The following is a 130,000-nucleotide window of genomic DNA, read 5'->3' on the forward strand; positions in this document are numbered from 1 at the left end:
TCAGATTAAAGTGGGGAGATTTTGAGGAAGTGTTGAGTTGAATGAGTTCTGGGTGAATATCAGGAAGTCATTCGCAGATTAATCAGGTGAGATTGTGATGAAGCAAAGTGTTGTTTTGTACTTTGCGGCCTAAAAGCTTTCGACACGTTGACTTTCTAAAATTGTAAGTGGTATTTTTTTATTGTTAATTCTCAACCAACCTCACTGTTTTTCAGGGGACTTACTGGCTTTTTATTTGTGAGGGGATCTTCACAGGACTTTTAAGATGAATGGACATTTGGAAGCGTGTGCGCTCCTGCTTCTTGTGTTTTTAGTGAACTGCGCCACTGGACAGCAGTTTGAAGATCAATGTTCAGTCCAGTTTAAGAAAGGTCGGGAAGATTTTGTGCTCGATGCCGATGAGTCTGTGAAAGACGGGGCGACGTTCATTTCGTCGCCGAAACTGGATCGATTCAGGGACTGCGTGGCCGCCTGCTGCAAAGAGCCGCGGTGCAACGTCGCCTTCATGGAGAAAGGAGCCGAGGACGGCTTGGTCAGCTCCTGCTTTCTGTTTGACTGTCTTTACAAAAAGAAATACGCCTGCCGCTTTGTCAGGAAGAAAGGATACATGAGTTACATCCTGGACTCCTTGTATAAGAATCACCTCAACGTGAATGCTGTCACAGGTGAGACCAACACGGGCCACTAATCTGGAGGATCACTGTGATAAAGCACGCTTTTGTTTATGTACAACTGAAAGTGTTGTAGATGAAAACTTGACAATGTCTTCATATATACATATATATCTATATATATATATATACACACACATATATATATATATAGATATATATATATCTATCTATATATATATATATATATATATATACACACACACACACACACACACATATATATATATATATATATACACAGATATAGTCTATATTTTTCATTTGTGCCAATATCGACTTGGAGAAATTAGTCTTTCTTTAGATAATCCAGTTTTGAAAACACGGACTAAAGTTTGTTGGATCAGTTACTAACAATTAAAATCCAATTCTCCCTCAACATGGTCAGTGTACTCAAATAATGTCTTTGACTGGCTTTCAGTTGTCTTTATTAAACCACAGGTTGTAATGAGGATATGTGAAGCCACTGATTTAAGGCTTAAACCTTTTGCATGTTCACACATGCCAGGCAGTCATGGCGCCTGACAGTTAATGGGTTTCTGTTTCTACTCATCTTATTCAGGTGTCTTCCAGTGTTGCAATCGTATTTGCATGTGCATTATTTTCTGCCCATCTTTCCTCAAGTTATTTCTGAGCTTGTTTAAATCTCATGATGTCACTCCAGATCAATCTGACCGTCCTCCGGTGGCCAACGGAGGCCTGAACCGGGTGGTCCAGCCTCAGGACAGCTTGTCTCTGAACGGCTTTCAGAGCAACGATGACCACGGGATTGCGACCTTCCAATGGAAAATGCTCAGTGGGAATCCTGATGCTGTCATTGAGGTGAGGAAAGCAACTGCAGCACAAACTCAATCTTTCCACCGTCCAGTCGAGGGAAATTTAGAAAATACAAACTCCTGAATGAACCCTGATCCTGTGACTATATAATTCTAATGTTAGCTAGTTATTCTGTTTGTCATTTAAATGAAAATCTTCCGGCATTGATAAACATACATCATGTTTTCATGCCTCGTAGACAACCGAGTTTCCTGACCAGATAATCGTTTCCAATCTGACATCTGGGGTCTACAAGTTCCAGCTGACCGTCACGGACACCATCGGCCAGTCAGACTCTACCAAGGTCACCGTCCTCGTCCTCACGCCTGAGCAGTCTGAACGTGAGTATCAAGATGGAGGAAGAAACTGCCCGAAAATACAACATGATTGGAACGTATTCATTTTTGCAGAAAACCTGTTTTGTGCTTATTGATTGAAATCGAACATTTTTAAACCTGCAGATTCGAAGTCACTCAACTCAAATCAGAGACTGTAAATGAAATCTTCAGTCAGTTAGCTGATGTAGTTTTGTTAGTTGTCTCAGACTCAACGTTTGGTAGAGGACATGGTTGAGTTTCAGTTGCAGTTCGTCATGTGTCCACAATACTACATTTGTTGACATTTCCTTTGGCTTACTGACAGTCCCTCCAAATAACAATTTCTGAACAAGTTGTGGAAGGCGTGTTACTTCAAGCCTCCTGTTTAACACGAACATGGGAAGATTAGTTTCTGAGGAACTCTTCTTCCTCAACTGCTCTGGCACTGTTTGGCATTTGTCGCAAGCATGAAATGTTCCCTGTTATTTGTGATCGAACCTGTCACGACATGTTCAACTTGATTCCAGTGGCCCGAGTGATGAAATAGAAATGTAAGAAGATTATTATAAGGAGATGACACCAAATTCAGATTTTGTTAGGGGTTGGCAGGTTCTTATCCTTCAGATCACAGGAAGTGTCCAGGTCATTTCTGTGGAAACACATTCACAGTAAGCAAATGACGCTTGTCGCTGTGTGTTTTTTTTTTAATTTTTTTCCTTCTCCCTTGATACCATCTCTCCACCCCCAACTCAACCAAACCTGTCAGTCGGGTTCCAGCTTGTTACAAACGAGAACGACTTCAGTCACTTTTACCGTCTGAATTGATTGAAAGTAATTTAAAGTCTTTATCTTTTGTCCTTTTAAAAGTGTTTTTTGTTTCGCTCAGTTGTGCATTTTCTTGTTGAGAAAAGACTTTTAACCACCCAGTGGTTCAGTTACCCATTAACAGCTAGAGGCCTGAATAGTGTTGGGAATGTGCTACGGTGGAAATACGTGATCATTAGTCTTCTCCACTAAATGTGTGTCAGTGCTGCATGATAATACCGTGAGACCTTAATAATAAAAGTGGACCTTACGGTTCCTTTTTTTTTGTATTGCATAATAACAGCTGTGCTATGTATGATCGCTTTGATGATGCTCAGAATGTGTCTCATCAACCACACGCAGACATCCTGAATCTCATTTTCTAACCTCATTGTCTATTGAAACACATCACTTCATTTTTTTTTCTTCGTTACATTTCAGTGGTGAACACCTCAGACATAGTTATGTCTGTTCACAAGGCAGACGCACACAAAAAAAGGAAGTTATAGAAAACTACATCTGGTTTCAGATACGAGAAAGAACTTTTGATAGTTTGTCAAATGCGTTTTGCGTTGTTAAGTGTTTAGTCAGATCATCTGAGGCACTTTAAGTTCGTATTTTAAAGCACTGACAGTGTGTTGACAACGTTGATTTATAACTGGATTTTCTTGATAATCCTCAGCGACGTTGTTTGTGCCATTTCCAACTTCACTGAAACAGATTTTCCACCACTTATTAACCTATATATCACATCGTTGTGTGTAAAATCATTAGCTCTCAAACTTAGAAACTTTATAAGCACTGTGAGTTTATGTGAGTGAGTTGAGTGACTCTCCCCTTTTTAAACTAACAAAGTCGTTCCATTTTGATGACTCGTGATTTGTTTTTAACAAAACAGACAGGAAGTGTTAACACGTGATTAAGTCGAGGAGCTTTTTGCACGATCAGACTCTCCCTACAAACTTCAGATTTTCTGTAAAATGAATGAATTATAAACACTGATATTATTACCGATGTGAACCAATTTTGCAGAAATGTAAGCGGGATGACCATAATTGATTTTGAATAGAAAGTAATCCTTCTTTCTGTGTGCCACCAGATCACTGTATGGCTCCGATGAAGGTCGGGCCGTGCCGCGGTTCTTTCCCTCGCTGGCATTATAACGCCGCCTCGGAGAAGTGTGAGCAGTTCGTGTTTGGAGGCTGCAGGGAGAATCTCAACAACTACCTCACCAAGGACGAGTGCACTAACGCCTGCTCCGGCTCAGGTATCTGCGCTCTCTGCTTTTATAACTTCATGTTCTGTGGAGCTGTTTTATTTGTCACACGACATGTTTGTAGGTCTATGCGACATGTAGGTGATCTTTTGATTTGAAGGGTTACTTTACAAGTCATGAGCACATATACCAGACCACAAGGCCCGCCTTGTTTGGCTCTAAAGCATACTCGGTTTGAATTAAAATAACTGATGCTAGATTGATGCCAGAAAGCTTTTGTTTACCGTATAGTGACCAGGTCGCAAGGGTTCACAAGTAATTGCACACTTGGGTGCTAAATGTTTCATAAGCAGCCATGTGTGGCTTTAATTTGAGTTCATGCACCAAAGAGCTCCTGCTGTGAGGAGTGAAGATGTTTCTGTGCAAATAAAAGATACTAATGAAGCTCCAAAAAAAAAAAAATGTAGCAGAGATGATAATAAATAAGCTAAATCAAACCGTAGGCTCGTTTTAAGCAGGTTTGCGCACAGAAACTAGAAACTGTCAAGCAACCTAGTCGACTGAGGGCCATGAATCTAGTGGATGAGCGGAAAATCACTTGCACTGTGAAAAACCCTTTATGACGGCACGGCAACTCAAGAACTCTTTTTAACATATTTTAAAACAGAAAGGCCAGATTGCAGAACAAGAAGAAACCAATCCAATAAAACTCCTACAAAGACAAGTTAAAGATAAAATAAAGAAACAGCTCATGAGCCAATGCCCTACCTCATGCCTTTTCTTTTTTATTTCTTGGCTTTGCTGCCACTTTAACTGGCATTAATTGATGATGTCACCGCTGACAGGAGCAACATAGAGTGTGCAGAGCAGTCTGAGAGCTCAGACTCACCATTCAACAAGACAACCATCGTAAACATGCTGTCAAAGCAACTATACCTTCATGGTACTTTTCTTTGGTTTCATCTGGGATTTCTTTCTTGGAAAAGGAGATAATGATGGTGAAGTTTGGTTCATGCTTCGTGTTGCTTTAAGCCCATTTATCTCGGTGGGTGAGGAGGATGTTTGGTTGATGGTTTCACTGTGGGTTGCTAATGTTGTCAGCAATTATCAAACACCTTTTTATTCAGAGAATATGAAAGAGTGATTTCCTGGAGTGTTTGTTATTTGTCTGATGAACTCATGATTGAATTTGAATCTCTTTTTTTTGTTGTTGTTGTTTTTTCTCAGAAAGAGGTGGTAAAGGAGGTCGAGGTTTGCCTCTTCCCACAGATCAAGGTAGGAGAAATCCATAGGTGCTAGAAATACTCTGTATTTTACCTGATGACACAATTTTATCATCTCCTCATATTTGTCTCAATCATTATGTATTTTTTTAACTAGTCTAGGTGATTGTAGATAAAAGTAACATTCCTGTGCTTTCTGACGATAAATGCAACAGACTGTTAGTGTACAAGAAATGGAAAAAGTAGAAGCAACATATCCTTATCCAGATTTGGAAGTATGTTTTCGGCCACATGGTAAAAACGGGGTGAAAGCTTTCTGTATTTCTGACTCCATTCTCATTTGTTTTTGTGAAAGTTTTAGTTCCACACCTGCTCTAAAGTAGCTGTCATGGTGCAGTAAAAGTGACAGTTTCCTGTGTTTTTGTGCCACAGGAGAAAAATGCGGTGCACCGTGCACCATAAATCAGTTCACCTGTGACAACGGCTGCTGTCTGGATCCAGGACTGGAGTGTGACTCTGCTCCACAGTGTAGCGACAGCTCGGACGAACTCAAATGCAAAGACTGTGAGCAATGATTATGCAAACTGCGCCTCAGGCTCTTGGAAATATAAAAGCAGCAATGACATCCCGCTGATTAAATGTTTCTGTGAAAGACGTGCTAACTTGAATTTTGTCCTGTGTGTCAATCAGTGGACAACAAGTTTCGGATTCTTCTCCAGATTCCAGTGGATGAACAGAAAGGTGATTTAAAGTCTTTTTGTTGTTGTTGATTTCTGCCTTCCAAACCTCTTCCTATCCATTTATACTACCAACACCTTCACCTCACCGTGTGTTTATTGCCATCCACAGTACGCTGCACGGAGATTCCCGACACAGGAATCTGCAGGGACAGTTTCACCAAGTGGTACTACAACCCCATCCAACAGGACTGCTTGCGCTTCAACTACGGTGGCTGCCCAGGAAACGAGAACAGATTTGACTCCAAAGAGTACTGTATGAAAGTTTGCCGTGGAGTAACAGGTGGGTTGCTCTCCATGTTAAGTGGCCATTTTACACATTTGCCTCTTTTTTTAAAAAATTTTTTCCCCCCACATGACTTTTTCATGATATTTTATCTTTTGGAAATGGGATGTTTTTGTTTGGGCTGACATTCTTGTCTGCTTTCCACCTTTTCAGGTTGTTTTCTATTCAAATATCACGTGTGGTGCTTTGGCCTTTCGAGAGTCGACAACTCAAACAAAGAACTGTGAACATGTTGAAATGTGAATGATACGTTTTCCAGGCAGGCTGATGGATAATCTATGTGCACACATTTCAACGTGGATTAGATTGCGTGCGAAGGATCCTATACAATGTTTTATAAATGAGGCCCCAGAACAGAATTTATTTATTTAATATTGGGTTGTTCACGTGAACGCGAGTAATCCTCTAATCCTTCACCATGATGTGTAAATATGAAGCTCTTTGATAACAACTTTTTATTAACTGAAAATATGACGTCAACGTTGTGTTTACTGCTTCTGTTGCCCCTTAGTTGCCAAAAACAACACAAATGTATATTTAATTAGCCTTTTTTTTTTGTTTTCTTAATGTCATTCACAACATAAAAAAATTCTAAAATTAAATTTGTTTTTCTTTTATTTCAGAAAAGGATGTGTTTGAAAGACGGGATGCGCTTGACGGCAGTGTCGCTGGACTCAAGCCACGTATGTTATGCCTACGGTCTCAAATTAAACCTTCTGCTTCATCAGCGTTTACTTCCCATGGATTCGTTCTGTTCATCCCTTTAGCACTTTTCCACTTCACTGAGTTGCTCAGAGTAGCGTTGGATTTAGTGATCTGCTTTCTCACCTTTGCAGTGTTTCTTGTGCTGTCCTTGAATGACCCAACCACCAAGTTTAAAAGTTTTTTTTTTTTTTTTTTTTTAAATTGATTCACCAGATATTGCAGCGATAGCTGGCATCCTGGGCCTGGCCATCATCGGCCTGCTCGGCCTCCTGATATACTGCTTCATGAAGGGGAAGAAGTCTCCTCAGCACCACCGCGTGCCCGTCAACAACGCACCGCTGACCTCCATAGAGGACAGAGAACGTCTGGTCTACAATAGCACCACCAAGCCCATCTGACCCCCTCAGTCCTGACCTTTGACCCCCGGCGTGGTGGTGAACGACCCTGGTTGTCGGAGCCGTCATACACTGAACACACTCAGAGTGATGAGAGGAAACGATGTTCTTTGACTATGTGAATGCTGGAGGAGGCGTGTTTTTATGGTGACGTACACAGAAGGCAGCCGGCCTTCAATGATGAAGCGTGATGTCTAATTTGATTTGTTTTTCTTTTTTCTTTTTTTATGAGATGACATGTTATAATGAGTTGTTGGAGAAGAGTTTGTACTCAGGTTAAAAGGGAGGAGTTACTAGTGTGGAGGTAGATTACCACAGAATATTATCCCCGTTTAAATTTGTGGATATTTTGTCTAGGTGTTCATGCTTCAATGAACAATAAACAGCTTTTCCAAATACAACTAGTTTTAGCATCAAACCCTAAATCGCCACTAGAGGTCCACAAAGGCCTTTTACTTCACAGTACGAGTCTTCATTCTTTTGCTTTTTCTTACAACTGAACTTTTGTGGTGAATTTGTGAAGATCCCTTCAACATCCTGAGGTCGTGTCACGCCAGCTTCTTCTTCTGTCAGATTTATTTTTAATGTGTTTTGAACTCTATTGTTACATACTCCAACGGATGACACATGCATTTATAATGTTGTAAATAATCTTAGAATTTCTGAAAGTCATATTTTACTTGAAGGTTATGTTGATGGTGATTTTAGAACAAGCAACAAGCATACATTTAAAAAAAAAAAAAAAAAAACCCTGCTTATTTCACATCATAAAGCATCCTTGCTGTTGAATATTCAATATTTAAAACTTATCAAAGCTTTGTACATAAGATCTGATGTAGTTTTTGGAAAATGGCGATGTTCATACTAAATAAAAAATATTAACTCACCTTCATTTGGGATTGTTTTTTCTTACAAAACAGTCAGTTTTTAGACTGAATTAATACACAGCTGTGTAAATTGATCACTTCAATTTGACAGATAATCAGTGATTTTCTTTTTGGCACCGAAGGAAACAGGACTCGGTTTAACCCTCCTGTTGTCCTTTGATAAGCAGCTGTGTTCAACCAAATTCTATTTTGTTTTCATATTTTTTGGGATCATTGGTGACAAGGAGGCTGTGAGGGTTTCTTTAAAGAATGATGACCAATGATCCCAAAAAAATATAAAAATATAGAAATAAAATAGAACTTGGTTGAACACAGCTGCAGGTCATTTTGACCCGAGGACAACAGGAGGGTTAAACACAGTGGAGCATTGGTTTGTACCAAAGGTGGTGAAAAGCTGGTTTAATTTTATCCTCTTCATCAGTGACCTCGAGTGGTAGAGAGAGCAGCTGCTGTTAAAGAGCAGGTGCAGGTTAAACCGAAGCCTCTAAGGAGAGAGCTATAGGTTAGTTATCATATAAGTTCATTTTAAACAACTTATTTAAGCTGTCTGAAACACAGTAACTACATGCAATGTATTAGGTTGCCTTGAACAACATATTTTGGGCCTTTGGAGTTTTATCAACAGGGCCAGCAGATGGGGATAATGTTCTGTCAAAAGTTCAGCAACCTGCAGACATGAAAAATAGACCACGTGAACTTTATCTCAGCAATTGTGAAGTCTTTCCAAAAACCTCATACAGATCAAACAAAGCACATCTCTCGTTTTGTTCTGCAGGTGGATTTGGAGAACTTTTAGTCGATGCGTGTATCACAAAGCTGCTTTTCTCACATCACTTTCAGTGAAGTCCCTTTAGTCTTCCAGGAGGAGGCGGTGAGGGGGGAGTCGTGCAAAGTAAAAGCACCCTGCACAAATTAGCCCCCAGCCAATTGATAACCTGAAGCCATCCTTCAGGAGCCCCCCATCCTCCCGACCTGACCCTCGTGACTGTAACTGGCAGGGTGACAGTTTGTTGTCTTTCATTGGTTTGCGTGCACGTGAGCGCAAGTAAAGATACTTTAATGGGAAAGCCTCCAACTTTTGTTTGTGTAAAACGATCTTATACTGAAAGAAATGACCAAACTATGCAGCCCAGATGTTACGATGTGGGAACACTGACACCCACCACGCAGTTGGCATGTCAAAAACAGGCGTTCCTTGGTTGCGTTCAAGTCCTTCTTGTAAATGTGAAACTGTAAAGACGAGCGACCTTCAGACATTTCTTTGTTGTTGTTTGTCTCAAAAGAAAACTTCTTCTAAAATGTAAAGTCATGCCAACTTATTTACTTTGAGATAGTTTTTTTTTTAAATATTTGTTGTTATTGAGAAGTGACAAATGTGAACAAAACAACACAACAGCAGAAGTATGTGATGATGATGATGGTGATGATGATGATGATGGTGATGATGATGTGTTAATTCACTTAGATGGTAAAGTAGCGGGTTTGTGTGAAATACACAATTTCTACCAACAGGAGTGAAGGTCGACAGGTACCAAATGAGATTCACAATTTTTGTGGCGTTCACTGCCAGTTCTCGGTTGCTATAACTCCCACAGGCAGTGAAGGCGGCATCAGTTCTTTGCTCTTCTTCAAAGATGCAGCAGCAGTGTTTGGTTGTCGGACGCGGGGATGTGTGTCCGAGCTGCATGTACCATGTGAAGAAAAGAAACTGAAATCAGTGTTTTCACCGAGAAACCAGAGAGAAAAGTTTTACCGGAGATTTTAGTCGTTGGAAGGAACAAAAGATTTGGCGAATTCGGTACGTGAACTACTTTTGATGACTTTTACTAAATCTCAGCAAACTTTGTGTGTGATTAGACCAGCTTCTCTCAGACTGGACGTTTCATCCTGCAGAGGTTTTATTGTGTGTTTTTCAGGGCTGCTTGGAAACACATGTCATTGTCTTTTGTCAAAGCGCGTCTTGACTTCATAAAACAATTACTCACTTTTAACCAAACATAATACTTAAAAGTGTCACGGTTACAAAAAAAATGCGCATGCGTCAGTTTTTCTTCTGAAATCTGTCAAACCATCGACACATTCCTCATATTGAGTCTTTAACTTTGCATTACTGGCAGGTTTCACATTTGAGGTGTATTTCTGCTGCGGGCTGTCTGGACGGAAGCGAGCAGCAGTTTCAGTCCGATAAGTCCTGTTTGTTTTTGACGCAAAACACTCAGTTGAGTGAACTTTGATCAGCTGCTGCAGTCGGAGGGATTTTTTTTTTCTTTTCATTGAGAGATTTTCCACTTTAGCTCTGATGACTGTGGTATCTTGTGAGGAAAACTAATATTCATTCTGCTGTTGAATCATTTACCGTTTCCTCTTTCCCTGCATCCCCCCCCCATCACCACCACCCCCCCTCCTTCACCTCCCTCCACCCCCCCTTCTTCCCTAATTGTTTTTTTTCTAATGAGCACCCCACTGAGACACAGCGCGGGTTTAAATGCAGGCTGCTCATAGGTCAACGACTCTCCCCACCAGCTGTTGAAGAACAATAGGACAAAATCAATCAATTACCCCCTGAAAGGTTCCATCTTCTGCTTCTTTGACCTCACTCGACCTTTTAGACAATAACGTCTCGACTTCATTGCGGGTAAACGTTGCCTCGGTGCGATGAACAGCACTCTTTTCTTTTAGGTGGTCCTCCAGACAGGAAACTGCCCGAGTGTGTCTTGGATCTCGGAGTTGGCCCTGAATTCCTCCTTCCAGTCTTGGTATGCTGCAGCTGCGATAGGTGCAGAGGACGAGGGTGGTTTCATCTATGGAAATAAAGCATCCGAGGATTTCACAAGTCACCTTCTTTGTTGCTTCAAGTGCTTGTTTGAAGGGCAGTTGCAGTTACAGCTGGCAGCTCACGAGCCTCTTAAGGCCTAGTTTTAACAAGTTATAGCTGGGATTACACTGAGAGTTAAAGGTTGACTTTAAACAAGACCTAACAACATTGTGTTTGTTTGAAAGCGGAGAGTGAATGCCATATGTGATTTTGCATTCCAGACACCCAAGGGAGGTTTGACTCTGTGTTTTAGTCGCTGCAGTATTGACAAGTATGAAGGCACGAGGGAGCTTTTTGCCTGCAGATGTATATGTGTATATACATGTATGTGTAATGTAGCTTTAAATGGGCACAGTCCAATTCTATTTGAAGACTTGTCATCTAATTTTGTCCAGCAGTCCCGTCCTCTGCCTTCCCAACACTGCAGGACATTATGGAGGACTACTCACCCTCTGGTTGTCTACCGTTTATAATTTCAAAGAACTGGAAGTCTTCATTTGTGATTTTCCCATTAAGATGGCACTTGCCAGCCTCCTTTGCCAGGTATGCAATCTGTGGTCATCGGTCACTGGTGGGGGGGGTGAAAAGTGCCATTCTCCTTTTTCACCACAGTGGGGAACGATTATTCTCCCATTAAGGGCTATTTTGGCTGGAGTGTACGTGTAGCATATGGACGAAACTCCTCACGGTGCCCTGCGGGCGTTCAATGGGATGGATCCCATCTAAGCAGCGTACTGAAAAATGCAGTGGACTAAACTAAGAAGCTCATTTGTGTCTTTGGGAAGGTTGGGGCAGCGCCTTTTGTAGAGGTTGTGGATTTGATTGAGCTGAAGAGCAACCATCAGGCTGCATTGTTTTCTCCAGTGAATGAAAAGCTGTTCGTCTCTTACAGCCTGCGTGTCAGAGGACAAACTGCAAGAGTAATGTGGGAAAGAGGGTACTAAACAGAAAGGCTGTTTTTCAGGGGGTATTTTCTGTCGGGGTGGGAGGGTAAGAGACAGGTCATGCAAGATAAACATGGCACCAATGCTGAAATAATAAAGACTCTGAGTCTGAGTTAGACTCTGGATTTCTGAAAGCCACACCCGGTTAGATTTTTATTTGTAAATATAAACATCCGTCCTGACTGATGGTGTCCTCCAGAAATCTGCCCCACCGTGAGGATTTCTCAGCGGGCATATGTCGTTCTTCCAGTTTCCCATGTGGCCTTGTTGGGCTGGACACATTATACGTTGTGATGCGGTAGGTCTCCGACTGTGAGAGAGAAGTACAGCAGTAATTCTCAGCACTAGTTTTAGTTTCTCCTCCTAATTACTTGTTCCACACCGGTGGAAATTAATTTGTGTTTTTAGTTGTTGCCCAAAAGGCTGATTAAGTTCTTTCATGGCTTCAGATGCTGGACCCAACCTGTATATAACCTTGAGTACATCATCTGACAGCTACCATTGGATGGTTTTCTTTGGATGCTGTTTACCATCATTACGGTTAAAGTCAATTGATTGGCAAGAATCTTGGTTTTCAGTGCGGATTTTTCTGATTGAACATTATGTAAGCATTCCTCATGAGACAGAGAAAGTGGCATGTTTCCCCAAGTGGAGTCCTGTTTTCCTTCGGCTTCCTCTCTAGACATGCTCATTGGTTTCACTTCTCTCAACACAGACTGTCAATAGTGAAAAATGCTCCAGATAGTCATCACCCCCCGAGGACCCATTTCACAGAACATGTCAAGCCTAAGATCCGAGTGAGGCTTTTAACATATTCATGGTGATGACTCTGTATATATTTCCTCTGTATTTACATGAGTGCTCTATCATGGCCAGCATCTGCTCCCCTTAATCATCTGTTTGTTTTGTTTTAAAGAAAGGAATTCAGGCTTTGACTGCCTGGATCAGCGTAAAGCCCGTCGATTAGAGGAACAAGAAAGTTTATCTGCCCATCTGAAGAAATGATCCATTGCAGGTCTTTCTTTTAATGACTATCAGACTGGCTCTCGTGGCATCTGTCTTCAATTAAGGTGCAAGTTTAGCAAATTCCCATGCGGGAGGTTCATGCTGCGGGTAATGCAGTCATCAGCTGTGGGAACGAAATGCTCTCCATTTGTGTGAAATTGCAGCTAGTTCAAGCACAGGTGGTCAGCATGCCATGAATGTCCGTTTCTATGTAGTGTTTTCTTTAGGACTTGAAATGTGGCCGTGCCCACTCCCTAGGAAAACAAGGATCTGGAATTGCCACTTGTCAGCAAATAAACGAGTTATGATTCTTGAGTTCTGCCCAGATGTTTTAAGATTGTGGGTTAGACTGAGTTACCGCGTCCTGTTTTTACCGTCTCTACCCAAAACATCTTTCTACACCTGCCGGCAGTCTCCGATAAGACATTGGAAAAACATGTCGAAGACCCAGACGTCTGCAGTGCATCTGTAGCTTTAAAGCCGTTATTCCTCGTCCAGCCTCTCGTTGACCAAACACAGATCAGCATAGTTTTGGTCCGTTCATTAGACAGGGTCAGCTCACAGGTCACAGTAGGTGGTATTGTCAGAGGGTTTTATTGCTTCACTGTTCATTGAGACAAATTCAAAGCCTACCCTTCAACGTTAGTCCTTCGCTGCAGGTCAACCAAACTAACCCACCACTTCAACCTGATTGGTCAGAGAGCGAAGAGGCTGCAGCCCTGAACAATGTCGTTGTAGCGGAGCTGCGTAGACGAGACGCAGCAGAACTCCGTCTTTACAGCGTTTGTTACACTTTTGCTCTGCAACAATTTTCTTCGAGGCACAAAGGATTAAAAAGGTGGATGTTGGCTGGTTGATTTCTAATCACAACATTTGTTAAAGTTTACAGACACACACACACACACACACACACACACACACACACACACACACACACACACTCTGGTCGTTGCCCAGAAATCTACTTAATATCATCTTTCATTGTCACAAAAATTACACGTCAACAATGTCACACGAGAACAAAGTATTTTGTCCTTTGCAAATTTGTGATATATTTTTTTAATTGAACATAATTAAATCTCTATTCTGAATATGTTCCATTAGGTATAACAAACTTTGTTACTTACTTTACTGCAAAGCTCTTTTTTTTTTTTCTGAATAACTTGTTTACAACTTTGCTTTGCGGCTACAATCGTTTTAGATTTGTTGCTCTATTTACCACGTCCCATTGGAAATCAATGAAATATTGTAAAACTGTAAAACCTACAGTGAATCAGTGATCTCGATGTGCAGCTCAGGCTCTTTGACTTTTCTCTTTGCATTCCTGCACATCTTAATTGGCGAACCTCCTGGCAGCGAGCTCGGTTTGGCCTCGGCTGGCTCGGCTGTCAGCTCGGCACAGTGGCCAGCAGATGCACTAAGGAACAATGCCCGTCCTAATCCCTGAAGAATTCCTGCTCCCCTGATCTAGCTGGCCCAAGAATGTGATGTTTAAAAGGCCGCAGGCTCACCAGGAATCACAGGGAGACGAGTTCTCATGCGCTGTGTTAATTTGCTGTAAGGAGACGAGAGAGGCAGTGATGTGAGAAACTGACAGCGCAGTGGCTCATCATTACGAACACCACCGCCTGGCATGAGGGATTAGGAAAATACATGTCACCAGGAGTGAAGCTGTAATCTCACCGGATGGTTTTACTGGGAATGAGAAGCTTGTTGTGGTGTGGCATGGATGATAAACAAATTCCTAAACAAAGTAGGTTTAGATAAAATGTGTTTATTTGTGATGGCTTCACCTTTTTTATTCTTAAATAAGTTTTCATGTAGCATGCTTTCACATTTATAACAGTTTAACAAAGCACTTTAAAAAGCCCTTTTATGATGATACTAATAATTGGCGTTACTCAAATGGTCGTCACAGCGACAGTCAAATCGTTTAACGTTTACTTAGTAGCTGCCAAGTCTCTCGAGTGTCTATTCATGTGAAGTTGGACACGCGCCTGTCCTTCCTGTAATGATTAGCATCAGTTCATATCACGGTTGCCTTTACATACCTCAACCCCGTCTTCGCTCTGCGTTACCGAGTGGCCGGCGTGAGCCAGCTGCCAGCAGAGGAATTGGAAGAATTTCCCTTTTCTATAAGATGTGAATAGACTCTGTCTGCTCCGGAGAGAAACCGAGCCTGAGGAACTCATCCCACTGAAAGTGATAAACATTGCCCCGCTATATTTACTGTAAGTCCTGACCCCTCGTGGTTTTTTTTTTTTGTCAACTCCAGAGGCTTGCGTGCCATGCCAGAGGGGTCCCACTCTGCTCTCCACCAGGGCCCGATGGGGGAAGGTAAGATCAGTCCAGTATATTTGAAATGACCTAGAATGATCAAAAACTTCCTTCAGCATTAATAAAGCTATATCTTATCTTATGAAGACTCTCTTTAATTGCTGTCTGTGAGCTGAGCAGTATTTTGATATGCAGTTTTGATAAATCTGCTCATTGCTACTGGAATATCTGGTTACTCATGTGGGACTATGTGCTAACATAACAGAGAAGTACAGCAGAGGTGAATGGAAAAATGCTGGAAATGGAAGAATAGAGGAAATGTAGAGGCAGAGCCGAGAGAGCAATGAGCTCCCCTCCTACAGTCCCGCCCGGCCAGCAGAGAGGCTCTTTGTGTGGCTGTGGACTTCAGCCAACCCCCTTCATGCAGCTGAAACCCCGGAGCAACTCGCACATCAAACCAGAATGTGTCGGAATCACAGACAGCCAAGATGGCTCGTCTCGGCAGCGGTGCTGACCTTGTATGCTGGGGGCCACTCAAATTACATATTATTTTAGTGTTCATTATCTTCTGTCGCAGAACCACGGCACTGACACAGGGCCTCTTTGTATCTGTTTGCCTGCTCCGTCCCTCAACCCTCCGCCGCCTCTTCTCCTCCCTACTGAGCACATTTGGCTCTGGGCTTCCACTTTGGCTGAAGAATACCGATGTGTCAATGGTTGCCTTTTTCCCCCGCGACCGGCCCTTTGGTTCGGTGTTGGCGAGAACAGGCTTTTGGCTCGGGAGACGTGTGCCGTCCTCATGAAAATTTGCGTCTCTATTTCCTCAAAAGGCCACTCTGCACCTACTGCACGTTCCCACTGCCCATTTTTCAGCTGTGATGTCGAGTACAAAATCATTTTGGCAATGACAGAACGCCCGCTTGCAGTTGAAACATTTTCACACTGATTCATTTATGAAGCAGCTGGAGTTAACGTGTGACTGACCGGACTCCCCCTGCTGTGGATGGATGGATGATAATTAAGAGACAGGGCTGCTGGTAATGTGTGAGCTGATGATTGGATGTGGTTAACAGGCAGGAGGAATGCCCGTGGTGAAAGGAAGCCCCCCCTGTCTTGTCAGGGTAAACAATAAAACGGTTGTGGCTACCAGCCAGATCCTTTTCCTCTAAAGGGTCAAAGCTGTGTTGATGGGCCAAGTTCTGCCTACATTTACTTTTCAGCTGTTGAAATAATTTTTCTTTGTTCTGCACTTTAACTCTTTTCCCAGAACAAACTGGATGACAGGAAACCATGTAGGACCCTTCATAAGCTCCATCAAAGTTAAACTTTCATCGCCGTGGCGCAGCCTCGTTATAATGCCTGCAGGCCACATGTGAAATATATTCTACACAAATGTATGTCTAGGCTGTCAATCCGATGACGGTGACTCAGCCAGGCATTGACTGACCTGAGGCTGCATGAAACAGCTCTCTCAAAGATAAGGGCTCCCTCTGACACACTTAACCCCCAAGCAGGAATGTAGCTGTATGTGCAGAATGTACAGCTTTAAAGGGGTTCTGGGGGGACGGACGGATCATCTCCATTCACTGCAGCTTTTCCAGACCAGTGGGCATAGGGTTGTGGACATAGATGGATGATGGCAGGGATGGGTGCATCTCTGAGTGGGTTTGTTAATGGAGCTCCTGGACCGGAAGTCTTTCTCTGCCTCATTGCCTGTAGCGTTAATCAGTGGCAGCCTCAGGTGAGCCTGCAGCAGCTCCTGTTCTGCAAAGATTTAAAGTCCTGATGCGCCCCATGTCCTGCACACCTGCAAAACTGTACTAGTGTTGCATAGGTTTATGTAAATTCATCACATAGATGCTGTTATAACTGAATTTATAGAGCCCTGCATTCACCGTATTTCAATTCATTGTTTGACTCGAACTCCCCTCCTCCGTTCAAAAGAATTTATTTCAATGTAAATCATTTTACAGCTTCTCACAATAGCATTCCTTGTATTGAGCTCTTCCGGTGGATTACCCACATTAGTTACAGGCTCTCCGCTTTGCTTGATCCAGTTAGACGGCCTCTTCGAAACTCATTTGAATCTATAAAACTCTTTATTAACTTCCTCTACAACACCTAACATCCAGTGGATGTTTTGAAAGCCAGTATGCTGTGAATTGCATATAATTGATATTCTAATTACACTGCAGACATGCTGCTGAGCCATAATAATGCTCTGGTAATTTTAATGATATGTTATTGGAAAAGATTGTTTATGTAATTAATGCTCTCTTTTGTGATTTATAAGAACGTAAGAAAAGAGTGTTTGTTCGCTGCTGTATTCAGCACTTTACACAAAGACAGATGGAATGAGATATCAGAGATTCTTCATCTGACAGCAAAGTACAGTAAGTTTTATTAAGAAAAACACCACCACGCCCTCTGTAACGCTGCATGTGATAAACAGCTCGATGCGGAGTACATGAGATGTTCCTCCCTGAACTTCTACCCTTCACACAGCTGTCAGGCCATCAACTTGTGTGGATTCTGCACAGAGACGCTAACGGGACAGCAGTTTGCTTGTAGACTGTCAGATTGGTGGTAAAGTTTACGATGGATTCGCACCACGGGGCCCAAAAGTGTGTGTTGCCCGGAGGAAATGTGAGTTTTGAATAAATCCAGGGTTCGCTGGACAGGCGAGTGCCTGAAAAGCTCTTGGAGGGGGGGCTTGTTGATGAAGGAGTTTCCTAAGTGGGTCATCACATGCCTATGCACTGAGGTCAGCTGGCACGGTTGGAGCCTTTAAGAGCCTGGGTCAAACACAGGGGAGTTTTAGAGGATTAAATTTGAGCTTTTTGAGGAGTTTTGTCCTTTTGGTACTTTGATAAATCTCCCCCTCTGAAACATATCACTTTAATGCTGAGGAAGGGATTTTTGTCCTTCCTCTTCCCCGGTTTTCATATTATACAGCTGAAAAAAGGATAATCATTTCATTTCATAATAACTTTTCTATAAGACTATTAGATAACAGTAATATTGTGCAACGATAGCTTTCTTTTTTATACCATCATTTTCTCCAAGTGCACCTCCAACAGCTTTAAGGTTTACAGAAGTTTCTTGTTCTTTTTTTTTTTAACTACACTCGATGCATGAGTGGAATTTGTCGACGACACACAGATTAGTTTTACTTTTAAACACCAGAATTCCCCTTAAACTTTCTATTAACATATTTTGACCTTGACTATCGGTGAAGAATGCAGGTTCAGTTTGTGTGTTTTCAGCGCGGTTTATTTACCGACCTTCAGGCTAATTATTAACACGGCATTAAAAACTCCATGTGAGGCCAAATGCAGGTGTACATTAAACCATCTTGTACATGTATGAAGCAGAAAAACCTAAATTCTTCCGACCATCAAGGAACAAAAAAAATCAATCCAGGCCATCGGTTTCAGTGTCTAATCAGCAGTGTTGTGACTCATGCTGTTTGATAATGGTCTGTGAAGACTAATCCTCTGAGGCTCCCTTCATGGTCACGCCTCTCGCCCTCCCGAGGAGCAGCCATTCACCGTTGCCAGGTAGGGAGGAGTTTTTCCCAAGAGGATCAGTCCAAGACTACCTCCCCGTCTCCCAACAGCAACCAGGGGAGCAGCTGATTGCCAGAAGTTGTGAAGGGGTGTTGAAAAAGGAAGTTCAGAGTGGATCTTGAGGGGCGGAAGCGCTTTATTAAGATGTAGAGCAAAACGTGATTCCCTCTTTATCCCGTAAAGGAAAAAAAAAAAAGGTCACAACCTTTGCAGATTAGCGGTCGCCTCAAGAGTTGGTTTGAAGCTGGTGTTGTTATCTTTTCCTTACTTGAGAGCGAACACACTAATCAGGCCAATTAGGAACTCGGATTTTCATCTTGTTACATGCTTTCATAAAGTAGGTAATATTTTGTCTTTGTGGTGAGTGGCAATCACAAAACTGTTACTCTGAACGGGCACAATAAAGATAAACAGGTGAAAAGACAGCAAAAATGTGCTTGATACTATGATTTTTGTCAAGAAAAACAGTTGTATGTTGCAAGAAAAGTTGGCAACTCTACTGAGGAGATTTCAGTTAGTGTAGATGCACCACAAGTTAGCAGCATTTGTAAAAATAAAAAAAGTATGAAGCTGCCTGTGCCAGGCACTTAAAAAACAAGGAATTATCGTAACAGACGAATCAACGTGATGAAACGATGCACTTTCATTATCAACATTTCAGTTTTATCATCCCTGATCATGTACTTGTATTCTCAAAAAGTATTACTCCATGCTTCAGATGTGATTCAGATCCATCATCCTACATGAGTCAGTATGAATCAAGCAGGAGCGGCTGTGTGAGGGTTAATAAGTGAGCAGGCAGCAGCTTGTCTGTTCTGGGAGATGTTCTGTCTCTGACATGCTCCTATTGTTCATTTTCAACCCTCAGAAAAATGCCAAGCAATCAAAGCAAACGAGAGACTGGCCACAGGTTGCAAATAGTAAAAGATTCCAGGGTGCTTCAGAGTTTTTCTGTTATAAGTTATATATTTTTCCAGTAGGACGAGAAAGGTGCTTTTTAATGTTTGGTGCTCTTTTAGCATTCAGATAACCATTTGCATGCTGAACGTAAATATAGCCAGTGCTGTTCCTGTTTCTTTGCTCCTGATTTGCGTAGAAAACAAAAGGCCACAAGCCAGACAAGGTAGCACATGAGGAACTTCAGCATCAGCTCTGACTCAGACATAAATTTAGAATGAAGTTAGACTTTGGGTCCTTGTAGGTTCATCAGAAATAGTCATACAGGTGTGTCTGTTTGTGGAAACAGCTCATTTTTAACTGAAAGGAGAACACTCATCATTCATCATAATAAAAGCCTCGTCACAGGAGTTGGAGGGATTGGAGAGGAGCTGGGAAAAAGAGATCTTCTCTTTATCTTGGTTTATCGGACACATCACATCCCGTCCTTCATTAAGGTGCGCAAAGATCGACGCATTTAAACAGGTATGGAGTAAAAAAAAAAAGAAAATCTGTGTATTTGTAGGGAATTTTGCTTCATAAAGATTATTCAAACATATAATTAATATAAGCTGACTAAGATGGTTATTATCTGTTGTTGATGCTTGTAATATTTTTCATGGTGCAGTTTGGAAGCTACACTATAATCTTTGCTAACATTGTTATTACAGTTGTTTGTGTCTCGATGGTTTCCAAATACTCGTAAGTTGAGCATTGTGTTACGCAATCTACCGTTTACAAAGACCTTAAAGCTGCCGTTGGCACAGAGACAGGTTTTCTCCCGGAGGTTTTTCCTGGGTAGGATTTACAAAGAGGCGAGTTTCCGTGAAAGGATGAGGAAAATTAGACTCGCATCATCACAGGGTTATGCAACTTCTAACTAACGTCACACCTGCATGATGCATCTTATTTTGTTCTCGGTGGAGGAATTGATATGAGAAGAAATTACCGACATGTGATGTGAATGTTTCTTAGGTGTGTCTGTCATTGACCAAGAATGTAAAAACAGTTTTTACGCAAGCGAGAGAATTTCAGACGGATTGAGATCGTACATGAAAGAGGAGCCTTTTAGAAAAGTTAATAACCAGGTGCTGAGGTATTCATTTCAGTGTTTCTATTCAACTCTTCCACGACTCTGTTCGGCGCTGCATGTCAATCATACAACCATGACGTCAGAGCCGGGCGCGTTTATGAACCGTCTGCATTGTTAACTGCCTGAAGTGGAAACAAGTGGTGACTTTACATTAGTGGCTCGAGACTGATTCATCCATCTGCAGGTGAACATCTGTCTGCTTTCAGTGATTAAACAGACTGAGGCATCAAACCCTAAATCATATTCCTCACAATCACTTGTTTGTCATCACGTTAAGGTCCCGTGATATTCAGTGTTTTCTCCCATTCAAAATACCTTTACTTTATTGGTTAAAGCTTGTATTCACGTACAGCGGAACTGCAACTGAAGAGTCCAGTCGAGGGGATTTGGACTGAGGGAGGCACAAAAGAGAAGCGAGGTCATGCTTGTAGCATCAACACACCTTTGTCTGTAAATGTTAACCTCGGCTTAACAGTCAGGAAACTGGAATTTAAAGAGTTACAATGAGGGTTTGGCTGATTGGAATTCCAACTATTTTTGCTTTTAACAACAACATTAGAAATCTGTCTGACCTGACGAAGCTCATTAAGGACCTCACGGTCTCTCCGCTCAGACCGAATGGATTTTGCAAAAATGTTGTGAGTTTTTTAAGGTTAGGAGGCTGTCGGTGAAAACATCTGGCCAGCCTTGACTTGGTTAATGGTTATGTCTGCGTTAACAGTTGATTCAGGGCTGAAACAAAGGAGGGTGTTGTGTTTAGCTGAGCTATAATACTTTGTGAAATTGTGGTGTGTGAATATGAAAATCCCATTCTTGGCTTGCCTGATACAGATTTTTTTTTTTTTTTTTCTGGCCCATATATTTAACATTGTGTAACACCATTCTGTGTAAAGTATGATTTAACATGTCGACCCACTGAGATGTTTTAAAGGGAGAAGCAGGAGAATTTATTTCTAAATAAATGCAAGTATTCCTACAAATTATATTTTATCAGGGTTGTGATACGTTTTAAAGTCTGTGGGTATAAAGTAAAAACCTTCACTCATGTGTCAAGTATGTCATCATGGCAGATGTTGTGAATGTGTGCAATACTCCTATTGGACCTTAACCTGCACATGATACTTCTCTATTGTAATTCCCTCGATGATATACAAGCTATTATTTAGCTGCTGTGATCTATGCGCCATTCAGTGCTGCCTCAAGTGTTTGAATATTAGCCGTCACCTGCAAAATCACTTAACAAAAAGTGTGTTTTGTGTGCGGATGTAATCTTTGACTTCTTTAGCCAATTAGTAGGTTAGCTGTGTTGAAAACAGATGGTTTAAACCAGGACGCGCTGCCCACTAACCCGTCATGGTAGTTTCTTTTTATAGACCGTTCGCTGCACCTATTGCCAAAAAAAATGCTTTTCACAAGGGCTTTAAAATATCAATTCCAAGAACCATTTTTAATACCAATAAAGTTAATTGTGACAAATTTCCTTAAAGCAGTCAGAACATGTGTTTATTTTGGATATTGCTGAAGGGCAAATTGCTTGCGTCTGACAATTGATTTTTGTTCAGTACATGTATGTATATTTCCACTATTAACCATCAAACCAACAGCTGTCAACATTAAAGAGGCACCAGAAACAATACGACTAATAAAGGCAAACAAACCAGGACACAGCCGGAACACAGAAATGCACAATATAAGTGTATTTTGATCATAATGAATGTGAGATAACCGCAAGAAAGAACACACAAATTCTCTCTGTAGAAAACAACGTGAAGTAGTCTGTATGTTTTTGAAGGGCGAGGGTTCACACTAGACACTTCACAGCTTTCCACATCTGACAGCAGAGTGGTACAGTAATGAGCTTTGCCACTGCGGCTCCAGATCCCCCAGAGATCAGTAATATATATTTGCATATGCTGAAGAGACGCTGCGGCACCAAGCAAGACCAGACACTCTGCTTTTATACTGTCTGTATGGGCATGGTTGCTTTTTATTTAGCACTGTGTATTAGATCATTTGCATTCCTCTGCACAGTTTGTTGCAACATCGGCTGCGCTCGGTCCGCCGGTGCCGTTTTCTCCCCAGAACACGTGAAGCGTGGTATCAGCAACAGATAGTTCCTGCATGTTCAGTCCGTATCTGAAGTGGTCAATTCAATTTGATCTGGTCCTGAAGTCAAGTGTGTGTTCCCGTCTTCAGATAAGCCCAAGAGGAATCCCTCAACCCCGGTGTTTACGTTTTAGTTCAGTCATGCACATCTTGTTTTGTCACTTGCTTGTGTAGAAGGAGATGTCGGTAAAGATTCAGTGTGATGCTATCTCAACGAGGAGGATGTGGAAGTCTGGTTTTGATTTTGGGCTGTTCCGTGTTCACACTGTGCTGCTCCTCTTCCTCCTTTTAAACTGGCTGCAGTCTGCAGTGTTATTATAGAGGGATGTTGGGTGGGAGGAAGAGATGGAAAGAGGAAGGGAGTTTCACATGCCAGACGCAGCAAAGCTCAAAACCAAAAGAGACAGAAGCAGCAGAGGAAGCCTCGTTGTAATTCATCGTGGTGTAGTGAGTGTAATAGCTCACCGCTACACCCCCTTTACACCATCAACCCTGTGATTTGTCACGGAGCGTAAACAGAGCTTTCTCTAGCGGTCAGCTGCTGCTTGCCAGCTCATCTGTTTCTCCCAGTGAGGTTTTGCATGGGAACTGTGCTGTCGGGAAGGTTTGGTGTGGACTGTGGAGCAAGTAGAGTAGCGCGAACACCGTGAGCTCAGTACTGACTCATGGAAAGTTTCAGGATGCCAAGAGGTGTGTGTGTGTGTGTGTGTGTGTGTGTGTGTGTGTGTGTGTGTGTGTGTTTGAACAAACTGAAAGGCAGTTAGACTTTTCATGTGAAGCCCATCATCCAGCTGCACATCCCACTTTTTTTTTTAAAGCCTTTATAAATCACTAGCTTTGGCCATTTCCCATGCTCTTATATGAAATGTTTGGCTTGTTCAAGGAGAACCATGGAGGGTTTTATGTTCTGTGTATCGCAGATAGGACAAGTTACCAAATGTATTAAAGGTGAATCAGCGTGGTTGCAGACTGATGAAATACATTCGACTCGACAACATCCGTTTTGTGTTCCAGCTGTGGGCTGCTGACTGATGATGTACATCTGATGATGAAGATGTTTAGGTTGAAAGCTTGTCGACACTCGTGTGTATTTCAGTCTCTTGACATCAGCTACATCTGTGTGCCATCAACATCAAATCATGCTCTCCATCCCCACTTGGCAATATCAGTTACCAGAGACATTTTACTTCATGATTTTCTTAATGATGGAGTTTTTCTTTTGTCAAAAAAGTCAAATTACTTGACAAAGCTCCATTTCTTTACCCGTGCCAAATGGTTTTGATCTCTTTGCCCTCTAAATATTTAAGGAAATGGAGCTTTCTGCAGCGTGGCCGTTCAGTGCTCCCGTCTCACACCGCCATGACTTCATATATTTAGGAAACATTTGTGAGGAAAATTCCCCATCTGGCCAGGAAGGATGTGAAACTGAATATGGATTCCATTTCTCTTAAATTCAGACATAGCTCCATAAAGACACATAAACAAAGCCCCTGCTCCCTTTGCCCATTTTTTTTCCCCTTCTCATCTGTTTTCCCCCTCTCTCTCTGTTTTTCCAAGCTTCAGCCTTCAGTAGTCAAGAGAGTGAGAGCGTTGTTCATATAATATGCTGTGTTGCAATTAGGCCATGTCAGTAATGATTTGAGGGAGGCCTTTTACTATAAGCTGCTTCCCTGCTTATTAGTCCGGGGGCAGAAACACGGCGCTCTGAGCTGTCTTTAAATGATTCTTAGATGGTCGTCTGTTCAGTGTAACTACAACATTTCTAGAACTCTATTTAGCTTAAGTTGCTGTGATGTTTTTGAAACCATGTTGTTATTTATTTACTTGGCAAGAGAACATACTGTTTAAGGCAATGTACTGACAGCTTTTTGCATCTAAATACTTCATGCTAACTCCAGAAACTTGCCTTCAAAAGTCTACTGATGATGATAAAAATGTAATAGAACTGCATAACAGTTTTTCTTTCATCGCTGCTTGGAGTTGTTTTGCCCTAAAGAGCTGCATATCTGAGAAAATAACAAATTATAACAATAAATATGCAATGTGAAGCTGTGATATTTACTTTCAGCAGATTCCTTTTAACTAATCAAAGTACCTTAAACACTACACAGAAGCCATCAGTAAAAGTTTGGTTACAGGGCAGCTGCCAGGTATAAAATGATCTACATGGATATGATTTGGTTTTGCCTAAAATCAGCATTAAATTAACATCATACACTATCAGTCATTGAACTTTATTCAAAAGGCAACTCGACTTCAAGAAGCCTCCAAAAAGTGTCTTCAGTTCCCAGAACTCCTTCAGAGCTGAAGAAGTCTTTCGGTTGAGAGGAAAAATCTTGAAGAAACTAGAAGAAGTCTTGTTGCTTTTTGATAAACGTTATGTTACGTGAGTCACTAAGAACCTTCACGGACATCACACTCCATCACGTTCATTTCCAATCAAATGTTTTGAAGATATACTCAACCAAAAATCTACAGTAAACTGTTCACACTCATTTTCAGATACTGACACCTGTTTTCTGTCTGTGTTCCTCTCACCTGTCCCAGAATGTCCTCAGCTGTCCTCGCCCCTCTCCACCACTGAACATGGCCGGGACAACGTTGATTCGGGCCCAGACTGTTACAGCCAGGTGTGTGTGGAGCCACTGGATGGAGAGAGTGACCGTCCGGTGAGCCTGGTGTCCACCCTGTCCTCCGGTTCATCCCGCGATAGCCGAAGCCTTTTTGGCAGCACGGCGGCCCTTCGTTCCTCCGCCACACCGCCCATACCGAGCGAGGAGGACATAGACTTGGAACTGAGCCCCGCAGAGGGCAGCCGGGAGCGGGCCGGGAACCGGAGTCCCACCGTCGGAGGTTCACGGGGCCGCTGGCAGGAACCTCTGCAGCCGACGGTGATCAGCCACCAGTGGAACAACAACAACGCCGCAGCCGACAGGAGAGCAACGGGGGAAATACCTCATATCCCTGCATCGCCTGTCGTCACGGTCACCATGGCGCCCAATCCTAAACTGACCTATGTGGATCGTGTTGTCATGGAGATCATAGAGACGGAACGCATGTACGTGAAGGACCTGCGCAGCATCGTGGAGGTGAGTCGATGTCCGGGTTATGAAGCTGAATTTTCCATTACAGTTAGTGTTTTGTTTTACTTTCAGCCAAGCATTCACTTTGTGCCAAACATTTTACATTATAGCGAGTAAATCATCAGTGCTCTGTGTATTTAAAACACGTATTTGATTTGGATTAACGTACGGCTATGACTTCACGTCTGCAGCTCTCGTTAGAGGTGATTTACTGAACCTGGACAGCCAGGAGCCAAAATAGGGAAATTTTACCTCGATGGCTGTCGAGAGCAAATAATGTCTACTGTGTTTCAAGCAGCTGGTTTTTGGCTAAAAATGAGTCCGGTACTTGTAAAACATCCAGTGGATTTATATTTTTCTCTACCAGGATCCATTCAGGTTTTCCTGCTTTCTAAACAAATCAGCAGGCCAACAGCAAAGAAAGCTGGACATCTGGCAATTGCGTGCTTTGTTTCGAGATTTCTAGTCCGTAGAGATGAAACTTGTCGAGCAGTTTATGATCTGGTTGGAGTGTTTTGTGTAAACTATACTGCATATTTACAGTGCAGTGAAAGTTTACAGTCTGTAGCCTGCAACTGGACGGTGCTCATGCCTGCTGTCAAAAAGCTGCACGGTGCAGGTTTTGTACAGGATGTTACGACCGAAGAGACCACTTATTTCTTATCACTTTTTAAAAATTTTTTTTTTAACCTTTTGTAGTCCAGAAACAACTTCCAGACAAAGAAACCTTCAAGCTTTCCTTACAAAGAACAGAAGCAGTCACTGCACTGATGGTAATGGCTTTAACACGTGAGGCATTTCTGAGACGGACTGGCAGCGATCCAGCGAGCACCTCTCCTCACCTTGTCTCAGACTGTGCTGGCGTCTAGCATATGCCGTGGGGGGGGAGCGCTGCCCCCGTTGCAGCTTAAATAACGACTTGCTCCTGACAAACACTTCCAAGACTTCGAACTATGTCAGTTGACAGGAGCAGCAGCAGCCCAGGCTGGTCTGGACCCGGTCACACAGACCCCTGCTGCAAGCTCCAGCCGAGCCCGAGCTCTCCGGCCGTCCCAGCCAACACAAACACCTCCATCGTTACACCAACTGTAGAAATAACACGGATGAAAGGTTTTCCATAGACTGTAGTGTGGGAACACGGCCGAGTACAGATGTATTCTCAATCCTTTTATGATTACAGCATGGCTTCATTCATTTTGATTCCTTGCAGCTTACTTTAATTTCACACCAAGCCGGGGATCTGACGGCGGTGTGTGAAACTCTTCCTTCATTTTGACATTGTTTCTTTAGCAAAGCAATCCAAAGCTTCCAATTGACACTTGCACTGAACTTTTGAGCAGCTGTGAGACATGTCCATCCTTATTTTTTTTTAGATCTAGTTTATCACTCACTCTCTGTTAAAGCTCCTGCTCTCTGTGGGGGTGTCTGTCCACGGGATCAAGCCTTGAGAACAGCCGTTTGACCCCAGCTGGTTTCACATGCCGATATACATGCCCAACACCTGGCCCGGACACGCCCACAACAACCGCGCTCAACGCTGTTCAAACAAGGATGTAGTTGGTTTGTTTAACTCTTGATAAAAATGTTTTATTGAATCCATAACATTATAATGAGGTCAAAAACCGTCTGCCTGTTCTATGATTAAAAAAAACAAAACAAACAGGTTGTAACACTATAAACTACATGACACCAAACACTGGATTAAAACTCTCGGCATGACAAAGATCACGCGTGTTCAGTGTAACACGAGTGGTGAGTTGTTCTAAAGGAGACTGAGAGACGCCCTTCTGCTCCGGCTGCACCGCAGTTCATTCAGCAGTGTGATGGGATGACTGCACTCCTAATCTGTGTGTGTGTGTGTGTGTGTGTGTGTGTGTGTGTGTGTGTGTGTGCCTCATCATCTGGGGATCTGCGTGCGTGTGCAGGCTGTTTACTCGTTTGCTATTTATTTACTTGCTGCTGGCGTGCCTGTTTTTGTCTCGTTAAATGACTCCTCTGAGTTGTTTGTGTGCCACATAAGTGTGTAATTGACCAGAAGAGAAGGTTGTCATCCAGATGTTGATATTTGTCTTTGTTGCTTCAAGATATTTTTTATCTACTTCTGAATACTCCTGAGGGTCCGAGGGGAGCCGGGCTTTGGGAGGAGAGCAGACTGTGCTGATGTTTCCAGTCTGGGTACTCTCACACTGTTTTCTACTCTGTGGAACAACTCCTTAAAAGGATCCTTTAGGCATTTCAGAACCAATTATGAATTGATGATCCTGCTTTTTTTTTTTTTTTTTTTTTTTTTTACACCACAGAAAAGTCCTGAAATCATGATGCAACACCTGTCTTGTCACGTACATTAGATGACATGTTATTACAGGACTGTAACAATCAGCTGGACAAATCAAATGTCATGTGAAAACACATGACTCAGGGCAGATGATCAAAGAATGATTCATGCAAAAAAACTGATACTCCATACATGCTCCCTCTGCTGGTAGGAATTTGGAAATGTGTGAGATGCTTGACCATTAACATGTTACCTAACATGTTATTTCAGTATGAGATTTTAAGTATAACTCCATTTCTTTGCTGTTTTTTTTCCCAGGACTATTTGGCACACATTATTGATCTGGGCAACCTTCCAATAAGGCCGGAGCAAGTCTGCGCTCTTTTTGGAAACATAGAGGACATCTACGAGTTCAACAGGTAAATCAACCCCCGTAAATGCAGAGACACGTGCCTCAATTATTAACCTAATGTATATTCTGAATGTCTTTTATGTTTTTAAGATTTTTTTTTTCAAAAACGACAACAAAAACGTGTTCGTTATCATTGAAGCGACTTCGATTCGTAGCAGAGCAGAAGAGGCTGTGATCAGTTGGTGTAAGAACTTCTCTGTGCAATCTCTTGAAGCTGCTGGATAATGGAGCATCTCAGGAAACTTAAGGATGGAGGATGCTTAACTGCTCTTACGTCACTTGCTGCTAATTCCTTGTTGAGTGTCTCAAAGCGGATGCAGTGAGAAACAAAGGAATACTTCACATCGTAGTGAAGACAGTTTTGTAAATACTATATCTCAAAGTCATGGAAACTGCGGCGCAGCTGGCTTTACATTTCATCATTTTATGTCAGCAGGAGCTCGTTGCCGACCGCCCTGCTTGCCAAAACACACATTAACATTCCTGTCCTGTCATTGTGAGGAGCCTCCCTGGTAATGCCGAGGCTATCATACAGCAACGAAGCACTGCTGGCAAAGATAACGTTTGTTATTACTTTTTAATGACGTCCTAACCAGCTGTACTGCAATGAGAGAGAAATGGGGAGTTTGGATTCAAAGGGCTGTTTTTTCAGAGACGAGGCTCTTCCTCTTGTTACAGGATTTCATTTCACAATGCAAATAATGATATTGGTTTTATTACACTATTGTCTATGTGGAGAAATCCTCGTATCAGCTGGTGAGCAGGTGCCACATGTTGTGCTAACTTGAAAGAAGCTGCTCAGAGGAAACCAGATTATTGTTGCAAAAGAAATGTACAGAAATGTACTTCTTTTTTCAAAGTATGTGTCTGTGTGGAACTTATTTACTTTGCTGTAATACAAGCTTACTGCTTTCATCCACGAGTTTGTGTTTCTTGGTACCACTTAACCCTCTCGGCTGTAAATATTGCTGAACGAGCATTCTTGCAATCTGAACAAATCTGGACAGTGTTCATAATAATACACTTTTCTCATGTGCTGACACATTTGCTTGTGGCTGGTTTCAGTCAATCCACCTCGTCTTTGATCTAATGTTTGAAATGCTTTGTGATTTGTTTTGCGTTCGACTCACATTTTCACGTGTTGCGTTAACTGAACATCTTTTGTGTTGAATGGATGCCACGGTTGGTGATTAGGTTTATTTATTTTCCACAGTTGTGTTCTTCCACATTCATTTGGTTTCGTTTGACTCTCAGGTTTTGCTTTCTCAAGCTCAGAATAATAGTTGATTCTGTTCGGACTCAGTCATGTTCTCGGTTCAACGCGTCCAAAGCCTCCTGTTTAACGGTGTATGGCGCCCTCTACTGGCGTTTCTTTATAACAAAGATCAAACATCACTCGAGTCAAATAACAAAAGTCAGTACCATAGAAAAAGTATATTAGTATTTATGTATTGATGGTTCCCACTAACCATTCATTCCTTATTTTCTTCCTTCCTTTGAGGTCCATCAGTGTTTAATAATTCCTACCTGAACACTCAGCTTTCATGTTATTGTTACGTTCTGCGTTGCAGTGAACTGCTGCAGTCCTTGGACATGTGTAAGAACGACCCCGTGGCCATCGCTCAATGCTTTGTAAATAAGGTGAGCAAAACCACCTTCCAAATACAGCAATCTCACTTCCTTAAAGAAACACACAGTGAGTGATGCGTTTGTTTGATTTGTGTTTCTCCAGAGTGAATACTTTGAAATCTACACTCAGTATTGCACCAACTATCCAAAGTAAGTAGCTGGAAGATGTTCTTTTTAAAGTAGCTTTGCTGTTGATGTGACACGTAGAACCGGTTGACAGATGTGTGTCTACGCTCTCCTCCAGCTCAGTGGCAGCGCTGACCGACTGCATGAGGAGTAAAAGTTTAGCCAAGTTCTTCAGGGATCGTCAGGCTGCTTTGAAGCGCTCCCTCCCTTTGGGCTCCTACCTGCTCAAGCCAGTTCAGAGGATCCTGAAATATCACCTTCTGCTTCAGGTACAAAGTGTCCCCAGAGATCACGTCGCTCCTTCACATCTTTTCTTCAGAAAGCTGCCTCGGTAGATTTATGATATATTATTTATAACTATTCAGATGTAGTTCTTACTCCCTTCTGGATCATGATGAAACGGTGTCATTTTACATTGCTTGTTACAAACATTGAGTGGTTAAATAATTCAACTAATCAAAGAGTGATTTTTGTTTCTCCAGGTTAGTTATTAAGTGCTGAGAATCTAAAAGGTCACTGTCCTTAATCTCCTTTAAAGGAAATTGCAAAGCACTTTGACCCGGACGAGGAGGGCTACGAGGTCGTTCAGGAGGCCATAGACACCATGACAGGAGTTGCCTGGTACATCAACGACATGAAGAGGAAACATGAACACGCTGTCAGAGTGCAGGTCAGATGCCACACACGCATAACAGGATACTTTTGAGCAGGTGAATTTATGTCAGTAGCGCTCGCATATAGTACAGTACAAACTCTGAGGTACACGAGCAGCTCTGTTACACACACCCCTCCCCTTCCCCCCACCTCAGTTGCGCAATGCTACCTGAACCTTTTCTGTTCTTCTGTGGGTCTGGAGGGCTCGACGTAATTTCCTCCATTGATTTATTCCACATATTTGCAAGGCAGCCTTTTCTGACTTCCAGCTCTTGCGTAAATATGTATTTTAAAGCTCCACATTTCTAAGTATCTCTAAGCCGATATTGCCCAAGGCAAATCCATGAATGTTCACAATTTGGGTCCGACTTAAATGCTTTTAATGACTTAAATGGGAGGATTGCAGCCTTTTAATGATTTCATCACAGTGCACGTCACCTTGTACGGATGTTGTATAAGGATTAGAAATAAAAGCCGACACCGGGCTAGCATATGCTTGAATGAGATGGCTCATTGTGTGTGTTGTGTGTGTTTTGATGTTCATCTGTAGGAGATACAGTCTCTTCTGATCAACTGGAAGGGTCCTGACCTGACCACCTATGGGGAGCTGGTGCTGGAGGGCACCTTTCATGTGCTGAGGGCGAAGAACACCCGTACGCTCTTCCTCTTCGAAAAGATGCTCCTCATTACCAAGAAAAGAGGAGAACACTATGTCTATAAGATCTATATCTTGGTAGGATTTTCCACATTATTTCAACGTACGTGTGGTTTAACGGTTAATAAGTGTATAACAGAAAACCAGAATCGATCACATTATCAGTTAAATTGAATGACATTTTTATCGTAAGGAAATTTTTGTAATAAGGTCGCATATAAAGTGAGTAGCAGCCTTTCTCTTCATCACTGCATTCTCTATGGTTGCAGTGCTCCACCCTAATGCTACTCGACAGCGCCAAGGATCCCCTGCTCTTCAGTGTTATCCATTTCAAGCATCCCAAGCAGCTCCATACAGTGCAGGTAAATGCAGCGTAGGTGATAACCATTCACGTCCTGCAGCACAAGAATCAGAATCTATTGCTTTTCAGGTTAACTTTGTACTGTTATGTTGTATATACAGTGCAGTCCAGAGTCCAGTAGTCTGAGACTACTCTAAAAATCGGACGGATTTTAAGTTAAAGAAAGAAATATTAAAGAAATATAAAAAAAACAAAAAAATACCAGAAGTAATAATAAGTAAAGTGAAGAAGAAATATTTAAGATTCTCCACTATTTCCATGTCAGCAGTCAAATGGAGGCAATATTGTCCCGTTAATCATGGTAGCTCCTTCATACAAAAGGTTGGATTTCCTTGAGTTGTATATCAAAAGATCAATACATCAAGCTTTGTTCACCAAAAGATAGAATAACAGCTAAAGAATTCGCCAAATAAAGAACACAAGACTCCTATCAGTAAAGACCTTCTTGTACTAGTCTCAAAGGACAAGTACCGTCTCTGAGACACTTCTCAGGAGGGGGAACAGGGGCAAACATTCGGGGTGGGTGAACACATAACAGCATTTCAGTGGACGCCGTTTAGTTATATTTAAGTTGGTATCAGAACGGAGAGTCACTGTAACTATACAAACATATACTCTCCATGTATATATATGTGTGTGTGTGTGTGTGTGTGTGTGTGTGTGTGTGTGTGTTATACTCAGAAAATGTGTGAACAAAATAGTTTTTCTGAACCACTTAGGAGCCAGTGTTTTCTGAATGCACCTGGTGTGTCTTTATTAATGTGAATGACTCTTTCTGAACCACAAGCGCTTGTTGTTCCAGGCCAAGTCCGTAGAAGAGAAGCGTCTGTGGGCTCATCACATTAAGAGGCTCATTCTGGAGAATCACAACACCATCGTCCCACCGAGGGTAAACGACGTCATCGCTCGCACAGGATTTCCTTCTTCTTTCACTTCTCTAATTAAAATAAACGGTTTCCTTCTTTACAGGCAAAAGAAGCTATCCTGGACAATTCAAACTGTAAGTGTCACGAACTCTAGTTATGATGAATAGGACCCATTGACCCGTTTCCATGGCAACCAAAGATGCTGCTTATAAAAGAGAAGGGTGCTTCATTTTCAGTGGAAAAATATGAAATGCCATTTAAGGCGTAACCTGTAACCTGTCCATCTGTGTAGAGAAAGTTATTTTTAGTAATTGCAGCTCTGAGTGCAATAACATCAGATTTGCTGCTGCTCAGATTCAGGGAAGTACCAATACAGTCCTGAGAGGCTCAAGAGAGCAGAGTCCTGCCAGGCTGAAGACTTCTATCACGGAGGACGAAATGGGAGGAGGAGATCAGGTAAAAGACCCCGATTCATCTTCTATCAATCACAATAACATCAGTCAGCTCTTTGTAGCTGCTTGTCGGGTGAATTCATAAATATTTAAGATTGAGAAAATAATTTTTCTCATTAAGTGTCACTTTAATTGTCAAACCACTAGTGAGCTGTCCCGTTTTTTGTATTTCTCTCTTTTTAGAGCCAGTGAAACAAATAATCCGGAGCGCAAAAGGTTTGTACATCATTACACGTGTTTTTTTGTTATAATCGCTGGATGTTCAGTAGGATTTAGGCAGACTTTAGGATTTAGGTTCAGATTCACTAACAGCGGTTCAGTTTGATCCAAATTCTGGCACCTATCCAGTGGTCCAGCTCCCCCCCCCACACACACACACACCAAGGTTATTTTGTGTTTGTTGGATGAGAGCCATTCTTGTCTCCTTTGCACTTGTGCTTTGTTCTCCTTTTTAGAGCCACCTGGAAAACAGATCAAAAGACCCTCACTCACTCACTCACTCACTCACTCACTCACTCACTCACTCACTCACTCACTCACTCACTCACTCACTCCCTCCCTCCCTCACTCCCACTCCACCTCACCCATAATGAAGTTAATTATATGACAAATTGGGGAAAGGCTTTGTCAGGCACAAGCCTTCTCTTCAATAGTCAGATTCAGCCATGCCCTCAGATCTGTGCGTCTTCCTACTTTCATTGATTCTAATTTGGCCGCCGAAGAATAGAAAACCTCCGTTTTCTTGTCTCCAGTTCTCCTTTGCTCCCAGTCCAGATCAATTTTTGAACCGATGTATTGAAGAAGCAATTTTCACGTCAGGCCCCTCTCGTCTGGGTGAGGAAATAGGTCATCACATCCTGGCTAATTGCATCATGTCCAGTTTCGGCCTCTGAGAATACAATTTTTCTAATCGGTATTCATCTAATCACCGGGTGTCCCTTAAGTCTGGACCAGACTAACAACTGCCTCGCTCAGTCCTCCTTTGGAGGCAGAGATTGTGTCTCGACCATAATTGTACAAGATGAATGTGGTATTGAGGTTAGCTTGTCACATAATATTTGACTTGCTTTTTATTGACATTTTAATTTCTTTATCTCTCTGCCTCCTCCTCTTTCTCTTTGTCCTCCATGCAGCTGTTTTGAAGGTAAGCATCTGAAATTCAAATGATATCTTTTATTAAGCCTTCATAAGATTCTTCAATCTGTTGTAGCAAAGCAGTTTATTTAGGTCTCTGGGCTCTGGTGAGATATGGTTTCTCCTGTTGTGACACAGCAGCTCAAACTTTTTATTCCAATTGAAAAAGAAACACAAAGTCCAATCCTGATCTTCACAAAGCATTCTTTGACTTGCTCTGGATCACAAAAATCATATCTCATCCAAAGCTGCTTTTATGATGATTTCATCCCATTTACAGCCTTGCAATCACAACATGGCACTGGGCTTGCAATAACAAACCACATGTCTGTGACTTCACGCTACAGCATGCAGACAGTGAGGGTGCACTGCTGGAGGATAGGTGCTACCTTCAGTCAGCCACTAGTGTCAGTACACTCACCTCCAGTCTAGGCGAGCCCCAGGCTGACAGGCCATGTGTGGAGGATCTGATTCCCAGAATGGACTCTCTGGAGCAGCTAAGTCCTACTGACATTGACCCCAAACTGGGCTCTTCACCCAGTGAGGGGGGGCTGCAGCAGGAGGAGGAGGAGGAGGAGGAGGAGGAGGAAGAGGGGGAGAGTTACCCGGAAGATATACTGATGGGAGACGACCAGGTAGCCGACTTTGCCAGCTCAGTGCTGGCAGCCATCTCCTGCTGGCACTATAGAGCCAGAGCTTTGCTATCTACTCACTTCACAACGGTGAGGGTTTCTGACACCCACGGGTTTCCCATTTCCTGGTTTGCCAATACTCTCTGCCACTCTTTCTCCCACGCCGGCTCTCGTCCCTCTCCTTCTTCTTTTTTTTCCCCCTATAAACCCAACCACCCAACACCTTCTGCCATTTGCTCTGTGCATGGACCGGAGCTCTGTCCGACTGCTGATAATGAACTTTTTAAACGTTTGGGTGAATCTTAAAAATCACACCTGCTGCATGTCTTTGGTATTGTTTTGCTCAGGTCCTCTCACTGTGCATGCACTCTTCTTTTGTCATTTTCCTCATCTGTGTGTTTCTTTATTGTGTGTTTTGAGACATGTTTAATGTTGAATCTTAAGCCATGCCTGTATTTGCACTAGAACCAGCAGCTTGATGCGCTCTGTTAAATATTGTTTGGCTTCAAAGGTTAATGGAGCCATCTAATTAAATGATCATTATAATAGCAAGAGCTTTGCTCTTTGATAATCATATTCCCCCTCTGAATTTTCATATGTAAAGTCTTTGTTGAGATTAATTGTTCCAGCAGTATTGTTTCTGGATGTGAATGCATATTGATCTTCTCGATAGAAAGACTTTTATTGTGGATTTTTCAGGAATGACCTGAATGCACATTAAATGTTTGTTCACTGTGACAACCTCTTTTTCTACATGCTGCTTCACGGAGGGATCTCTGGAGGATTTACAATTTAAAAAAAACAAAAAACTTTTGGTATTCATATCGAGTTTGCTGTTTTAGGATGATCAGATCACAGATACTGCTGAACTAAGAACTACAGCACAAGATGGGGAAGAAACATGCAGGCAGGAGGAAAACCACAGAGATGTGGCTGTGAAAGAAACCCTCAGCACACAGGTACTGAATAAAGCTCAGTATAACACACACATCCATTCAATCTCATTTCCACGTGTGTCTCTGAGGTGACTTTTATTCACTCTATTAAAAACTGCCCATCTGTCCTCTTGTTTGTCGCTGAGCCATTGTATACTTTGAATGTGACTCATTCACAGATGGATAACAGCAGCAGCACACGGTGAAAGAGATTCGATAGTACATTAGATTTATAAGTAAGTTTCCTACCTAATAGATGCCCTTCGCCATGAGCGCAGCATTTCTCTGAGGCTCATTTAAGAACCTGCCTCATGCTACGTTAGTGATGTTTGTAGTTCTGGAAATTTAAATACCACACACATACTGTTGTCCTGTGAGCAGCCCTCCCACTGAGAAAGGCCTTTGATTTAGAGGGCAGCTACAGTTCTTGTCTGATTTTCATTATCAGTAACTTTGCTAAACCGCTTCTGCATCCAAGCAGAGAGCAGGTTGTAATTCTTCCTAACCTTATTGCCACCACACAACTCCAAGCAGCACTTTTTGCAATTACAGGCGCTCCAGAGGAGGCGACGCCTGGAAACAAATTTACATTAATGGCAGCCGAGGCTGACATCAGCAGTCTGAACACTGTTGGAGCTACAGACATCATAATAGTCCCTGTTGGACTCAGCGAGGGAAATAAAAATGGTCCCGTAAAGAGTGATTATCCTTCGCACCATTTACCACATTGAGATATTGTACATGGAAATAGGTCACTGTAATGATACGATTAAAGACATGCATCACAAATTATGGATGCTTTGGATCAAACTGCCCAGATGAAGCACCATTAAATCAATGGGGAGTGGAGAGTGCCGGCTATTACAGTGTGTCTTTTACTCATTACGTCCCACTTTGCAAACACTCTTCTCATGTTTCAGATCAATGTGCAGGAGCCGTGTCCTCTAGACGGTGTCCGTCAAGTAAAGAAGAGCGATCAGCTGGAGGTGGATGACTCCCGACGCTCCGACTCGCCCGTGACCCCCTCCAAACAAAAACCCGAGACCCCAGAACCTCTGGATACCTCGAGGGAAATGGAAGAGGAAGGAGGGAGTGATTCCTCTGGTCTCCAGCTGGAGGAGACGAGTGTACTGACGAATGGGGAACTCTCAGAGGAGGAAGAGGAAGTGCTTTCAGATAATAAAAGCATCCTGCCTTCCTCTGTGTTGGACCAGGCGAGCACAATAGCGGAGCATTTCATCAGCAGCCTGTCCAGGCGGAGCAGTCTAGTGTCGGAGGACCTGGGATCCGTCGCCTGCCCCTCACCGTTAATAGATAATGATGCCTTCCAAAGTCTTTCAGCCTGCATGGACTTGGAGAAACAGACCCAGATGTTGGTCAGCTGCTCAGCACCTCCAGAGACAACCTCAGAGGCTAATCTGTCAGTTCCTGTGCATGAACCTGCGCTGGACGCTTTCATCGAAGGAGAACACACGTCCACTCTGTCCAAACAAGATCGCCTCCTCATCCACAAAATCCGACGATACTACGAGTACGCTGAGGACCAAGATGCAAACTTCAGCCTCAGGCGCAGGGAGAGTCTGTCCTATATTCCAGCAGGTCTGGTCCGGCACCTGAGTCGACAGCTCAACAGTGTTCCTCAGGAGAAGGCCGTCTCGGTCCACAGGAAGGGCCTCTTTCAGAACAGGCCCACTTCTTGGTCTGTGTTTGACCTTCCCGGTTTAGAAAAGAGTCGAAACACTGAAACCTTTCAACAAATTGAGCCACAGAGACCAGCTGAAGCCAAGGCGAGGTCTCATAGCGTCACAGAAGCTTCTACCAGAGAAGAGGAGTTCAGACTTTCGTCCGACATGCTAAAGGTTTGGCAAGTTATGGAAACTGAGGAGGAAGGCCGGGAAGTCCAGCAGATTTCAGAAGACGAAATTGATGAGTCAGGATTAGAAGTGACACAAGATATCAGCTCAGACTCTTTAGATGTTAAAATCAGTGAGCAGCCAGCTCGCATTTTAGAAGAGAGTGAAGGAAGAACCGCCTCAGAAAGTTCCTTCATGTCATCACCCACCACAACTTCCCCCAAAGTGGAGGACGGGTGTGGTCTGGACTCTACGCCACATAAGATGTTTCAAGAGAACAGCAATGTCAACCAAAGCCAACTAGCAAAGATCATCAGCTTCCGCACAAGCATGGATGAGGATCAGATCCTACAGGACATGGGAAAGGTGAAGAACAAGGTGTTCCAGCTGGCTCGTCAGTACAGCCAGCGCATTAAAAACAACAGACCCATCGTCTGGCAGAGGAACCGAGACACAGCGAATCAACAAGGCTTCAAGAATATGTCTGCTGTCCAGGAGGAGAAGATGCAGTTGAGGAAAAGGGGTAAATAGGGAGCAAATGATTGCTGTACTGCTTTCTTTTGCAGTAACCTGCCACTTTGGTTTGTGTATAGAGAACTGAAACAGCTTTCTTTGCATGTTTGTTTTTGTGCATGTATGCAGGTAAACCCAACCTGAGATTGCCTTTGAATGCTTGTGATCAGGCCGTCATCCATGAGGTGTGTTCTCCGAGTCCAGTCCAGACGCCCAGCTCTGCATCCAGCTCCCAGAGCACAGTCACCGGCCCGCAGAGCCCACAGCCGGTCACCTTCCACTGGCCTGATGTTCAGGAGCTGCGCTCCAAATACACAAAGACCTCCCTCCACTCAAAAATAACCCGTAGCTGCACAGTCCCCAACGGGGTGCTGGAGAGCTGTGCGAACAGGTGTAATGGCTGCTCGCACAAGTACAACAGCTTCTCAGACCTCTGCAAAGCTGTGAGAGACGGTCCTGGGAAAGAGTCTGAAGCTGTATACAAGGAAAAGTGTCCAGTGGTAGAGGACTGGTCGCAGCACCAGACGCAGCCTCATCCCCTGCTGTGCAGGTGGAGCTCCTTGGACCACATGCTCGGGTCTCTACCCCTCCATGAAGTACAGAACCTTCAGGAACCTGTGAGGACCTGCCTCCTTCAGGAGGACAGCGCAGCGAAGTCTGCTGTCCTGAGTTCAGGGAAGACCTCAGAAAGTAATCTAGTGAGAAGCTTACGGGAGAAGTTTCAGAGCTTAAGCACGAGCTCGTGAACATTTGAACGTTGTATGTTTATTTTATGAGGAACTATCACATGAAAACATTTTCTGACGTGAGCATCTGTTTTTTTTTTTTTTCTGTTTTCTCCCTCAAAAGAATGCAACTTGTTGTCTGCACAGTGTTTTCAGGATCAGGGACTCAGTGATGATGCTGCCACCAGTGTAACATAAAAGGGATTTTATTGGTTATCGGTAAGGCCATGAGAGAAAAGCATATTGTCTTTAAAAATGTGTATTGCAATATTTATACACTGGCTATCTGCACAGTATATGGTTTCTGTATAAATATGTATATAGTCCTCTGTATCAAGTGAAGATTAGGTTCTACTTTATCATCATATGCATGTATTTGGTGCGGTCACTCTTGTTATAGTGACTATAGCGCTGTCATCATTAACTATGTAAACAGTCAGCTGAGAGTTTTAGTGGAGAAAAAAAAGGAGCTGAAGTGTCAGCGCAGAAAGTCTCCGTCAACGTACCAAAGAGGTTTGACTTTGTCCGTTTTTTTTTTGTTTTTTTTTAATGCATGTGGTCACAGCAATAATTTGCCTCCACGTTTACTGTAGCTGCTTGTAAAACGATTATCACACATCACTGGAGCTTTATTTTACTCAGTACGTTTTATATTTTCTTGAACATTATTTATGAAACTGTATATTTGAAAAATATTAGTCTTGTGTAAATACCTGAATGATAGCAACCTCCTTTTTACTTTTTGGTTCCAGAGAAAACCTCGTTTCATACTTGCAGCTTCCCACATTTCCAATAAAAATAGAAATGGTGAGTTTCCACAAGTGCCTCTTCGTCAGTGCTCGACATTTGTAGTGGGGCAGTTTAGTTAACTTCAAAGACATTGGTCTCTTTGCATCAAGTAAAAGAGAGTGGTGAGAGAAGAACTAAGGAAACACGTGATCAAATAAAATGCCATTTAAATGTTCTTTAGCAACTTAGAATAACAAACACTTGTATTGGCTTTATTCTTCAGGCCTTTTCCAATCTACTCATTGATCTATAACTGAACTAGATTAAAAAAAAAAAAAAAAAAAAAAAAAAAAAATCGCAATAGCATTTAATGCATAGTGTACATAACATGGAGCATGTGAAAGAACATTTCCAGTTGGCCTTGAAAAGCTGCTCCGAGTCACCCACCAACAGACTGACTTACACCGGAAGTCACGCACGGCTGCCCTTCAACATAAAGGCGCTCTCGCCGCTCAGTGCTCCCTGCAACATGTGCTCATAGATGAGGGTGTTTTATTTTGACAGCAGGTCAGCACTGACCGTCCTGTCTGTTTGCTGAGCTGACGACCTGCGTGGCACCCACTGGAGGAGTGAAGTGGAGTTCAAGACGCGCACCCAAACCAGCAGGTTTCCTCTGGCACTAAAGTGTTTCACCATCGGGTTTTTTTCCTCCTGGATTGCCTAAAAAAACAACAACCATTGTGTCATTTCTTTTAGATGAAGAATGGGCTGCGCAATATCAGGTCTAGCAGCGAAATCCCACTTTGCAGAAAGGAACACGGAGGATGCTGCTGCTGCTGCTGCGCGTCCCAGCGACGCTCAGATTCAGATGATCAAGGACTCATGGAAAGTTATCCGGGACGATATAGCCAAAGTTGGGATTATTATGTTTGTCAGGTAAGATGTTCACGTTTTTCTACACTTTTCCGATTCTGGTTGCATTTGAAAAACTCCAAATTGAAGAAAATATTGATCGGGAAGGATGGTGGACACTTGAGCCTCAGGAATGTTATAATGTATTATAGTAGAGAATTATAAGAGCACACTGAGTAGCCTTTATAAACAGTAATTACTGAGGAAAGCAGAGGTTTGATACGAGATCCTGTGGAGTTGATCAATTTATTCTAAAAAACTGCAGATTTTGCGCCCAAAGAACCTCAATATACGAAAAAAAAAAAAAGAAAAAAAAAAAAGCCAGTTTTATTCAACTTCGATTTTCTGTATCTCTGGTGTTTGAACGAGAAACGAAGCCTTTTCAGTGTAACCTGCTTCTTGAACCATCTGCACTGTGTGCTGACCTGCTGCTCAAAGTTAAAGTGGTGTGGGAGGGTACACAGATCCACTGTGCTGATGGCACGGACCTCTTTATCAACCACAAACTGAGCATCCCTCCACCTCCACCACCTCCCTTCGATCTGTCTTGTGACCCACAGCTTTTCATTGAAAGCTCGGAGCAGAATACCCCTCCTCCCTTCTTATCACTTCATATCACATCTTAACGTTGTTACACAGAGCTCCATGTCTGTCATTGTAGCCTACTATACAATCAAAGGCAGTAGCCATCAGGAAACCTCATTTGATCAATTATGATGATAACCAGCTTCCGGGAAAACATCCTTGGCTTTTCTTCTTGGCAGGAAAAAAAACAAGTGAATGCAGTTAGCGGTAAAGACTGTTGGAGAGTTGAATTGGTTGACCTTCTGCGTTAGCCTGGAAATATGTGGGTCATTTGTAGGTCAGGCCTACCTCAGGGGCCCCAAGGCTGTCGGGGCCCGTATCTCCTGCCTGAACAGTGATTGCTACAGTAAAGCAGCAAATGGGAGTCACCAGTTTTTCCTTGTGTTCTCTGAATTTAACATTTGAAAAATGTCTCCTTGGTAGGGAATCTTCCTCTGTCAAATCCCGCTGAAATAAGATACAGATATTGTAGTTGTAATTAGTACATAATGGAAGTGAATAAAACTTCTATGCGGTGCCAATTAAAATTCCACTTGAGCCATTTAGAGTGTCTGCATCATCTTATGCATGCTTGCATGTGCACTCATGTCCACGATGTGCAAACAATGGGAGAAAATAACAAGTTCACTGTGTTGACGAAGATGAAAAAATAAAAAAAAGTGCAGCCAGTTTCTTTTTCTTTGCTTTCATTGATGATGCTGGTGAGCAGAAGGTCACTTTGTCCCACTGAACCTGGTTCTCTCCAAGTAAGTAACACATTCATCCAATCTATGAAAAACACTGCAGTGTTACAGAGTTTATTGTAATAAATTTAGAATGCTTTGAAGTGAATATATTGCTCTGCATAATTTCCATTTGCGAGGCCATGTGTAACAAAACTGTAAACACACATTCATCCCACAGACGGCTTGAATGGTGAGTACCACCAGTTGTAATATACTTTCAAAGCAACGGGCCCAACTGAGAGCTCCACACAAAACAGGACAGCATGAGAGTAAGTAATGTGTGTAATGGTTTAATGTTTGAGAACAACCTTCTCTACTCATTCACATTTGGTCTGTAGTCAGAGCTTGTCAATATATTGTATTTCTATAGACCTCTCCACATTATCACCTGCCTGTCAAAGGCCTCTGACAAGCAGCATGTTTTTTGCAGCAGCCATTAGAGAAGCCACCACTTCTCTAACACCTACCCAACACCTGCTTTCATCTATCCATCCAACCGGGGGCGGGGGGGCACATGTCATAGACATCTAATGCATTTATTCATGGAGACTCTGCTGCTTTATATTTCGGGTTTAACACACGCAGGGTTTTTTTCCTCTCCGCAGCAGAGCTGGAGGCCACAGAAAAAACAATAAATGGAAAAAATAGAATGAGCTTCTGTTTGACCTGTCACACCCATAATTATTTAAAATTCTGATGTAGTATTAATATTTCAGTCTGTTTTACAGATCAACACCCAACATGTTCCGGTTGTTAGCCAACAGGCATGCATGATTTAACAGTGGCCTTTTATATTATTGACTAATAAACGAGGAAAAAGAAGATTGTTATTGTTCTGATAATAGAAGCAGCAGGTGGCCACATCCCATCATGTGGAGCATGACTGTGGCATAGGGACACCACTTTAAACTCGGTTCTGAACAGGGATCTTTATCTCTCTGATCTTCCTTCTTGCTTGTCAGCATGAGTGAAAATATTATTTCTTGCAAGTATATATTTAGTTATTTCAAATTGGTTTTTATAACTCATGCATGTTTGTCAATAAGGCGATAAAGTCTGTTGTTATTGAAATATATATTTAAGGCACATTGATGTCAGACGAGAAAAATAAACTCCACCTCAACCAAATAATGTTTATTTAATGTTCCTCTTCTTTTTTTTGCATTTGTAAGACTAATCACCCTTAAAGAAAAACTACATGAATTTTGCATGTGCAAAAGCTCATGTGATTTGTACATGTGAAACATGTATTTTGCTCATTAGAAATGTGGTTTTGGAACATTATCATGGTGTAATGTGTGAAACTCATGAAGATTCCCTTGTGAAAACCTTTACACATATTTTCCCATGTTATCATATGTTGCAACATGTTAAACATGTGTCATAAATGTGATCACTTGTCCAATTATTAAAATGTGTTTTTCCCTGTAAGGTCAGTTTCTGTCCTGGCATTGGTCAAAAGAAACCAGTAATTTCCATTCATCATTATTTGCCAACATGTTATTGGTAGAATTCAGTTTTCTAGATAACATAAAATTCCCACTCTGACCTGCATCTAATATTTCACACACCAATGAAATCAGCGCCATCACTAGCTGCTCTCAGCTCATGTCCCTGGATCAAGTTTAAAATATGTTTTCAAAGTCCTCCCCACAACCTCTGACAACATCATAACCATGTATCCTCCCTTTGATGCGTGTCCTAAACCTTTTCCTTCATTGAAAAACAGATTCAGAGTAAGCCTTGCATTGCAGCGTGCGCCCGACTCGAGATAATTGTGTATTCTGGTAGCATCACCAATCAAAGCTCGCTCGGCTGGAGTCTAAAAGGATCTCTGATTGGATGGTAGCCTGCTTTCACGCTCAGGTTAAAGATATTTATTGAGGTTAAATCAGAGGGGGAAAACTGCAGCAGGGGCAGTGGCTCCATCTAACTGAGGCTCTGTCACGGCTCTGACAGGGCAGGGTGGCTCATCACAGCCGCGGGTGGCAATGAGGGTATGGATTGGCTGGCTAACTCACAAAGACCCCCCGTGGTCTGTTACTGATTGCAGCTGCTGGGTGTAAAAAAAAAAACCGGAGTGGAAGGAACTGATGATGAGAAGAATGAGTGTAAGATCAGAAAGGCATATCAGATCTCTATTGAAAGCGTCGGGTGGAGAGAACGTCTGAAGGATGAGAGTGAAGCCTCTCATGTTGCCGAGGTGACGAGTTGACTGAGAGGGAACGATCACAGCTGTCCGCTCTCAAACTCCAAACTCTCAAAATCTCAGAATGGAAACTCAGGAGTGGAGGTTTGTTATTGGTGCAGCAATGAACGCTCACTGGTGGCTGCTTGTGCTGTTGTTGTCATGGTAACAGGTTGTTTGAGACCCATCCCGAGTGCAAAGATGTCTTCTTCCTGTTCCGAGACGTGGAGGACCTGGAGAGGTTGCGGACCAGCCGGGAACTGCGGGCACACGGCTTACGGTCAGTTCATTACATCCACATCCACATCAATACATCCACACGATGACCCCTGAACAGCCAATGGAAGCACAGCACAGTGCTGCACGTTACACACCGGGACCATGTTGATTTCCAGCACTTACCTACCTGTAAAAGTGTAACCGTGGCACACAAGTTTCTGTCACAATGATGACGGTGATGTCACTTGCTTTGTAAAACTCTTGTTACAGTACAAGACTGCTGTGATAATATATTTTTATACTGTCGATGCATAAGTCCTTCTCTTAAAGTGTAAACCTTCATATCTAGAGAGGGAGCAGCTCAAGGTTGATGGAGGTCTGCATGTTGTTGTAAGAAATACAATAAAATAAGACATTCGAATAAAAAAGACATTCAAATTGCATTTTATTTTTTATTATTGTTCTGAGTCTCTGTGATCATTTCACATTTCCTTGTGGTAATTTTGAATGCCTTTGTGCCCGTTTATGGACAATTGATTGACTTTCAACAAGAAATGTCACTAGTTTTTCTTTCACTTAAGTCGAACAACAATAGATGATAAACCTGTGTTTCCCAGATTGCAGGTTGAGACACAAACCAGAAGACGTGTGGCAGAGCAAAGCCTCTCAGATGGTCACATAATCAGGATGGTGCTCACCACTCCGCTGCAGACAGGGCGTGCAGCATCCATCACAGCCACTTGTCTTGCTGATTCCCAGCATGCATCATGCCTCTCTCCACACATGATGCCGAAGCAGCCAATTGCTGCCTGAGGACCTGAAGGTGCAGAGGGTAGTCTAGCAGGCAAGACATGTGTCCCAGCGTGAACCGGCTGATCTTAAACTCAGTGATGAACCCTTCAGCACGAACCCTTCGTTCATCCTCCAAACTATCACGTGCACAATACTCAGCACTGACGGCAGAAACGCACACACAGAAAAACACCAAAAAAGGAAATTGATCCTGTGGTGTTTCGTGCAGAGAAAGTTGTATTCAGATTGGATGAAGCTTCGTGTGTGAGCGAGACTGACACGTGTGATCGATTATATTTATTTTTCTTGGCTTTTGAGTTGGTGAGCCTGCGAGTGTCATCGTGAAACCTTCTAACAGAGAAATGCATCACTTGATAATCACCTAACTACTAAACCCCGAGTCTTTTTTTCCCCCCATCTCTTCAAGGGTGATGTCTTTCATCGAGAAAAGTGTGGCTCGACTGGATCAGCTGGACAGACTGGAGGCTTTGGCTCTGGAGCTGGGAAAAAGCCATTTTCACTACAACGCGCCACCCAAGTACTACAATGTAAGACCCCGATGATCCCAGCAGCGTTGAGCTGCAGTCTGCATGTCATGCTGCTTTGTTTACAGAGGAGTGCACATATTTCTGATTTCTTTGCACTCCTCATTATACTGAGACCTCTGGAGTCGCAGCAGCTGAACGAGCTGACGCACATCCAAAATGCTGAACACACCTCCTCTAATCAATGAGGACGCCGGGTGTTGGTGACCAAGTCATGAGCACATCAGTATGTCGCATTATTGTTTTCCAGTACGTCGGAGCAGAATTCATCTGCGCCGTGCAGCCCATCCTGAAGGAGAAGTGGACATCAGAGCTGGAGGAGGCGTGGAAGGTAAAGCTTCCACTTCCCTACATGTCAGAAAGAAATATCGGACTTTCTACTGTCTGAAAACTTAAGATATTGTGAAGCTAAAGATTTGTCACAGTAGATAATATAACAAGATTTTCAAAATAAAACACATTGTTTAAAACTAAACTGGTGGTTTCCAAAAGGGTTGCACAATTTATCCATATCACATCAAATGTTGTAATATGAAAATATATTCCGTCTTCAATTTTGGATATTCTGATCTGGTGTTATGGCATCTATTGCTTCTTTTGCTGGCTTTAATTTGCCTTTAACTATAAATTAATATAGACACATCAATGGGGATTATTTATAAAAAATAAAAAAACAAATCAAATTTTGTTAATATTTTGTGAAAGCACTAATATTCATCCCTACAGTAGTGTTACAATACTGTTATCTCCCAGCTCTAGTTGTCTGATGTCTTACAAAAAGCAGCGTATAGTCAGGATCATATTTCACACGTCTGAGTTGTTAACAGCTCAACAAAATATGGATCTCCCCTCGAAACTTCTCACATGCTTCAACTCCAATATTAAATGACCCAACATGTTACTTAGAAACACAAAATAGAGAAAAAGTACAGAAACTGAAAACTGATTTGTGGATCAGAACTTGTTTTTCTTCTGTCTTTTTGCCAGTAATCATCTGATGACCCTCACATTTATCTGATGTCTCTGTTTTTTTAAAACAGTTCAAACCAGCTCCACCTGCAGCTGCTACAACCCTAAACATGCTGCTTACATACCAGTGCTTCACTAATAATACCAATACTGCAAAAATACTTATGTAATTTACGAAAAGGATTAAAGGATCTGAATACTTCCTTCCACCACGAGGCCGAAATGTCTTCGTGAAATAGCGTCACTGTGTGCAACCGTCGGCAACGCCGCTTTGGGTCGGGCTCGTCTCTTTAACGCTCCACGTAACATGTCAGGATGGAAATCAGGGCAAACACAAGCTTCACTGATGTGAAAATTTACATCTCACTGAACCATACAGGAGCATATTGAGTAAATGGAATGTGGCTCTGTCACGTCATGTCATGTCACTGCAAGGTTCCCTGCTGTGATTAATACAGAGACTCTGCTGCTGGGTGAACTGTTCTTTTACAACATCAGTTTCGTTTAGGATGGAAGATTTCAGAACAATTTAAACACTAAGAATTAATAACTCATCTTCTTCAATCACTGACCGGTAGTGCTCTCTAGTGGCTCTTGTAAGTCTGTCACCCACGGAGAGCAAAGTAGACCATGAATCTAATACTATAGAAAATCCTTTCCAACATGATGTTCCCTTTTGAAACTTGTATTTTGGGTGACATGCTATAGTATGACTTTTTAATTACTTTTTTTATGTTGTCCAAATGATGATTAAAAAAAAGTATCATAGTATACTACACTATAGTATGACCTTTTTTTGGGGCAAAAAAATAAAAAATACTTTAGACTACAGTATGTTGTCTAAAATATGAAGAGAAAGTCACACCATGGTATGTCGTCCATAACATCATGCAAAATAACGACGTTTTTTTTCATCCTAAAAAAATCACAAAAAATGTGATAAAAAAGTCATACTATCGCATGTCATCCCAAATATCATAAAAAGTCATACTATCGCATGTCATCCCAAATATCATAAAGTCATACTATAGCATGTCGTCCAAAATATTATTAAAAAAAAAGTCATACTATAGCATGTCGTCCAAAATATGATTAAAAAAAGGTCATACTATAACATGTCGTCCAAAATATTATAAAAAAAAGGTCATACTATAACATGTCGTCCAAAATATTATAAAAAAAAGGTCATACTATAACATGTCGTCCAAAATATTATAAAAAAAGTCATACTATAACATGTCGTCCAAAATATGATAAAAAAAAGTCATACTATAACATGTCGTCCAAAATATTATAAAAAAAGTCATACTATAACATGTCCAAAATATGACAAAAAAAAGTCATACTATAGCATGTCGTCCAAAATATGATAAAAAAAAAAGTCATACTATAACATGTCGTCCAAAATATCATAAAAAAAAGTCATACTATAACATGTCGTCCAAAATATGATAAAAAAAAAAAAGTCATACTATAGCATGTCGTCCAAAATATGATAAAAAAAAAGTCATACTATAGGATGCAGTGGTTGTCACGGTTGCCTCCCAGTCAGAAGGTTCCAGGTTCGAGACTCGCTCTGGAAATGATGACATTAACATGCAAGATGTAAAGTCACGTCAAGAGCAAGAATTGAACCAGGAACCTTCTGACTGGAAGGTGACAACACTAACCACTCCACCACAGTACCTTCTTCCATAAAATGTTTAAAAGTCATATAAGTTATGTAAGTCAGACAAACATGCAATAAAGGCCACACAACTCCGCAGTTGCTCGTGTCGTCGTCTCACTATCAGGAAGTACTCGCTTCGATCAGGGGCTTGGAACTCTGTCTGTGGTGGATTGCATGTTCTTGCTTGAAGTGTGACTTTGTCACATTTACGACTAGATGCATGATGTTTGATTTACATCATGGACTACATGCATGATAACATGCATAAGTTAGTCGTCCATGTTATGGATGACATATTTTAATTTACTTATTACTATGCAGGAACATGCAAATTCCACATAGAAAGTCCCAGGCCGGGATCGAACCGGGGACCTCGAGATTGTGAGACGACGACACTGACAACTGCACCATTGTGCTGCACGACATAACTTCAACGGAAGTCATACTTATGGCATGTCGTCCAAAATATGACCAAAAAGTCATACTATAGCATGTCGTTCAAAATATGATGTCATACTTTGGACAACATGCTATGGTATGACTTTTTATCACATTTTGGACAACATTAAAGAAATATGATATATGTGCTATTTCTGACGACATGCTATAAGTATGACTTTCGTTAAAGTTAAGTTAGCCAGCAGGGTGGCGCAGCTGTCAGCGTTGTTGTCTCGCAGTCCGAAGGTCATTGGTTCAATTCCCACCTCTGACAGTCTATGTTGTATTTGCATCCTTCTGCAAAACTGATAACTTAAAAGTCAAGTTTATCGTCCATAACATGGATGACTAACTTATGCATGTAGTCCATAATGTGAAACATTTCATTCAACAAGAATCCTCCACACACAAAGTTCCAGGCCCCCTGTCAGCGCTGGATAGGAACTGCACCTTTTTGCTGCCTTTATTGCATGCTTGCCTGACTTATATGACTTTTAAACATGTTAGGGAAGAGAGATCAACAGTGCGGTGGTTGTCACGGTTGCCTCCCAGTCAGAAGGTTCCGTGTTCGAGCCTCGCTCTGGAAATGATGACATTAACATCAAGATGTAAAGTCACGTCAAAGGCAAGAATCGAACCTGGAACCTTCTGACTGGAAGGCGACAACACTAACCACTCCACCACAGTACCTTCTGCCATAAAATGTTTAAAAGTCATATAAGTGATGTAAGTCAGACAAACATGCACTAAAGGCCACACAACTCCGCAGTTGCTCGTGTCGTCGTCTCACTATCAGGAAGTACTCGTTTCGATCAGGGGCTTGGAACTCTGTCTGTGGTGGATTGCATGTTCTTGCTTGAAGTGTGACTTTGTCACATTTACGACTATATGCATGATGTTTGATTTACATCATGGACTACATGCATGATAACATGCATAAGTTAGTCGTCCATGTTATGGATGACATATTTTAATTTACTTATTACTATGCAGGAACATGCAAATTCCACATAGAAAGTCCCAGGCCGGGATCGAACCGGGGACCTCGAGATTGTGAGACGACGACACTGACAACTGCACCATTGTGCTGCACGACATAACTTCAACGGAAGTCATACTTATGGCATGTCGTCCAAAATATGACCAAAAAGTCATACTATAGCATGTCGTTCAAAATATGATGTCATACTTTGGACAACATGCTATGGTATGACTTTTTATCACATTTTGGACAACATTAAAGAAATATGATATATGTGCTATTTCTGACGACATGCTATAAGTATGACTTTCGTTAAAGTTAAGTTAGCCAGCAGGGTGGCGCAGCTGTCAGCGTTGTTGTCTCGCAGTCCGAAGGTCATTGGTTCAATTCCCACCTCTGACAGTCTATGTTGTATTTGCATCCTTCTGCAAAACTGATAACTTAAAAGTCAAGTTTATCGTCCATAACATGGATGACTAACTTATGCATGTAGTCCATAATGTGAAACATTTCATTCAACAAGAATCCTCCACACACAAAGTTCCAGGCCCCCTGTCAGCGCTGGATAGGAACTGCACCTTTTTGCTGCCTTTATTGCATGCTTGCCTGACTTATATGACTTTTAAACATGTTAGGGAAGAGAGATCAACAGTGCGGTGGTTGTCACGGTTGCCTCCCAGTCAGAAGGTTCCGTGTTCGAGCCTCGCTCTGGAAATGATGACATTAACATCAAGATGTAAAGTCACGTCAAAGGCAAGAATCGAACCTGGAACCTTCTGACTGGAAGGCGACAACACTAACCACTCCACCACAGTACCTTCTGCCATAAAATGTTTAAAAGTCATATAAGTGATGTAAGTCAGACAAACATGCACTAAAGGCCACACAACTCCGCAGTTGCTCGTGTCGTCGTCTCACTATCAGGAAGTACTCGTTTCGATCAGGGGCTTGGAACTCTGTCTGTGGTGGATTGCATGTTCTTGCTTGAAGTGTGACTTTGTCACATTTACGACTATATGCATGATGTTTGATTTACATCATGGACTACATGCATGATAACATGCATAAGTTAGTCGTCCATGTTATGGATGACATATTTTAATTTACTTATTACTATGCAGGAACATGCAAATTCCACATAGAAAGTCCCAGGCCGGGATCGAACCGGGGACCTCGAGATTGTGAGACGACGACACTGACAACTGCACCATTGTGCTGCATGACATAACTTCAACGGAAGTCATACTTATAGAATGTCGTCCAAAATATGACCAAAAAGTCATACTGTAGCATGTCGTTCAAAATATGACCAAAAAGTCATGCAATAGCATGTCGTTCAAAATATGATGTCATACTTTGGACAACATGCTATGGTATGACTTTTTATCACATTTTGGACAACATTAAAGAAATATGATATACGTGCTATTTCTGACGACATGCTATAAGTATGACTTTCGTTAAAGTTAAGTTAGCCAGCAGGGTGGCGCAGCTGTCAGCGTTGTTGTCTCGCAGTCCGAAGGTCATTGGTTCAATTCCCACCTCTGACAGTCTATGTTGTATTTGCATCCTTCTGCAAAACTGATAACTTAAAAGTCAAGTTTATCGTCCATAACATGGATGACTAACTTATGCATGTAGTCCATAATGTGAAACATTTCATTCAACAAGAATCCTCCACACACAAAGTTCCAGGCCCCCTGTCAGCGCTGGATAGGAACTGCACCTTTTTGCTGCCTTTATTGCATGCTTGCCTGACTTATATGACTTTTAAACATGTTAGGGAAGAGAGATCAACAGTGCGGTGGTTGTCACGGTTGCCTCCCAGTCAGAAGGTTCCGTGTTCGAGCCTCGCTCTGGAAATGATGACATTAACATGCAAGATGGAAAGTCACGTCAAGGGCAAGAATCGAACCTGGAACCTCCTGACTGGAAGGCGACAACACTAACCACTCCACCACAGTACCTTCTGCCATAAAATGTTTAAAAGTCATATAAGTGATGTAAGTCAGACAAACATGCACTAAAGGCCACACAACTCCGCAGTTGCTCGTGTCGTCGTCTCACTATCAGGAAGTACTCGTTTCGATCAGGGGCTTGGAACTCTGTCTGTGGTGGATTGCATGTTCTTGCTTGAAGTGTGACTTTGTCACATTTACGACTATATGCATGATGTTTGATTTACATCATGGACTACATGCATGATAACATGCATAAGTTAGTCGTCCATGTTACGGATGACATATTTTAATTTACTTATTACTATGCAGGAACATGCAAATTCCACATAGAAAGTCCCAGGCCGGGATCGAACCGGGGACCTCGAGATTGTGAGACGACGACACTGACAACTGCACCATTGTGCTGCATGACATAACTTCAACGGAAGTCATACTTATAGAATGTCGTCCAAAATATGACCAAAAAGTCATACTGTAGCATGTCGTTCAAAATATGACCAAAAAGTCATGCAATAGCATGTCGTTCAAAATATGATGTCATACTTTGGACAACATGCTATGGTATGACTTTTTATCACATTTTGGACAACATTAAAGAAATATGATATACGTGCTATTTCTGACGACATGCTATAAGTATGACTTTCGTTAAAGTTAAGTTAGCCAGCAGGGTGGCGCAGCTGTCAGCGTTGTTGTCTCGCAGTCCGAAGGTCATTGGTTCAATTCCCACCTCTGACAGTCTATGTTGTATTTGCATCCTTCTGCAAAACTGATAACTTAAAAGTCAAGTTTATCGTCCATAACATGGATGACTAACTTATGCATGTAGTCCATAATGTGAAACATTTCATTCAACAAGAATCCTCCACACACAAAGTTCCAGGCCCCCTGTCAGCGCTGGATAGGAACTGCACCTTTTTGCTGCCTTTATTGCATGCTTGCCTGACTTATATGACTTTTAAACATGTTAGGGAAGAGAGATCAACAGTGCGGTGGTTGTCACGGTTGCCTCCCAGTCAGAAGGTTCCGTGTTCGAGCCTCGCTCTGGAAATGATGACATTAACATGCAAGATGGAAAGTCACGTCAAGGGCAAGAATCGAACCTGGAACCTTCTGACTGGAAGGTGACAACACTAACCACTCCACCACAGTACCTTCTGCCATAAAATGTTTAAAAGTCATATAAGTGATGTAAGTCAGACAAACATGCAATAAAGGCCACACAACTCCGCAGTTGCTCGTGTCGTCGTCTCACTATCAGGAAGTACTCGCTTCGATCAGGGGCTTGGAACTCTGTCTGTGGTGGATTGCATGTTCTTGCTTGAAGTGTGACTTTGTCACATTTACGACTAGATGCATGATGTTTGATTTACATCATGGACTACATGCATGATAACATGCATAAGTTAGTCGTCCATGTTATGGATGACATATTTTAATTTACTTATTACTATGCAGGAACATGCAAATTCCACATAGAAAGTCCCAGGCCGGGATCGAACCGGGGACCTCGAGATTGTGAGACGACGACACTGACAACGGCACCATTGTGCTGCATGACATAACTTCAACGGAAGTCATACTTATAGAATGTCGTCCAAAATATGACCAAAAAGTCATGCTGTAGCATGTCGTTCAAAATATGACCAAAAAGTCATGCAATAGCATGTCGTTCAAAATATGATGTCATACTTTGGACAACATGCTATGGTATGACTTTTTATCACATTTTGGACAACATTAAAGAAATATGATATACGTGCTATTTCTGACGACATGCTATAAGTATGACTTTCGTTAAAGTTAAGTTAGCCAGCAGGGTGGCGCAGCTGTCAGCGTTGTTGTCTCGCAGTCCGAAGGTCATTGGTTCAATTCCCACCTCTGACAGTCTATGTTGTATTTGCATCCTTCTGCAAAACTAATAACTTAAAAGTCAAGTTTATCGTCCATAACATGGATGACTAACTTATGCCTGTAGTCCATAATGTGAAACATTTCATTCAACAAGAATCCTCCACACACAAAGTTCCAGGCCCCCTGTCAGCGCTGGCTTGGAACTGCACCATTTTGCTGTCTTTATTGCATGCTTGCCTGACTTATATGACTTTTAAACATGTTAGGGAAGAGAGATCAACAGTGCGGTGGTTGTCACGGTTGCCTCCCAGTCAGAAGGTTCCGTGTTCGAGCCTCGCTCTGGAAATGATGACATTAACATGCAAGATGGAAAGTCACGTCAAGGGCAAGAATCAAACCTGGAACCTTCTGACTGGAAGGCGACAACACTAACCACTCCACCACAGTACCTTCTGCCATAAAATGTTTAAAAGTCATATAAGTGATGTAAGTCAGACAAACATGCACTAAAGGCCACACAACTCTGCAGTTGCTCGTGTCGTCGTCTCACTATCAGGAAGTACTCGTTTCGATCAGGGGCTTGGAACTCTGTCTGTGGTGGATTGCATGTTCTTGCTTGAAGTGTGACTTTGTCACATTTACGACTATATGCATGATGTTTGATTTACATCATGGACTACATGCATGATAACATGCATAAGTTAGTCGTCCATGTTACGGATGACATATTTTAATTTACTTATTACTATGCAGGAACATGCAAATTCCACATAGAAAGTCCCAGGCCGGGATCGAACCGGGGACCTCGAGATTGTGAGACGACGACACTGACAACTGCACCATTGTGCTGCACGACATAACTTCAACGGAAGTCATACTTATGGCATGTCGTCCAAAATATGACCAAAAAGTCATACTATAGCATGTCGTTCAAAATATGATGTCATACTTTGGACAACATGCTATGGTATGACTTTTTATCACATTTTGGACAACATTAAAGAAATATGATATATGTGCTATTTCTGACGACATGCTATAAGTATGACTTTCGTTAAAGTTAAGTTAGCCAGCAGGGTGGCGCAGCTGTCAGCGTTGTTGTCTCGCAGTCCGAAGGTCATTGGTTCAATTCCCACCTCTGACAGTCTATGTTGTATTTGCATCCTTCTGCAAAACTAATAACTTAAAAGTCAAGTTTATCGTCCATAACATGGATGACTAACTTATGCCTGTAGTCCATAATGTGAAACATTTCATTCAACAAGAATCCTCCACACACAAAGTTCCAGGCCCCCTGTCAGCGCTGGCTTGGAACTGCACCATTTTGCTGTCTTTATTGCATGCTTGCCTGACTTATATGACTTTTAAACATGTTAGGGAAGAGAGATCAACAGTGCGGTGGTTGTCACGGTTGCCTCCCAGTCAGAAGGTTCCGTGTTCGAGCCTCGCTCTGGAAATGATGACATTAACATGCAAGATGGAAAGTCACGTCAAGGGCAAGAATCGAACCTGGAACCTTCTGACTGGAAGGCGACAACACTAACCACTCCACCACAGTACCTTCTGCCATAAAATGTTTAAAAGTCATATAAGTGATGTAAGTCAGACAAACATGCACTAAAGGCCACACAACTCTGCAGTTGCTCGTGTCGTCGTCTCACTATCAGGAAGTACTCGTTTCGATCAGGGGCTTGGAACTCTGTCTGTGGTGGATTGCATGTTCTTGCTTGAAGTGTGACTTTGTCACATTTACGACTATATGCATGATGTTTGATTTACATCATGGACTACATGCATGATAACATGCATAAGTTAGTCGTCCATGTTACGGATGACATATTTTAATTTACTTATTACTATGCAGGAACATGCAAATTCCACATAGAAAGTCCCAGGCCGGGATCGAACCGGGGACCTCGAGATTGTGAGACGACGACACTGACAACTGCACCATTGTGTTGCACGACATAACTTCAACGGAAGTCATACTTATAGCATGTCGTCCAAAATATGACCAAAAAGTCATACTATAGCATGTCGTTCAAAATATGACCAAAAAGTCATGCTATACCATGTCTTCCAAAAAATCACAAAAAAGTCATACTTTACATAAACTTTTTTTTCATGCAAAAAAATGTAAAATACTTAAGACTACAGTATGTTGTCTAAAATATGAAGAGAAAGTTACACCATAGTATGTGGTTCAAAACGTCATGCTATAGTATGACGTTTTTTTCCTCCAAAAAAATCACAAAGGTCATATTATAGCATGTCGTCCATAAACCTGAATGTCCTGTCCCGTGGGAGCCTCTGATTCACTCTCACCCTGCTTTGCTTTGTGACCCAGACGATGTTCCTCTACGTGACCAGCCTGATGAAACGAGGCTTCCAGGACGAGAGCGGCCGGCAGCAGCAGCAGCAGCTCGCTGCTTCCCCGAAGGAAAGACCGGAGAAGAGGAACACCGCGCTGTGAGCCGACGCTCCTCCCCACCGCCTCACAATGTCTTCACCGGTGTGCATGTACATCGTGGACTTTACTGTCTTGTTTTCTACTTTAGTTGAAGTTTGCGTTCCATCAGAATGGACAAAGAGACATGCAGACTTGTAACAAAGCAATTTATTTCTGAGCATTAATTCTGCTGCAGTTCAACGGTACAAAACCGGTGATAAACAGAAACGACGTTACTGGAACTGCAGCAGATGCTTTGTCTCTGGATTCAGAACTCAAACATGCCTTTCAGTCAATCTACAACAGTAAAACAGATTTCTGCTATTTAACTCGATCCTGAATTTACCACATTCAGGACATTTTATTGGTGTTTAACAATTTAAGACAGCTTGGCGTGGGGATGCAAAAACAAAGGACATCTCGTACTTCAAATGGTAAAATAAAAACACAAAATAATATTTTATCTCCAATATCGAGAAAAGTGAAATTAGAGAAAAATATTATGATTTAGTTCTTTGTTTCTGAACGCCACATTTTGAAATCACATTTAAGAACAAAACTGGAAACCGAGACGTCCGTCTGAAGACAGTCGAGTTACAACGTGCCGATGCAACTTAAGTGTTAGCTGTTATTATAACGTAAATAGGGACTCTAACAATGAAATCGTAGGAAAGGCTGCTTATTCATCGGGCTCAGTGGGTTTTGGCTCCAGAGGCGACGCGGCTGCGGAGAACCTGGTTTTCCGAAGCAGAAATCGGTGGCGGTTCAATAAAGTTGGCTTTGCTTCGTACTGAATGAGAGAAAAAAAAAAAAAGCCTCAGGTTTTCTGTTCCGAATCACCGACGGCACCGGACAGCCGGCGAGGAGACACTAACCATGCAGACAATGGCATCATATGGAAGCAGTCACCGGGTGGATGATCCGGAGGCCTGGGACGAAGGGGGGAGGGGGGGGGACGCCGGGTGGAGCCGAAGCTCCTCCCACTCCTCTCAGATGGTACAGGCCAGTTCAGGAACCGCTCAGAAAGAGTCTGTTGCTCATTGGGTGGCTTTGGTTTTCTTGCTTTTGCTTTTCTTGTCTTTCTTCTTAAGTCCGTCCATGTGAGCTCTGAGGAGGTTGGAGTACGCCTGCAGCAGGAAGGGAAGGTCAGGAACCGAGTTACCCATCACAGGTCTCACATTCAGAAACAACAGGACAGTCAGCAAAAAAACGAGCTCGGCCTACCATCTGAAACTTGATTACTTCTTTGGTGCTGACCTGAGGTTGTGAGAAAGTAGAAGTCAGCAGGAGATCACAGATCCAAACATAATAAAAGCATTAAAACAGTCGTCTCACCACGGTGCTGATTTTCTTCTTGCCTTCGGATGCTCTGATGAGACATTTGTTGTCTGCCGGCTCGAATGAATCCGAGCTTCCTTTTCTGGGCATCGGTTTGGTTCTACCGTCATCTGGAAGAAGAAAACAACAACAACAACATCATCCCACAACAGCTGATCGGACGGTCGCACGGGAGGACAAGTCTCAGCTGTCCTGCAGACTTACACTTCTTCAGGGTGATGACGACACTTCCGGATGTTCTGCACTTCTGGAAGAGTCGCGTGAGCTCGGTGAGAAACTGGAGGGCAGGGAGGAGATTCATCTTTAAATGCTTCAATCATAATCATAATAAATAAACATTCTTTATAATATTCTTTAAAAAAAACACAGACTGAGCAGTTTCCTGGGAGAAGCTGGTCGGGAACACGTCGATCACAGAGGACGTGTTTACTTCGACTCTCCGTTCAAACAACCGGTTAAAGTCGAAGTTTAACGAGTTGAATAAAATCACCGTTTTAATAAAAACGCAGTTGTCGGTTCTGACCAACTTTAAACCGGTTCTCCGTCAGCGGGCTGGTTCGCGACTCCATCTGGTTCTGAAGCTAAAGTCTGCTTCCGCTTTCTGAGCGACAACACGTCGTTAACGAAGAGACTTTCTGTTCTATGTTCTCTGTTCTATGTTCTCTGTTCTATGTTCTATGTTCTCACCGAGTCGTTTTCCAGCAGCACCATGACTCGAGCTGTGGTCCAGCTGTTAGCCGTTAGCAGGGAAGCTAAGTGGCTGAGAAGCACACGTACTATTCCCAGCCGGAGCCCCGCCCCTTCCTTCGCCCCTCCCCCCTGCGCCCTCACTGCCCGTCACACTGCCGCCCTGCCGTCAGGGAGGGGGAACAACAACAACCTCACCCTGCAGTCACACGCAGCTGTTGATGTGGGTTTTTTTTAGACGTAATCATACGGAATGACTGAATGGTAACCCTATTTATGTAAATTGCAACTTCCACTGAGGCGTATGAACTCTTGGCACGAAAATATTATTTAGTAAAACAGTGAAAAACGCTGTCACTTTGCAGCTTTCTGATGTTGATCTCCTCTGTGGAAGTTAAATGGTAGGTAGGTAGGTATATACTTTATTAATCCCCGAGGGGAATTTTTTTTTTTTTTTTTTTTAAATCCACATCCCATGACCAGAAAATGTTGTCCCAAGCACATGATTGTGGGTTTATGTGTTTGACGGATCTGACTGCAGCTGGAGTTTGTTTTTTGTTTTGTTTTTCATTTAGAGGAAGCTATGACACATTTATTTTTTTTTTTTTTAAGGAAAGTACCACACGGCACATATTTTAAAACAAGTCAGACTTTTTACCTTGTTTAAAAAAAGATCTCAGGATACACATAATTAATCAAATATTATAAAGAATATTAATTCCATAAATTGTTAAACAAATTCAGTTGTCATACATTGAAATAAACGATTCAACCACTATGTCTAAAAAAACCAACTGCTAAGTCAGTAAATCACTGCAGTTAGTAAGAATTATGATCAACTGTGGATGACAGCTGGTATGACAGCCTATCTATCAATCAATGTAACAGTTTCATTAAAAAAAAAAAAAAAAACATGCCCTTTTAAGTTCAGCCTCATTGTAAGCCTTTTGAATCAACAGAAAAATAATAGCATGAATTGCTGATTTTGACAAAGATAATACAAAAGTATTAATATGCAGGATGTCCCGACTCTGGTTTGAATGTAGCTTTCATAATACATTCAAATTAATTCACATTTATGTGTAACTTTTCTGAAAGTCATGTTGACAGAGCACAGTCTGGGTGGTGCTCTGCATCGGCGAGGCGCACAGCAAACTCAGAGTGCCAGTCTCTGTCAAAGACCGACTTCAGCTGGCTCTGCAGGGTCTTATTCTTCCAGACAGGGTGAGGGGTATGCTGGGAAATCACCAGGCCCACGCCAGCTGTGGTCAGAAAGTAGTCACCTGACCAGTTGGAAGTACCTGGGTGGAAACAACGTTATCTGGTCAATGGTTAACCAAACACTTGGAAGAACTGACCTGCTCATTACTTAAAATTCAACAATGAATACAGAGAAATATTATCTGCTCCTCACCAATGTATGCTACCTGATCAGTCACCATGTACTTGTTATGGTTGACTCTTGAAAATGGAATATCAGACTGGTTTCCCACCGGCAAAATGAACAATTTCTGAAAAAAGAATTGAAGTGTGAATTAAAAAAAAAAAAAAAAAAAAAGTGGTGAAGATGTTCAGCAGATGTGTTTATTCTACGTGTTGTCTTACTATTTGGATGTTGATATGGTGCTGAGGGTAGTCCATCGCGGCTAGAGACTGAAGAAAGGGCAGCATGGCTGGATCAGAGTCGCGGCCGCAGCTGATCAGCATCCTGATCTTGACCTTCCTCTCGAACGCAGCAGTCCTGATGGCGTCGTCGATGACCGGCCAGTATCTGCTCAATTAAAGACTCCAACGTGAGGAAATCAAACAAAAGAGGCACACCGTAGATGAAAAAAATAAAAATAAAGTAGCTTATTTTGGTGGTTTGGGTTCACCTCTGAGGCCTGTCAAAGCGTGTGGCGGGAAAGTACTCCATGACAGCTACATCAACAAAATGTTGGGCCTCTGAGATGATGGAGAGAATAGCCTCCAGGTCCTGAGTCCTCGAAAGGGGACAGAATGATGCTGGAGAAGCCTGCAGGGAAACATTTGATTCATAAAAGATATCAGCTTTGCTATGTGGTGTCTGTTGTGGATGAGGTTCTAATCCACACGCTATAATACAGACAACAGTCCTTGATCCCTCATAGTAACAGTATCCTGTAAAAGGGAACTGAAACTTAAGGAACTCACTGAGAGGTACAGCTTGCTGGAGACGTTACCCTCCTTCACCAGCAGGGGGTGATGTTTGTTGATGGCAGTGTCATACTTGGCAGGCCAGGGCTGTGGCAAGGAGCTGTTGGGTTGTCCCATCACCCAGTAGGACTGGAAGATCTTATGGAGGTCCTTCGCTAGACTGGAACAGTTGTAGACCACCACTCCCAGCTCCTTCACCTGCAGCCAAACGGGAATCATCGAATTGTTTGGCAGCATTTTGAGGTTAAAACGAAGCACCTGAGAACGTAGCATTTATGGTTTCACCTGTGTTAGGGCCCTCCAGTCCATGTTGGCGCTTCCAATGAATACATGTTTTCTATCCACGATCCAGAACTTGGTGTGCAGGACGCCTTTTGTCAGGCGCCCAAAGTCCACCTTCCTCACATGAACTCCTAAAGACGGCCAGAAAAGAGAGTCGAGAGAATTTAGTGTTAACGGTGCACGACAAACCAAAACATAAAGGAGTGAACAGGAGAATCATTTCCAAACCTTTCTTTTTTAAAACCTCTAGATCGGTGGAGTTTGTCATCACTGTGGGAACACTGGTCACCACTCGGACAGAAACATTCCTGGAGGGCAACTCTTCAAGATCTTTCAGGATGTTCCTTCCCTGCCGGGGACAGAATGAATGCATGAATCCTAAATATAAATGATATGTTGCGATTACAAGCAATGTTATCTAATCTTTTTTTTTCTGTTTTAGTTGATAACTCACAGGCACGTCAGAGGAAGAGTTAACATTGATGTCTTCCCCAGTTAGTGTCCAATAGAAAGACACCACATCCACTTGGTCAGTTGCCACGGCGATGAGATCTTTCCAGACTTGTTCCAGGGGGAACCCGAATGTTACATTGGCGTTATACGTCACATGTTGAGGGATGCTCTCCACGAGGGCCATGCTGAGGGATAAAACAATCTGCTGAGGGAATTCTTATTGAACTAAATTTATGGTGAAGTCTTTCATCATAAAGACAAAAGATGTGGTTTAGGATGTGTAAAGATTCAGTGGTTTCACTACTGCATTTTTGCTCAAAATTAGTAAAGTACAACAATTATTTTTGCATATTTCAAGAGGAAAGATGTAAAGCTTGATGCCATACATCAGACTATACACAGCATTTAATGTAAAACTCTCAGTTGTATGATAGAGACTTCATCATATACAGTACAATACAATTATATAAAAATATATTTCATGCAGCAGATAGTTCAGTATAATGCTGAAGTGCAAATCTTGACAACTGATCGCTAATGTAACTACACGGTGGGATTATTACCTGCACTGGTCAACAGAGAAATTGCTCCCAGCAGTGTCCTGTGGAAGTGTGTCATGGTTTTGGGGGGCTGGTGGTCTCTCCAGCACAGCAATGGCAAGCAAAATGCCCAGGACCGTCAGACAGCCCAGAACCACAGCCAGCGTCACACAGCTGGTCGACCTCTGACAGAACATGCTCCAGAGTTAGGAAAAAGTGATCTCTCAAACCAGAGGGAAAAGGTTGGTTAATGTTTGTAGTCCTACCTTTTTGTTTGAGACATAACCGTCATGAAGGCTGCTGTACATGGAGGTCATGTTTCCTTTCAAGCACTGATCACCGAGTGAAGATCAAAAGAAGTTATAATCACGGACAGAAGACATCAACAAAACAAGTCGGAGATATCTTAAGTTTCAAACACCAAATTCTGCTCAGATTTCTGCAGCTAAAAGATTTAAAAGGTCTGAATGTTTGTTTCATACAGAAAAAGCAACTTACAGAAAGCAGATGCAGCGACTTCTCTGAAAACAAGAGCTCAAAACAAACGTGCTTCTTCCCGTCCAGCTTTCACCCGAAACTGAGCTGCAGTGATATTTTTACTGGTGTATATATCGCAGCAGTTCCTGTTTTTAACTTTCATTTCAGGTTTTCAGACGTGTATTCACTAAAAAGGTGTACAGTAGATGACAACAACAGCAAAAAAAGAAGACAGGTTTTCTAATTCAATTTATTTGAGAAACAAAAAAAACAAAAACCTGGAATCATCACCCAACAACATTCACAAATCCCCAAACATAAATACCAGCTGACAAATTACAACCAAATCATTTCGGGAGAAAGGAAAGGGAAACAGAATCTGAATATCAAAAAAAAAAAAGAAAAAGGGGGGACACAAATTTGACACTTTCTCTGAGTGTAACTTTGTTGGAATAAAGCACAAAGGGGGGAAACATTATCCCACAGAGGACGAATAGCAGCAATATGAGACGAAAGAAAAAGAAACATTCAATTTTTAAGAGTTTGTAAACAACCACTGGGCTCGGCTGCGTGAAACATCCTCCCACACAGCTCTGCGGCACTTGTCGGTACCTCCCAGTCACGTACAGCATGTGGACCCGGGAGGAGGGAAACAAAAAGCTGCTGGTGTACCGGGTCGCCTCGTTCCCCTGCTTCAGCCTTACAGTCTCTGACAGGAGAGCCAAAGCTCTCAGTTCGCAGCATATCAGGATGAAGTGACGATGTCGGACTAACTTTGTGCAAAACACAACATGTAGGACGTACAGATATGTTCAGACATTTAAATACGCATCACCAGCTAATAACCAAGATCTACAGCTTCACACAATTTACTTTACATGACTTCTTGTGTGCGTGTGTGTGTGTGTGTGTGTGTGTGTGTGTGTGGTCATAGAAATACACTGAGGAAATGTCACACTGTAACCACGGTGCTGTGATAGCTCTCAGTGTGCATAGCAACAGCTCAGTACAAACACAGATAAAAGAGGACTCATCCTGCGGATCCATCCATCTACTGAAGAGGGGGAAAGTTAGCACAACCAAAACACGCTAAATTGGCTTGTAGCAACTGTGAAATATAACATGAACTGATCTAACTGGCACAAGAGGCAACCAGCTCTCTCCCAAATTCATGTTGAGCCAGTTGTCTCACAAAAAAACAAAAAAAACAACTAATAAATACTTTGTACATTCTTCTATAAATCTGGTCCACAAATGTGACAAACAAAATGATAAACATGTAAAAAAACAAAAACCCGGTGTGGAGAAGTGTAGTGGAGTTACTGAGGGAACACAGTACACTGACATCTGCAAGCGATAACTGCAGCTCTTTCAAAACAAATATCAATGAACCCATATTTCCTCCAAAATGGGGGATTTGTCACTAAACACAAATATGTGATGTATTTATGGATTTCCCTGAGATGATTATGCTCAGGCTGGTTTTTACTTAAAACCCAGGAATTACAACGAGCTTTTAAAAATCAGCTGTCGGTCATATCATTGGCAAATAATGAGGAAGATATGCAGCACACAGAGTCAAGTATAGCTTTGAGGCCCTTTAGAGGCGATTGTGAGCTTTATGCAAATATTAAAGTATTTCCTTAAAACATCACCTCATACACGAGGCCCCGCTCAGCGTGCACTGAGGGCCGTTTAGTGCAGGTGCGACTGTGTGTTGCACCACTCAGAAGGTGTGTAGTGCTCATAGTGCAGTAGTGTGTGTGTGTTCAGATGTGCAGGAGGCCACAGTCTCACTTCCCTCCCTCTTGGTTTCCTTTTGTGCACACCGGTCTGGCACCTGGCTGTGGGAGATGAGAGCAGAAGTTCAGCTCTGATGGAAGAACTCAGACTAAATATCCCTCTCTGAGGTCGTCCGGGTTCACAGCTGCTCTCCTGACGCTCTCGCCGGGCCGCGGCCCGCCGCCACGTTTGGAGATGGAGTGGACCGTCCTCCAGTCCCGGGAGGAAGAAGATCTGGAGGATCGACCTCCGGACGAGGAGGAGACCATGGCGGCGGAGGTCTTGGTAGTGTCGGGCTGACCGCCGGGCTCCATGACTGTGTTAATGACTGAAATAAAAAAAAAAGATGTTTTATTAATACTAAAAGTAATACAGTATTTTTTTCTGCGGTCTATAATGTGTCAGAGCGACTCACCCTCGAGTTGTCTCTGAACTCTCCTGAGTTCTTTCAGGATAGATGTGATTTCCTGAAATACAAACATCTCACTTAGATCTTAACGCAAATCATTTACTACCAAACATTTTGCTTGAAAATGACCAATACAAAAAAAAAAAAAAGCACTCACCTTGTTGGAGGTTTTGACAACAGGGACATCGTTGTCAGAATCAACCTTTGCCTCAATTTCTTCCCAGATGTCGACCCTGTCCTGGAACAGGACCCTGCGTGACAAATGTCACAGACAATCATGTCTTCACGGTTTCATGTAGTCTGGACACTTTCTAACTTATTTAATAAATCAAAGTGTAGAGAAACAAAAAACCAGTTGTAACATCTCACACTGGAAACTGGTTTTCATCTGTTTCTAATCAGAAGATTAGTTCCTCTCCTCTCCCATATTGTCAGACTATCAGTCTGTGAGCTGACTCACCAACTTACTCTAATTAAATAAGATTAAATGCTCAGTGCAGTCAGCTTGTCAGACAGGAGCCATAACATTTTTTGAAACAAAGTCAGATTAAGCATGAGAATGAGGGGTGTGTATGTGTGACGCCTGCTTCCTCAATATCGTACTTAATTTTGTCAGCGAGTTGCTCCGTGTTTTCTTTGATGACCACGATGACCTGAGAGACGGGATCCAGCATCAGATCGTCCACGCCGACCTGACGGAAAAATAAAACGCATTACAATGCTCTCCCATCACAGGGGCTTTAAAAGGGAAGCGAAGCAGCACGTCTGAACCGTGTCCGACCTCGTCTCTGCTCCGAGCTCGCTGCCTGGAGCTTCTTTCATGGTCGCTGGAGCTCTGGTCGGGTTCCCTGGTAGCGGAGACGCTCTGGTAGTTCAATCCAGGGATGTGCTGAACCTGCTGGAACAAGCAGATTTTAGAAGGTAACTTTAGGGACCACACAACTGACAGTGTTACGATCTACTGATTGAGATCAAGAATATTAATTTTATTTTTTATTTTAAAGTTTGATCTTTTTCACGCTAAACACCAAAGATGCACACGTACAGGTTGAAGAATTAAACTGAAGGACTCCGATAAAACTTTGAATACGACAACCAAAACACACATAAAAGCATCAACTACATTTTAAATAATATTTTTTTTAAAGTTCTGATTCAGATAATGCAGCAACTTGAATTGCGACATATTTAACCGTTTACCAGAAGAGCTGTTATAAACATGTCTGACGTACCTGCTCGTGAGCGGTCACCGTGGAAACAGGTGCACTGCTCTCCTTTTCGGGGTTTTGTGGATCGCCCTCACCGGCGACATCGTGGATCTCTCTCGCCAAGATAGCCAAGTCTTTGGCCAGATCCTGACTCAACCTTGAACATATATTATATAACATAAGAACAACCAACAGAATTTATTTTTTTATTAAATATAAAAATCCTTTCTATTTGATAGTGATGCTTTGTAACAGTACAGCAATAACACCATGTGACAGTATTGATATCTCTTTTGCAGGAAATTAAAACGGTGTACATTCAAATTCACTGACTGAAAACGGATCAGTTAGATTACCGTCTCATTTCCGGTGGTATTAGCTCCCTTGTCTTAATTAATTGGAGTCTTAATAAAAAATTTGCTCCTCATAAGTTCAAAAGACTGTATGTGTGAAACCAAGTTTGCTATTATAAACACACAGATCTGGAAAATATAGAAGCATCTCCACCAGAAATCCTCAGTTTGTGATTTTTTTTTTCTTACCGTGCGATCTCAGCGCTGTGGGAGGACCAGTTGTTGAAGGCCTCTCCCTCGTGGTTCTCCTCCTCAGAATCTCTGCAGCGGGATTTGGGTCGCAGGGCGACCACGGGCTGGGCCCGAGGCTGACCGCGCAGGCTGTGAGAAGCTGAGGAAGGTTGGGAGCGTTTGTGTTTAGGAATGCTCTGGTTGGAGTCGTACTCCTCCTCTGAGGTAGAGGTATAGTCTGAGCCTTTCTGTCGCCTCCTGGAGCCTTGGCGTTGTGAATTGGTTTGAATTACAGAAGACAGAGAAGTCGGGAAAACGGGAGAGAAAAAGGAGATGAGAAGAATAACACCACCAACACCACCAAGCATTTCAGATGAAATATTTCCCAGAACAAGAGACAGAAAAGATGCCGTGGACGTGCTCATCTCCACATTTCTTACTCATTCATTGTTCTTTGAGGGTTAAAAAAAAATCATTTGCAAACTGAAACGAGCACTTGACTTCCACCGTCCAGCAGCCGAGTACCAGATAAGAACCAACGCGTAAAAACACCGATGAGTCCCGTGAAGCATATTGTGCCAAGACCAGAACCAGTCCAGTAATCAGAGACATGTTTCCCTCAAAACGTGACTGACTGTACTGAAGGAAGTTCCATTTAATCTAAAGACTCAGCAGCATTAATGTTAGTGGTTCTGATGTTAGTGACAGCCCCGAGCAAGTTCCCGTCCAACGCACAACTTTTGGTTGACGAGAAAAAGTTGCTAAGAACAGAACTAATGAAATGAAACGAAACGGAGAATTAACTGATGCCTCGAAATGTTTCAAACCAATTCACCGCTGACGGTTTGATAGACTTTGTGCAGCTTCCAAACCACAACGTCATTTCTTTAATGTAATGTTGGTTTGACTAAAACTGAGGAAAAGGTTACAGCACTTCATGTTTTAGAAATATTAAACAGGAATCTTCTGTGTACGTGTCTGTCTTATACTCACTTGCTGTGCTGGTGGCATATTTGGCGCTGCTGGAGCGTCCACGAGTGATCGGGGTTTTACTAAGAGGCGCTTTCTGTGGCCTTTCGACTGGTTTTGGCCCCGCGGTGGAGGCCCTTCGAACGTGGCCGCCACCCGACTCGGCGCTGCGGTTGGAAAATCCAGCGCTCCTGCCCGTCCACTGGGGGGCGGACGAGGCCTCGGTGTCGCTGGGCGTGCTGAACGAGCTCGTCCGCTTCCGAGGCATGGCCAGCAGATCCAGCCTGGACAGTTTCTTGGCTTCCTGGGGCTGTTTGGCCGGAGCGTTGCTCGTTTCCTGGGACAGCCTGTCCGTCTCCGTCCCCTCGTTGTCCGAGGCCTCTCCCAGGCGAGCCCGGCGGAGCATGGACGCCCTGGTGGGTCTTGGGGTTGACAAGCTGTTGGCACGAGCCACGGCCCGGGACGCACCGGAGGTCTTGCCGTCCTCCTTCTGAAGAGGCATGGTGTACTTTCTGTGTGTTTGGAGGTTGTTGGACTCCTGGTCGGAGTAAGGTAAGCTCTGAGGGTCATCGCTTAGGTCTGTGGAGCCACGTTTCCCCGAACTACGTCTCAGTCCAACGGGCCTCCTGACAGACCCGGTCTTACTGCTGCTGTCTGCTGCATAAGAGCGGTGCTTCTCGGACACTGTGGATTGGTGATGCGAGTCCTGACTAGCTATGCTGGCTGAAGACCTCTCCCTATGGAGGCCACTAGCAGACAGTTTTTTCGTCAGCGTGTTTGGCTTGGTCCTATTGCTATGTTGGCTGACAGTGCTGGAGGTATCCACATCCGACTCCCCAGAAAGCGAGTCCATTATGGGAGATGGAGTGGTCTGTGATTGTCCTGCATGGAGCTTGGCCTCCAGAACAGCCAGAACATCCTCCGTCTCTTTGAGGTAAGAACGAGTGTCCTGACTGCTGCCTCCCTGGAAGAGTTCAGCTTCTGGGTCTCTCAGAGAAGGTTGGCTCGAGATGTTGGGCAGTCTGGCGTTGCTCGGCCGCTCCTTGGTGAAACTCTCCTGTCTGATTAATGGGGATACTAAGCTCTCCTTCAGCTCCTGACTCCGCGTCTCCTGGCCCAGTAGAGGAGCTGATGTATTGGACCTGACTTTTCCAGAGTCCGGACTGCTTCTCTGTTTGGTCAGAGTGGCTGTTGAGAAACCTTTGGTTACGTTTTTCCTCTCAGGCTTGGGAGTGTTGGGTTTTGAGCCTCCTCGTGCTGGTTTGCATGCAGGCTCCTCCGACCCGATGTAGAACGATGTAGACTTGGCCGGGAGTCTCGGATTGTTCTCGTTTTGCTTCTCTTTTGAGTCTGACAGCGGCCTCCTCCTCTGCTCTATGATGGATCCGTCATCGGACCTGCTAGCGTCACTCAGGCTGTCCGGCTCGACGTCATCCTGCACCGTCAGCCTGTGAATGCTGTCGTGAGACCCGGAGGCCACCGAGCTGCTGTCCTCCATATCGAACGTTGCATGCTGGTCATAATGAACATGAATGCTGGGACTATGGACGTCAATCTTCTCGCCCAGCGGTACCTGTGGCAGGATGCGTCGAGCTCTCGACCCGTCGGAGTCTGTGCTGTCGTGGTTTTGGCCGTGGTTTGTACCTCGTGCTGTAGTGGAACAGTTTTAATGCATATTAACCACACATGCTGAAACTGAATATCATTCATATTCATCAGGGTGTCTCATTATCATTTCAAATAGACCAATGTCTCATCAGGTGGCTTACCCCCTCCTGACAGGTCCATCTGGGAAGCGATGTCAAAGAGGCCAGACGAAGGGCCAGATTCTGTGTAGCTGTCTGCCAAGCTGGCCCAGCAAGACATCCACTTAGGAGCCTCTTGTAACAAAGCACCTGCTGGCTGAACCTGAAAGAAAACACAATCACAATCTTTAAAAAAAAGATTTGAAGATTTGAAGAAAGCACAGTTGATAACTGTACGATTACGCACAACAGAAGATCAATATGTTTCAAGAATGAGTGTGTAGTCCAACTGCTATACAAACATAAGATTTTGTTCCTTATACTAGGTTAGAAAGAAAGAACGAAACATGGAAGAACCCACAACCTGAGGAAAGAGGAGGCAAATCAAGACACCAAGAAGAAAAATCAAGGAACCAAAAAGAAAAATTAAGGAACCAAGAAGACAAATCAAGGCACCAATGCATTCGGATTCGTGCATTCAGAGATTTACGGCTTTCCGACCCCACATAATCATTAACCGTCTTTAGAACTGGTGCTAATTATTCATCCATTCATCACTCCCACCCTGAGCGGGATGGTTTACCTTCACCAGACTCTGTCCCTGCTCTGGAGCTGGCCTCAGCTCCCCACAGCTACTCTGCCTACGCTGCTGTCTGCCCTTAACAATAACAGGACTAAAGGCTGACGAGGTTTCTGCTTCACCCAGGTTCGTTCTCACTGGGCTCTCAACAACACCGAACACCTGTCAGGAACAAAGCATTGCAAGTGCATAAGTGCAAGCACGGGAAAAAGTATGGCTGCTAATGTCCGTGGCTCATTCGGACCAGGACGTTTTATTTCCAAGAAACAGAGAAGATCACAAAGCCAGTTTACTTCATTTAAGCAACGTGCTGTGATGTTTGTTTAAGCAACGAGCAGCTTTTCTTCAGATTAAATTAGACAGAACAACTCGCCTGGTCAATCTTGCTTCGTGCTTCTTCCACCTCTTTGTCTGGAACATCTGTCTCGATGGTGTAGGTCCCTGCATCACTCAGAGTGTCCTCCTCTTCATTTCTGGGGCTCCTGACGTCCACGCTCTGAGCTGCCGGGGGCATGACGGGGGCCTTGAGGGGAACAGGCTTGTGGATAGGTGAGGATGTCTGAGGCTGGTAATGACCATCAGATCTCGGCGGAGGGGTTGTGGGACTCTGGTCAGGCTGCGATACGACCGCCGGCCCCGTTTTAGCTGCTCTCGGAGGACTCGAGGTTCTTTTCTCCCGGCTGGCAGAAATCTGCTTCGCTTGGTCGAGTAATTCGGCAGTAAAGTCCTGGGCGAGTTTAGATCTTCGGCCGACGCTGCTGAAGGGTCTTGCAGACACAGATGAGGAAGAGCGAGAGGAGAAGCTTGTGCTGATCCGGTCTTCTGTCTTCTCCCTTCGTAGAGAGCCAGCTCTTTGGGGGCCGGTGGAGGCCGGGCCCTTCAGGGGGATGGTGTAACGCTGGGTCGGGGGAGTGCTGGACAATGGAGGTGGGACTTGTTTCTCCCCAGTTGGGCTTGAGCTCTTCCTTGCCCTCTCCAGACGGATCCTGGCGCCTGAGGGCTCCGGTGGGGTTATATTATTGGTGAAGGACTGGGAGCGCATCTTTCTCGGGTTTCCGTCAAAGAATTCAATGACAAAGGCTTGGTGGGGCTCAGTCTTGCCAAGACTGGAGAGGGACTGCAGCTCTGGTGGAGAGTAAGACGAAGGCTCTTCGGTGTCAGGGGAGGCGAAGCGCTGTGGTGGAGAAGCTCTCGAGGTTTGTGGAGAAACTTCGGACACAATCTGAGGCTCTGATTGGACAAAATCGTTTCCATTGACTGCAGGGTACCCGAAATCACAGTGAGAGCCATCTTCATGGTGGCTTGCTGATGATGAAGACAAAACAAGTTAACACATGATTCCAAAGGAAGCTCCTGCATGTAAACATAAACAGACACTACATGGGGGTCTCACCCTTGGTGGTCTTCAGAGCTGATGGGTCACTGTTTGTACTGTACGTATCTTCAGCTTGTGACATCCTCCTCATCATGCTGGCATTGCTTTGAACCAGCCAATCAGCAACTTTGCTTTCTGCTGACATCACCTCAGAAGGAGTGGTCACAACCTCTGAGGAGGGTTGCTTACACTGCTGGCGGAAAGAAAACTTGGTCACGTGGTCCTTGATCTTCATTTTACCTGGAGCGCATTCATCAAACTCGATGGTGAAGGAGGCGTGGCTTTGGACCACGGGAGGAGTAGGGGTGGATGGGACACACGGGGTGGGTTCGGGGGTGTCCTTCGTTGGAACCTCATGAACCTGCGATTCGGGTTTCTTGGGCGGTCGCTGCTGCAACTCCTTTGTTGGGATCTCGAAGTAGCTGGGCTCCCGTCGGTAGGAGAACATGGCCTTGGCTTGACTGTCTGACAGAGAACCGTTGACCCCATATTTGGATATGTCATCAGCAGGCTCTGTTATCAATGACAGAAAATACACCATCAGTTTTAATGATTGTTCCGCATAATCCACCGAATATACAAAAAAATACCACAATTAAAGTTAAGTATCTCAAACTAACAGTTACTCTAAACTAGGGACATTTATTTGAATGTCATTGTTACACAATTCCTGAAAATAGGAGCCACAAACAACATGAAGGTTTCAACCGTCAGGCTGAAAAAAAACAAATCACCCAGTTGGTGTCAGGGTGCCAGTTGGATGTGGCTCAATATCACTTTAGGGGCTCAGAGTCCAGCAGAGGGCAGCTGAGCGGGAATAATCTGTTCAGGTCCAGGCAACAAGAGGAAGACAACCACCCACCCTCCCCCCATCCCCTCCAGCAGCTTAGAGGGTCATAATCCATCACGAGGTAGTCAGGCACTGCCCACTGTCCTGGCATGTCCTGGCATGGCATGGCCTGGCCTGGCTAACAGTCCACAACTGGCAGCCAGCGACCTGCCTTGGGCTTAACACCATCCATCTCCCAGTGACCCACAAAGAGCATCGGATAGCAGCGCCGTGAAAGCCTGTCATTACAAATTCTGATCTAATTCACAAATATGTTGATATCCAATACAAAGAAGTCTGTAGTAGAATATCTTTTAGCTTTCAAAATATTAAGACTTCGATATAAATATTAAAATTAGGTAAGTAGACTGTTTGTAAACACAAAACACTCTCTCTGACCTGGAGACTCCCGCTCTGGCAATTTTCCACCTCTGTTGAGCTTTTTCTTGGCCGGGTCTTCGTCCTCCCCCCACCAGGACGGCTGGCCGTACAGCGGAGTAGGCTTGGATATCGGAGAATCTGTGGCAGCTAGCAGACAAGCGAACAAACACAAACACACACACAATCAGGCACATGGTATATACTCCGGCACAGGCAGGAACGAATAAAGAGTCAAACAAACAACTGAATAAATACAGCGCCTCTTGTATTTATAAGCCACTACGTTTATGTTGGTCACATGACAAAACTATGTTGTGTCTGGGTTTATTGTTGCAACAGCAAAACGTTACGCAACACCGGAGCTCAGCGGGACATAGTTTCACACTACCGGTAGCCTACGGCTTCTTTTTAAATTCCCACACATTCCCATGACAAAGAGAGTCGAGAGTCAGATTGTGATACAAACTGCATCACATAAAAACCACCAAAACCTAATCCTCCTCATGTGAGCACGGCTCAGATAATCCTAATCTTCAAGGAAACAAATACAGTGCAGGATATAGAATAACTAGCGTATCAAATCTGAGGCTTTCTGAAGACGATGACACTCATTTTTTTCATTTCTGTATATGCTCCCTACCCGTATGCAAGCAGGGGGAGCGAAGGTTTATTTTGCCGATGATGTTTCTGTGCTGGTGTTCAGTCAGATTTGTCATATAGCCCGGCACACCAGCCAGCCTCCATCACACTAATCACATAATCTCCAATGCCGCTTTTTTTGGCCCGATAGATCGGATAAACAAGCTCTTCGGAGAGTAATATGGAGGCCACACAATGCCGGACACCAGCAGAACTCGGCCACTGTTGCCTTGGACACACAATAAGGCATCAACACAGCGACAGAAGCAGAGGGGCATGTTAGTAATTCCTTTCCATTTACTCAAGCCTCCCTTTTTAGCTTAAGAAAACATGGGTGTTGCAGCTACAGCGCACAGAGCCATGTTAAATGTATTATTTTATTAATGAGCAAACACAACCAGCAGAAGACAGTAAAACGATGACGACTGTTGATAACTGCTGCACTTGTTATTTAGATACAGACTTTAAGAGTTTGTGAAAATGTTGTGTCCTAAAAATAGAGCGATGATTTTCTCCCCTTAGATCATCAATGATGAAGCATTGCGACACTTTGAATCATGCAGTGTTTGTGTCTGTACTGTGTCTGTAAATGTTGGGAACGTTTCACTCCCCTTTTCTAAATACTAAATAGCTGCAGGTCGTGTCAGAGTGAAGCAGCCGGACCGAGTCGCGCTCTGTACGACTGAAGTGTTCGGCCCTGCAGACAGCTGGAGGACTGGACTCCGTCCACATCCTGTACAGCTGCACGGGAAAACAAGCAAGAGCACACAGAAAAGAGACTCGCGCACAGAACGTCTGTTAATTAAAATAAAGACACACAACACAAACTCCATAGAGAACCTTCAATCTGCACCAGGCGAAAAAACAACAACATCACATCATGGCCTCCGGTCAAGCAAATTCAAAGAGACGCCATTTGCATGAAGTCAACGGAGACGTGAGGACTTTTCTACACGTGTTCCCTTAAATAAACAAAGTGAAACAGAACAAAGATGTCTGTTGTGATGGTGTCTACATCCAGTTATCTGCTGAATCTAACATCGGCTACTCATTGTAAGTGGCTGCCAACAACTGTGGCTTTATTTTCTATGTAAAATACGATCCTTATCTTCTTGTGGCGGTGCATTTAGTTATCTCACTGGGGAACTGGAGCACTAGAGCACAGCGCGACGCTCCTAGTAAACATGTCCTCAGTGAGAACGTCCACCAAAGACTTTACTTTTTTTTGTATTATTCTGCAATACAATCCCACTCACCTACTAGAGCAGGACTCTCATAATGTTTCCCTGAAGTGCTGTAGTTTGACTGCACAGTTATGAGGCCCTGCGAGTAACATGAGCTGCTGGAAAAGTCTTATTTTAGGCACCGGTTGTAGTTTTTCCCTCTAAGTTCACGGGGGGCCGATTACGGAGCAGAAAACACCAGAATTGCTCGAGCAACAGCTGGAAGAGGTTTCTATCGGCGTGAATGAGCTTCATTCACAAAGTGCTTCTCTTCCACGAACAGCTCCACGACACATGTTGAACCGTTGTCCGTGTGCTCGGCAGCACCCCGCCTCGTCAGCAGTCATGCATGGCTGACAGAGATAAGACTGCTTGTCCTGAACTCCTGTGCGCTCATCCTGCAGCTCTATTTCTTTACTGACACTTCAGCCTCTCTACTGACACGCCGTCCTAATCTCACACCGGGGAGGCTCTTCATAAAAGAAGCCCTGACCGTCCTATTGAGGGATCTGCGGCTAAAGCGGTGCAGCACATGGAGACTTCCTCTTCATTTATCTTAATTGAAATAGCTCCTCTGAGACGACAAGAAGAACAATTAACCTACTTGTGTTATCTTGAAGGCTGCAGGCTCACGTAGCTGCTGCGTTGTTTACCTGTGAGCGACTGGGCTCTGCGCTCAGCTCGGTCCTGCGGTTTCACGTTGGAAACGGAGTCTTTGCTCGTCTCCGAGCTCTGGAAGGACAGCTTCTCCTTGGCCTTGGCCTCCAGGGCTTTTATGCCAAGATGCAACTGGCTGGTGTATTTCTCATGCTGCGCACAGAGACGGGAGGGAAGCAGGACGTGAGAAACCATCTGCCGACAATCAGTGCAGATGTAACTGTCCTCGTACATTAGATCCACCGGGACCTCCAGATTTAGTTTCTGTGTCCTGTCGTTAACAAACCAGGATTATTTGCCGAATGCCTTATTTGAATTCATCAACAAACCAAAAAAAAAAAAAGGTGGACTTTTTCTACTGGTAGAAATGGATGTTGACATTGTAATGACACAATTTACATAGTTTTCACATTGAAATAACATTTATGAAAAAAAAAAAGTATCAGTCAGTATTACTCACTTTAAGAGCTTCCTCTGGGACTTTGTGTTGACTCTTCTCCAGGATGTAAACGTGAACATGTGCAGAAGGAGTTAAGGTATGGACACCAAAACACCGGTATTTCTGTTTCTGTGAAACAATGAGTAATCTAAATGTAGATGTATTGTCACAGTTTAACATCTGGAGGGACTCATCATCGGGAAGATATTCACACACACACACACACACACACACACACACACACACACACACACACACACACACACACACACACAACACACACACACACACAACACAACACACACAACACACAAACAAATCTGCTCCCTAAAATATGGTAAATATGTAGTTTATTACAAGCTTGTTTTAGTTTCCAGATTTTCTGTTTCACCATTTGAGTTTCCTTCTCTGGGGGAAGGGAGGGCAGGGGGGAGGGGAGATGGGGGGGGGGGGGGGGGGTTAAAGGGTGCAGGAGCTTTTCTGTCCACAGTGGACCATAATCTAAAACCCCTGACTGAAAAACCACATGGGATTAACGTGCCAGTGGAGAGAAAGACCACAGCGGGGAAAGAAAAGCCAATAAAAGTGCGAGTGAAGCAGCAGCCAACCGCTGGCTCATTTCAGCGTCAGCTGTAGTTCGACAACTTGAACTGACTGATCTGAAGAGTCTGTGTCACACGAACGATCCAACATCCTAATAAGGATTAACCTGAGATTCAAATAAGAGTTATAAAAAATTTTTTAAAAAAGGATATCATAACCGAAGCGAACGACGTCGGACAGCTTGAGGGTGATGTACGTCTGGTCCGGGATCCTCAGGTCGTTCACAAACGTCTGCAAAACAGAAGAAACAACAGCGCTCACGTGATTTTCATGAACTAAAATGTGCCGACTCACAGGTGAGCAGCTCTGTAATTCCTCGCGGCACGCGGCCGGATCATGTAAGGTGCTTTGCAATTGGCCCTTTTGCTGTTGAAAGTTAATCTCTGACTAGATTAAGCTGTTACGCAACTGCAGCCTCAGCTTCGGTGGAATGCTTAAATGGTCAAGGTGGAAATAAACACATGCAGCAGTGCTTCGACTTTCTTCTGCCTCAACTGAACAATCAGAGAGAGAGAGGAGCCACTCTGTTTGACTTCAGACCACCAAATATTAAGAAACACAAGGACAAACACTGTGCAGAGACGAGCAGGTCTTATTTAATAAAGAGGAAAAGCCAACGTAATTGGGGACGAATTTTAGTGACAAGGCCTCGCAGTGTTCTGCTCTGATTAGTTTGGCAGCGGCTACCGAGGCCAAAAGAAACACTCGGCGGGAACAATGAGCGGTCTCTCCCTCCGCTCGGCCCCGGGACTCCACCGGCATAATGGAGCAATGAAGGGAGAAGAGAGAGCTGCAGAGCGAGGAGGAAAATCCAGCCTGCCGTTCTACCGACCGTCTCTGGCACGCTCAGATGTCTGAAGCGGACTCGCTCACCCCGTTCAAGCTGCCGAGGTCCTTCACCATGTGCTCGTCGGTGTCCTCGTCGTAGTTGATCACGGCGTGCTGCTTGTCCACGCTGCGAGACTGACAAACAGAAAGTAAAGTCACTGCGGCTGAAAGGATTTCAGACAAAAACAACATTTTACATTTGATCTCTTTCTTGTTTCTTGGAAATTTTAATGGCCTTTTTTTAAAAAAATAAAAAATAAAAAATAAATTTTACATTCAATGAATTAAATAATAAATTGAGGAAAATCAATCTAGAGATTATGTCATTTAAAAAAAAAAAAGTCACGATCGTTCATAGTGATCCTAAACGAGGACTTCAGACCAGAACCACCTGCAAACCAGCTTTAAACATGGTGTTATAAAAAATAACATTAAAGTCTGTGTGCTTCTCTTTCAATATGCTTCCATCATGAAACAGATTCTCTCTGCTCGTTAACAGCTCATTAAAAAAAATGAACCCTGGAACATTTATGGGCTTTTTATAAAAATCCCTCTCCACCAACAGTGTTTGGAGACTTTGTCCGTGCTCACCCGTCCTCAGTGGACTTCCCAATACCTTCGGGTAGATAATGTCCTGCCTGAGGAACTGGGTTCATCCGTTACTTTACCTTCTTAGATTAATCTAACTGTGCAGGATGGAGCTCATTAGCTTCACTTTGCCCTCCTTATCAGAGAAAATGTCGACTCTGGCTCGGACAAACAATAAATCCCTCTGCTGAACGCAAACCTAACAGCAGCAGCTATAAACTGTGAGCTGTCTGATCTAATTACTGATCTTTGAGATGCAAATATTGATCAAACGGTCGAGGCCCTGAGCTGCAACAGGATCCTCCCGTTACAGACGTTCATCGAGTTGAATGGAATAAACAACAAAACCAGCAAACTTTAAAAGGGTTAAAAGACGATTTAAAGGCCGTGAGTGAGTGCAAAGTCAGGAAGTCGTCCTGAGCTGTTAAGCAGAGCGATAGAAAAGTTCGCATCATGTCAGACGGAGGGAGAAGCTGAGTTTGTTGTTTTTTTTTCCTGCATCGGGCGACGCCTAAATGTGGATTCGAGTAACTTTTCCATCCAAGCGAGACCTCTGCGGTCGGCAGGCTTTTCTGAGCACAACACAAACTGAGGGACGTATAAACAACTGCTTCTGCAGCACCGACACATTCACTGGTCTGAATACGGACAAAATGATCAATATATAATAGAAAGACTTATAATATAATAGAAAGACCACAAAGAAAGTGTTTATAACAGGCAGAGCAGGGGGGAAACTTAAGCTGTGTTTTAAGTTGCTGTTATGAAAGGCTGTCACCGTGGTTACACACTCAGAGAAGCATGCATGGAGACTCACACTGGGTTGGGTTTTTTTTTTTCCACATATTTCTGTGAATGTCTCTCCTGTCAGACATCACCTGACCACCTTTCACAGATGACAGTGAAGCCCCGGGGGAGAAGGGGGGAGGAGGGGGGGGAGGACGACGACACCCTGCTGGTGTTTGCTGTGTAAACTCCCAAAGTTCACGAGGTCGAGCTCACCTGCAGCATCAGCTCACAATCCTCCCGGCCGACGAAGATCATCTCCCGTGGCAGCCGGTGGCGGGTGCCTGAGCTGCTGACCAAGAACCATGACGTCACACTCATGTTGGGGCCACGAGTCAGGAGCTTCTTGGCATCCTGGCATGAGACAACAAGGCAAAATAGTCAACGTTTGTTTTTTGGGATGGGGCAGAATTAAGTCACCTGTGTTTAAAGTAACGTGATGGAGGTTGTTTTCAGTGAAGGGAAGTTGTCGCCTCACCTCAGTTACACCTGTTTATCCAACCGAGGTGTGAAGGTGATGCAATTAAATAACATCTCTGGATTTATTTTTGCATGAAGGTTCCACATAAATGTTCACACGAGGCACAAATGCAGATTCCTTTATCCCTTTATCCAAAAAACAAACAAACAAAAGGCAGCAGATATAAACTCCCTCATAAAAAGGTGTCATGGTGGGAAACCTGTTGCAGGTCCTACTTCCTGTTACCTCGGTTCACTAAACATTACTGCCACAAACCCCAAACCGGTGTTTATATATTCACAATACAGCCGGTTTAAAGGCAGCACTGAGGCCGTTTTTAACTGTTTTAATGACTTTCGGAGTTTCAGTGAGAGCTGGTTCGTCTGACGTCACACCCTCCAGCACCGACTCACCTTTAACGCCGTCTCCGTTTTACTCCTGAGTGAAGCCAGAGTTTCAACTGAACGTCCGACAGCTTCGTGAAATCCGACGACCGACACATAGAAGTTTCCAGGTAAGACTGGGCAGGTAAATGTCGTTCACACCCTCCTCTTCCTCCTCCTCTTCTTCTTCTTCTTCTTCTTCTTCTTCCTCTGGGAATGACAACCGGTCGAAACTCTCCTCCAACGCCTCTTCTGTCCTCCCGACACGATGACGTAGCTGACATGGCTCGTCAAACGCCTTTAATCTGAGAGGTGGAGAAAAGTGAGAGCTCTCACTCTGTACGATTTTCGGGTGCTGAAGCTGCTGTAAGGACGTGTAATAATATAAAATAAGATAGAAAAAAATTTAACTACTTAAATTCAGTTGGGAAAGAAGTAGGTGATTTGAAAATGTAAAAGGTATAGTAAAAGTAGGCTACATAAAAATGAGGAGCAAAATGTAGTTAAAGTATTGAAAGAAATCATCTTTTAAAAACTTGATATTATACACTTTGTCAAATGTTCCATCTTGAAAATAACTAAAACTGTTAAATAGCAGTGGAGCAGGAAGTGCAGTCTCTTTCTCTGAAATGTAGTGGCAGGCATGGAAATATAAAGTAGTAGAAATACAAGTATCCTGCTTCAAAGTTTTAGTGAAATACAGCAGACTACCTCACTAAATGCTCTTCGTTACTTCCCATCATAGCTCTTTGTGCAGAGCCCCAACAGGAATGTACTTTTGGACAAACAGCTTACAGCGCATGCGTGGAACTAGAGTTTTGTCTGGTGAGTCAGTGTCTGCATAGACGATCTATGGCTGTAATCATGTCTGGACTGGACTTTGTTTATCCCGTGTTTCACAAAGATTAAAATATTCCTGCTTCAAGTGTAAGAAAGTGGAGTTTTTTTGTGACAGTTACCTAAAACAGTCTGAAAACGTTGAAACTATAAACTATAAACTGATCTTTCCAAAAACATCTCGTTCGTTAAAAAGTGTGAGTAAAGGAGACACCAGGAATTAAAACGTCATTCTGCAGTTTAAATTCAAGTTGCATCTGTATAATCATTTGCTCGTTTGTGTTACACTCAAACAAAACCTCCAGTGCTGATTGTGTGCTGATGTGGATGCTCTTAATCCAGTGGAGATACTTGTGACGGAGGTTTGTACAGCTAGATGGCGCTCTGGTTCCAATTTAGAGATTCAGAGATTCATTCAGGCAATTTTAAAGAATCCACAAAGTCACAATAACCCTCTGTGTTTTATATTAGATATAAACAATCACTATTTATTTACTCCATTCACCACACTGGGATATTTCGCTGCTGGTTATACTGAGTTTAGGGGTTTTACCCTTCACACAGTCCCGCTCTGAGTGTTATCAAAGGGCTTGTAGTCAACAATAATGTTATCAAATACATAATAATACAATAAAAACCTGATTAACTTAGAATTGACTTCATGTCCAGGAACTGCAGGGTGTTGAAATGTGTGCGTTCTGCCTGTGTGCTCTATCTGCAGCTGCAGAAGTGAAGTGCCGTCAGTTACACCTTCAGGCAGCGGGTGAAGAAGCATCCATCCTGCTGAAGGGTTTATGAACGAGTGGCTCCAGGCCTCTCTCTGAGGTGCTGATCTTGCACGCTCACTGCTGTAACATCAAGGAACAAATATTAAATCATCAGAGTTTACAGTGAACTACTTCATGCTGAAGTTTCACTCAAGTAAAAAGGGTTTCATGGCTGTTGTAGAAAGTAGAAAATAAAAAGTGCATTCTCTGGATTTTGCATTGAAGTTGTTTTAAATGTGCTGAAATGTTCCAAATGTACTATTTGTCTGCCTCCTCTAAAACTTCTCAATTATGATATGTGAAAATGCTAAATCAATACGGGATTGTGACTTGGACCTGGATTCACATCATCACCATATTTATAAAAGAAGATTTTGTTTATGCCTCCATTTCTCAGAGAGTTACTTGTGGTTCTGGTACAAAGGTTCTCTGGCTTGCAGACGGTGTGTGAGTGACATGCTCCTCACACAGCACATCGCCACCCAGGGGAGGCCAGTGTGGCAGTGCTGCACCCGCTGCTTTGTTGCATGATTTGGGCAGTGCAGCTGGAGTCAGGTAAGGGATGGTTGTCAGGTAAGTGCCACACCGGGCCAAAAACCTCACGCTCACCGTGTGATGCTGTGCATTGCAGCTGGCCAAAAGACAGACTGGGAGCCCTGGCTGTCAACATCTGCTCCAGAGACCGTACCATCTGCCCGAGGCCCCGGGGGGAGCATCTCTCGTCTCAGACCAGCTGCAGAACCCCAGACGTGGACCTGAGCAGTCGTGCAGAGGCAGAGAATGTGGCCAAGACACAGTCGGAGCCACTGAGTGTTGGAACATTTGTCTCACACACTTTGCCATGTTTTATTTGCAGGGTGTGATCACAGTGAGGTTGAGGTAAACAAAACACCTGCTTCTATTGATCATTTAGTACCTTTGATGGAGTTAATACTTGCAGAAACTCTAAATCATATAAGGAGGATACCATTCTTGTTTTTTTTACATGCTTAAACTCCCTTTAAACAATAAGCAGGGAGGACTGTTGAATCCAAATTGACTTTTAGAATTGCAAGTCATAAAGATAAGTTCCAGTGAGTAAACCAATCAGGTGTGAACAGAGTTGGAAGAAAACTTCCACTAACGGTGGAAAACTGTGATTTTCTTTTTCCGGAAACCTCTGTGAACATTGTGATACCTGAAAATAAATGGTGGGATGTTTATCCATATCTCACAATGGTGTTTATTTTGCCAAATGATATATGAATTGGTTTATTGTTGAGTCTTATTGTTGTCTTTGAGATTTCCTAACAAATGATGAATCTACACAGCCGTTGTTAAGACCTTTTATTTCATCAATTTGAAAGAAACAAGTAAAAACAGTGTACAAAGTTTATATTATTTGTTTACTAACTGGTGTCCTCAGTCTCAGGAATACGGGAGGGCAGGTACAAAAAAAAGTTGAAATGAAAAATAAAAAGTATAAAATGAATTTCCCTATTTTTAGAAGGTGACAGCAAAGGGCGAGTGTGCATAGGAATAAGTAACAAACAGATGAACAAAGGTTTGCAAACGATTGAAGAGAAAACAATATCATAAAAAACATTACATTCAATAATGTATTATGCACTTTTTGAAAAATGATTATCCAACTTCTTAAAAATACTTTGCTTGCTTTTAGAAACTCGGTACAATTTGAAAGAAGAGCTTCTATTCCCGAGAGTGTCAATTAAGCCTCAGCTTTCTTTAAAAGGGAATAAATCATTCAAACAAATCTTGTTGTATTTGTATCCACAACATTTTGAATTTATATATATATATATATATATATATATATATATATATATATGTAGATATATATATATATCTATATAGATATAAAATTTAAAAAAAAAGCTAATTTAGTCTTTCCCCACCCATAAGGTACATATAAGGGTCCAAATACAATCATTTTGGGGCAGCAAAGTGCAAATCATTGGCACAGTAGAAGTCCTTTAAAATCAATGCTGGTCTCATAAATAACTCAGAAGCTTGTGAAGACATAGAAGTCCCCTAAAGTAGCAAATTAAAGATGACTCTGTGTGTTTTCCCCTGAAGCCCAGTTTGTTTGCGAAGTATTCCTAAAGAAGTGTATTATGTTAGTGACCTCATTGAGGCTGCAGCGAATGCACCGGGTGGAAAACACCCAGCAGTGTACTGTACATGGAGAGAAAAACCGGAGGAGAGAAGAGTCTCTGAGGGAGTCGGTATCGAGTGACACCGATCAGAGGGAAACCGGGAGGAGATATAAAAAAAATAAAATAAAAAAAGGCATCAGGAACTATAAGCACTTACTTCAGGGGGGAGCTATTTATTATCCTGAACAGGAAACTTGGGGCCTCTCAGTGACTCTGATGTGCAAACAGTTGGAAAAAGGAATCCACTGCAGGCCAGCTTCTGCCTTAATGATTAATCACGCTGCATTCTTTGCACGTCTGCTATTCCTCACATCGGACTGTATTGCACAATACATTGATCAGACCCATCATGGCGTGACACGACAATACGACACACTGACGAGTGTCAGTTTTGCATCGTGGTATCAGGAACGCGATACAGATCCTTTCCAGAAGATGGCATTTCAGTCTTAGGAGAATTAGCCATGTGTTACAACACATAAGTATGCAGGAAGTTTGACTTTATTTGATACGATACATTCAATTTATGAAGCCAAAAAATGTCTGAAAGGACTCGGAAAAAAAAAACATGGATTGATCCCCCACTCAACAAACAACACACTCTCTGCTCACATGATGTTTTTGGTCAACAGCGTGCCTAGTTTCTATCTGAAATGGTTGGTTTGCATTTTACTGATTATGTTCAACATAAATGGCCCTTTTCAAAATTATAGCAGTAGCCTAATTTGTGCATAACATAACTACATTTCCCCATTCATTATGGTGTATGGATACCTGCTCAGTATACAACATAACAAGCAGGAAATGCAGAGTGGTGTTGTCTCCACGGTCAGTCTTAAAGGCCACACAGAACAAGCAGTTATCTTTGTTTCGTCTTGTGTTTCCTCCCTCCTGTAAAACACAACTTGCAGACTGTGACTGTGACATTCAACGAGAGCTTTCTTCGGACAATGCTGGGAGGACGAGGCTGCGGCCCGGCCTTTTGAGAGCGCGGTCGGTCGGTCGGTCGGTCGGTCGGTCGGGTGGGGTGGGGTGGGGTGGAGGGGAGGGGAGGCGGCGGAGCCAGAGGAATGTCCGAGAGTCGTTTTAGGCCGTCCCACTGGCAGAGTAGGAGAACTGTGGGAAGTGTGGTCTGCGCTCGCTGTCGAAGGACTCCATACTGTCATCTGGGGACGGAGGAGAAAGAAGCCGTCAGCTCTGGTGGAAGTTTGGGGCGGATGACATGACATGACGAAATATACCACGAGGCAGCGAAAGTTTGTTTCATATCTCGGTGATTATTCTACCTTTGAAATGTTACAAATGGATGAACAGGACAAGTTTCTACAAATATTTGATATTATCTCAATTTTTGTATCATTCCTTTTATATTCGTCACGTATTTCATTCACTGCTGCGCAGACAGAAATAGACAATCCTGTATTTCAAATGAGAAAATTATACAATATCACAGCAATACTTTACAAGAATAATAACACTACATATAATGTGCCAACTCCCGATTGAGTTAAATATTCATCTCAGCTATACAAAAAAAAAAAAAAAGAAAACGTGTGGTTGCTGTTGGACTGGTGAGATTTAAACCACAGTGATGAGCTTCCTCCTACGATGAAAAATATTCAATGAAATCAGAAACGTTTTCTTTAACAAGTTCATCTCAGTTCAGTTCAGATTTCAAAGAGCTAAATGATCTCTTGAAAATAAAAATGTAGAAAGAGACGGGGGCATATCATGACCTGGACATGCACAGCACACATAAATATATGAATCAGATATACGGTATATATAACATTATATATATATCAATCTTCATTTTTTTTTTGTGTTAAAATTCACATTCGTGGGATTCTAAATATTTGGAAAACTGTATTTTAATGATTTGACATTGCTGCTCTTAAAATTCTCATGCCAATAAAGCCCTTGGAAATTGAATTGAATTTTTAATGCTCCATTTTGATACATGATTAGATGTTGCCTTAACTTTTCAAATATTTATATTCAGTGAAGTGACTTTTAATGACGCAATTATCTGAGCTTGTTAGACCGAGTGAGATAAACTGCTGACAAACATATCCATATACCTGATCTTCATTTCTAAAACCTGTCCTTTATCTACCTAAAGCACATAGTTCCCTAACGATATCAAGATCTTTATTCAAAGATATCAATATCTACTCTGTCACTGACTGAGTGGCTGCCATTCATCCAGTTTGTGGACTTTGTGGGGTAATTCACTGTTTTAATGGCCCCGGCTCTCCAGGAGAGGGCACACTGCTCTCGGGGGAGCCGCCTGCAGGATGGATTCTTTACTCCCATTATAAGATTCTCACAACCAACTCAACCCTCAGCCCACGGTTGGGTACAAAACTCTGCAAAAAAAAAAGACAAATTTGTGACCGAATGAATTTGTTCGTTGTCGAGTTTCTCTCGTGAGTCCGTCGACACATTTTAACACGAGAGGAAACTTAAAAGGAATCTGTGACGATCATTTTCAAATTGATTTTGAAAAGACGAGTGATTTTGTAAGTAACCCCGTGAAAACTAAAATAAGGTGAGTTTTTAGTCTGAGTAAAGTGGAAGTGTATTATTGTTGTTAGTGTGGTGGCTGTTCATGTCCGCACGGTTCACCGAGCTCATCACACGTCAGAGCACGACATCATCAAGCTGCACAAAAAGGAACAGTTGGATTATTTGAAGTTGTCTCATACATCATAAATCCTTTTAAGTACACTGTGTGTGTGTGTGTGTGTGTGTGTGTGTGTGTGTGTGTGTGTGCGTCTACCTTGTCCGGGTGGTGTAATAGTGATGGTTTGTGCTGTGAACTCCTCGTCAAAATATCTCGTGTCCGTCTCCGAGGTAACTTGCGGCTTAAACGGCGGGACCAGCTGTTGGGTGGGGTGGGATGGGGGGCGAGACACACACACACACACAAACGCATCAGCACATCACATCCGTCACTCAGCTCGGGAACAGTCGCCCGTCTGATGACAATCTAGACGGTGGCGCTTCGAGCCACGTGAACCTCATCGATCCCCGAGGGAACGACAGATATCCCCGTTTGGAGACGAGGAACGAGAACGAAGGAGAAACACAGCGGCAGGAACGTTACAAACTCACCTTCTTCTCATAAACATCTTGCCATTCAATCGAAGCGAAGAACTTGTGCTGCATGATTTCCTTGGCGTCGTCGGGTCCTCCACCTAACCTGGAAACACAAGCGCAGAAGGTCCAATCAGGTTGTAGCATCACAGAAAAATATGGATCGTTTCATCCAGCTCTTATATCACCACAAATCTCCATAAATTCATATGAGGAACACACCTTCGGATTACAAACGAGTTGATATGGATTCACTTACCTCTGCATCGGGTCTTTCTTCAGGAGACCAGAGAGCAGAGAGCGGGCCTCGGGGCCGAGCGTCCGGGGGAAGCGGATGTCTTCCATGAGGATGAGCTCGAACAGCTTCTCGTGGTCCTGGTTGTAGAACGGCAGTCGGCCGCACATCATCTCGTACATCACCACCCCGAGACCCCACCAGTCCACCGCACGGCCGTAGTCGTTGTCCTCCAGCACCTTGAGGGTGGGACAAAAGTTGGGTTTAATGCAGCTGTTGAGAAGTTCCTAAAGTTCTTGGTGAGGGTTCATTGAGGATATATCATTGTCAAAAAAAAAAAGAGTTACCGAGCTCTTTCAGTTATAGATTATGGTTCGACCAATACAGTCGTGTTTGGACATCAAAAGGCCGTGAAGACAGCGGCTCTGCCAGCTGTATATACACAGCACAAACCCATCAACCCCGCCCCCCCTGCTCCTCCCCAAAATCACCTGCTCCCCCCTCTCTGGTCTGTTGAGGCAGCCCAGGCCAACACTGACTCACATCTCGCATTAGGAGCAAGGATAGAGTTTCCCCTGGAGCCCTGCATATTTAATCACCACAGGGCCTTCCACACATACAGATCAACAAGCAGCAGAGGTGTGGGTCGCTTAAATAAGCAAATGTGTGGCAACAAACAGACCGAGAGGTTTTACCAACAAACCAACTCGATGCACACAGCCGGAGTCACGGAAAGGGAAATATTCAGTCTTATTCTTTCCATAAGATGACTTTTTCTTGACAGTTCTTAATGAGACAAACTCCTCCAGTGTTGTGCTTCGTGAACAGCGCAACCTGTTGCATGACTAATGTGCTGCTGAGTGGAGTTGTTCCAAGGTCTCAGGGGACGTGTACTGGATTCTATCTCGCCAGGCGGATGTTGAAGGTGAAATCAAGACAAGGAGAACAGTCTGTTCTGCTAAACCTTCAGCTGTGTGATGCTAGTTAATTCAGACCCAAGAATAGAAACTTAGGTAAAAAGATGAGGGCGGATTAATAGAATTAGATACGGACACAGCAGCGCTCGGGCTGAGAGAGAGGGTCCCGGAAAACAGATGGAAGGATGTGTCCGTAAAAGGAACAAAACTACTTGTGTGTGTGCATGCGTACGCGGCGCGCATGGGTCTGCGGGCGCTCGGCCTGGCGCTGCGGTGAGTGGCGAGCATCGGGGAGGAGGACCGGGAGGGCAGGGGGAGTAACGTGAAGCCGGTGTGGGGCTAGGATTACTGGGCCGTCTCTATTTCCAGCGCTGCTGTCGTGTGATTCACACCGTGCGACAGCTGGGCCCGCAGCTGCCCCATATATGTAGAAGAGCGCCACAGCTGTGAAGCTGCCAGGAGCGCAGGAGCCAAGCTCATCCCTCATATACGTAACCAGGACTGCCTGCCTGCTTGGGCCTCAGCCTCAAACTAATACTGTTACATCGCCCCAAAGGAGCAGAGATATGAGGAGGAGAGAGGGAGGAGAGAGAGGATAAAAGACAAACACACACACACACACACACACACACACACACACACACACACACTTGCTGCTGCTTTGGAGCTCTGCTCTGTATACGGCACTTTTTTCTGCTCACAAAGTTCTGCGCTGACGGACATTAATCTTTCAAGAGGGTGAATCCAGATCGGTGTCGGTGGCTCGATTAAACCTGTCGGCATCTTTTCTTTGTGGATGTTCCCTAAAAGCCGATGATGATTTTCTTCTTGAAACTATCTCACAGAAGTGACTAAGTGAATTTCTCCCACTCCTTACTCCAGAGACAAACTGGTCAGGCTTTTGCAGATTGGGTCCCCCCCCCCCTCCCCACTAACCAACCCACCCCCACCCACCTCCCCCTCCCTCTCCTGTCCCCCTCCAGCTCTGGGTGGAATATTCCCAGACGTTACAGCATTCCTGTGCAGCACACACAACAAGGTCATTGTTTACTGCAGAACAACCTGTAACACTGCCTGGCCCGCACTCCACAGAGACGCTCACCAGCGACCCTGTTGCCATGACAACGCCCCCTGATGTCTCCCTGCTCTCTCCGCTGCCTCCGAGGTTGGAGCAGTCACGGGCTGTGCTACTCTGTGGAGGACAGAGGTGGGCAAAGGAAGAGCATGGAGTGGACAGGTGGAGCTCTCCAAGGATTTTTTATTTTTCTTTAGAAATAAAGGAAAATATACACACACACACACACACACACACACACATGTATATTTTTTGATGTTTGTCCAGGTGAGAAGATGTAAACATTCAGACACCGTGTCAGCCTAGAACTTTGTGTTTATGGCCCGGTGCTGATAATTAGAGGGCTTTCAGTGTGATCGATAAACAGGACGGGTGTACGTGCTCCTGGCAGGCAATAAAGCTCATAGCAGCTCTGAGCCTGCTTAGGTCAGGTGAAGCATCTCAGGCTGCAGCTGAGGCGGTGGGGGGGGAGGGGGGGCTGTGGCTTCCCTGGTGCCACACAACAGCTGTAGCCAATGTGCTCTTTTTTCCTTCTTCCAGGGGCGGAAGCTCACGTTTCCTGAGGTGCTGCCAGCCAATTACTTCCTCCTCCTCCTCCTCCTCCTCCTCCTCCTCCTCCAAGCAGAAAATTCCAAATGGAGGCTAAAAACAACGATACGGCAACTGTGTCAACATGGACACCCTTCTCCCGGAAAACATTTTTACGGGCTAGCGCAAACAGCCATGAACACGCAAACACCGCAAACACTTACAATGAAATATCGGGTTACGTAGCCCACTCCCAACACTTGTCATACCTGCACGCAACAGGGAGTAGCCACACCCCTCCCCATACAGCAAATATGAGACCAGGCCGCCCTGCCCTGGGCACACGGCACACGGCACACTCATTATCTCAACTTCGGCTGGAGATTAGAAAGGCATTTGGAGACAGCTGCCCTTTCTTCTGAATGCCTCTCGTCCACTGATGTCCCACAGCACACGCTACATTTTTTTGTTTGGATTTACAGACATCACGTGTGTGGGAATTAACGTTCATTGTTGGGCTCTACGTCATCTTTTTCTTCACTAAGTTAAATTTAAACGGTCATTTAGTGCGCTATTGGCTCAAAATACATGCATGTAAAAAAAACTAAAACAGTATCAAAATTTAAAAAAACAAACATAAAGGAGCCAATGAATGCAGATTCTTCCCTACAGGACACGAGAGGTCGCCGAGTGATTTGATGAATATGAAAATCATGTGACTTGTATCCTACAGCCTCAATACTTGAGACTGACGTATTAAACGGCGCTCTCCGCCATCACCAGACTCCTGAGCTCTCCTGTCGGCTCTGAAGCGGCGCGACACCGACCTCGTGTTCTTTGAATGCGTCACTTAATGCCACAGAAAACTTGCTTTGCCGAAGGAAACGCCGAAGTCAATATTTCCGGCAGAAGGAATCGGTGTTGTGTTTTTACCTCGGGTGCGAGGTACTCTGGCGTCCCACAGAAGGTTTTCATGGTGGCGCCGTCTTTGATCCCCTCCTTGCACAGGCCGAAATCTGTGATCTTTATGTGTCCGTCTTTGTCCAGCATGAGGTTTTCCAGCTGAGGAGAAAACAGTCGTACATGAAACAAGAAAATTAGTTTTTGGACGAGAAGGATATTATTTCATATACATATATAAAATTGAGGAAAAGAAGAGGATACAATAAAAACTGATAGAAACAGATTTTTTTTTTTAAAGATCTTTATCATGGTTGTATCTTATTCTATTAGATCCATATCCATATTTATGTGTTTAGTTATCCAATAGAATAAGATACAACCATGATAAAGATCTTTAAAAAAAAAAAATCTGTTTCTATCAGTTTTTATTGTATCCTCTTCTTTTCCTCAATTTTATACACCACTGAAAATGTGCATGAAGACAAATGAAACAGAAGGGTTCCTGGTGATAACCTGCACAGGTGAATTGACCTACGGGCCTAAAGGATGTGCATCCTGCAGTGTCATGACTCGAGGTTGTCTGGCCTTTTAGTATCAGCATGTCCTCCTCCCCTCACCGTCTCTCTCTCTCCGTTAAAGTCACCTGGCAGCTGTAGCTCACACGTGGCCAGCAGCGCCCGGCCAGAGTCAGCACATCCTCCAATCCTGCTACTCTGGCATTTTTCAGGAGAACCCTAGCAGACTGGGAGCCTGTCTCATAAACCCAAGGGAGAGAGGGAGGGAGGGAGGGAGGGAGGGAAGGAGGGAGGGAGTGCTGTGCTGACCTGGCTGGTATAGTTTTATCAGCTGGAAGTAGTAGGGCTGAAGATGCCCACTGCACCACTGATAACCCCCCAAAGTGCTCTAAACCCCAACATGCCATATCAATCAGCAGCATCCGTCTCTTGATGTCATCTTTAAAATATTAAGAGTTCTGTTCACCTTTTGAACTCAAATCCTGTACAAGCAGCAGCTGAAACCTTCAAACTTTTTTTCCCCCCTCCCTAAACGTGATCTACCGCTAACACAATAAAAGGATGTCAACACCATACAGCATGTGCAGATTTCCCCCGCTGAGAGCTGTGTGTGCGAACTGTGACAGGAGGTGGCGGCGATGCATTCAAAGAGCACGGCTGGTTATTTCTGTCGAGCTGCAGTAAAGTTCGAACCGAGCTTCACTCCAGCTGCAGTGAGGTCAGGAGACCGATCTGGGGGAGGCAGATCAATAAACCCTGGCCACTGCCACTGATCTGGACGGAGGCAAGCCCTATTTATATCCTGCCAGGAGAGGGAGGGAGGAAGGAAGGGAGGGGGTGGAGGGAAGGAGAAAGAGAAGAGAGGCTGACAGCGAGGATGAGGCCTACCTTTAGATCTCGATAAACCACGTTTCTTTCAGCATGCAGGTAGTCCAGCGCCGACACGATCTCTGCACCATAGAACCGCGCACGCTCCTCCGAGAATACCCGGTCTCGTGAAAGATGGAAGAAAAGCTATGGGGGGAGGGGGGTGTGAAGGGAGAGCTGGTCAGTCCAGGAGAAATGGTCAAGTTAACATCAACCAGGTGCACACTCACTGAAGGTTGAAATGGCTCACCTCACCACCGTTTGCATACTCCATGACGAAGCAGAGACGGTCATGTGTCTGGAAGGAGTATTTCAGTCCCTGCAGACAAAAAAAAAAAAAAAAAAACATGCTCAAAGGAGAACTTCATGTTTTGTAGCCGAGTCAAGAGGAAGCTGGCATTTAAATGTTTGCTGTTAACATGAAACAACAAAATACGTATACAAATATCTAAAAGAGAAGAGAATCGGAGGCCAAATACAGCCGATAGTATTAACTGTGTCGAGACTTTAGCGACTGTTAAGTGGCCAAGCATTCGTCCCATTGGTTGCGCTGACTGTGTGGCATCATGCATCGTTCCCTCCACCTGCTGCTCAGACGTACAGAGAAAGGGTTAACTGATAAAACAAAGAAAGTCGGGTGTTGCTATAAAAGACTCGACTCGGCTGCAGCCTTTGTAAGAATGGCACTTCAAAACATTCCTGGTAAAACTGCCCCCTTGTTTTTTTTTTTTCTGAATGGACGGTGCTGGGTTGGACTGAAGAGGCTCCTGAGGATCTATACGAGTTATAATAAGGTTGAGTTTAGGTGTATGGAGGAGCTCCTTACTGTCAAGAACGGATGCTTTGAATTCTGGAGGACTCGGTTCTCTGTGAGTGTGTGTGCCACTTCATCCTGGAAAAAGAAAGCACAAAGACTGTTTGTGCAACTCTTACAATAGCCAACTATTTAGGTATCAGTCATTGCTCCTGCTCCCCCCCCCCCCCCCCCCCCCCAGTGTGTTTTCACCCCTTTACTTATTCATTGGCATCCACTCACTTTTGCTACGATCACCTCCTTCTTTAGGATCTTCATGGCGTAGTAGCGTCCTGTGGCCTTCTCCTTTACGAGAATAACTTTGCCAAAAGTGCCTTTTCCCAGGAGTTTGAGGTATTCAAAGTCGTGCATAGTCTGGAAGGCAAAAGGAGAGAGAGAGAGTGAGATCTGGTTACCAACGGGAACATTAACAAACTCGAGCTCTAACCAGGCAGGACACACAATCCCACCGACAACAACACCGTAGCATTTTTAAGGCACTATTTCACCCGGTGAACAATTTCCACTCCTCTAATGGTTTGGCCTATATGTGGTTGTGTTTCGGTTGACCTCTGACCCCGGGCACTGAAGAGAATGTTGGAAATGGTTGTGTGGGGGACATCCAATCCGGTGGCCTTGGACCTTTATGTCACGACACCTGGGGGGTCGTGAAACCTCGTGGACATGCTATCCGGTGCTAAGCCACCCACGGCTGATGTTGGGAAAGAAAGCGGGAGAGGCCACACAAAACGGACTACAGCTGTGGAAGTACAAATAAGGCCGAGCAGGACGGAGGAGGGGAGCGACGGGCAACTTAGGAAACAAGGACTTACTCAGCGAGAGGAGGAATAAAGGTACTTATAGGGAACGGAAGAAGGAGACTAGTGGGGATAAAAGGACAGAAGATAAATAGCAGAGTGGAAATGGGCCAGTACCACTTTTTGTCTGGGTTTGGTCAAGTAGACCTCCATGTCCATGGGGTCCGGAGAGGAGTCCATCATCTCCTCCTCTTGTTTCTGTAAGCCCTCAGCCACTGTCTGGATGGCTTTGGTCCATTCTTCCCTGAGGGAGACACAAGGCAACAGAGATTACATCAGCCCATTTACCATCATGCAAGCCCAGAAGCCGCATCCCGTCTTCTTATCAACAGGAAGGCAATTTACAAGTGTGAGTTCTGGCAAGTGTATAATAACGAATAAATGTGTGTGTTTGTTTATACTTCTTACGTTAGGGAGCTCTTAAACTGATCAAGCGCTTTCAAGCGACAGGAGGCAAATTCTTTGCAAGTAAATGATTTGTGTTTTACTGCCTTGTGAGCGGAGAGGTGTGTGTGTGTGTGTGTGTGTGTGTGTGTGTGTGTGTGTGTGTGTGTGTGTGTGTGTGTGTTTGTGTGTGTGTGTGTGTGTGTGTGTGTGTGTGTGTGTGTGTGTGTGTGTGTGTGTGTGTGTGTGTGTGTTTGTGTGTGTGTGTGTGTGTGTGTGTGTGTGTGTGTGTGTGTGTGCGCGCTTCTCGCTTGCCTCTCCTCGGGGGTCTCCACGTGGAAGGTGCGCTCGATGACAGTGGTCCACTGCAGGCAGCGGATGATAAATGTGTTGGGCTTGGGCCGTTCCGTCTTCATCAGCTGGCACTCTGACCACAGTCAGGGAGAGAGGGGAGGGAGATGAAGAGAAGGGCCAGTGTGTAGGGCAGAGACAGACCCACAGTTAAAGCCATTTATCTTTATCGCCACCCGAACAGACACTGTCGGCCAATTTGGAAAAGAACAGGTGCACTTTGGTAGAAGAAAACAACTCTGATCCTTAACTTATACGCTTCTTAAAACATAACATTTCCTTATATAGTGTTCTAATATTTATTTAATCTGAACTGTTTAGATTTAAGGAATAAATATAGATTATAATGCTAATCATTTTCAGAATTTGACAAAACTGTTCTGACATTATTGATTGGAGCTGCTTGTCCATAACATTCGACCAAATAGTGAAAACTATGCTCGTATCCAAGGTGACACCATGTCAGACATTTACAGTGAAATAAAAAGAGCAAAAAGCATCTTATTGGATAAACTCAAACCAGAAAATGTTTAGGCATCAGATTTACTTCTTTTCATTGAGGATTTATCGAAATACGTATCTCATTCCTCTTTAATGCCATTTTGTTAAATTGTCTCATTTTTGAACCAAATAATTGTCTTGCAAGCAGTCTGCAAAACAATTACTCACAACAGTCTAATAACTGCATTTCCAAAGCAGAGATCCCCATCTGCACCTCCTTCGCATTAACATCTGTTCCCAAATGAAACATGTCAGCAAATGTGTCAGAAAGTGACACAAAATGGCCTCTTGTCTGATGGATTAAGGACTCGGAGTGGACCACCACTGAGATCCAACATGGCTCCATCAGGGTGAAAATGTAATCCAGCTGCAGCAGCCCCGTCAGCAGCGGCGCACCATGTGTCCTCTGCGGTCGGGTCGCAGCGGTGACAAGAAGCAAAGCCCTCGCTGATGGAGGCGGAGCCTCAGAGCGGAGCCCAGATAAATACTTGAAATCAGGCGGCTAATAGCCACGATAACTCAAGAGTGTCAGGGAGGAAACATTTTGTTAAACAAACAGTATGCTGTCTAATTGCTGAGTTCAGTCATCTGCACAGTTTATCGCAGCCGCTTTCTCTGATGTGAAGATGGGAACTGGGCTACTCTGGGCATTTCTTTCTTGATGGTATTTTCTGTCAGCGTTTCAAACAGAGAGGGATAACTATTGAAATAGTTCTTATTTTTCACACTTAAACTTCACAACCACTTGGTAACGACGGGCTTAAACCGTCAACGACTTCTCAGGGCGGCCGGAGGCAAGAGACATGTAAAATCCAAACAAGTATGTGATCTGTTTCAACAGTGCGAGCAAAAACAAGACAAGCAGCAAACAAAATAAGGGTAAAAACGAGCTGCCAAGAAACAGAGGGGAAAAAATTTGGTGGTTTCTCTGAAACAGATACTCACGTGCTACGGAGAAGTTATTTAAGGGGGTTTCCAGCTGGTCAACATCTTGCGGTCGCTCTTTGTAGCCAATGAATGTACCATCACTCTTCAGGAGAAAATACCGTGGCCTCCAGGTCTTGATGTATTCTCCTGATATGAGAAAGACATTGAAAAGGACTGTTGAGTTATAGGAGACAAAATTAAATAACTTGTGACAAACTGACAAGAGCTTTTCGTTGCTTTACTGCTCACAGAAAAACCTCCACTGAGAAATGCGTGTACATTCTCAAAATGCTGACCAATGCACGAGCATTTTGTTTACATTGTGGTTTCATGATTAATGACAAAACCGTTTTGTCCTTTCTCTCTTTCGATGTCTTTTTTAATCCCCAGCGGTACAACCCATTTCTAATTACTATGCTGCTCACTAGTGCTCCATCAAATGACCATCTTGTCACTGTCTTTTTTTTTTTTTGTGTAGGTCAGCTGCAGGACAAATGCTGGTTTTTAGTACGAGTCAGGACTCTTTCCCACCCGGTGTGTTCCCCTTTTCAGCATTTAATCTGAACTAAAAACATCGTCTTACCAATTCCTTGAAATAGTGAGTTAAAGCTACGGATCAAGGTTGAAAAATTTTCCCATGCAGGAAAGAAAAAAAATGTATATTTGTCTAACGTACAGTTAACATTTGGGGTACTTGGTTTTAATCTTCAACCACAGCTACTTCTGACTTGAGGCAATTCTGCACAGATAGCTGTGCAGAATTTGTCCAACTGCTTTTAAAAAAAATATGCTGAATGAATCTCCCTGTAATAAGTTTATACTTCGATGTGTGAAATCGGTGGAATCCCCCTTTTAAAATGTCCGAGCAATCTTTTAACTTTAGCGTCACGTTGGTCAAAGCATCAGTTCGATTGACGAATAAAACTTTCCACGATTCCCGTTTTCAAGACGACAAGCCTCAACCTCATGCGATGCATGCCCACCCCATTCACGTAGACACAACAGCATCACGCAAATTAATCTCTCTTAGGCAGACAAAACTCAATTTATTCCGGTGATGCTTCAGGAAATGTTACGCCAGATGTTGTGCAGACGAAAAAAAAAGAAGAAAGAAAAAATAGCTTACATACAATAACAAGGCAGTGGCACACTGTGGAGTGGAACTTGAATATTTATACAGGAAAACTGTAATTTATTTTTAATTACGGAGACGCATATTAACCCCATGCAGAGCCATACCAAGCTGTCCTTAATTGCCCCATTTCCTCTAACACAGAAGTGGTGTGTGTGTGTGTGTGTGTGTGTGTGTGGGGGGGGGGGGGGGGTAGTAGAGGATCTGTCAATATGAGCTTCTGTTACTCTCCTTCAAACACACACTTCTGACTGATGAGACCAATAACAGATCAGACAGCGCAGAGCAAACAGCAGCGAGCGACGTCTCCTCTGTTTAGTGCACGTCTTTATAAAATATTTAAAGAAATCATATAAATTAATAACACGAGCTGAATGTCGCTGTTCAGGATTTGTCACTTTTGACACCTTAAAATGAAAAACTTCCTCTTCCCGCTTCTTTTCTACACGTTTTTCATAAAGCAGTAAGTTTGTGATGGGACATCCTACTTATGGCTTTCAGAGTCAAAGCTAAAAAAAATAAAAATAAAAAAAAAAAGGAGGGAGGGAGAACACATTAGGAAAGCAGTCACCTAAGTTGACCTCAAGCAGTAAGATGAAGCCTTTTAAGCAGGCGGTCTGTGCATCACCTTGCAGCAGAGCATCAACACATTAAACCTCGAGCAGAAACCAAAAGTGTAAAACAAACAGGATTTACTGTCAACTGCACCAACACCACACAGGAGGAGAAAAAAATCTGTCTCCGAGCGCTCTACACTTTAGTTTTCGATCTACAGTAGATGTCCCATATGTTGCTGCAATTTTTCATCATCGCAACGGAGGATGTCTTTCATCTGGTTTTTCTGCAGAGTCAGCGTTTTCACACCAACTATAGCTCATTTAGAAAATTAGCTCGACTTTGTCAGCCGTCAGATTGACGCTCTCGCTGCTTTACAACAAAGTGTCCTCATCGCACATTGATGCTCGGAGACGTGGTGGGCATGAAACCTAAACGATCAAAGCACAGAAGAGCACGCGTAGTCGCTGAAAGATCAGCGGGCGGTTACGTCGAGATCCCGTTCAACAAACATAAGTCCATCTGTGTCCAGAAAGTCTCCTGAGCCCCTCCCATACCGAGCCGTGTTCTCCTCAGCTGGGCCCCAGCTGGTGCCTCACTCTGTGGTCAGGTTTTGGCTGACCCACATCCCCCAGCTATAGTCCCTGCCAGCCAACACTGAGGACAGTATGTGCACAATGCAGAGGCAGCATAATGAGCCCCCTACCTGACACCGCGACACGAGATGAAGGCTCCACATTCACTCCCGACTAGCGTTTCAATTTAGAAGTTTTGGGAATTCAGCAAATCACTTCCCGACTGTGAGACGTTCTGACGTCATTTGGATCCTGATGGGCAGAGACAGGTGTTTATGTGCAGGCACGCATCGGACATGTGCTTGAATACAGTTGCGTGTCAAGAGATTACGACGTTCTGTTTTGAAAGGTTTGAAAGCTGCACTGACGCATCGCACAGCCGCTCGCGGGTGACGCAGCTTCCAGGACGTGGCATGTTCGGTATCAGAACACATACTGGATCACCGACGACGACGCCAGCCGTGAAGTCTCGGTCTAATAACAATGCTCACCGTGATGAATTACGCAATTGTGATATGGAGAGGTATGAACGCGTGCATGATCACTGGGGAGAGGTCACACAAAGCACACGACGAGCTCATGAAGGAACGTGACACCCGAGATGTGACTCTACTAAAAACAATACGCCACAGGTGGATGTTTAAAAAATAAATAAAATCTTCATTGTTAATGCGAGGCTTTAATAATCTTATTATAATCTGCAGAGCTCATTCTTCGCTCAGACGTGCTCCTTGTAGACAGGAGGACACTGCAACTTCCTCATCTGAGACCACTAACCTGGTCACATGACGAGAGTGGAAGCAGCTATATCCGGTTGTCTGCGAGTGTGTGTTTTCACCACTCTGAAGTTCAAACCACCCTCCCCACCCCTCCAAACAGTCTGCGCTCAGAGCATAAACAACAAAGATGACCCCTGTCAACTTCCTATTTACACACATTTCCCTCTTCTACTTTTATTCTGCTGTACTTTCCACAGTGGCTGTTTTTAAAGCACTGACATGATTAGAAACTGAAACTGACAGCTGGGACCTATTGCATCTTTTAATATTCACTTACACAGAAGAAGTGAATGTGGTTACAGAACTATATTACTATAGTACTTATGCACAAGGAGTGTTATGCAAGGTTAATATAGACAGGAAAAATAAATCAACACCGATCAGATTAATGACGTTAACGTGAAGCAAAATTTCATTTAAATATTTCACACAACTGGACTTCAACGCTTTGCAGAGCAGATTGCAAATACACGTACAGTAAGAAACTGCAGACGGCTGACAAAGGACAATGGGTCGCACAACAACACAGGAGAGCCTTCTGCTTTTAAGTCGGTCCGTTGTCAGTGTTTCAGTAAACTAAAACCCTTTTGATGTCAACGTGTTCTTCAAAACAGGAAAGTGGCCAACAGACAGTCTGACCACAACCTAGATAAGATAAAACATGCTTCGACTGTCTTTTCGAGTGTAACACACACACACACACACACACACACACACACACACACACACACACACACACACACGAGGACATCCGCTAACTTATCCGTGTCCCAGAATCAAAGCTTTTCTAATAAAAGTGAAGTGTGACAGCAGACATGTGGCTCGGCTCAACCGAATTAGGGGAGAGGACGGAAGAATAGGAAGACAGATTTGACACAAGATGAGATATGAGGGAACCGGAGGGGATGAGGAAGCGACGCAGTGTGCGAAGAGTTGTGCTGGTAGTGAGACAGATCACTGCATATGTTCCCCACATATGTAGGGCTGTGAGTTGGGGAGGGTGGGGGGGGGTGAAGTGAAGTGTGCATGAGCCATGCACACTGTATGTGTGTGCATGGGAGGAGCTGTCAGGACCTGATAGAGTGTCTTTACATGACAAGCAGCTGCTGAGGGCTGGGATGCTCGCTGGGCAAAGTGGAAAATAATGAACGGAGAACCGCTGCCAAACACAACAGAATTCATCTTTATTTGCCAACTGCTGCATGGCCCTGTGTATGGACAGCTCCAGCAGGCCACCGCCACGCCCTCCATACCCCAAACACACACACAAGGTAAAATGTGGGGGGGGCGGTGGGGGGAGAGAACAGGTTTGGCCACAGCTGCACACGGTGGAGCATCGTCTTGTTTGCTTATGCATGCATTTATCAAATCAGAAGCTCCGTATGTTTCTGAATGCTAGTTTGCGGTCTGAAAAGGCCCCCCGACAGAGTTTCCCTTGTTTTAGAAAGTCAATCTAAGTGGACAATCTTTTTCCAGATGCAGAAGTGATCACCGGCGTGTGTGCATCTTTTCAAATCTCAAGATTTCACCTGATTCCACGAGCACTTGAAAGAAAAAGGCCCCGAGGGATTCGAATGTACATTAATGCTTTTCTTTTTGACACTGAAGCCATTTGCAAAGCCAACTTGGCACAAGAGGCCTAAACAGCGAGAGCTAGCCAGGCAGTCTTATTAAGGAATCATTAAATAAAAGGGGAAAAATGTGGAAGACTTTGGACTGAAGAAGGAGAGGAGGGAGTGACGGAGGTTAGTGGCTGTTTCCGAGGAGCGCTCCATCCGTCTCTATGTGACAACGACAGGAATGTTGGAATCCCAGCTGCTGTGGCTTGTTGGCTTTTAATAAGACACATCATGTAGCATTCATCAAGCGGCCCCCAAAAGAGAGGCCGCAGTGTCCCAACAATGTGTCCACACTAACAGCTCTGCTGCACATCATCCCTTTCATCCCGCTGCTCACTCCGCTCTCTTTGTACTTTCAAGAGGTTCTTTTTTTAAAATAGATTTCCAAAACAATAATCTTAAAACAGAGAGGATCACCTCAGTCATCTGGCACTTGATAAACCATAACACACACACACACACACACACACACACACACACACACACACACACACACACACACACAAAGCAGGTAAATGATCTCAGGCAGAGTGAAAGGAACCAAGAAAGGGTCGGACAAAATGCGCCTCTCAGTGCCCAGTGGTTGGACTTCCTCAGAGGGCTGCTGTTGGGTTTTGTCCCCGTCTGGCCATTCATGGCTTGGGGATGAGAGGAAGGGAGCCAGTGGTAACTGCACAAACTGTGTGTGTGTGTGTGTGTGTGTGTGTGTGTGTGTGTGTGTGTGGTGAGAATCGGATGAGAAAGAGGGGTGGGTGAGTGGGGGGGGCGGCGGGGTGGGCGGAGGTTGAGGATTAGGGAATTAGAACTCCAAAGCGAGGGAGGAGGGGGAAGGGGGGGGGGGCTTTGCCTTTTGTTGGTTTTTCCTCAGCCGCCCCCGCCATCCCTTCGGCCCTTTTCTGCCGGGTTGTGCTTGTAGGCTGCAGCTGCGGCCTGCCACCCTGTGCCCTGCATCTCAATGAGCCGCGGGCTGCCTGCTCCAGAGGAGCGGGGGCTCCCTGATGCAGGGGGTCACCGCCGAGCCCCGGCAAACCACACACTCCACCTCCGCCGTGCCGCGGGGCTCCGAGCCGAGCGGCCCAAAACACCCGTCTACCCGGCTCACTGTGACCATATACGGCAGCACCGGGCATCACATGCCATCCTGAACTATCCAGGAGTTTGGTCTCCCTTTTTTCTTTCCTTTTCTTTACGTCTTCCTGACACCCCCCCCCCCCCCAACTCTCCAAACCTCCTTTGTTGGCCCCTCTCTCTCCCATGCAGCTGGATGGGGGGGGTGGGGGGGGGGGGGGGGGGGGGGGGGGGGGACTCCGTTGCCAGGGCTTTGGCAGCAGCATCAACAGGTTGCGTTGAAGGGCCACCCCAGACTCCAATCTAGCCCTGTCTGTCTCTTCCCCTTATCCCTCTCACTCGCTCTCTGTCGCTAGGGTTGCTGCTGCTACCCTAACAAGAAAAAAAAAAAGCAAGGGGGTTGGGGGTGTGATGGAGGCTGCCCCTCTTTCTCACGCTCGTAAGAAAGCCCTCACTTCTTCTCTGTGGTGAGTGACACCTGCTGATTACCATAGAGACACTGTGGGAAGTTCCCCCCCTGCCACACTGGGGCTGAGATTTGCCCCCTCTCCCTGGGTAAACAAGCAGTCCATGGATTAGTTAACTGGGTTACTGCATGGCAAACAAATAAACACACATTATTTAGAGCAAATTACTGCCAATGAACTCTCAATGACCAGTGTAAGATCTAACATCCTCAAACAAGTGAAGAATAAACTCCAGGGGATCTTGGTGTTCGGAGACAGATAGCCTCTCCAGCTGCTGGTGATGTTCAACGACCTTCTAAAACGTACACGGTGACCTCTGAATAACGTAAAATATGTTCTGACTAACAGATTAAGCTAATATGGGGGATCTATGAAAATTTCTGAGCGTACAGTCAGCTCTCAGTCAGAAGACAGCTGAGCATCCTCCTCACTTCTCCGTCTCCCCCACCCTCCCTAAACTGGAGAGAGGTGCCAGTGATGTGATTGATGTCAAAGACCGGGAGCTTTTTCGCTGGTCCATAGCTGCTTCCGCCACGGGTCTGAGTTGTCAGCAGGGTCATTATCCTAGCAACAGGATGGTGGGGTGGTGGGCAGTGGGCGGTGAGCGTGCACTGGAAGTGCGGGAGGACTGGGGGGAGGAGGGGTAAGCTTGCGGGGGGGGTTAGCGTGGGCTAAAAGAAAGGGGAGGAGGTGCAGTGAAGACGAGGAGGAAAGGAAGAATGGAAGAGAACAGGAGGAAGGACGCAGTTGAGGACAGTGAGGAAGCGACAGACAAAAAGGGAAACGAGCACCACGTCAGGTGGAGCACCACGTCGGGTGGAGCACCACGTCGGGTGGAGCAGGCGGACTCTGTACAGCAAAGTAAGCACACAGCGAGCCCGCCATGAGAGGAGGCAAACGGTGGAAGTGCCACCTCCCTCAGCATCCTGGTTCCCCCCACCACGCCAGCCTGCCGACAGCTGCACCCTAGTAATTTACTTCTCTCCACCACATTTAGCAGGAAGACTGCTTCCCATTACCCCGAGCGGGGGGTCCGCGCTGACGGCCAGACACCCGGCCAGAGCGCTGGCTTCCCGGTGTGACACCCTCTGCTGCTGGACGCTGCCTACGGGGGGCTCCGCTCCCAGATCTGTCTGCCACAGCTTCCACTGCTGGTGATCAGCTGGGTCGAGTGTGGATATTTAACCACCAAAGTTTATTTTCTAAAAAGTTATTAAAAGAGAACACGTGCGATGCTATTAGATTCAGTCAAACTACTAAATTACTCATCGTCACTGAATTACATCCCACAGTCGGTCCAACAGCTTTCCCCTTTTGAAAAATCCCTTTTTATCTCACTCAGCCCTCGACGTTTTGTTTTGCTTCTGCACTGCCTTCGGATCAGTTATTTAACATTTAGGAGCCATCTATCAGTTTAAAATATGCGGACTAAACTGGACTCAAACAAAAAGAAAATGCTGCAGATTACAATCCCACTACTAAAAATGTAACTAGTAAAGCACTGCGTTATATTTTCTTATTAAAGAAACTATATTGCAATAAATAAACTTCAAAATAGATAAGAATTGCTGGTTTCTTGAGACAGTAGTTTGTTAAATCCCTCCCATTGTAGGTGAATATATTAGCAAATTTAATGAGCTCTTCCTTTTGTCCTGCAGTAGTGTGTTTTGTTGAGGGCGGGTTTGTGTACTGCAGCAGCGTGCGGCCCGTGACAGCCGTAACGAGGGGATGTGTAGGAGCCCGGCAGCAGATCTGGCAGCAAGTCAAAATCCTGAAGTCCTGAGAGAGTCAGCGTTGCAGTATCATGAGACCTTGTTCACCAGGAGGGTCTGCTGCTCTCCAAGAGCTTTTAACAGTGCAGGAAACGCTGCATTCCCTCACTGACATCTTACAGGGCAAACTAATACAAATGTGGAAAATGCTGGCTAATCTGTTGCAGGCCTGTTCGCCAGATGCAGAAGGCACAGATATTCAAAAGTTTCTTCTCCACCGACTACTGTGTTTTGTGTTTTATAAGCCCCCCCCCCTTCCCCCTCTCCTGCGTCTCATGCAGTCTCCTCGACCACCAACAAGGTCTCGCTTGGAGGAACAGCTCATGAGTGTCCTTCAGCCGCATGACCGGCACAGGAGCCAATCGGCTGATGAGCCCCGAACCAAACCGCCGGAGGGTCTCTGTGGCACGTCGCACACAACATCCAACAGCTCTCCTCGGGCCGAGTGGGTCATTGAGCAATGTCCTGGGAACATCACAAAGACGCTGCTCAACTTCTGTCTCTCTCTGTTCGCCCCTTTATCTTTTCCGTCACTATCTCCACTGGTGTGTGTTCTCTCTCTCTCTCTCTCTCTCTCTCTCTCTCTCCCAACCTCCTCTCATGAGTCGAAGCCAGCTGAGCGTGCTACCCAATTCCAACAGTTGTTGTGGCCTTCGTTAGCCTAACGAGGGGGCCGGCTCTTTATACTTGTCAGGGAGCAAATGAGTCAAACAAACAAGGGCCAGGGAAGAGGGGAGGACAAGCGAGCGCTGTTCTGTTGAGCTTCACTGGGTTCTTGGCCACAGCGCTTCCCTGGAAACTAGGGAACCCACAATCTGCCTCTTTGATGTCTGATGATGCTCCAGCTTTGATGGAAACTTTGCAAAAACACACTTGCAAAAAAAAAAAGAAATAACATGCTGCTCAGTCTCTGTGGCCACTAGAGGCCGTAGGCACATTCAAAGTGTGTGGGTGAACTCTGAAGGATCTAAAAGGGAAGTATCATTTGGGGACACATAACAACTGGTTATGATAGTAACAACAAAGTTAGTGTTTTTGCAAGCCTGTACTTGTGATGCGGTCTGTGCAGAAGGGCACTGGGTAACTTCCTGCTGGCAGTGCAACTTCTAAATAAATATGCTTCACACTGACATATTCATATCTAAACACACACACACACACACACACACACACACACACACACACACACACACACACACACATGTTCTCATTCAACTCAGCTGCTTTGTCTTGCATTACAAAACTGTCCTTCCACACAGATAAACGAGATGACAGTCTCAACAACACATCCCCGATGGTGTCCACGATCCAGACACATTACCGCAGCGCAAGGCTTCAGGAGAAAGTATGAAGGTGTGTCCTTCAGAATGACATCATTTCATTGAGCGCAGCCTGTCTGGAAGAAACATTCAGAGCAACTCCAAGGCTGAGATTCTGTAATGACGGGGGTGGAGGGGGTGGTGGAGGGTGGGTGGGAGGGGAGAGGGGGTGTTACAGGGTACCAAGGCACAATGCTCGCTCTACTTTTCTTTCTTTCAGGAGTCTTGACACAGTTTGCACATGCATCCTGGAGATGACTAATCAGAAAGGAATCAAAGAGTGCGAACGAGGGCAACGGCTGTGTTCAGCTGACATGCCGGAGATGCTGTGCTTTCTGCCTGTGAAATCCAATCACCATGTAAAACCCACAAAAAAAAACAAAAAAAGCAGGCACCGCTAGAAGACGAGGCCTCTGAAACCGGTCCGTCCTATAAAGAAAGTAGTTCCCCAGCCATGGAGCACACACTACATGTGGATGGAAACATGACGGCCTATCTTTTGTAAAACATTAAATTGGTGTTTTGAGTGCACACATGGGAGTAATGAGCATGGTGAACACTCTTAGAGGCGGCATAAGCCATTTATTATCACGCCCACGTGGAGATTTGAGTCACTTGGGTGGCGCCACTACACAGAAAAAAAAAAAAAAAAAAAAAAAAAAAAAGCTCCACTTAAGGTGCAGGACGGGGAGATGGTTGCAGAGTGCAGGCCGCCTGGCCGAGGTGATGGACAGCAGGACAGGGCGAATGCAGGTTCACCTTCTGTGCGGTGGCTCTGGGGCAAAGACGGCGTGACAGTGACACGACACTGAAGGCCTTCCTGTCGGGGAGGCAGGCGGACGCCCTCAAATCAAAACACAGAGGCTCTGGGTGACATTTCACAGGGCACAGCTGCTGGGCTACAAGAGCATGCCAACTCACTATTCCTGAAGGGTTGTTTGTTTAGTGTGTGTGTCACAACTACACGGGTGTCAACTGCTAGAACTGTGTGTGTGTGTGTGTGTGTGTGTGTGTGTGTGTGAGTCTCGTTGCACACCACTGCCACACACCATCACTGTTTTCTTACCAGTCACTATTTGACTACTCTTACGGTTATATTTTACACCGGCTTTCTATGTGAAATGTTCCGTTCTTATCGTCACTGGCGAAGGTGTTGAAATGTGCTTTTACATGCGTGTGTGCCCCCCCCCCCCCCCCCGCCTCCTTTCAAAAGTAATGACGATTCTGTTCTCTGAATAGACACAAAAACATAAGTTGAGTGCAAAGTCTCAGATAACATGCTTCTAAATTTTACCTTGCAGGTTTTTATTAAGAGGTGAAGGAAATGCAAGATTAGCCAAAACCATATTTTTTAAAACTACTTCCACATTTTATGACATTAGCAGAGCTTCGGCTTCTGCAAATAAAACCCCAATAGCACCGAGCAGTTTAACCTTACGCTCACCGAGAGAACACGGGTGTGTCTGACTGAGGCCGACTGATCCGAACCAGGCTGACCCACTCCTAAAACAGCAGCCTGTTATGCTCTTAGGGCCGAGCCTTGAAGAGGGGGAGTGTGGGATAACATGTCATAGCAGCACTCTCTTCCCCCTTGAGTCCCAGGAACTCTTCTAGTGACTTGCTCCCATCACCTTATCCCATAAGTCTCAGTCTTGGTTTCCCCTCTTCCAGTAAAAGCCCGGTTCTTTGGCTCTGGGCCCAGGAGCTTCCAGTGGTTTTGGAGAAGTTTCTTATCCTATTTTGCCCCTGGTGGTGGTGGTGGTGGTGGTGGAGGTGGAGGAGGAGGAGTGGGCTCTGCGAGCCAGCCGCAGTTGAAGTTAGTATGCACACATAAAGCTGCTCAAAGCCAGCAGGTATGTGAGGAATGCCTCTTCGTCCAAACAACAGGACTGAAGCCCGACACAGAGCCATGCCACGCCACACAGCACCGTCAGAGCAGCTCAATGGGGCCCACTGGGGACTCTGCAACTGGATATCTGTTTCTACTAGAGCTGCCATACTACCTGGTTGTAAATACAGTTACAATTCACTAAAATGTAAAATAACAACCAGGAACATGTGTACGATCACACACAAAAAAAAAAAACACAGCAAGGAAACAAAATTAAAAACATGAATATTAAAGAATATTAACCCAGGCCTACGACAGCCAGACTAAGGAGACCCTGAAACATCCCTAACAATAAGACACTTATCAACTAAGTTTAATAAATCTCCCCAAAAAAGTTTCTGTGCTCTAATGAAAACCCCAAATATGCGTTGCATGAAAAGAATGTATTTCTTTTGCCCTTCAATACGTTTCTCTGACATGTATCAACAAGAGATTTTTAAATCATTTGCTCAGTGAACATATTGTAATTGCATATTTTGTATACTGTGCTCTCTTGGTTAACACATGTTTGCACAGTCGTAGTATAATAAGTGATGATGATGACTATACTACACCTTGACTGAATTGCAAACAACGCATACAACAAACCCTGCAACACAAATAATGAAGGGCATACAGTGATTGTTTTTACATTTGAAATAATCAAATAATTTGACTTTATAAGTGATATAGAATACAAACTTCATGTGTGGATTTACCTCTTTTATGCAGCCATCCCTCCTTAACGATCACCACGTTGGTCATGATGGTGGGCAGGATGGAGGATCCAGGTTTCCCACAGGGAGAGACACAACTTTGTTTCCCAAGTTTCCTTCACTCAGCTCTGTGCAGGAGCCTGGAGATGGGGTCCTGGGGTTTATAGCCGCCTTCTCAATGGTGGTTACCTATTAGTTGAAAGAAAGTAAAAATTAGCCCCACATTGAGGTGAAAGATTTGTTTCCACTTGTCTGAATATTAACCCTCGGGTCAACAGCGTAGAGTTGAGAAGATCCTCGTGCTTTATGGCCCAGTCAGTGGACCACTGACCACAGCGCCGTCCTTCTCGAGGAACCTGCAACATTTCAAGGTCCAAACGTCTACGTGAGGTCGTGGTTTTAGCCGTTCACACTGAGGTCTCTGCTATCCCCGATAGACTGGGTGGTTTTCTTCTAATCATCACAAGAACAGTGACAAAACAATGATGTCAAATAATTTTCACAGCCAACCTAAATAACGGATTTTTTTAAATTTATTTATTTTTTAACTTATTTTGTGGTCTGTCCCTAATGGTTTAGTCAGTTCAGCTCAGTTCATAGCTCCATATGCTGGTGAGTTGTGTGTTTTTGTTAACGGTGTAATGTAGGTCAGTATATGTTTCTGCGGGGGATGCCACAGATTATTATTCCACTTGCATATTTGGGTTATACTTAAAACTTGAACTGGACCAGATGATGGGCTTAAAAAGCCGGAAAACAAAAGGATTTTCCAGTTGTGCAGCGCTGCATTGGCCGTCAGTGAAGTTCAACATGAATCAACATGGAGCCAAAAACCAGGACATTTTGATAGCCTCCCTAAATTCTACATTTATGATCATTTTGAGCTTTAAAGATGGGAGAAACATGGAGATTCACTCTGACTCAAATCAAAGAATCACACTGAGCAAAATCTTCCCTGCAACTTAAAATTAACATTCATTTGTCACTATTTAATTGATTTAATTTCCTTGCGCAAACGAGATACTTTACAATGAAATTCAGTTTAAATGATTACACTGCTGTGTTGCAGTAAAGAATCTGTGTGAAAGATTCAATTTAACTAAAAATATAGAAACGCTCTTGATTTGGTTGGAAATATCCAATTAGCAATTGTTTTGTTAAAAAAAAAAAAAAAACATACTGTATATGACACGTTTCAGATTCAAATATCAGGTTGTAGGATTAAAAAACAACCTGAGATCATGTGATATGATGAAAGGCTTCAGGAATACTACAAAAGGAAAATAATAGGATTTTTTTTTTTTTTTTTTTTTTGGTAATAGACAGTGAAATGATCAAGTTTGATTTTTCATTACAGGATTAGAAACAAATCTGCAGCTCCGCGTCAAAAGCTGATGAGGATCATGTGATGCTGCTGAAAGCTCCTAACAGTTACAGCTGATAGACCTCGAGGTGACACGGTTTTGTCAACAAAAATACTGAGGACGAAAAAATTCATACGTTAAAGAACGTGAATAAACTTTGTGCCCTGAATCTGTGACAGCTGCCGTTTATTTATTTATTTATTCCTATTTGAATAAGAACATACCCAACATGTGACGGAGGGACGAATCACAGAAACGTTTCCGGGTCCTGACATGGCTAAATGCCAGACTGGTGTTTACAGAACAACAACTCGGGCTCCTAATTACACACAAGTCACATTTACAGAGTAAACGTGTTTTAAGGTCTTCTGTTAGCAAAGCAACAGCAGCATAAAAACTAAATGTGGGTGAAAGATGAAGCTGCAGCGTAAGTCGCTGTCGTTGACTTGATTAAACTCGAGTAAAACAATGTATAAGAGAAGACTGTAGTGTCATCTGATAAACCGGCTTAATTCAACACAGACGTCTCCATCAGCAGCACACACTGAAACCTGCGGGCTATCACAACCAAAACACTTGACCCTTTGATTCAGATTTAGTACTTTATGATGGCAAGATAGCTTTGAATGCAGGAGTGGGGGGGAGCAAAAGAATGATCAATTGCCAGGCTTGTTCACACAAATATCACGTAGAGCACCAGGCAATCTCTGACCATCGACTGAAATCAATTTTCCTGCTGCTCCATCGAAGCAGGGCCATCAAAAGAGGGCTCTGTGTGAGTGACCTCATCCAGCTTACTAGTGGGGACAACAACAGGAAGTGAATGTGACTATTGACAGACTACGCGTCGAATCAGTACAATCTCAAATACATCAGTCAGTGAACGTATGATCGAGCACGTCTTTTCTCTGCCATCCCGCTCGCTCTCTTCCATCAATGAGCAGAGCTGAGTTTATGAAATAGAAGTTTATTTTTGTTTTTTGTTTATTGCACTGGAGGCTGTGCTGCTTCACACAAACCGTCGGATCCCTCCGGCATCTTAGTGTGTACTCTGTGGCACCGGCACGCACACATTATACACACATTATACACACATTATACACACATTGGGATACATCGCACAAACAAACTTGAGCGCGTGTGCGCGCACACACACGCACAAACACACACACACACACACACACACACACACACACACACACACCACAGCCAAAAAAGCAACACATGCACAAGACCGGCTCTGGAGCCACAACAGAGCGCTGCTGTTTTAATGGGAGCGACCTGTTGCTACTGCGGCCTGTGTGGAAAAAGCTGGGCTGCTGCCAGCGCTGCAGCCAGCAGCCACTGAATGAACCCAGTACCCTGACAGCGGGTCACATGGTCCTCGGGCCTCTGGGCCACCGCCTGCCTGCCTGCCCTGATGTCAGGGCAGCTTTCAATCATTCATCTTTCTGGCTCCGGCCGCAGGGGCCATCCCATTCAACGCAAATCAGTATCATGCAGCAGAAGATGCCACACACCGAGTCTGTCGCCGGGCCAGAGAGGACAGTCCCATGTGTTTACAGCAGAAAGCAGAAAATCAGGCCGACGTCACCGCACCACTTCCTTCATCACAGATCAATAGATGCAAGTCTGTTTCTGCTCTATTTTCTGCTGCCGCTCGCGTAAACAAGAGAGTCAGCTGCTGGTTTATGGTTACAAAAGGTACAAACATACACTCTCGAATATGTAAAATGATTGACAGGAAGGACAACATCAAACGCGCTCACCTGTCGTTGGAAAAACAGCCCCTGAACCGACACTTGAGTTTGTGTTGAAATGCCACAGTGGAACCAGAATTAGAGTGATCTACGATACAGCACCGAGTTCCTCTTTCAAGTTCCCTGAAAACACACCATGAATGATAAGAATATCGTGGGTAGCTGTGGCTGAACACCAACCACAGTTACTGCAACCTTGAAAGAGGAGTAGAGTCACTGCTTTAATCCTGTGATGACACGAACAACAACGCTTTTATGACTCACATTAATATATTCATTTTTTCATGCTGTTCAGACAAGCCGTGAACTCAATTAAAGATGCAACACCAAGCTGTGTTTATTCAAATTATCTTACTCATTGCGTCCTTTCAAGAAAAAAAAAAAAAAAAGAGGCCTTAATTTAGGCGGTTGTTGCAAATCAAGTCGCAACTAGTAAACAAGACGAGTGAAACAGAAAGTATTTCAGGCTGAAATCAGTTTTTTGGTGACAAGACGAAATAACTCTCACGCCACGCCGACACCGACCAACTATTGTAAGAGGCACCTCTTTCTCAGTGGTGATGCATCTTAACCCCCCCGCCCCCACCCGTGGTGCAAGCAGGTCCATCTCCCTGCTCACGTGGGACAAAATTTCAAACAACATTCCTCAGATTCTGCATGCAACTGGTGGCACATTTGCGTCAACGGGGCTGTGAGGGGATTGGGTGGGAGGTGACTGGTATTTTCTAAATAGAGCCAAGCAGTCACTGGCTGCATCATTACGCCAGCTTGTTGCGTCTTCCCCAGGTCACATGCCAAGTCCCTCTTACGTACACACACACACACACACACACACACACACACACACACACACACACATAAACACACACTGGACAGACGCAGTCTCATGACTGATGAAAACATTTTGTCACTGAGGGCACTACGGGCACAACATGCCCAGGGGGGACAACGTCCTCTTTTCTCTGGACTATGTAAAGCCCTGGGAGATGGGAGAGACAAAACAGGCAGGAACATTAGTGGTGTTTTGTTTTTTTTCCCCTCAAATTGGGACATTAAAGCCTTTATAAAAAAATTTAAAAAAAAAAACCTGTGCTGGTTTCAGATGTGCAGCAGACACACCTTGTCATTTGGACTCCCACCACATCATCATCATCATCATCATCATAGACTCCCACTTCATAACATTTATATAAAAATAAATCTACTTAACCCTATAGTTAACATGATTTAGTGCCACTGTAGGTGGGATGATAACAGTGAGGACAGTGACAACTATCAAAAAACAGTTCCCCACAGTATTGTGGCTTCTTAAACAACCAAGTTAATAGGTTTAAAAAAACAAAGGAAAAAAAAAAATAAAAAAAAATAAAAGGTCTTTGGACCCCATTTTGGGAGCCAGCATGGGGCGGCAACAAGTCACAACAAAGATGTAGCACCCTGTATGATGTTACGTAGACACACCAGGGTTTCAAACAAAGCTAACGCTCTTCAGATTAAACCACTTTTCTCACTCCAACAAGTAAACAAACGCAGACGTGCTTCCTGACAATGAATGAGCTGCTCGTTGGTTTTCTGTCGCCTCCCGGGCCATGAAAGCAACAACTACTTTGTAGCAGAGGTGAACCTTTGAAAGTTAACGTGACTGCAGATATTTCTGGCCTGAGGGCTGAGTCTCAAAAGTGGTCACTGTTGGGGTTTTTTTGTTCAAAAAAACAACAACACCGCGTTGTAATTCACGGGAAGCCCTCGACTTTTCGTGCTGAACAACTTCTCCGGCGAAGTGAAGTCAGGAAAGTGGCTCATTTCGGGTTTGCATTTAGCGATAGAGAGGATATGGGGCCTAGCAGGGCAGCTTGGGTGAGAATAACCGCATCCCATGTTAAGTACAATGGGGACCTACCCTGTCTAGCTGTCGACCTCTTGTAGTTAACCATGCGAAGGAAACGCGGACATTTACCTGGACAGGAATTCAACAATGTGTCCGTCTCATTATTGTGAGCTGTTTCGGCGGTATTTTAAGTTGATAAGTCCTTCAACAATGTGGCCAAAAGTGCTCTCATTTACTCCGTTTCTCTTGCCTTTCTTCCACTACACCTCCCAAACGCGCTGTCTGCAATGCCTCTGTGGCAGCCCGCTCTCCCGGGTCCTAGAGCCGACCCGGTATGAGTCGCATTCACAGGAGGAGTAGTAGCTAAGCTGTCAGCCTTCCCATTGAAAAAAAAAAAACCCTGCAGCGTTTACTATAGAGGCTTTTTATTCTGCATGGCCTTGTTGAACTCTGTGCTGTTTTATCTGTGCCGGTGGTTTTCAAAATGGGATTCAGGAGCCTACAGAAGTCCCTGTAAGGTTTCCAGGAGGTCCTCTCTTTTTTTCCTGGAACAATCACATTAGATAATGTATAAGATTAACTTTTTGCAGCAGTAAAGTTGTGATTTCATTTTGGTACTCAGCCAGCTGCTCCAGAATGACCTGCAGGGTTTCCTGCAAGTGACTAGTTTCATTACTGATTAATCTGTAGATCATTTCAGAATTTTTTTTTTTTTTTTTTTTTTTTTTTTTTTTTAAATAAAAAGCTCAGCTCTGTGCATAGCCCACTCATATTGTTTGTTTCCAAAATATCAGAGAAAACTAACAAAAATTTTAAATATTTGCATTTCAGGAGCTGGAACTGATGAATTTGGGGCATTTTGAATTTAAGTTATTATCAGTAGCCTTTAAATATTTATTGATCATCTAATCAATGACATGATAAATCATTCCCCATATAAGCTTTTTGATACTCTTTCAAATTATATTACAACATGTTATTAAATGTTATTTCAATCATGAAAAAAATTATTTTGTAAAAGTAGACTAACTCAAAAGAACCAATACATGGCTGCACCATGTGAAACCGTGCAGAGCTTCTATTTTGAAATGAGGTCTTTTATTCAAAATACAGACAGGATGTCACCAATGGTGTAACTTTGTCACTCACTTTATTATTAGGCTGGCGGTCCAGCCCATGCAGCAATACTGTAGAATAAATACTATAAAAAAGACAAAGTGCTGCATATGAACATATGAAAAAAGTTATATAATAATAAATACTTACAAACTGTTACATAGTTCACCTTGTTTGAAGCTTGTCAAATTTCTCAATTAAACTTTTCCGATGCAAAGACAGAAAAAAATATAGGCTGCATGAAACAAATTTAACAAATTTAATATACTTAGACACTTTCTACTTCTGTCAATCAAATCAATTCAAATGTATTAATAAAGCACCTTTCAGACAATTCAAAGAGCTTCTAAGCAAATGGAAAGTGATTAATGCTAAATTATTTCATAAGAACTGTGAAACGATTTAAATCACTAAGGGTTAATTTAAAATGCTTACATAAAATAGGCCTACATTTAAACAAACAAACATCAACAATGTCTACTGCATTAGAAACATGGGTCACCAAAAGGTAAAAAAAAATTATCAGCAGAAGTGCGCGGAGTAGCTTCGGGAAATTATTCTGTGCAGACAGCAGGCCAGTTTTCTGTTCTCTGCTTTCAAAGGTTTACTTGTGCAAGCAGTGAGTGGACTTTACATTCAAGTAATACCACTCCTTACTGGAAAAAAATCCTCAGACAAAAGTAAAAGGGTAACAAATCGGAAAAAAACAGAGCAAAAAGATTGGAACAATCCCAACGAACGACTGAATGAGTGAGTCAGATGTCTCGGAGCTAACGTTGACGCTCCTGCAGGACCTGGCTTTGGTGCTTAAAAGCATTTTTGACAAAATCATATTTTGATTGATATGAAATCTAACAGGTAAATACTGTATTGTGGGTATGATGTTGCTCTCCTTCTGTTGCTTGTCAACACTGAAGCATCGGGTGGTTGATTTATGATTGAGATTTGGAGACAACTGATCGGAAAACGTTGCAGTCATTGAGTCTGCAGATGCCAAAAAAGACATCATTTCTTTTTGAGTTGCCGTAAGGTGAAAAGGTGACATGTCAGGTAAAAGCCATGAAGTGAAGTTCAGAATCAGACATAACCTTTAAGTAGTTTACTTAGTGCGTTAAATCCTAGTGGTGAAAAGTAGCTTAATGAAATACACATACTGAAGTACTAATGTGCAATACTGAGGTCCTTGCACTTAACTTTAGTATTTTCACTTCACTACATTTATTTGACAGCTTTAATTACTTGTAAGTCAAAGTCCTGACAGAATAGATATCATAACAAGTTTTTCAAAATAGCCTACAACACAACCTGTCTGGCTTCTGATGTCTTATAAAAAGCAGTGTGCAGTCGGGGTCACATTTCAATTGTCTACGAGTTTATAACACCTCAAACAAATCTGGATTTTTCCCTCTAAAACTTCTCACATGTTTTCATTTCAATAAATGTTCAAAGGATCCAATACCTTATCAGCAATCAAAGATTAGAGAATAAGATTCAGATTTTTATGGATCAGAACTTTTTCAGCTTTCCTCTCCCAGTAAGTATCTCAGATTCATCTGCTGTCAGTGTATATAAACCTGGATATGAAGCCATTGAAACTAACTCCAGCTGTGGCTGCTACAACATTAACATGCTGTTTACACACTGAAACGTCAGTATTAATCATCCAATGATGTCATATATTTATCAGCCAGAGGGACAAACCAGCACATTTGCTTTGTTACTAACTCCATTTTGCCGCTGATACATATGTACTTTTACTTCTAGAGAATTTTTTTTACACAGGACTTTTACTTGTAATATAAATTTGCATGAATTGCTTCTGAATATTTCTTCCATCACTGAATGCTGATAAATATACTTTTACAATCTTAAATCAGCACCATGAGTTACAAAACATTCAGGACAGTTATAAAAGGAGGTGTCATGTAGATTAAAAGGCCAAAGGATAATGTCAAAGCCTTCAGATTTATCAGTCTTCTTATGTCAGATTATTTCTTGGTGCGTTACATCAGAACTTTATCGACAAACCGTCATCTACAGCGACGGAGAACTCTGTGCTGGTGAGGTAGGAGTTAAACCAGTTTCAGACAGGTACAGACAGGCAAGCTCAGTCTGTTTAAAAGCAGTCAGAGAGCCTCTCTATCAAAGGAAGCCCTCAGATGACTCGGTCTGCTTGATCAAAATGTTTCTAACTAGGAGGTCCTTCACTTAGAAAACCTGAGAAACCTCTCACTCTAACGTAATATTGCTTCACACTTTTCACCTTGTTGTCTGATTTTTCAATTCTGAATACACTTCTGCATAAAATAGTAGCTCATCATCTTAGGGTTGAATCTGTGTAATGAGCAAACATGGTGGAAACACAGTACACTGTGTATGTTATAAAAATGAAAGACAACGATTGTGAAAAGTTGAGCAATAACTGATAAACAATATTATGAGAACAGGAAACAGGGACAGCTGCCAGTGTTCCCTCTGTGATGAAAAAGTCATTGGCCTGTGCCCTCTGTCTCTCAGCCTCTTCTGCTGTCATTTCCCCTCTTTGTCACTCACTCTGTAATGTGCTCCTCGCTGCTACTGTGTCAGCCTTGCCAAGCTGTTCCTGTCATACAAACAGAGTTGACTCAGGGTATAGCCCATATTTTCTGTTGGTGTTCAGTGGTGCCCTCCTCTTTCTCCTCCTCCTCCTCTTTCTCCTCCTCCTCCTCTTTCTCCTCCACCCCTGGCCTGTTGATGGGAATGCCTACCTTGTTGTTTTGCAGGTTCAAAGCAAAAGTAAAAGTTAACAGATGCCTTTCCTGTCAGCGACTCATCTGAATTGTGATGCCTGTCTACTCTCAGTATCTGTCTGGAGTTAAACAAAAAACAAACAAAAAACAGAACAGAACTTAATGGGTTGTTGAAAGAGAAGAGATAACATGAGGTACAAAAATTGGACACAGAAACGCAGGAAGGTCTGAACAGGGAGGAGGTGAAAGCATCTCCAGTCAACTGCAGAGTGACGCTGCTCGAACTGTCACATTATTTGACACGAGAGATACAATAAATATAAGTAAATATAATAATTGACACAGAACTGTTGCATAAAAGGGATGTACAACTAGAGAAGTGCATATTTGCGTTGAAGAGGAATACAGGAATACTTTACAATTTAACTGGTGTGGCTGTTGTGATAAGCAGTGTTGCAGAATAAAAACCCTGCTAGCTATCCATCATGATAACATTTCACAAACGAACAAAACTTTATTTCAAAGTCTCGTGTGTATCCCAAGCTTTTTACTGGCACCAGATATGACTGTTGGAATTTTGTGGAAATGTGTGTACGATATGGCCACAACATCAAAAATATTCCAATTTGATATTTAAAAAAACGGTCATTCTTTACATTAAAGCCACTTAAAGTGTAACAGCTGCATGTTAAGGCGTTTTAAGATGTTTTTGTTTTTTATACGTGAGGATGCATTATAAGAATCCTCAAACACAAACCCACGGCTATGATGAGACTCTGGTCCAGTGAGGAGAGTGATGTGGTTGGACTGTGGCTGGATGGCTGGCTGGTTGGCCGGTCAGGCTACACTGGAATGCGGGTTCTTTTGTTTGTCTGAGAGAGGAGTGGGTCGGGGGGAGAATGCCATTGATGATTGCAGAGAGGAAGAATGAACCTCCAGGAAGTGTTCTCTCTCTCCCCGCTCCCCCACTCTCCCACTCTCATTCTCTCGCTTTCTCCCTGTCTCTCTTTCTCTATCTTTTTCTGTGTGTGAGAACCTCCACCGTGCCGAGCCTCTCTCCGCTGAGGCCACGGTCCCCGGGCACAACCACTGCTTTGTCTTGCCCTGTGAACACACACCCCTCCTCTACTGGGCGCCTACGTTTGCCAGGGCCAGGGAAACACAGGGCCACTGCTCCTATTCTTATCCACATCGCTGCTCCTGCACGGATGGTGTGTGTGTGTGTGTGTGTGTGTGTGTGTGTGTGTGTGTGTGTGTGTGTGTGTGTGTGTGTGTGTGTGTGTGTGTGTGTGTGTGTGTGTGTGTGTGTGTGTATAAATCAGTGCTGAATGGTGAGTTGTTTTTCCTGTGGCACACATCTGACACCTCAGTATAAACATTTAGTTGACTGTCTGTTTTATCATAAGTAAGAAGTCATTCACTTTTGTTTTTCTTTTCTTGCCCACTGTTCAAACACAATTCATGCTTTAACCAAATCGAAAGAAATTACATTTAAAGAGCCCGTCACCGTCTTATTTCTGATCATCTGGACCAGACTACAGTGCAGATATCTGTAACAGTAACAGCCGGACTAAAAATGGAATAAAGCAGTAAGTGGATAAGAATCTAGCTGGTGGCCCCTTCCGACCAGTGGCTGCCGCCTCCCATCACATTGCTCATTCCCCTCTGTGTCAGGAGGCTGTGAGGAGCTGCAAATGGCCCTTTCAAAACGCAGGACAGCTGGAACACAGGGCAAAGGTGACTGAGGCAGTTGGGGGAGCACAGGGAGGGCCGGGAGGGAGGGAGGGAGGGAGAGGGGGAGAGGGGGCACCAGATGAGCAGCTGCAACCTCGAGCCCCTGTTTCTCCACTGTGGCACCATCTCCAGCTTTAACAATTACAGAATGGAGTCTGGATGCTGTTTTGTCGATAGGTTCTCAAATAGTTAAACAAATTGGGACTTAATAAAAAAAACTAAAAACTTTGAAATCCTGAGTAATCAGCACCATTTTTGTCTTATGACAATTTGAGCCACATAAATCACAGCCTGGTGTTGTCTGAAAAAACAAAGGCACCGGGTGCTTTGGTGCCAGGGAATTCCACAACTCAAAGCAGGATTAGAGAACAGCCTTTAAAAGTTCCCAAAAGACTGCTGACCTTCTATGTTACATTTCATGATTTTTCATTTCTTTGATCAGTTCACATTCTTTCACAAATACCAGTCTCTTTGGGACAAAAAAAACCAAAACAAAACCCAACGTTTCTTTCATCCCTCACAGCAGATGTAAAACCGCAAGCAACATTGTCGTGAAGCTTGTTAAATTATTCAAATTTCAAGTGTGGATTTGAACTTCAAACGGGTCTGGATACTTCTGAGAAAAGCAGAGAACAAAAAGGTCGCCTTTTCTCACACACACACACACACACACACACACACACACACACACACACACACACACACACACACACACACAAAGCCACATTTAAACTCGCAATCAATCAAACAAATAACCACGTTTCAGTGTAAATCTTGTGGTCAGTCATCTGCAATTGCTCCACTTGTCCACTTCCTTCCCTTTGCCACACTAAACGGATTAATCCCAGTGAAAGCCCCCCTGCTCGTGGGACAGGTGTTTTAATAAGACAGCCAATTGATGTCCCCAGTGTACTCTGCTACTTGCTGCCGCTGTGTGAATTCGCGGAGTAGTACAGAACTTATTGTGGCCGCCGCGCGATATCGCGAGACTTGTGCCATTATCAACCTGCTTGACACACAGCAGCGCTGAGTGCAGCCTGCCTTACCAGGGTCGGACTGAAGCTCAAGAAACGACAAGGAGAAGCGAACATCTGGCCGCACATCATGAAAGGACATCGGGGCTCATAGGAAAAAAAGGACGACGAACTGGGCGGAAATACATGTAAGTGCAGTGTTTTCTGTGCTTTGAAACGGAGGAAGCGAAAGTTAAAAGAGTATCCCCTCGCCGCTTCGTTCAGCGCAGTTGCCTTTGCTTTGAGTTCCTCTGCTGTTTAAAAGGCTCCCAGCAATGCGTTTCCCAACACGGACATGGAGCTCGGTTTACTGCGCCCTTGGCCACGCCGTCTCCTTCGTACACTTTTCTTCTGCTTTTGGAAAAAAAAAACCGAACTACTGCGCGCAAAATGATACTTCTACACAGCTATCTCGGCAGCATCAAACTTTAATATAGGCTACCATTCACTTCAATTATTATTTTTGGACTTACCATCTGATCTCTTACGTTTTTAATTAACCCCTTTTAATACATATTCTCAGTTGTGCGCGTGTGGCTGATGCGTGCGCAAAAGCCCCACAAAGCGTTTTATTGTTTGCCTCGGTCGTGTGATAAATTACCTAATTAAAAAGTTGGAGACGCCGTGTAATCTTGTCACACCTATAAATATTCTTCCTTTTTTCTCCAAGTTGGGTGTCTTTTTTGGACTGCGTAGCCCTCCGTTAACATATGGCATAAAGGGGAGCACAGCTGGAGGTAGCATTTCCATTGCGGTGATGTCAGAGCAGCTGACTCCACAGCTTGCAGTGTAATTAGCAAACAGAGCACCAGTTTACTCTCTCTGCACTGGTCTTATTTTTTCACGTTAGCCTCCTTCTCCGATGGACGACTGCTATCCTTCCCGGTCCCGTTGGCTTGTTCTGTAAACACCGCTGTTCTGGGTGTGTTTGGTAAAAGCACCGGTGCGTCACTTTCGCTCAATTTCGGAAGCGCAAGAAGTAGGCTGACTCCTACCAACCGGAATACTTTGGATCATTTGGAGAGTGGATTCGTTTACACCGTGACATGGGTGGGTGAGCGCAGCGTAGCGTATCCTGCACCACTGGAGGGAAGGAAGAATTCATGTTCGCAAGTTGGATAAAGTTGTTAATGTAGACCATCAGATCAAGTTTAAATCGATCTGAAATTCTGAAGTATTTAATGAAGTTGTATTGAAAAAGCGGGTTTACTGACACTTTTATAAATCCTTTGCGCTCTTTGGCTCAAGTTATTGCTCACATTTTTCTGCTTTTGGTCACTTGTGTTTGCCTCTGATGTGCGACGTCAGCTCCGCTGTGCCCTCTAAATGGCTTCATTTCGTTTATCCAGCATCCTGTTTTTCCTGTTTTTCATCAGGTTATGAAGGAAGAATGGAGTTCCCAGACCATAGCCGCCAGTTGCTGCAGTGTCTGAGTCAGCAGCGTCACCAAGGTTTCCTCTGTGACTGCACTGTTCTTGTCGGGGAGGCTCGATTCAAAGCGCACAGAGCCGTGCTGGCCTCCTGCAGCATGTACTTCCATCTCTTCTACAGGGACCAGCTAGACAAAAGGGACGTTGTGCATCTCAACAGTGACATTGTGACAGCCCCGGCTTTCAGTCTGCTCCTTGAATTTATGTATGAGGGGAAGTTGGAATTCAGCACTCTGCCAGTGGAGGATGTCCTGGCAGCAGCCAGTTACCTCCACATGTATGATATAGTGAAAGTGTGCAAAGGCAAGCTGAAAGATAAGGAACTTTCCTCCCTGGATGAAAAGATGGGAGAGGGTTTGGGACTCGGCTGTCTGGACAGGGAAAATTCCTCAGATGGTGACAGTAAGCAGCACATCCGGCGACAGACCCAGACACTGTCTCAGGGGCTTCACAGGGCCCCCCCGGCAGAGGAGTTTGACATGGACAACAGTGAAGTCAGGCTGGCTGTCACAGATTGTGATAGGTCTACACAGAGCAGGCAGAAGGCGAACGGTCACTCTGGCAGGTCCCCGGACCTTGTAGGTGTCAATTATGTGTCAGCAGAGGCCAAGCCCTGCGTCCAAACAGCTGGAAAAACAAAAGCTGATGTCAGTAGTTCCACCGTATTGCTGTCCCAGAGGTCCCGGGCTTCAGATGACATGGACTGTGCACTGGATTTGTCTTTCAAGCCTCTGTCTAGCAGAGATCCCTTACACCCCTCCTACGTCTCGGGACAGCTGGCCCTCGACAGCCAGCAGCAGGGCACTGAGCCACTTGTTAAAGACGAACACGACTTGCTGTCAGAGCAGGAGGACAGTGAGCCGATGAGCCCTGAGAGCCAGCGCTTTGGGAATAGTGCCAGGAGCTCAGTGGTGACAGGGTTCGCTGCCCTTTTCCCAGGCAACAACGGCTCCACAGCCGCCCTGCTCTCCCAGGAGGAGGACCTGATGGACGAGGAGGGGGAGGCCTGCAGGGGGAGGAAGGGCGCCACAGGCAGGGAGGTAGACGGGAGGGGGAGGCTGCTCGGGGACAGCGAGGAGGAGGAGGAGGACGACTTGGCCTCTTCAGACATCTCCACCTCCAGTGGGGTGCTCCTGGCCCCGGGGCAACAGGTGTGCGTGTGTCCCCTCTGCAGCAAAGTCTTCCCCAGCCCCCACGTGCTGCAACTGCACCTCAGCTCACACTTCCGCGAGAAGGACGGCGCTCGCTCCAAGTTGTCCCCCGACGGCTCGGTGCCCACCTGCATGCAGTGCAACAAGACCTTCTCTTGCATGTACACCCTTAAGCGCCACGAGCGCACACACTCTGGCGAGAAGCCGTACACCTGTGGCCAGTGCGGCAAGAGCTTCCAGTACTCCCATAACTTGAGTCGGCACGCTGTGGTTCACACACGGGAGAAGCCTCACGCTTGTAAGTGGTGCGAACGGCGCTTCACTCAGTCTGGGGACCTCTACCGCCACATCAGGAAGTTTCACTGTGGCCTTGTCAAGACTCTCGCCATTGGATAAAACCCCCTCTTTCACCAGTGCCGTGACGTGAGACAGAATGTCTTCTCATCCACTGAATACGACTACTGAACAACTTTCCCATTAGTATCCACGTGTTGGCAGTTTGTTGGAGACATATCTTTTGGATTCTACCCCCGGTGGCATTTCTCAATGTAAAGATGTAGCAAGTTTAAAACTGGAGCTGCTTCTGTGCTGGACTGTGTCACAGTCACACATGGTGGTCAGAGGCAGCCAGCTGGAGGTGCACAGGCTGTTTTTAAGATTAACACGAGTGCTGTGAAACTCGACCTGGATCTGTGTGGACGAAGGTGAACAAATCAGAAGATGCACTTGTTTGTTTCCGTCTTATTTGTGTCAAGGGTTTATTCGAGAAGAATATTTGCCGAAAGAAAAAAAAAAAAAGCATCTTATGTTCATGCCTGATGGACAAATGGGTGATAGCTAATGCTAACATTTACGTTAATACAATCGTCAGAGAGAGTGAGACTTTATTTATGCACATTGGAGATCAGAACCGTCCGCGAGTAGCAATATATGATTTTTTTTTTTTAACACCTACATTATTATTATTATTATTATTATAATTATTTATTTTGGGGATTTGTTTAGTCCTTAACAAGTAAACCGTTATAAGGCAGCAAAACTAATGAAGTCTGACTACTGGAAGTATGATTTATTTTTAATGGAAGTAGAATTTTTGTTTGAAATTAAGTTTTCATGTTGTTTTATAATAAGAAGCAAGCAGACCATCATTTCACCGTATTTCTGTTTGTTGTTGCCTCGGGTTGAGTTACCAGCTCTTCAGTTCCCTGATGTGACGAAACATATTGATGGATCGGCCTTCTAATTGCTACTTAAAAAAAAAAGAAGTTGTATAATCAGAGGAGGGATGGAGAGAAGTTCAAAGCTAATGCCTGTAACACTGGTGCCTACTGAAATTCTTAACACTTCACCGAGTGTACTTACTAAAACAAGACGTGTATATCGCCATGCCTTTTTTTTTTTCTTTCTTTTTTTTTTTCTTCCCAAATTCAGTGACTTTTCAGGCCTTTAAAAAAATAAATAAATCCAGATTACACTCCACATACCAGGCAGTGACAAAGGTAATCATCTACTCTGGAATGCCAATTGATCCACTCAGTGTCCTTAATTAAATAATTTACAAGAATTTAATAAAACGATGTAAATCGAGATCTTGTCAGTTAAATGTTTATCGAGTCATTTAGGTTAAAAGCTAAATAGTTGGCAGTAAATGACCTCGTTATTTCCTGGTATGGCGGAAAGGGTTCACTGACATGGTGTTTAGGACAAAACCTCAGCAGTCAGAGAGGACAGAAGGAGACGGGTGGATGTTCAGCACTTTGCATCTACTGACTTTTCCTTTCTTTGAATTAACCTTTTCACATCACTGTATGTGTGTAAGTTACTACTGATGAAGTTGGAGCCTTTAGTGATGCTGCCCTTGAGAGAGTCTTTGGGCAGGAAGTGGATTTCTTTCTGTCTGTGCACGTGGATGCTACATGGATCCTCACCAGGGGCGTAGCACTAAAACTTCATGATATTTGTCTAATCTGTCCTGAGAAGACTTGATCCGAATTTATTTATTAGTTTGACTTGGTTCAGGGTTTACTGTAGGTGTAGTTCTTATTTCTATGAGCTTGAAAGACTTTGCGTCTTGCCTAGCGATCTTGGTACTCATTAACTGGTTTTGGGGCTGTCCATTTTCTCTGTGCAAATCGAGTTACTGTAATTGTATTTTAATATATTGTGTAGAAATCTCTGCGGAGTATTCAAGATTTGTCACATGGAACATAGAGAAGCACTTGTTTTTAGCATGCATATAGTTTCAACACTATTGTCTAGGCTGCTATTTCTTACTATTTGTATATTTAATGTAAATATATATTATATTTATCAAATGATTTGTTTTCCATGTTACAACACACGTTGGGTCGAGAGCGTCAGGTGTCTCATTTTAGTGTCACGTCTTCCCCGGTGATGTTTAGGTTCCTTCTCCATATTCAAGACTTTATCTGACTCCGCCTCACTACAAACCAGAGCAGTTAATAAAGCGCCTACCGCTGTCCTGCCAGAGGAAACGGTTGTTCACAAGCACAGCCACACTGATACCGGCACTGGCTACCTATAGAAAGGAGACAATACAGGCATTGTCCCCCCCCCTCAGCCCCTCCACCCTCCCTCCACCAAGTCCCAGGTAGTTCTCAAGGGATCATTGTGTATCTCTCTCCAACCTGCAGGGAGAAAAGGCAGTTCAAGTCTCTACACTGCACTTTTTTCTGTATTGAATGGAGCCATTGGAATGTGAGAAATGTATTTAGCAAAGGGAGACCAGGGAGACTGTAAACAGGTGTATTGTTTGGAGGCATCAAAGAGCAACCCACCCACCCCATACCCCCCACCCCCCATCCCAGCATGTAGTAGATAAATGCTTCATTGTTCCTCTACATGGAGGAGACACTACCGTGGTTTGGTTGCACATCTGTCACGACAATATCAGAATGATTAGGGTATTGTTTTTCAAGTACTAGATTTAGAAAAAATTGCGAAGTTTGACGGCAGTATGGCTGGCAGCTGTTAATGATGGCTGTCAGATGTTGGCGTTGACCTTGTGTCCATTTCAGCACAGACAAGGTGTTTTCCATTCACAACCATTCTTTGTCAGAAGAAGGTATTTCCCTCAGAATTACTGCAGTCTCTGTTCATCCTACTCTCCCTGACCTGAAGTCAGCAACGGCTTCAGAAACACTCCCGTTCTCGCCCTGACAGTCGAATCGCTTCAGTTAGTCGTCAGAACAACCGATATATTTCACATATGTAGATTTTGCGTAGTGCTGATGGTGTATATTTCAATCAGAACACACAGGAATGTAGATCTGGTCGCTGTCTCAGCTGTCTTTTTTTTAAAGGAACATTTGTATGTGGTGCAAATTGAAACTGTTTGATTCTCTAATGTACAGGTGTACAAAGGTAGAAAAACTAACGATATGTCAAGAATTTTCTTCGTATTGTTTGCGGTCTTTATTTATACCTCCAGGATGATCACCAAATGTGCCTTGTAGACACACGAATAAGGTGTTGCATCTGGAGAAGCCCCTTTTTCTATATTGTACTTTTTTTTTTTTTTTTGCCCTCGACTGCGGTGGTACAGTTTGCATCACAGCAACAAGTTCATAACTGTTGTTCCTGTTTGTTTTGTTTTTTTGTTTTTTTTTAAATCATATCAAACATGTTAAGATAAAACTAAAAGTCCATTGAATAGTGCTGCTTTGCAAGAGATTACACGTTTTGAGACGTTATGAAATTTATGTGAATAAATTTTTCCTGGATATTTGAGTGTTTTGGCTGTTATTAGCCAATACTACTGGGAACTAACAATCCGTTCCTTGTTTTTTAAATGTCACTGTTGAATGTGAAACACTAAGATTTTGATTGTTGACTTGAAACAGTGCTACTCCTGATCGAGGGCTACGTTGGCCTAACTCATGCTGTCTGATCTTTTAAGTCTGAGAAATGACTATTGATACTGGAATTTTTGTCCTCTGCAGGTTACAACTGTGAAATTGTGTATAATCATGAGAAATATTTATTATTGCATATGCTTCTTGTGCAACATTTGACTGTCTCAGTTTTGATTTGGTAAAAAAAAAAAAAAAAAAAAGCTTCTAAATGTCAAACGAAAATCTTTTTAATAGAATTTGTAGAAGTGCCATTAGAATTTAATATAATTTTTTAATGAGAAAGGTATATTTTATAGTAATCAATTGCTTCAGTGTTAGTGGTGTAGAGATTAGGGGACAATCTTTATGCAGAATTGACATTGCTTAGATATTGAGGCAATTTACTTTGATCGATAACTGTATGTGCATTTTCTTTGTTTGCGCTTTTGGAGTGTGCTTGTGTGCGTGTGCTGTGGAAATGTGACAATCTTGATTTAGGTCTTTATTAAGATTATACATAGAATTAAATGGATCAACTTTCTGCGTTTGTGTGGAGTTCGTTCATTTCCAATTCTTTTTTTTTTCTTGCACTGCAACACCAGTTTTACATTAAGATTCAGAAAATAAAAGCAGACTTTGACACTCACAACCTACAAATGTTAAAGAAGAGCTTGTTTCTGACACACAGCAGGCTGACTATGTGTGGGCAGCGCTGCAATGTGTACAGAGACAACAGAATGCGATAATACTGCTGGTCTTACGGGCCCTATCCCTCTGAAACCATAAACTGAACTCAAGGACAGAGCAATTTCAAGATGGGTTCCTATTGTTCCCGACCTGTTGCCAATACTCTCCAAAGGAGATAAACTCAGCGTAACAAAGCCCATCGACTTTGTCCTGTAATTATTACTTAAACTCTTCACTTGACTATCTGTTTCAACTAACTGAACTACACACGTTTATTAGGATTTAAACAAACACATACCAAATGTGTGCCCGTGAGGAACTTCACGCCAATTCACTGGACATTTTCAAAGGCGAGAACTTTTAATTATTTCCCTGCTGCACCATGAAAGAAATCCAGCTGCTCTGCTACGTGATCCCAATAGGGATGTGCTCGGGTTCCCACCACCCTCCCCCAAATCCCAGCTCCCCCATTCTGGGAACGCCATATAGACAAGGGCAGCATCCAACTGCCCCTGCCCCCATCTATCCTACCTCCACCCCCCCACAGCCCCCAAAACCACGGCCCCAAACCTCGGCCTCATCCCATCGCTCTATTGTGTGCGTGGGTAGTAGCTCAGCCAGCCTATTGTCTGGCCCAGCTCCCCACCACGTACTTTATGCACAAACAGACGACACAGCGGCGCTAGCCAGGCAGCTCCAACATAAAGAAAACAATGTCCTCCCAAGATCATTCATAAACACCCTGAACAGCCCCGGCCAGCTCGCAGTAAATAAGGGCCCTCTGCAATGCTGCGGCCACCTCGCACTGTAAACATCCGCAGCGGCAGGCCTCAGAGCGCTCGCTGGCACCAACATCTCACATCTGCCTGACGGGTTCCAAGGCTTAAACTGCCTGGTGTGTGTGTGTGTGCGTGTGCGCGTGTGTGTGTGTGCGTGTGTGTGTGTGTGTGTGTGTGTGCGCGTGTGTGTGCGTGTGTGTGTGCATGTTTCTTATAGACCAAAACCTTCACATGGAAAGTAGGAGCCATGTGATAGGGCTTAGCTGCAGGGTGACGAGCTGGGATGTGTCGTGTAACTCCATGGTGTAATAAAACATTCCTCTCTGAGGCTCAAAGCTCAGCTCATTTGGCTGCAAGTGTCGTTGCATGTGTGTGTTTGTGTGTGTGTGTGTTCGTGTGTTCGTGTGTGTGTGTGTGTGTGTGTGTGTGTGTTTAGAGGTACTTGAGAGAAGTTGGGGAAAGTTGTAAGTGTCCACCACCTCAACAAGGCCAGCGGTGGGAGCCCTTGACCTCTGAAGGGACGGACTGCCAGGGACAGCTGGTGTGGCCTGTGTTTATTTATTTATTTCTTAACAAAAGACAGGTGGTCACACTTGAAAAGGGCACAAACACAGTCACACATGCGCTTGTGTACAGACAATGCGCACACGCACACATGCATGGGTGGTTTTATTTTTCTCTCTCTCTCCATATTAACACACATGCATATTGTTATCATCCACTTAATGTTGGAGGAGCCGTTCGTTTGACTTTCAGAAAATCTAAATGTTCCCAAGAATAAACAACATTCATTTCATTTCCAATTAACAGTAAAGCGGTCTGATGTGACCATTATCTCCAGGTTGCGAGGGTACATCAACACTTCAAAGCTGCATTTCAGTTCCGTCACCATCTACCAACCCAAATCTAAATGGTACACACCACATATCAAGTGCATAAATACATATCAACTAGTGCTCCCACACTGGGTTTGCCTTTTTTGGACAGGCTCGCCCTGACAGTGCCAAGAGAGTGTGTCCTTGGTTCACTGTACAGCTGTCACTTACTCACACTCGTTGACGCATATTTATAGCAGCAGCATCACTCACCCGGTTGCTCACCACACTCAGACCACAGCTGGTCCCCAAAAGAATGGGTGAAAGACAAAGCCACGTGCTCCCGCTGGCCGCCTGCAGTTGGTCCTGTCTGGAGCGCTGTGGGTGATTATGTGGCCCCCTTCTCCTCGCAGACGCCCGGCCATACATGTAACCAAGGAGTAGATGAGGACCATTCTTGGTGGGGGTGGGTCGGGGGGAGTGTGTGTGTGTGTGTGTGAGAGTGAGTGGGGGGGTGGAGAGCACACCGTGACCTTTTTGTCCTTTAGGTGTCACGGATGGGGTCGTGCTGAAAACACTGACAGCTGCACTCTCTTGTTTTGAAGGTACACAAAGTCATCACAGTATTATGGAGTTAAGATAGAAGGAGGTGAGATGTGTGTGTGTGTGTGGGGGGGGGGGGAGGGGGGGGGGGGTTTGAGCATCAGCATCTTTCAACCAACTGTAAAGATGGAGACAATTGACTTGATTTCACACACAAAAAAAAACAAAGAAAAATGCCCATCAGATGTTCAAAGACACCACAAACTGTCTAAACTCCAAACATAACGAGTCTATAATGACATTAAACAGGAAATCGGTGCATGTGTTCACTAGAAAAGTGGGAAACAGCAAATTATTTTTCTTGATAAATGAGTTAAACAGATACATCTATATGCAAACAGTTGTTTCAGCTTCCTAGCCTTTTGTATTTCTTCAAATAAAGGGCTCCAATGAATTTTTAAGCTTTTTAACACATAATGCAAATTTTAAGTAAATGTCTACAAGAATTTGACGTCCATCTCCGAGTTCCTAAAAGCCTCATCAAGAAATGTGCAGACAACTTGACGCCTTCGCTTGCCAGCAGCTGCCTGCTCGCTCAGCCAGAAATCAGACGGTGCCCTCAGACACCAACTGCAAGAGCACCCCAAAGACCGGAGCCACAACTGGCCCGCCGAGCACGGGATGGGACTCGGCAGCTCATGAGCACATTTAACAATAAGCTCCCGGAAGCTCTCTCATCTGAGGTAATATCTATAACACCACATCACGTGACTTATTTCTACAAAGCGAAGCCACGAAGAACAATTCCTCACAGTGTGCAGCGCCTGACCCTGAACGCTGTGATCATCAGCGACAAGCAGCAGCCAAGAGAAAGTGATGACTACACCTCAAGGTCACGTCCAGCGGGGACAATTGTAGCCAAATTGTCTGCGTCGGAGGTCTGTTTCTGTTGAACCTCTGGGTAGTCTTGTTTTAATAAATAAGTTTGATAGCAGATTCTCAAGGTCGGAGCAGACGGGCTGGATTAGAATTTCATTATCATTGCCAGGCCGAGACAAAACTTACACACTTTGACTAAAAGGTTGAAACTCTTCAGCATAGTGAGATAAATCTGCTGGTTGGTGAGGAAGTGGTGAATAAACCCAGTCTGGAAGGAGCTCGTCTGTCAGTGCTTGAAGTGTGCTGCCACCTGCTGATCACACATTTGTTTTATCAGATATCCTCTTTTTTTTTTTTTTTTTAAAGTTGTGTAATTAAACTACACATCAAAAACACACAGAAGACAACGGTATACAAAAGAGTTCAAGTTTATTTCAGTTACTTTTGGAAAGCAATGCATATATACAAGAAAACATCTGGATCATATAAAAACACATCACGGGTATAAAATGCCATCTTGGTAACATCTCATGTCAGGCAACTACATACGTTCAAGCATAAACTCCTGAGCTGCCCTTTAGGTCTTCCTTTACGTTGCGCAACCGCAGCACAGGACTTCATCATACGGCCCGCTGTAACTGGGGAACAAAGAAAATATTCACTTTTATTGACAATACAGAAACTATCTGACCAACAGAGCAGTTCTGGTCACTTCTATTGTCCAAAATGACCTTAAAATTTGACCCCATGCTTACACTTCGAGTTTGGGTTTCGGTATCTGTTTGGTAGTTGGACAGAATAATAAAACAAACATTACAAATAACAGGCAGCCTGTTGAGCCACACATGCAAAACATGATGTTAAAGGAACTAAACTTTGAAGCACAAATGCAAAACATGTAAAGACTTGAAACTAAAAATCATCATTCAATTGCCCTTTTGTATTTGATTTATTACCGGGTATGGTCTGACATCAGTAACTATCATCTAACTCAACTATTGTACAAAGGTCCCGACAAACGTCTTCATCAAGTTAGCGAGGTCATCGGTTATTAAAAATATACCATTTTGTATATTAGAAATGGAACAAATCTACAGGACATTTGTTTTGGTCCAGTGAGTGATGGAGACGTACCTGGACTACAAGCCCGAGAGAAACGCCTCGGACGGACGAGATGAAAAGCAGCTTCCACCACACACCTCGTATAAAACACGTCTTCAGTGCTTTTCCAACTGACACCTAAAGAACCTCGGCGTGACCCGTCTCCAGTTTAAAGGGATCCAATGATACTTTTAAACTGGGAGGAGAAAAACACGGCCGCTGGAGTCCGGCTACACGCAAATGGTTTTCGGACCGATACTTTCCCGTTTACCGTACTTGATGCCGCTAATGCTTTTATCACTCTGTTAAAATACTAATTTTTACATCAGTATTATTTGTTTACTTTATGTTTGGCTACTAAATAGTCAATGATTAAAAAGGTACACATTTTTATAATTCTGATATAGATACAACTGTTTGACTAGATTATTAGTGTGAGAAGGAGATCCAGATGTGACTCACTCTGTGATGGTGCAGACAGAGCAGCAGAGGGTGGAGCAGCTGGAGCACTGCCGGGTGCAGGAGGAACAGGCTTGCCGGTCGCACTGGGAGCACGCCGTCCTGGACGCCTGCTTCTTCTGACACACGCAGCAGCCCGACGGAGCCGCTGGGGTACCTGAACACAACACCCATTCACACAGGGCCTTTAGTGGAAGGAACCAAATCAAGCATCCAAACCTGGGACAACGCTGACATCTGCTGGTAAAAAGCATGAACTGCACACACCAGCTGTCTTTGAAAGAGTTTTAAAAAGAGGGAAAAATCAGGTGACCATGTGGATAATTTTGTGTTTTGGGGGGTGATTAAAGGCTTCGTTAATATCTTTTCAAATCAAAATGCCCAGATGCTAACTGAAACAGCTACCGGTCTAATCTACCTCCTGTACTAGTGGATATAAAGGGATTTAAATGAAGCTGGTTTCTTCCAATATCACAGTCTTTAGTATGAAATCCACTTTTTGTAAGTGAGCACAACAGCAAGAAATAAAAAACATGTTTTTATACCGTCAGTCACAGCAAATCAAAGTTATATTAGTCACCGTTTTCCATGTTGTATTACTATAAACTTAGATGGTATAATACGTTTAAAAGTGGACTGTGTTCTCTACAAGCTGTTAAAGGGAAAGTTCAACCTTTCCATGGTTCAGTGGTTATTTGCAGGGAGAGGATCAGCGTGTGCTTCGGCTACA

The 130,000-nt window shown here is 43.7% G+C and overlaps 9 protein-coding genes across 14 annotated transcripts in view; 4 read left to right on the forward strand and 5 right to left on the reverse strand.

The window, feature by feature from the left end:
• Nucleotides 1–8,057, forward strand: part of spint1a (serine peptidase inhibitor, Kunitz type 1 a) — an 8,125-nt gene extending 68 nt beyond the window's left edge. The window contains exons 1-11 of the mRNA XM_069151992.1: nt 1–86; nt 216–665; nt 1,336–1,493; nt 1,687–1,828; nt 3,708–3,875; nt 5,052–5,099; nt 5,480–5,611; nt 5,738–5,788; nt 5,897–6,067; nt 6,694–6,753; nt 6,989–8,057. The exon at nt 1–86 is cut by the window's left edge and continues 68 nt beyond it. Coding sequence (XP_069008093.1) covers nt 266–665; nt 1,336–1,493; nt 1,687–1,828; nt 3,708–3,875; nt 5,052–5,099; nt 5,480–5,611; nt 5,738–5,788; nt 5,897–6,067; nt 6,694–6,753; nt 6,989–7,173 — 1,515 coding nt within the window. The 5' untranslated portion in view covers nt 1–86; nt 216–265 and the 3' untranslated portion in view covers nt 7,174–8,057. The remainder of the gene's footprint in view (nt 87–215; nt 666–1,335; nt 1,494–1,686; nt 1,829–3,707; nt 3,876–5,051; nt 5,100–5,479; nt 5,612–5,737; nt 5,789–5,896; nt 6,068–6,693; nt 6,754–6,988) is intronic.
• A 1,712-nt stretch (nt 8,058–9,769) lies between these two features.
• On the forward strand, nt 9,770–39,936 carry LOC138199794 (pleckstrin homology domain-containing family G member 3; the record flags this gene model as incomplete). The annotated part of the gene is made up of 19 exons (XM_069151997.1): nt 9,770–9,855; nt 15,097–15,158; nt 25,350–25,891; nt 28,479–28,579; nt 30,144–30,213; nt 30,305–30,351; nt 30,446–30,596; nt 30,866–30,997; nt 31,532–31,714; nt 31,906–31,998; nt 32,800–32,886; nt 32,967–32,997; nt 33,218–33,319; nt 33,499–33,531; nt 34,449–34,459; nt 34,797–35,171; nt 35,924–36,040; nt 36,937–38,392; nt 38,512–39,936. Coding segments are annotated over 19 exons (4,296 nt in total), but the record flags the coding sequence as incomplete, so codon positions are not given.
• Nucleotides 39,937–40,162: 226 nt separating this feature from the next.
• xgb (x globin) lies at nt 40,163–56,580 on the forward strand. Its single transcript, XM_069151994.1, has 5 exons — nt 40,163–40,772; nt 44,419–44,526; nt 45,685–45,805; nt 46,053–46,133; nt 56,023–56,580. The coding sequence occupies exons 1-5, from the start codon at nt 40,600–40,602 to the stop codon at nt 56,146–56,148; spliced, it is 609 nt and encodes a 202-aa protein (XP_069008095.1). The 5' UTR covers nt 40,163–40,599; the 3' UTR covers nt 56,149–56,580.
• Nucleotides 56,275–58,267, reverse strand: srp14 (signal recognition particle 14). 2 transcript variants are annotated; one of them, XR_011178371.1, is made up of 6 exons: nt 58,150–58,267; nt 57,667–57,739; nt 57,460–57,572; nt 57,349–57,381; nt 57,000–57,251; nt 56,275–56,914 (listed from the first exon to the last, which is right to left on the reverse strand). XR_011178371.1 is itself a non-coding variant. In XM_069151996.1 (5 exons), the coding sequence occupies exons 1-5, from the start codon at nt 58,171–58,173 to the stop codon at nt 57,162–57,164; spliced, it is 333 nt and encodes a 110-aa protein (XP_069008097.1). In that variant the 5' UTR covers nt 58,174–58,267; the 3' UTR covers nt 56,275–57,161. The 2 variants fall into 2 exon arrangements, 1 of the variants encoding a protein (XP_069008097.1); XM_069151996.1 differs by having other exon boundaries at nt 56,275–57,251.
• Nucleotides 58,268–58,328: 61 nt separating this feature from the next.
• LOC138199791 (5'-3' exonuclease PLD4) lies at nt 58,329–62,156 on the reverse strand. The gene is made up of 11 exons (XM_069151993.1): nt 62,097–62,156; nt 61,865–61,930; nt 61,623–61,783; nt 61,061–61,244; nt 60,835–60,955; nt 60,610–60,737; nt 60,322–60,522; nt 60,024–60,163; nt 59,755–59,920; nt 59,564–59,660; nt 58,329–59,450 (listed from the first exon to the last, which is right to left on the reverse strand). The coding sequence occupies exons 2-11, from the start codon at nt 61,913–61,915 to the stop codon at nt 59,248–59,250; spliced, it is 1,452 nt and encodes a 483-aa protein (XP_069008094.1). The 5' UTR covers nt 61,916–61,930; nt 62,097–62,156; the 3' UTR covers nt 58,329–59,247.
• A 155-nt stretch (nt 62,157–62,311) lies between these two features.
• cep170ba (centrosomal protein 170Ba) lies at nt 62,312–78,750 on the reverse strand. Of its 2 annotated transcripts, none has more exons than XM_069151999.1 (18): nt 78,514–78,750; nt 77,857–77,994; nt 76,312–76,401; nt 75,589–75,669; nt 74,857–74,913; nt 74,393–74,549; nt 71,896–72,024; nt 70,686–71,180; nt 69,666–70,597; nt 68,737–68,875; nt 66,992–68,617; nt 66,017–66,263; nt 65,499–65,631; nt 65,048–65,161; nt 64,870–64,958; nt 64,424–64,517; nt 64,273–64,324; nt 62,312–64,185 (listed from the first exon to the last, which is right to left on the reverse strand). In XM_069151999.1, exons 2-18 carry the CDS (start codon nt 77,959–77,961, stop codon nt 63,962–63,964), a joined length of 4,764 nt encoding a protein of 1,587 aa, XP_069008100.1. In that variant the 5' UTR covers nt 77,962–77,994; nt 78,514–78,750; the 3' UTR covers nt 62,312–63,961. The 2 variants fall into 2 exon arrangements, with proteins under 2 accessions (XP_069008100.1, XP_069008099.1); XM_069151998.1 differs by having other exon boundaries at nt 65,048–65,164.
• A 2,649-nt stretch (nt 78,751–81,399) lies between these two features.
• On the reverse strand, nt 81,400–111,266 carry akt1 (v-akt murine thymoma viral oncogene homolog 1). Of its 4 annotated transcripts, none has more exons than XM_069152000.1 (14): nt 111,110–111,266; nt 106,032–106,217; nt 94,175–94,303; nt 92,693–92,804; nt 92,111–92,237; nt 91,419–91,550; nt 91,209–91,274; nt 90,633–90,701; nt 90,404–90,529; nt 89,031–89,159; nt 85,602–85,816; nt 85,361–85,448; nt 85,026–85,128; nt 81,400–83,409 (listed from the first exon to the last, which is right to left on the reverse strand). In XM_069152000.1, the coding sequence occupies exons 2-14, from the start codon at nt 106,075–106,077 to the stop codon at nt 83,330–83,332; spliced, it is 1,422 nt and encodes a 473-aa protein (XP_069008101.1). In that variant the 5' UTR covers nt 106,078–106,217; nt 111,110–111,266; the 3' UTR covers nt 81,400–83,329. The 4 variants fall into 4 exon arrangements, with proteins under 4 accessions (XP_069008101.1, XP_069008103.1, XP_069008102.1 ...); XM_069152002.1 differs by lacking the exon at nt 111,110–111,266 and adding an exon at nt 111,053–111,067; XM_069152001.1 differs by lacking the exon at nt 111,110–111,266 and adding an exon at nt 109,162–109,257.
• A 6,233-nt stretch (nt 111,267–117,499) lies between these two features.
• zbtb42 (zinc finger and BTB domain containing 42) lies at nt 117,500–124,548 on the forward strand. Its single transcript, XM_069152005.1, has 2 exons — nt 117,500–117,721; nt 118,949–124,548. The coding sequence occupies exon 2, from the start codon at nt 118,963–118,965 to the stop codon at nt 120,547–120,549; it is 1,587 nt and encodes a 528-aa protein (XP_069008106.1). The 5' UTR covers nt 117,500–117,721; nt 118,949–118,962; the 3' UTR covers nt 120,550–124,548.
• Nucleotides 124,549–128,122: 3,574 nt separating this feature from the next.
• The window catches only part of siva1 (SIVA1, apoptosis-inducing factor), a 3,644-nt gene continuing 1,766 nt past the window's right edge, over nt 128,123–130,000 (reverse strand). The window contains exons 3-4 of the mRNA XM_069152012.1: nt 129,274–129,427; nt 128,123–128,348 (exon numbers count right to left, since the gene is read on the reverse strand). Of these exons, the coding sequence (XP_069008113.1) occupies nt 128,300–128,348; nt 129,274–129,427 (203 nt within the window). The 3' untranslated portion in view covers nt 128,123–128,299. The remainder of the gene's footprint in view (nt 128,349–129,273; nt 129,428–130,000) is intronic.

The sequence above is a fragment of the Embiotoca jacksoni genome, unplaced genomic scaffold (assembly GCF_022577435.1).
Source record: "Embiotoca jacksoni isolate LCO1_2020_lvr unplaced genomic scaffold, fEmbJac1.0.p SCAF_18, whole genome shotgun sequence".
In the NCBI taxonomy this organism is placed as follows: Eukaryota; Metazoa; Chordata; class Actinopteri; family Embiotocidae; genus Embiotoca; species Embiotoca jacksoni.

What these genes read in the sequence shown, in the direction of transcription:
- LOC138199791 (XM_069151993.1), bottom strand. Translation starts at nt 61,915, where the DNA reads ATGACCTCCATGTACAGCAGCCTTCATGACGGTTATGTCTCAAACAAA. An exon ending in CGCTTTGACAGGCCTCAGAG is followed by an intron (nt 59,921 to 60,023) that starts GTGAACCCAAAC and finishes TTAATTGAGCAG; the next exon opens with ATACTGGCCGGTCATCGACG. An exon ending in ACCATATCAACATCCAAATA is followed by an intron (nt 59,661 to 59,754) that starts GTAAGACAACAC and finishes TTCTTTTTTCAG; the next exon opens with AAATTGTTCATTTTGCCGGT.
- zbtb42 (XM_069152005.1), top strand. Translation starts at nt 118,963, where the DNA reads ATGGAGTTCCCAGACCATAGCCGCCAGTTGCTGCAGTGTCTGAGTCAG.
- srp14 (XM_069151996.1), bottom strand. Translation starts at nt 58,173, where the DNA reads ATGGTGCTGCTGGAAAACGACTCG. An exon ending in TGCTGCTGGAAAACGACTCG is followed by an intron (nt 57,740 to 58,149) that starts GTGAGAACATAG and finishes CCTGCCCTCCAG; the next exon opens with TTTCTCACCGAGCTCACGCG. An exon ending in AAGTAATCAAGTTTCAGATG is followed by an intron (nt 57,252 to 57,348) that starts GTAGGCCGAGCT and finishes TTCCTGCTGCAG; the next exon opens with GCGTACTCCAACCTCCTCAG.
- akt1 (XM_069152000.1), bottom strand. Translation starts at nt 106,077, where the DNA reads ATGACCAACGTGGTGATCGTTAAGGAGGGATGGCTGCATAAAAGAG. An exon ending in GGGATGGCTGCATAAAAGAG is followed by an intron (nt 94,304 to 106,031) that starts GTAAATCCACAC and finishes TTCTCATATCAG; the next exon opens with GAGAATACATCAAGACCTGG. An exon ending in TGGTTTATCGAGATCTAAAG is followed by an intron (nt 89,160 to 90,403) that starts GTAGGCCTCATC and finishes TTTTCTCCTCAG; the next exon opens with CTGGAAAACCTCATGCTGGA.
- cep170ba (XM_069151998.1), bottom strand. Translation starts at nt 77,961, where the DNA reads ATGAGTGTGACGTCATGGTTCTTGGTCAGCAGCTCAGGCACCCGCCAC. An exon ending in TCGTTCGCTTCGGTTATGAT is followed by an intron (nt 74,914 to 75,588) that starts ATCCTTTTTTAA and finishes CCTTCTGCACAT; the next exon opens with GTTCACGTTTACATCCTGGA. An exon ending in CACAGCGCTGAGATCGCACG is followed by an intron (nt 65,632 to 66,016) that starts GTAAGAAAAAAA and finishes TATATGTTCAAG; the next exon opens with GTTGAGTCAGGATCTGGCCA.
- xgb (XM_069151994.1), top strand. Translation starts at nt 40,600, where the DNA reads ATGGGCTGCGCAATATCAGGTCTAGCAGCGAAATCCCACTTTGCAGAA. An exon ending in CTGCGGGCACACGGCTTACG is followed by an intron (nt 44,527 to 45,684) that starts GTCAGTTCATTA and finishes CATCTCTTCAAG; the next exon opens with GGTGATGTCTTTCATCGAGA. An exon ending in CGCCACCCAAGTACTACAAT is followed by an intron (nt 45,806 to 46,052) that starts GTAAGACCCCGA and finishes ATTGTTTTCCAG; the next exon opens with TACGTCGGAGCAGAATTCAT.